Source organism: Mustelus asterias, chromosome 25, assembly GCF_964213995.1.
Source record: "Mustelus asterias chromosome 25, sMusAst1.hap1.1, whole genome shotgun sequence".
NCBI lineage: Eukaryota > Metazoa > Chordata > Chondrichthyes > Carcharhiniformes > Triakidae > Mustelus > Mustelus asterias.
Window position 1 is genome coordinate 20,204,707 of NC_135825.1, and position 115,104 is coordinate 20,319,810.

Sequence of the window (115,104 nt, forward strand, 5' to 3'; positions counted from 1 at the left end):
TCCCAGGGTAGAAATATCAATTACTAGGGGACATAGGTTTAGGGTAAAAGGGGGGAAGTTTAAAGGAGAACTGAGGGGCAAGTTTTTCTTTTACACAGAGGGTGATAAGTATCTTGACAGCTACATGAATAGGGAGGGAATAGAGGGACACGGACCACATAGAGGTAAAATATCTTTAGTTTAGAAAGATGTCAAGTGTCGGTACAAGCTTGGTGAGCGAAAGGGCATGTTTCTGTGCCCTGTTCTTTGTAAGTACTTGGTCTTAAACCAAACCAAACCCAACCGCTGCCTGGTTTCAACCTTCCAAGAAAAGAGTTGTCCACCCACCAACAGGTTCAGGACCAGCCATGGCCCCTGTTTGGCCAACCTCCACAGCTGGGAAACCCCTGTGTGCATGTGGGAGAGAGTCCAAACTATGCATGATAGAGGAATGTCCAATCCACAGACTCAGCAGATGTCTATCCACATCTCAACACAGCAGGACCCAGAATAAACTGCTTGGCATCCACTAAATAAATAAGTTAGCTATAAAACACTGTGGGATGGTCTGCAGATTCTATGACGTCGTTTTATTTAAACTGAGCTGTGATCAAAGTTCCCGATTCCTGGGAACTGGTGCGGCGACAATAATCTCTCCCTCAATGTCAACAAAACCAAGGAGATCGTCATCGACTTCAGAAAGCGTAGAGTAGAACATACCCCTGTCTACATCCATGGGGATGAAGTAGAAAGAGTTGAGAGTTTCAAGTATTTAGGTGTCCAGATCACCAATAACCTGTCCTGGTTCCCCCATGCTGACACTATAGTTAAGAAAGCCCACCAACACCTCTACGTTCTCAGAAGACTAAGGAAATTTGGCATGTCAGCTACGACTCTCGCCAACTTTTACAGATGTACCATAGAAAGCATTCTTTCTGATTGTATCACAGCTTGGCATGGCTCCTGCTTTGTCCAAGACCGCAGGAAACTACAAAAGGTTGTGAATGTAGCCCAATCCATCATGCAAACCAGCCTCCCATCCATTGACTCTGTCTACACTTCCCGCTGCCTCAGAAAAGCAGCCAGCATAATTAAGGACCCCACGCACCCCGGACATTCTCTCTTCCACCTTCTTATGTTGGGAAAAAGATACAAAAGTCTGAGGTCAGATACCAACCGACTCAAGAACAGCTTCTTTCCTGCTGCCATCAGACTTTTGAATGGATCCATCTTGCATTAAGTTGACCTTTCTCTGCACCCCAGCTATGACTGTAACACTACATTCTGCACTCTCTCCCTTCCTTCTCTATGGACGGTTTGTCTGTAACACGCAAGAAACGCTACTTTTCACTGTATGCTAATACATGTGGCAATGATAAATCAAATCATAGTTGGAATGATTTGGAAAATTGTGGCTTGAGCAGTGAGATAAACGGAGAGCAGAGATGGTCAGTTACCCCGTAGGTTACATCATCACTGTATTGCTGTTTCACGGGTTAGTCAAGCTGCAGTCAGCCTGACTCACTATCCATGCATCCAAATTCCTCGAAGCGAAACTGGGCAAAGTTGGAAAACGCAGCACAGGAAACGCACACTCATGTGACCCAATGAATCACAGTACGCACCTGGTGGTGAACCGAAACTGGGGAAGATCGACATTACCAAAGTGGCTGCAGTGAGTTTATTATTGAGTGTTTGTGTCCTGTAGACTCCCAGGTAAGCTGAGCATCCAAATCGGGTTCTCTATTTCGCGCGACCGTGTGAACACTTTCCCGTATTTTCCTGGTTGCGGGAGACTTGCCCCCTGGTGTCAGGCGGATTTCAGAGTGCTCTTGGCAGCAGCAACGAGAGTGTGTTCACTGTTCACCCTTGTGTTCACATTTAGTTATTCTTCAGTTATCCAAGTTTAGTTTTAAATGCAAGGTTTGTGTCTCCACTGGAATCTTTTTCCGCCAAATGTTTGACATTTACAAAGTATTCACGAATCTACTAGAATCCAGAGACTCTTAGACAGAATGTGTCCTTGGGGTTCTGGAAATTTACCCCAGTGTTTTTGTTTATTTCCGAATCAGCGAGATGCCTCTGAATAAAGTGTGAGTAAATATCTGAGAGTCCCCATCTTATTCCCAACGGATATCCGATCTCGAAATTCTGCATTTCGTTTCAAAGTTTAGAATAAACTTGATCAAATATCCAAAGCTTCAGCATTTACCTTACCCCATTTCGAAAGCTGGCACAGCAACAACGGGCCGAGTGACCTCCTGCACCGTAACAACTCGGGTTAGCTTATTGCCTGGACTTTATTTTCAGGTTCTTGTTGTTTAGTTTTTGACCCCCTTAAAACATTTTAGGATTTTTTTCTGGATTTCTCTCTCTTCCCCCCTCCCGTTTTTCAGTGGTTGTTTATACCTACTGTGGAGTTAATCAGTTTAGTTTTGACTGTCCCATAGATTATTTTTAAAATAAGCAATGAACTGATTTCTTAGAGTGAGTTAGTGAGGTGGGTGCTGTTAACCTGCTGTTCTGGGTGTTGCCTGAGATGAGGTAGGGTGGGAGACCGGGCTGAAGTGGGTGGGTGCTACCTAGGGTGAGATGGGTGCTGCCCTGGGTGGGCTGAATGGGGGGGGGGGGGGGGTGAGATGGGGTTGGGGGAGGCGGTGGGTGCCCTGGGTGTGGCGGCTGCTGGGTGAGTGCCCTGTGTGAGGTGGGTGCTGGGGGGAAGTGAGTGCCCTGTATGGGGTGGGTGCTGTGGGTGCTGTTGAACTGCTGTTCAGGGTGCGGTGTTGACTGGGTCTGACGTAGGTACGACAACAGCAACTTGGAGGAAGTTAGTGGGGAGGGCGGTTAGGGAGAAATTGGTTAAAATCGGGACCAATTTCGGGAATTTCTTTAAGGTAATGGAGACTTAACCAGGTCAGGAGGGGTCAGAGCCTGTTGGACGCTGTTCAGGCTGAGTTGGGCTCTCTGGCTGCTAACAGAGTGTCTGTGTGTTTTTGGCTCCAGTTTTACAGGAGACTCTCTCTAGAGGAAAACATTTCCGGGATTGCAAGCTGGACATCGACGAGAAGGTAAATAGGATACGAATTCCTGATCTCCCGCTTCTTCCAAATTAATTCCCCCTGTCCCGGACTGGGGTTTGGGATTTTAACCCTCTGACTGTCTGGTTCCTGTGCCCGGGGAATGGGGGGTAATTCCCTGCCCCTTGCTTGTTCAGGTGGGTGAAGGGTGTGCCCATCTGTCCCTGTGGGCCTTCAACATTCCTTCCGCCGCATCAAGGGTGGAATTCCCCCCACAGAGAACAGGGTTTAACCACAGTAAATGATTTCTGTGTAGGTTAGTCATGTCCTGCTACTATTTCACTGTGAATCGGGAGCTGAGATCTCACCTGATTCTGGAGGGGGGTGTGAGAGAGCGGACAAGCAGCCTCACTGCTTTGGTTTCACGACAGAGCATAGGTTCTCACTGAGAAAGCGTTGGCAAACACAGCAAAGTGTTGAGCCCCGTTTTGTTTAAAGGAAATGAACCATTGCCTCGGCTTTTTCTTTTTTTTTAAAAAAAAATCTGATTTTACTACTGCAGTGACTGCGAGATTTTACTATTATTGTTAGAGTGAGTTAGTGAGGTGGGTGCTGTTAACCTGCTGTTCTGGACGCTGCCTGAGATGAGGTGGGTGACCGGGCTGAGGTGGGTGGGTGCTACCTAGGGTGAGATGGGTGCTGCTGGGGGTGAGGTGGGTGCTGCTCTGGGTGGGCTGGGTGCTGCTGGGGGTGAGGTGGGTGCCCAGGATGGGATGGGTGCTGCCCTGGGTGAGCTGAATGGGGGTGGGTACTGGGGGGGGGGGGGTTGCGATGGGTGTCCTGGGGGGGTGAGATGGGGTTGGGGGTGGCGGTGGGTGCCCTGGGTGTGGCGGCTGCTGGGTAAGTGGGGGTGAGGTGGGTGCTGCCACTGCACGCACTTCATGAAAATTAGTCAGCAGAAGCCAATTGCTCTCTGGTGAAACTTGTGTTGCAGTTGCCACTGATGTTAGAAATGCTATTTCAGTGTTTTTAAAACTCCCTTACATTGTGGGCCACATTGACACAGCAGGCTTTGCTATAGTGCAAATGGTTTCTGTTGACTGTCTCTCACCTAGCTTAATGCAGTGTGTATGTGTATTTAAGACCTGCTTTCAGAGGGAAGGAGTGCAAGTCTCTACTGACTTGCTCCTGTGTTATGTTGGGTCCCAACTCTAGATTTGATTTGGGTTGTTTTTCGGCTGTAATTATACATTGGCCATGATATTCTTTGTAACTATCTATGCGGGTGTTTATAGTCCATATGATTCTCGTCCGACTCCATATTTTTACCTTCGAGTGTGCCTTCCTATTTCTGCTTTTCTCATGCACTTGTCTGCTTTCCCTTTGGAAACCCCTGATCTGTTTGCCTCCCCCACTTCCTGTGGTGGTGAGTTCCATACTGAGTGTTTTGGGTCCGGAATGCAGTCCATGGAAGTGTGATGGAGGCAGGTTCAATCGAAACATTCAAGTGGGCATTAGGTGATTGTTTGAATAGAAGCAAATGTGGAGGGTATGGGGAAAAGGCAGGGGAATGAAACAAAGTCATGATGTTTGTTTGGAGAAATGGTGTAGACACTATGTACCATGGCTTCCGTCTGTGTCGTAACAATTCTGTGAACCACTGAGCAAATATATTTCTCCTATTTCCTGATTGGATTTATCGGTAGATTTCTTGTTATGATCTTAGGTTTGGATTCACCCACAAGTGGGGACATTCTCTCCATGTTAACTCGGTCCAACTCATTCTGAATTCCAAAGACTTCTGGGTGTCCTCTTTATTTTCTTGTTGGTAAGCTGACCTGTCTGCAGCACGATACACTAGATGATTGGATGCAAATTGTACATTATTGTAAACAAATTGCATTAAGAAAGCTTTGCTTTATGCAATTCAAATGTTGTTATTTCCTGCAACTCAAATTGGCCATTTAAAACTGGTGCTGAAACTACACTTTTCCTACGACTTACGACCCTGATAAATACACTTTCCAGTAATTTGTTACCCTGACGGATGTTGTTTTTAAAAAATGTTTTTGACTATTCCTCATTTACAAATCAGTATTGTTGAAGCCATCCTGTAGGACTAATCCCATGTGACCATTTTATTTGATATCTTAAATAACAAAGACCTTTTTATTTCAGAAAATGGCAATACATCCGCGCAGGGTGCGGTTGAAACCTTGGCTGGTGGCCCAAGTGGACAGTGGCCTTTTCCCGGGTCTAGTTTGGCTCCATCGGGAAAATAAGCGTTTCCAAATCCCTTGGAAACATGCGACTCGCCACAGCCCCCCTCAAGAGGAAGAAAACACTATCTTTAAGGTGAAGCCCAGGTTTTACGCCATTGCATTGTGTTATCAAGAAGGTGTTAGAATACTTAAATAAAAATAATTTACATAATTATGGGGCAAGTGCAGGAAAATGATACTAAGTCATAATGCTTATTCCGAGAGCTGGCACAGACACGATGGGCCAAATGGCGGCCTCCTTTCTGCACAGTAGAAATTCTGGGATATATTTTAGTGACTTAGCATTTGATTTGATTTATTATTGTCACATGTGTTAACATACAGTGAAAAGTATTGTTTCTTGCGATACAGACAAAGCATGCCATTCATAGAGAAGGAAACGAGTGCAGAATGTAGTGTTACAGTCATAGCTAGGGTGTAGAGAAAGATCAACTTAATGCAAGATAAGTCCATTAAAAAGTCTGACAGCAGCAGGGAAGAAGCTGTTCTTGAGTCGGTTGGCATGTGACCTCAGACTTTTGTATCTTTTTCCCGAAGGAAGAAGGTGGAAGAGAGAATGTCCGGGGTGTGTGGGATCCTTGATTATGCTGGCTGTTTTGCCGAGGCAGCGGGAACTGTAGACAGAGTCAATGGATGGGAGGCTGGTTTGCGTGATGGATTGGGTTACGTTCGCGACCTTTTGTAGTTCCTTGCGGTCTTGGGCAGAGCAGGAGCCATACCAAGCTGTGATACAACCAGAAAGAATGTTTTCTATGGTGCATCTGTAAAAGTTGGTAAAAGAAAATGCTGTAAAAGCATTGTGGAAAGTAATGTTATAAAAACTCATATAAACAAATCCACCATACCAAACATAGCTGAGTCATTCTAATTGAAGGTGGCCAGTTCACTTCTGTCACCTTCATGTTCCCACTAAAGTTGAAAAGCCTGGTGCTAATTTTCTCTGAATTAAGTCATTGGGTTATATGAAATAGACGGTTGAAGAAAAATCTTTTGTTTTAAACTGAGTCTAAGAATGTGGTCAGCGTGTCTATTGGTAGATGGGGGCAGCACGGTGGCACAGTGGTTAGCACTGGTGCCTCACCATGCCCTGGACCTGGATTCGATTCCAGCCTAGGGTGACTGTGTGGAGTTTACATGTTCTCCCCGTTCCCGTGTGGTTTCCCTCCGGGTGCCCTGGTTTCCTCCCACACTCCAAAGATGTGTGGGTTAGGTTGATTGGCCATGCTAAATTGCCCCTCAGTGCCAGGGGGACTAGCAGAGTAAATACGTGGGGATATGGGGATGGAGTCTGGGTGGGATGGTTGTCGGTGCTGGCTCGATGGGCTGAATGGCCTCTTTCTGCGCTGTCGGGATTCTATAATTCTAAGATCTTGTATATGTAATCATGACGTGGAATGAGATTGACACTTACTAAACCAACAATGGGATTATTCTTTAACTTGCTGAAATCAGTAGGGCATCAATCACCTCATGGGATTGACAAACCTACTACCCATTCATGCTAATGTTGTTCCCATTGCTAATTTAGCAGCAACCTAGCACTGGCCTGCCAAAGTGTCTGCCAGTTTCAGGCAACGGACCCCTTATTAATATGCAAATGAAGACCCCGTGATATATGTAAGACCCCTGATTGATATTTTAGGTTAAAAGTGCTTGGAGCCTTGCATTCCTGATCAATTTCATTGGCAATATAGTCAGTTTAAAATTTATTTTTGTGGGTCAGGTGTAGTATATGTGATGGGATCAAGCACTGATACTAAAAGAAAAAATGCTGGAAAACCCAGCAGGTCTGGTAACATCTGTGGAGAGAGGAACAGAGTTAATGTTTCGAGTCTGAAGATGGACTCCAAATGTTAACTCTATTTTCTCTCTCCAGAGACCTGCTGAGTTTTTCCAGCATTTTCTATTTTTGTTTCAGATTTTCCGCATCCGCAGCATTTTGCGAACACTGATCTAGTTTAAACCTACGATGCAGGATCACTTTGAGTATTAACCCCGATGTGTTTTATTTACAGGCCTGGGCAGTAGAAACTGGGAAGTACCAAGAAGGGATTGATGAACCAGATCCAGCCAAGTGGAAAGCCCAGCTGCGTTGCGCCCTTAACAAAAGTCGTGAATTTAACCTTATTTATGATGGAACCAAAGAGGTTCCAATGAATCCTCTTAAAATTTACGAAGTGTGTGATATCCCACAGATCAATGGAACACACAGCAATCCAGGTAGAACATTTGATTATCGTAGCTGACACTGGCAAACATTTGCTAAAAGTTGTTGTCAGTTTGGAATTCAATTTGAATAATTTTTGATAACTAACAAAGTTATAGCAGACTGGGAGCAGGAATTGGGGGAAAAAGATTTTATTGGGACATGCAACAAGCAGCTAAAAGCTTCAAGGGGTCAAATTTCAAGTTGAAACGATTGTCATTGATAGGGAGACTGGACTGCCAATGGACTCATGAACTTTAGGATCTTCTTAAATGTCCCAAGGCATTTCACAGGAGCATTATCAAATAATATTTGACACAGAGCCATTTGTAGATATTAGGATAGCTGACCAGAATCTTGGTCAAAGATGTCTAAAGGAATAACTTGCAAGAGGAGAGAGAGGTGGATAGGTTCATGGAGGGAATTGCTGAGGTTTAGGCTTAGGCAACTCCAGGCATGACCACCAGCAGTGGAGTGAACACAACTGGGCATGTGCAAGGGATCAGAATTGGAGGAGTGTAGAGATGTGGCAGGACTGTAGGGCAAGAGGAAACGACAGAGGCGAGGAGGGGCAAGGCCATGGGGTGCTTTAACTTGAGGGTATGAATTTTAAAACTTTGAGGCATTGTCGGAGTTGATCAGCAATCACTCAATGGATGAATATTTCTTGGTGTAAGTTAGGATTAGGGCAGCAGAGTTTCTAAAGAAGCTCACGTTAAGGAATTCAAGTCAAGCCAGGAAAACATCCGAATAGCCAAGTCTGGAGTTAGCAAAGGCGTTGGTCACAGGCATAGCAGCAATTGGCTGAAGGCTGGGGCAAAAATGAGTGATGTTAAAGAAGTGAAATAAACAGCTCTTTGTGCTGGAGAGGATATGTAATCAGAAGCTCGCCTCCAGTTCCAGGAGGTAGCTCAGGATGTGCACAGTCTTGTTTGGCCTCAGACAGTGAACAGAGAATGGGATAAAGTCAATAGCTCAAGATCAGAGTTTGTGGCAGAGATTGAATATCAGACAAGCTCCACAATGCACCTGAGGTAGTAAAGGCACTGGGAGAGGTGACGGTGAGTATGGGTGGGACGGTGGCACAGTGCTTAGCACTGCTACCTCAGAGTGCCAGGGACCCCAATTCAATTCCGGCCTTGGGTGACTGTCTGCGTGGAGTTTGCACATTCTCCCCGTGTCTGCATGGATTTCCTCCGGGTGCCCTGGTTTCTACCCAAACTCCAAAGATGTGCATGTTAGGTAGATCGACCATGCTAAATTGCCCCTTAGTGTCTAAAGATGTGTAGGTTAATTGGATTAGATATGGTAACTGTGTAGGATTACAGGAATAGGATGGAGATGTGGCCCTGGGTAAAATGCTGTTCGGAGATTCGGTGTTGCCGCAATGGACTGAATGGCCTCTTTCTGCATTGTCAGGCTCTGGTTCAAATGTGGCAAATGACTAAAGAGCCAAAATAGTTTTGGGACTTAAACAATTAAACAAACAAGTTTGTTTGTTTTCTGTTTAAAATTATCCTTTTTAAAGTTTATTTCTTAGTGTCACGAGTAGGCTTACGTTAACACTGCAATGAAGTTATTGTGAAAATCCCCTAGTCGCCACACTCCGGCACCTGTTCGGATACACTGAGGGAGAATTTAGCATGGTCAATGCATCTAACCAGCACGTCCTTTGGACTGTGTGGAGGAAAGCGGAGCACCCGGAGGAAACCCATGTAGACATGGGAAGAACATGCAAATGCCACACGGACGATGACCCAAGCTGGGAATCGAACCTGGGTCCCTGGCGCTGTGAGGCAACAGTGCTAACTGCTGTGCCACCATGTCACCCTAAAACTACGGTGCCCAACGTGGGGCTCGAACCCACGACCCTGAGATTAAGAGTCTCATGCTGTACTGACTGAGCTAGCCGGGCACAACCTTGAGTAAAATCATAATGTAAATCTACTCAAATGCATGAGACAGCTGCCAGAATCACTGCTCAAATTAAGTTTCACTTCATTCAGTGCAGTAAAGGCGCAAGCAGGTTTTTTGACCTCTGAAGAACATTGGTTTATCTTAAATGTCTTCACATTATAATGTGGTTAATATGTATTTTACAGGATCTGTACCATGGGAAGAAAAGGATGTAGATTTGGAAGATGAAGAGGAGGATGACTCGAGCTCTTCTCAGCCTCAAGTTAAAGTGAGTGGAAAAACTTTTGAAACATCAATTTGGAACAAGGCAATGCTGCTGCAACAAATTTAACCTGGACAGATTTAACCCTGATGATTTTGGTAGCTGAGGTTACCACCAGGTGTAGAACTAAGTCATACAATCTCAGTTCATGGTCTATGTTGAGTGCAGTTGTAGGGGCTTTACAGTTGACCTAAGAAGTTGTAGGCCAGGAGAATGGGTGAAAAAAAATATATCAACTTGAATTCTTGCCCCCTATTGCTGTGTAAGACTCCCAGCTGGAAACGGTACATGGATGAAAATCCGACATGTACACCAGGGGCTCTGATGTTCAAGTAGCTTGCTGGCATGTACCATCTTGGCTTGATGACAATGACCATTTCTCCAAAGGGGGGATACATTGCTTTTAATTACTCATACCAGTGGGTGTTAAATTGTTAATGAATATGAGACAGTAAAATTTTCAGATGATGGTATCTGAACCTGAAATTATGGTCTTCAAATCATCCTTGCTTGCCAGCTCTGTGGTCTATGTATTTTCAGCTGGCTGTTGTGCTGAATGCCAGCAGATGCTGTACAATTAAATTAATCATGGGAACCAATGCAATTTTATCCGCTGACAATCAATCTTGGATTGTTAGGAAATAATGGAATCAACATCTATTCCAAAGAAATGAATGCAGTCGGCTATATTCAGATTATAGCTTGATGTAGCAGAGTAGGAGGCTGTATATTTGCGCTCTTGATAGAACAATCCAATTAATCCCATTCCCCTTCCCTTTTCCCTATAGTCCTACAAAATTTATCCCCTTAAAATACTTCCCTTTTCCCAAAGGGGATGAGATGTTATTGAATTTGCTTCCACCACCCTTTTAACCAGTGCATTCGAGATCTAATGAGCAAAGCTAATATAGATCCTCACTCTTCAGCAATAATGTGGAGTTGCCGGTGTTGGACTGGGGTAGGCACAGTAAGTAGTCTCACAGCACCAGGTTAAAGTCCAACAGGTTCATTTGGTAGCACTAGCTTTCGGAGCGTTGCCCCTTCAGCAGGTGACTCACCTGATGAAGGGCCAATGCTCCGAAAGCTTCTGCTACCAAATAAACCTGTTGGACTTTAACCTGGTGTTGTGAGACTACTTACTGTGTCTTCAGCAATAGCCGGCTTCCTATTTATGAAAATATTGGTCTTTGGTCACTTGTGGCTTTTTAAAAGAAGAACTACTCACTCACCTTCTTTTATACACAGATGCAAGAAAGCTTTCCATATCTCAGTTTGAATGGTAAGTGAACCCAAATGTGAATTTAATAATCCATGTTCTTGTTTTTAATTATTAAGATCTTGCAATAAAATAGATTTTTAAAAATCTCTAGAAATTGAGTTTGAAATCAGTCTGGTTGGGTTCTGTGTTGGTTGTAAGCATCCAGTGTGAAATGGGTCTGGACAATCTCGGCTCATTTCCGACAAGCCTCATTGAAAAGCTGGTCTGGGTATGAGGCAGGATGGAGGCAGCTCAGTCAAAGCTGGTGTACCAGAAAATGCTCAATGCTGAAACTTAGAGGGATGAATATTTGCCAGGACAGTGAGGAGAACCTCCTGCTGTACTTTGAATAGTGTAACAAAATCTTTTCTTTCAGTTGAGGGGGCGGACAAGGCCTTAACATTGGTTTAATTTAACTTCTATTGACAAAGTGCAGCATTCTCTCCGACTGCTGCATCTGCCGAGAGTTTTGTACCTGGAAGGGGATTTGAACAGGCAACCTTTAGACTTGAGGCGAGTGCACTGCCATTGACCTGTGACTAACACTGGAATGGGACTCTATTTGCCAGCTGCATATGCCTCATTACAGGCAATGTGGACATTCTTAAGAGGTGAAGCAGGAACTAGGGATTGAAAGTCGATCATTCAATTAAGAATCCAACATTCTGCTTTGTAGCTATCACTCCAGCTGGGTTAATGTTTTAAGAATTTTTTTCGATGTAAAGTACATTGTGTACTTGGGAAACTTTCAGCATTCTATTATAATTCAACTTTACTTGCAGCATTGTGACGACTTTTAGACATAATCAGGACCTGCAAGACCGCACGGTGGCGCAGTGGTTAGCACTGCTGCCTCACAGTGCCAGGAGCACAGGTTCGATTCCGGCCTTGAGTGACTGTCTGTGTGGAGTTTGCACATTCTCCGTGTCTGCGTGGGTTTCCTCTGCATGCTCTGGTTTCCTTCCACAACCCAAAAATGTGCAGATTAAATGGACTGGCCATGCTAAATTGTCCCTTAGTGTCCAGAGATGTGTAGGTTAGGTGGATTAGCAGGGTAAATATGTGGGGTTACAGGGACAGTAAGAAGCCTCACAACACCAGGTTAAAGTCCAATAGGTTTATTTGGTAGTAAAAGCCACACTCTACATCATTACAGGGACAGGACAGGGAGTTGGTGGGCCTGGGTGAGATGCTTTGTTGGAGAGTTGGTGCAGACTCGATGGGCCAAGTGGCCTTCTTATGCACTGTAGGTGAAAGATGTGTTGGTTAGGTGCACGGGCCATGATAAATTCTCCCTCAGTACTCGAGCAGGCACCGAAGTGTGGTGACTAGGGGATTTTCACAGTAACTTCATTGAGTTGTTAAAGTAAGCTTGTGACACTAGTAAGTAAAAAAAAAATTCCAATCTTGCTGTACGCAGTAGTATTTGATTCTATGAGGCAGCCTAGAAAGCCAATTGTTTGTACTATGGTCACTTCACTAGGCAGCCACCGTTGCCGTCTTGGGTCAAATAGGATGGGCAATACCTGCTTTGAGATCATTTGTCTTACAAAAAGTGAACACTGCTGTAATTTAAGTTACACAACGAGAGTGGATGATCTAACCAAACAGTGCAAAAAATAATAATTTTTAAAAGTAAAAGTTGATCTAGGATTAAACAGCAATGATGGCAACTCTTAACTGTGTAACTTGAACCTTGCAGACTCTCCGATGCCCCCGGCAAATGTCACCAGCTGTTCTCCCAATGAGTGGATAAAGACTGAGCCAGAACAGATCCTGCAGGTTGATCCACACATGCCAGCAGAGATATTCAGCTCTCCAGAAACCTGGATCAGCTCGCTGCCCAGTAAGCAAAACTCTGTTGCATACCACAACCAGATCTAAGATTGGCACGTTTCTCTATGGCAACAATTTTCCCCCTGTCCTCTGCCAGCCTAATTAGTGACATTCTTCGCAAACCTTCAACTCAGTTGCAGTTAATTGCTTTTTCTGTCATATTCCTTAAAAAGCTGAACTGAAATTGGCCATTAATATTTAATATTGCATCCTCATTAGGAAGGCTTGCATTATATATATAAAAAGCACATGATGTACTGGAAATGTTTCAGTGAGCTAGCTGTGTAATGAATAACTTAAAAATGCAACGACTGTACAGAAAAGTGTAACACTTTGCTGCTTTAGGAATTCGTAGTGCATAATGCACTAAAAGACCAGTTAACTTGTTTAAGTTGGTGGTTATAGATGAAGGAAGCATGTAATGTGTGGTTAACATTTAGATAGTTACATGGGTACGATGGGTATAGAGGGATATGGGCCAAATGCGGGCAATTGGGATTAGCTTAGGGGTTTTAAAAAAAAAAAAGGGTGGCATGGACAAGTTGGGCCGAAGGCCTGTTTCCATGTTGTAAACCTCTATGACTCTATGACTCATTGCTGCCTCACAGTGCCAGGGATCTGGGTTTGATTCCTGGCTTGGGTCACTGTCTATGCAGAGTCTGCATGTTCTCCCCGTGTCTGTGTGAGTTTCCTCCGGATGCTCCGGTTTCCTCCCACAGTCCAAAAGACGTGCTGGTTAGGTGCATTGGTCATGCTAAATTCTCCCTCGGTGTACCCGAACAGGCGCTATAGTGTGGCAACTGGGGGATTTTCACAGTAACTTATTTGCAGTGTTAATGTAAGCCTATCTGTCACACGAATAAATAAACATAAAACGTTGGATACTAGAAGAATCTAGTCTGCTCTTTTCCATATTGCCATGAGATGTTGAACATCTTGAATATTTATCTGAATTTGGCCTAATGTATAATCTAATGATAGCACTACCTAAAATGCATCTCTCTGCATTAATGACCTGGCTGATTTCCTCCCATATATATTGTTGCATCCGAAAGAAACCCTTGAAGCTGGAACATTTGGACTTTGTGCTGAGAATATTGCTACCTGAGCTAAATTGCTTTCCCCAAGAAAATGTTTGAGGAAAGTACATTAGAGTAAAATATTCAAGTTTATTGGCAACTCTGAATATCTTGCACTGACTGAGGATGGGACATTTGCTTCCCTCAATACAAAGGTTAAAGAACATAAACAAAGGTAAATGGGAATTGATGCCAAAAACTTTCAGTGAACAATTAAATGATTTTAAAAAGAAATTAAATTCATATTTATCCATGCACTTCATTATTTGGGTGGCACAGTGGTTAGCACAGCTGCCTCACGGCACCAGGTTCAATTCCGGCCTTGGGTGATTGTGACTTGGGTGAGTGTGGAGTTTGTATGTTCTCCCCATGTCTGTGTGGGTTTCCTCCGGGTGCTCCAGTTTCCTCCCACAGTCCACAGATGTCAGGCTAGGTGGATTGACCATGCTATATTGCCCCTTCGTGTCCCAAAATGTGTAGATTAGGGAGATTAATGGGGAAACGGCATGGGATTACGGGACAGTGGGTGGGTGATGGACTTGGGTAAGATGCTCTGTTGGAGAGTCAGAGCAGACTTGATGGGCCGAGTGGCTTTCTGCACTGTTGGGATTCTATGATTATGAGTATGAATCTAATCATCATCCTTCAAATCATAAAAAATATGTCGTGGAAAGGTTCTCTTATGAACTTCAAAAGATTGATTCTTATTTTCCCTTCAATTCTGTACAGTGACAGACCTGGAGATCCAGTTCCAGTACAGAGGCAAAGAATTGGGGCCAGTCTTAAACGTCAGCAATCCACAGGGATGCCGTCTCTTTTATGGGGATCTGGGTCCAATGCCAAACCAGGAGGAGTTATTTGGTCCCGTTTCCCTTGAACAAGTGAAATTTCCTGGGACAGACCATATCTCAAACGAAAAGCAGCGCCTCTTCACAAACCGTCTGCTGGATGTGATGGATCGAGGGCTGATCCTGGAAGTGAGTGGTCATGCAATCTATGCCATCCGCCTGTGTCAGTGTAAGGTGTACTGGTCAGGCCCATGTGCGAGTGGAACCAATACCCCACATGTCATAGAACGACAGAAGAAAGTCAAACTCTTTTGTTTGGAAACTTTCTTGAGTGGTGAGTTTTCTTCAATGACTCTTTATGTAAGCTAAGTGGAATGGATTGAACAAAATTGGTTTAATTTCTGTAAACCAAAGTGCGAATTCTCTTGCGGCGGTAGGTATATGATGGTATCCCTCCCAAAGGTGTTTATCTCCTCTGCTTTCTTCCTCCTGATATGCGGGTTGGGTTGATTGGCCATGCAGAAATTGCCCCTTAGTGTCAGGGCGGTTAGCATGGTAAATACATGGGGTTATGGGGATGGGGCCTGGGTGGGATTGTTGTCGGTGTAGGCTCCATTGGCCGAATGGCTTCCTGCACTCTGTTGATTCGCTGATTCTATTCTATGTGAATTTCTTTTTAAAAAAATAATAATTTTGCGGGATTTGGACATTGCTGGCTAGAACAGCATTTTAATTGCTGCTCTCTTTCTAGATGAGAGAGCTGTGATTTCTTGGTTCTACCATCAGCGAGAGGCAGCTGTATTTGAAGATAAAGGGGGAAAATGTAGGAAAGGGTCGTAATGAAGAAAGAGAGAGACACTGATTATACAGCAAGGTGGCACTGGTTAGCACTGCTCCCTCACAGCGCCAGAGACCCGAGTTCAATTCTGGCCTTGGATAACTGACTGTGTGGAGTTTGCACATTCTCCCCAGGTCAATGTGGGTTTCCCCTGGGTGCTCTGGTTTCCTCCACAGTCCAAAGATGTGCGGGTTAGGGGGATTAAACAGGTAAATGCGTGGGGTTACTAAGATGTGGCAGGGGGTGAGCCTGGCTAGGATGCTCTGTTGGAGAGTTGATCTGATGGGCTGAATGGCCTCCTTCTGCACTGTGGGGAGTCTATAAATGCTGTGTTATTTTGCTCTGGGCTACACTAATTATGAAAATCAGTTGGGGCCAAAACTGAAATTGTTGCTTGTCTTTTACAGTCCAGAACTTGGATTTTTAGTTTTTCTTCTTATGACGTTTTAAGTGACAAAGTGTCACTTTACCTTTTTATTATTAACAACTGATAAAAATTACTGGCCGCACTTTTAAACTGAACCATTTGCCGGAATTCCACCACCGCGCCCGCCACGGAGTCGGAGCGGGCGAGGGGTGGTAAACGGAAATGTCCGTTGACCTCGGGCGAGAATTTCCGGTCTTGCCTGAACGAGGCCATAAAATCCCGCCCACAGTCTTCACACACACAACTCTGCTCACAAATTTTAATTTTGAATTGCAGATCTGATTTATCTACAAAGAGGACAAAGTAACAAAGTGCCGCCCTTTGAGATTTACCTGTGCTTTGGAGAAGAGTGGCCTGATGGCAAACCTAAGGAAAGAAAGCTAATAATGGTGCAGGTAACAGATTGCTGGATTTTGCATCGATATAAATTATTAGTCATGTTTCTAGGTAAAGTACTCGGTTTGCAGTGTATAATTTTGCAACAAAGAGTCTGTGACAGTCTGAGTCAGTTAATTATCATTGTATGTGTTTACGATGTGTTGGGCATTTAGCCAGCTTCTATATGGGTAGGAGTATATTCATTCAGTCTCCTTTATTTAAGTCTAAAATTGAGAACTGAATAAAAGCCTACGACATTTTTACAGTCCAGAGCTTGGACTTCTAGTTTTTCTTTTATGATGTTTTAAGTGACAAAGTGTCACTTTACCTTTTGAAATGTGAAGTCATAAATGGGCTCGAGTTCAGGATGTTTACCAATCCTGACGGACAAGGTTCTCTTGCCACCCCTCAATGTTCATCCTGGCAGGGGGAAGGTTGCTCACCACTTGCTGGTGGTGTGATCTTCTGGTTCTGCTGCTGTCAATGTGGCAGGGGGGTGGGACCAGAAACCCCCACTGGTATATATGACCAGAGAATTTCAGCTTTAATATTTCTTGCTCTGTTCCTTTTGATTAGAACCCATAACTTCTAACTATCTAGGGGCAAGGGATGGTTAAATTTCCTGATTAAAGAAAATAATGTTAGGAGCAGCCTAATTGTACCAGAAGCTTTCTTTTGGTGCTGTATATTATTGATATGGGAAACGCACCATTTGCCCATTTATCCGGACCAATGAGTTCTAATTTTGTCACCACTAAAACTTTTTCAAAACCAATGCTGCCATCATTAGTAGACCAATGGCTTAATCAGTTATCGGCCTCCATTTATTTCACATTTCTTCAAGGATATGGGCAACATTGCTAAGGCCACGTTGATTGCCCATATCTAGTTACCTACAAGTGGGTCTTCTTGAAGTGTGGCAATCCAAGGCAACGTTGTTCGATAAATTCCGGGATGTTGACCCAGCAACAGAAATATCCCAAGTCTGGGTGATGGGTGACAATGTTCCCACAGTATTACTCCTCTTCACCTCCTCAGTGGTAGCAGTTGCAAGGGGAGGGGCACTTGCTGTGTTTGTAACAGTAGATTGCACTTGACTGAGGGTCACATTTGGAACTTTTGAAAGCTACAACCATCTTCAAACAGGAAAATGCTTTGTGTTCTCCATGGAGTGGCACAGTAGTTAGCACTGCTGCCTCATAGTGCCAGGGACCTAGGTTCGATTCCTGCCTTGGGTCACTGTCTGTGCAGAATCTGCATGTTCTCCCCATGTCTGTGTGGGTTTCCTCCGGGTGCTCTGGTTTCCCCACAGCCAGAAAGACGTGCTGGTTAGGTGTATTGGCCATACTAAATCCTCCCTCAGTGTACCTGAACAGGCACCTGAGTGTGGCGACAACAGGATTTTCACAGCAACTTCATCGCAGTGTTACTGAAAGATACTTGTGACACTAATCAATCAACTTAAAAAGAAATCTAATTGTTGTGATTTTTAATGTTTTTATCTTTACTATCTTGACCTTTCAGATCGTGCCAGTTGTTGCACGGATGATTTACGAGATGTTCAATGGTGAATTCACACGTTCCTTTGACAGTGGCAGTATCCGACTACAGATCTCGACTCCGGATATTAAGGACAATATTGTGACTCACCTGAAGCAGCTGTACCATCTCTTGCAAACACAAGGACATGAGCCCTGGCAAATTCAACCTCCGAACCTGCACATGGCACAGCCCCTGCCTACCCAGTAACATACACTTTCTTCCCAACCACTAGATCTGTTAACTGTAGGTGAACATTCCTCAAAGTGAATGTAAAATACTGATTACTTTTTAAATATATGGTCAATATGCTTGTCCACGCTAACAACGGTACCATTCAAGATTGTGAATGTCATTATGTTGTAACTTATAGCATTGTTGAGTTTTTATTACATAAATTGAGCTGCATATAATCTCTTCTGTGTAGTTTATAAGCCCAGTCTCTGTCTCTAGTTGTATGTTGGGAAATGCTGAACTTCCTCCAAGATCAGAGATGTTTTATAATGATTTTAATCTCACTGCTTGCTATGGTGTCTAATTTTAAATCAATTTGCAGTACTGTAAAGAAAGAACTTGCATTTATCTGGCAACGTTTGCAACTTGGGGAAATCGCTAAATGTATTATAGCCAAAAAAGTACATTTGAAGTGTAATTATTGTAATATAGGTTGTCTTGATACTCACATTGTTCAGCTGTGGCCTTTTTAAGGTACTGAAATTGTCCAGTAAAGTCTGTATTTTGTGCTGTAGACTTCTAATTAAGAAAGTTTATTTCACGTTGAGTGGTGCCAGTGTTCGCAGACACCTTGCATTCAACCTTGTTCAGATTTTTGTAAGCTGGCAGTAGAATTTGGAACACACTGTGCAGTGAAAAAAATCCTTGGACCCAAACTTGATGAGATGAAAAGAGAAAGGTATAAACGGGGACTGGAGGCAATATTTAACAAGCTCTATCATAGAGCTCTTTTAAATGGCATAAGAATGTGGTTTCAAAAGGCCTATTAACACCAGATGCCCATCTTCCAAAAGTGATTACTCCTTGTTTTTATCTTGAATGAAGTTAATTCATTACATACTTCATCAAGTTAACTTTGTTGTTGCACCTCCCTTGCCGTTATGTTTTAATCATGAATCAAAATAAGGCAGAGACAAGTGTTTTGGGTGCAAAATACTATGTAAAGGATTTGCTAACTAAACTGAATAATTGAGGATTGGCATACTATATAAAATTGCCTTTGAACATGTGTGTGCGCTTTTTAAAAAATCTTTAATTGTGTACTGAAATTGTTAGTTACCATATCATTAATTATTGATACTGCTTCAATTCAGAAATTGGTGTTGGATCTGCAACATTGGACATAATTCTATACAAAAGTGACTTATCCATTTTTATTAAGAATGTCATCTGGACATTGATCAGTTTCTGGTACCACGAAATTTCAAAAGATTAAGATTAGCCTTATTGATGAAAGAGAATTTTTGGTTTCTGTATTATAGCAACTTTGTTTATTATATTACAGTAGTTGATATCGGAATTTTAAATGTGAATGCTATGAAAAATGTCTGCTTCCGATAAGTACACGTGATTTAATCTCGATGTTGACTTTGGTGCGATACAATCGATGCAGTGTTTCACAAATGATATTAAACTAGCATTTAGGATAAGTGGTGGCAGATGGTTAAAGGTAGAAATATCTATAAATTATTGCTTCAGTTGCACATAATATTTTTGATCGAATCCTTTTGAAAACCAATATAAACCTATCTACACAGAACCAACTTCAAGTAATATTCTGAAAGATTTAATGTTCATAAAATCTGTAACATGCCATTTTATATTCATGTGCTTGCTGTATATTGGAGGACCCTGTGTCCTATACTGCATTAAACTACAATGTAGTTTTTATAATGCAAGTTGTAACGTGTGTTTTTAATATGTCGGGTGTGTTTGGGAACATTTCTTTGGTCTTGTCTTATTTTACATTTTGTTTTATCATCGGAGAGATTGAATAAACTGGGATTGTTCTCCCTGGAAAGACAGAGGCTGAGGAGTGACCTGATAGTTTATAAAATTATGAGAGGTATAGGGTGAACAGTTGGAAGCTTTTTCTCAGGGCAGAATTGACAATTACAAGTTACACAAGTTCAAGATAAGGGAGGAAAGGTTCAGTGAAGATGTGCGGGGGAAGTTTTTTACACAGAGGGTGATGGGGGCTTGGAATGCACTGCCAAGTGAGGTGGTTGAGACAGTTACATTAGCCACATTTAAGACTTATCTTGATAGGCATATAAACAGATGGGGAATAGAGGGATATAAGCGGTTGGTCTAGATAGGACAACGTGATCGGCGCAGGTTTGGAGGGCTGAAGGGCCTGTTCCTGTGCTGTACTGTTCTTTGTTCTTTTGTTTATTCTTTGATGTAGGCAGGGGGAGTTCAACACTCCATTAAAATTATTTAATTTTTGACCAATCTACTCCTTTCAGAAAAAAAATAACTTTAATTAATTTGACAGGGCACACAAAAAATAGATGTTTATCCAGAAATTAAAACAGAAGTGCTGGTAAAATACAGCAGTGATGTGGAAATGCCAGCATTGGACTGGGGTAAGCACAGTAAGAAGTCTCGCAACACCAGGTTAAAGTCCAACCTGATGAAGGAGCAGCGCTCCGAAAGCTTGTGCTACCAAATAAACCTGTTGGACTTTAACCTGGTGTTGTGGAACACAGCAGGTTAGCACAATGACGCTCCTTTATCAGGTCACCTGACCTGTTTTTTGCACCTTTTCTCTGTGCAGATGGCAGCGCTGGTTCCCGGCCTAAAGAACCTAAAAGACACATGGCACATGTATGGTCATTTCCCAGCTGGTGCATGCACCAGGAACTGGAGTTCCCGACCTCTGAAGGCATGTATTTGAGCTTCATCACAATATCCCACTTTCCTCTCGCCCCACACTCTTTTCTGATTTACAAGCCTCCAAGTCAGACAACTTTACCCTTGTGCCTTCCCCCTTTCAGATAGCGAAGAACCGCCAGACCATGGACAAACAGTGGAGAGGCACGGTGGCACAGTGGTTAGCACTGCTACCTCACAGCACTGGGAGCTGGGTTCAATTCCAGCCTTGGGTCACTGTCGGTGTAGAGTTTGCCCATTCTCCCCGTGTCTGCGTGGGTTTCCTCCAGGTGCTCCAGTTTCCTCCCACACTCCAAAGATGTGCAGGTTAGGTGGATTGGTTATGCTAAATTCCCTCTAATGTCTAAAGATGTGCAGGTTAGGTGGGGTAGCCATTATCGATGTGTGGGTTATGGGGATGGAGGGGTAATGGAGGGAGGTGGGGAATGGGCCTAGATAAAGTGCTCTTTTGGAGGATCGTTGCAGACTCGATGGGCCTAATGGCCTCCTTCTGCACTGTATGGATTCTACGGTTCTAAACTGCAAGAGGAAAGTGATGATGAAGTGCCATCACTCAATTTCACACTTGCAGTTACCATCGACTCTGCTTGTATTCTGGACGATTGCACAGAGGTGGGAGGGTGAGACACTGAGCATGGGTGCACACAGGGGGAACGATCATGCACTGGTACCAGCTCTAGCCAGATTCCTCCATTCTCTGTGACAGTGACTGCAGGCTCTCTGGAAAGCCTCTCAAAGCACCAAACGTTTCAGTGTAAACCCCTATCAGCCTCATTCCCTCGGCTGACTCATCCAAGTCGTCATCTGAATCCTTTGAAGCATAATCCGTGTGCGATCTCACCCTCCATGAGCTATTATTGCACTTGGCTGTAGTCCAGCTGTGCTCAGTGCCTCTCCACTTGCAGCACCTTCTGATAACCTGGAGGATTTCTCCAGAGAATTAACTCCCAATGTCCTTTCAGAGAAATGAATTACTTTCACATTACATAGGCTCATATACAAGACTCCTTACAGCAGCCAATGTGTTTGGAGTAATGACACATTTTGAGGTGGGAACATTACACATAACCATTCAATTGGATATTCCACATTCTCAACCAACAATACATACACTGGAGCTTGTACACTTGTGATTTTGTTTCATTTACAAAATTTGGAACTAAGTTAACATGAGTAATTGAGTTGTAGATACAAAATACTTTTTTTGTTCCGGATTTATTTCCTGAACAAATTATTTTTCATTGCGGTTTTTTTCACGGAAGTGAAGTTCATAGAATCATAGAATCCCTACGGTGCAGAAGGCCCTATTCTCATAACCCTACATATTTACCCTGCTAATCCCCCTGATACTAGGGTCAATTTAGCATAGCCAATCAACCTAACCCGCACATCTTTGGAAGTTGGGTAGGGACCTTTAAAGGTTTTGGGGGTGTTGATATTATTCACACCGAGCTGGAGGAAATGCAGTATGATGAGGCCCATCGAGTCTGCACCGACCACAATCCCACCCAGGCCCTACCCCCACATATTTACTTGCTAATCCCTCCAACCTACGCATCTCAGGACTCTAAGGGGCAATTTTTAACCTGGCCAATCAACCTAACCCGCACATCTTTGGACTGTGGGAGGAAACCGGAGCACCCGGAGGAAACCCACGCAGACACGAGGAGAATGTGCAAACTCCACACAGACAGTGACCCGTGCAAATAAAAATAGAATTCCTCTGCAAAGATAGAATGGCTTTCAGCACACAAAGTCCAATTCCTGTAAATGGACATGTCACCAGGTCAATTAAAGATGAATTCCTCATTGGTGCACCCCAATAATTGTTGTTCTGTAGACTGGTAGCTGTTTACAAATCCATGGCTTTTTCCCCAAGCCGACAAACACAATGGGTGGAATTTTCCGGCCGGGTTTGTCCGGAAAACCGGAAAATCCCGCCTGAGGTCAATGGACCTTGCCATGCTCCGTCTCTCGCCCGCTCCAGTTCTCATGGCGGGTGAGCCAGTAAAATTCTGGCCAATGGGTGGGATTATCCAGCTGCTTTCACCCCAAAACCAGAAGTCAATGTGCCTTTGCATAGTCTGCCCCCTCGCCTGCTACGATTCCCATGGCGAGCGGGATGGGAAAACGCCCCCCAATTTCTTTGTCATTTTAAAAAACTGTTTCACCTCTATAACAGAATATGCTGCTGGAAATCTGATCTTGAATTTAATGGTACTCCACCTGATCTACAGGCTCCAAAACACACAACATGGTGAGCAATGAGGTGCGCTCATTCTGTAATGCAAGTGTGCCATCCTCCTTATTGTTGGTTCCTGCATACATGCTAGAAACAGGCACTAGGCTTCTTCCAAATTGGTGACATAACACTTGTCTGAATGTCGCTTTACAAAATCCTTTTCTGACTGATTGCAGTGTATTGCAGTCCGTATTCCATCAGATCCATAGAACCTTCGAATCCCTACACTGCATAAGGAAGGCATTCAACCCATCGAGTCTGCACTGACTTTTCCAAAGTGCATCTTACCCAGGCCCAACCCCCCCCCATCCCATCCTTATAATCCTGCGCATTTAGCATGGCCAATCCACCTAACCTGCACATCTTTGGACTGCGGGAGGAAACCGGAGCACCCAGAGGAAACCCACGCAGACACAGGGAGAACGTGATGCTGTCTGGAAAATGAGACACTTTAATCAGTTCTTATATCTCAAACATTTTACCCAGGTGCCGTTATTCATGAGATGAACAAAAGGACAAGACTCGAAATGCAGTTCAATTCAATTTCATTAACAAGTTCAATAAGTATTAACACACAGTTACTCTTCCCAAATGATTTTAAGTCTGTTTTCCTAAGATTCTAATACTACCCGTGCTGATGAACATGACCGAGCCATGGGTCCATTTCTCGAGCTGCTGCCGCCTCAGGGTCTTTGTCTTTGAAGATGATTCTTGTATGCCATCTTCTGTCCATTTCTGGGTAGCCACCAAGTCCTGTCCAGAGTCTTCTTTGCTGCGGGTCGTGCTATGTCTTTACTGGGGTGGCTTCCAGATATCCCTTCTTATCCCCCTCTTCATGCTTTTCCAGAAGATTCTTTGGCTTCCAGCCAATGAGGTTATTGGGCGGAGATTGCAGCACCCAGTGAGGTTGCAAATCCCTTATTTGGAGGACGCTAGATGTACCCTAAGTGTCCATCACTAGTGTATGCATATTCCACGTCGACCCCTTCCAAATAAGATTGTGATGGGAACCCAAGGCACCAGAGAGTCTGGCCGAAACCAGGAATACATAACTATCTGCCAAATATGATCAAGGTCAAGTCCTTCTGATCTCTGCACCTGGGGCATGCCCAGGCTTGCCCTGACCTGTGTTATTTTTGTCCTTGGCCTGTCCGGGTTCCCAGCAATCCTTGCTGTAGGTATTGTTTGCTGCAGCAGTTTAATTTAGAGTGTCCAATTGTCTGTTGGGCCTTTGTTCCAGGCCATTGGCCACCTGGCCACAGTGCAAATTCCACACAGACAGTTCTATTCCGAATATTACTATACTATTCCAGACTATTCCTAGTATTCCCAGGTTGTTTGTGATGTGGAGTTGCCGGTGTTGTTGGGGTAGGCACAGCAAGTAGTCTCACAACACCAGGTTAAAGTCCAGCAGGTTTATTTGGTAACACGAGCTTTTGGAGCGTTGCCCCTTCATCAGGTGAGTGAAGAGTCCGTTTCACAAACAGGGCATATATAGCCACAAACTCAATTACAAGATAATGGTTGGAATGTGAGTCTTTACAGGTAATCAAGTCTTTATTTATATAAATGATCTGGAAGAAGGAGTAACTGGGGTGATCAGTAAGTTTGCGGACGACACAAAACTGGCAGGACTTGCAGATAGTGAGGAACATTGTCAGAGGCTACAGAAGGATATAGATAGGCTGGAAATTTGGGCAAGGAAATGGCAGATGGAGTTCAATCCTGATAAATGCGAAGTGATGCATTTTGGTGGGAATAATGTAGGGAGGAGCTACACGATAAATGGAAGAACCATAAAGGGTGTAGAGACGCAGAGGGACCTGGGTGTGCAAGTCCACAGATCTTTGAAGGTGACGTCACAGGTGGAGAAGGTGGTGAAGAAGGCATATGGCATGCTTGCCTTTATAGGACGGGGCATAGAGTATAAGAGTTGGGGTCTGATGTTGCAGATGTATAGAACGTTGGTTCGGCCGCATTTGGAATACTGCGTCCAGTTCTGGTCGCCACACTACCAGAAGGACGTGGAGGCTTTGGAGAGAGTACAGAGGAGGTTTACCAGGATGTTGCCTGGTATGGAGGGGCTTGGTTATGAGGAGAGATTGGGGAAACTGGGGTTGTTCTCCTTGGAAAGACGGAGGATGAGGGGAGACTTAATAGAGGTGTATAAAATTATGAAAGGCATAGATAGGGTGAACGGTGGGAAGCTTTTCCCCGGGTCGGTGGTGACGTTCACGAGGGGTCATAGGTTCAAGGTGAAGGGGGGGAGGTTTAACACAGATATCAGAAGGACATATTTCACACAGAGGGTCGTGGGGGCCTGGAATGTGTTGCCGGGCAAGGTGGTGGAGGCGGACACACTGGGAATGTTTAAGACTTATCTAGACAGCTATATGAACGGAGTGGGAATGGAGGGATACAAAAGAGTGGTCTAGTCTGGACCAGGGAGCGGCGCGGGCTAATTGTTCCTGGTTTCTCGTTTCAAGGCTTCATTCTATGATCATCTTGCTGGTGCCAGTACAGAGCGAGACTGCGGATAGTTGGGAACCTGTCTCGGGGGCAGGGAATTCATATGGTGTTCGTGGAAGTGGAAATGACTAGGGTTGGGAAGCATTTCCCGATCAGGGCCATTGTGATCTCCTGGACTCGTTTTGATCGCCTCAGGGGGTCGGAGAGGAATTTCCCAGATTTTTTTCCCCATATTGGCCCTGGGGTTTTTCACTCTGGGTTTTCGCCTCTCCCTGGAGATCACATGGTCTGGAATGGGGGGGTGGGGGTGAGTTAATAGGTTGTAATGAACAAAGCATCGTAGCTGTGAGGGACAGCTCGGTGGATAGGATTTTGGTATGTAGATAGGCTGGAAAATTGGGCGGGGATCCTGGATTCAGGATTCAATCCTGGACCGGGGAGCGGCGCGGGCTTGGAGGGCCGAAGGGCCTGTTCCTGTGCTGTATTGTTCTTTGTTCTTGTTCTTTACAGGCACAGACAATGTGAGTGGAGAAAGGTTAAAGAGGTGTGAATTGTCTCCAGCCAGGACAGTTAGTGAGATTTTGCAAGCCCAGGCAAGTCGTAGGGGTTACAGATAGTGTGACATGAACCCAAGATCCCGGTGAGGCCGTCCTCATGTGTGTGGAACTTGGCTATCAGTTTCTGCTCAGCAATTCTGCGTTGTCATGTGTCGTGAAGGCCGCCTTGGAAAACGCTTACCTGAAGATCAGAGGCTGAATGCCCTTGACTGCTGAAGTGTTCTCCGAAAGGAAGGGAACACTCCTGCCTTGTGATTGTCAAGCGGTGTCCATTCATCCATTGTAGCGTCTGCATGGTCTCGCCAATGTACCATGCCTCAGGACATCCTTCCCGGCAACGTGTCAGGTAGACAATGTTGGCTGAGTCACAGGTGTGTGTACCGTGTACCTGGTGGATGGTGTTCTCACGTGAGATGATGGCATCCATGTCAATAATCCAGCACATCTTGCAGAGGTTGCTGTGGCATGGTTGTGTGGTGTTGTGGTCACTGTTCTCCTGAAGGATGGGTAGTTTGCTCTGTTTGAGGCTGCGCGCTTGTTTGAAGGCATGTAGTGAGGGTGTGGGATGGCCTTGGCGAGATGTTCATCTTCATCAATGACATGTTGAAGGCTCCGGAGAAGATGCCGTAGCTTCTCCACTCTGGGGAAGTACTGGACGATGAAGGGTACTCTGTCTGCCATGTCCCGTGTTTGTCTTCTAGGAGGTCTATGCAGTTTTTCACTGTGGCGCGTCGGAACTGTTGATCGATGAGTTGAACGCCATATCCTGCTCTTATGAGGGCATCTTTCAGCGTCTTACAGACACCTACAGATGCTGAAAGATGCCCTTGTAAGATTTTATATCTCATTCCCGTACTCTGTCTCGTCATTGTTTGAGATCCGACCCACTATAGTGGTGTTGTCAGCAAACTTGAAAATCAAATTGGAGGGGAATTTGGCCACACAGTCATAGGTGTATAAGGAGTATAGTAGGGAGCTGAGAACACAGCCTTGTGGGGCACCGGTGTTGAGGATGATCGTGGAGGAGGTGTTGTTGCCTATCCTTACTGATTGTGGTCTGTGGGTTAGAAGTTCAGGATCCAGTTGCAGAGGGAGGTGCCGAGGCCCAGGCCACGGAGTTTGGAGATGAGTTTTGTGGGAATAATAGTGTTGAAGGCTGAGCTGTAGTCAATAAATAAGAGTCTGACATAGGTGTCCTTGTTATCTAGGTGTTCCAAGGTTGAGTGCAGGGCCAGGGAAATGACGTCCGCTGTGGACCTGTTGCGGCAGTAGGCAAACTGTAGTGGATCCAGGTAGTCCGGGAGGCTGGAATTGATTCGTACCATGACTAACCTTTCGAAGCACTTCATAATGATGGATGTCAGAGCCACCGGACAATAGTCATTAAGGCACGCTGCTTGGTTTTTCTTAGGTACTGGGATGATGGTCGTCATCTTGAAGCAGAGAGGGACCTTGGATTGTTGTAAAGAGAGGTTGAAGATGTCTGTGAATACCCCCGTCAGCTGATCCGCGCAGGATCTGAGTGCACGTCCGGGTATTCCATCCGGGCCATCTTCAATGATGACCCCAGATACAGGTTCATCCAGGGCTTCCAGGGCGGAGGGCATGCTCTTGCTGACCTCTTGCTCAAAATGGGCGTAGAATGCATTGAGCTCATCAGAGAGGGTGCGTTGGAGCCGGCGATTTTACATGCCTTCATCTTGTAGCCTGTTATGTCTTGCAGACCTTGTCATAGTCAGCCGGGATCGGTGTGGCCAGACTGGGACTCTACCTTGGTCCGGTACTGTCTTTTGGCATCTTTGATGGATCTCCTTAGATTGTATCTGGCTTTCTTGTATAGGTCAGTGTCATCTGACTTGAATGCCTCAAACCTGGACTTCAGCAGGCAGTGGATATCCCTGTTTATCCATGGTTTCCGGTTGGGTAACACATGGATTTGCTTCTTTGGCACACAGTCTTCTACACACTTACTAATGAAGTCAGTTACTGTAGTGGCGTACTCGTTCAGGCTGGTCACAGAGTTTTTAAATGCATCACCAGGCAGGACTGCCCTTCCTGTTGGAGAACACTTCAGCAGTCAAGGGCATTCAGCCTCTGATCTTGGGGTAAGCATTCTCCAAGGCGGCCTTCACAACACACAACAATGCAGAATTGCTGAGCAAAAACTGATAGCCAAGTTCCGCACACATGACGACGGCCTCAACCAGGATCTTGGGTTCATGTCACACTATCTGTAACCCCTACGACTTGCCTGGGTTTGCAAAATCTCACTAACTGTCCTGGCTGGAGACAATTCACACCTCTTTAACCTGTGCTTAACCCTCTCTCCATTCACATTGTCTGCACATGTAAAGACTTGATTACCTGTTAAGACTCGCATTCCAACCATTATCTTGTCATTGAGTTTGTGTCTATATATGCCCTGTTTGTGAACCGAACTCTTCACTCACCTGGTGAAGGGGCAACGCTCCAAAAGCTTATGCTACCAAATAAACCTGTTGGACTTTAACCTGGTGTTGTGAGACTACTTACTGTCCCAGGTGTTTGACAGCGGTCTTTCAGAGTACTCCTTGCTAAATTCATGGGCTTCTGCCAGCCTCTTGAATACCATCCCCACCATCACCACCCCCTGCCCTTGACCCCTCACCCCTCTGGCCCTTGGCAGACCAATCTTGGCTCTGCTTGGATGGGCTGACTCTGGGTCTGCACCTGGTTCCTGCAGCCTGCAGACCAATTTCCCATGGTCCTACCTCCAGCTCCATTAGTTACGTACAGTATGGGCAGCACTGGGAGTGCCTCATTCAGACGTGCTACAACGTCCATGCCATGGCACCTGAAATGTGACAACCAGAGTGAAAAAGACACAAAAACCTTTAAACATGTTATTCAAAATCTTGTCCAAAGCATATACTTATGTAAGTATCGCAGTTGCTTGTCGTATTGCTTCCCTTGACCTGAGTTCTGCCTCACTGTTTACATCATGCTATTTCTGTCACTACACGCCAGGGTTAAATTTTCCCATTTAGGGGAAGGTTTCTCATTACTGAGTTCTGACTGAGGCCTCCTGTCTGCGTCTTCAATGCAGGCAGAATGGGGAATTTTCCCGTCCCGCCCGCCACAGGAATCGTAGCGGGTGGGGGGAGGGGGGGGGGGGGTGGGGGGGGGCGGGGGGTGTGGGGGGGGGGGGGTGACCATGCAAAGGTCCATTGATCTCGAGCGGGATTTTCCTGTTTTGGGGCGAACATGGCCTGAAAATCCCACCCTGCACTTTTGCACAATATTTATCTGTGATTTGACATATCCGCCCCTCATGCAATTTAGAAATGTCCTGCTAAATGTGCCTCTCAAGTTTGTTCAATAACAAAAAAAATTCCTTGTTCTTACCAAGCTAGGAATTTTTCTGTCAGGACCCAGAATTTTCCATTTTCCGAGAGCTAAGAAATGATTTTATTTGGTGGCCAACAGAGTGTTTCTGTCACAGTTGGATATTGCAGGTCTTCCAAAATACAGAATCAATTCCCCTGGGAATGGATGCTGACAAAAGATGCATTTTCTTCATAATCTTGTCATCTGAATGCAAATGTCAACACCGAGAAAAACCTGAAAAACCAAACTTGCATCTTCCTTAGCTTAAGCCTGCAGAAGAGAGGGATATATCACCTGGAGGACTTGTTAAATTAGGAAGTGGTTGAGTTCACATGTATTGACTTTGTCTGAAATATCAGGAGAGAAACTCAGTAAGACAGTCTTGCTCCTTAGTTGCAATCTCTGGAGGAATCAAAAACTTCCAGAAAGATCTTTGAATTTCCAGTGGCTGTATGAGAGATTCAGAGACCAGACAATAATTTTGAGACATGGGGGACACACAGTGCAGTGGTAATAGGAGAACTTATTCGGGCAACAAATGTTATACTTAACAAATCAGTGCAATGCTAGTTCAAATGGTTACTGCTTCTCATTGATTGACCCTAGGGGCTTTTGCTGTCGTGTGGCCCCTGTCCTTATTTTCTGTCTCTCTCTGTATTCTTGAAATCTGTGCACAGAACTTCTGCAAGTTCATTCTTTTTGTCCCCTCTGGCTATGGGCCATTCCTGTGTTGTTGTGTTTTGATCTTGTTATCTTTCTGTCAACGCTTCCATTAACTGTAAATTGTGATCACGACCCATAGTCACGGCTCGTGATGGTCCCGACCCACACAGCACTTACTTAGCACAGAAGTGGTTCTAATTAGCTCAGGCCATGTAGGTAGTACTCATGCATCTATAATTAACCCTTCATCTACTAGGAACTCATACGAAATGAATGTAAAATGGAATTCATGACATGTACATGAATAAATGTTTAAAAAGTATAAAAGGTACAAAGTACAAAAAGGTTCACATTTTCAACAGCTAACTGCAAGGATCACACCTCAATATTTCAAGTCTTAAGGTCTTTACTGTAATAAATAGACTAAAAGTACTCTGTCTAAACCCTATTCAATCAGCAAGTTATACTCTAAACAATGGAAAAATTCCTCTGTTAAAATGGCAGAAAATCCCTCTCACGGTTATACTTTACTGAGGTGGACACTGGAATCAGTCTAAAGCTATTTGCAGCTCCCAATGGCTTTCCTTTTACAGCTGGATAATTTCTAATCCATGAATCGATTCTCACAATAAAGGTGACCCTGGAGGTCTGAGCATAAGCTCCAAACTGTCTTCTGCATGGTGAACAATTGAAACGGGCTACCTCTATCTCTCGCTGCTCTCTCTGATTCTTGCAGACTGATCTGTCCATGATGTTCAGGGATCTTTCAGAAAAATCTGCCACCTGATCCTACAATGGCTTCTTATTGACTTCTACCTTCTCAAAGCTCAACTTCATGGCATTGTGAATCACATGGGCCTTGGATCCAGGTAGAAATACTAATTAACTATCCTTTAGACCCCCAACTCCATTCTAGCTTAAAAGTGAATAGATAGTTTAAAGTGTAACTGTTTATGAAACCTGATATTCCTAACACCTCCATGTGACTTGGAGACCAGCAGTCTATCATTAGCACAAGTTGTCATGGTCATTGTTTACATATATGAACATCTCACACCTTCTTCCCAGAGGGACAACCTGGGCTCCCATTTAAACTTTAACAACCAAGCTAGCCAAGCTTGATTTTGGGCAGGATGAAAAACTGGCCACATGATGCCCGTGAGCTCTCCATTTTGCACTAACTTAAGGAGACAGTTGCTAAACACAGCGACCTTACAAATTTCATGTTTGTAACACAGGGCTGGAATTTTCCAGTCCCGCCGCGGCAGCGGTGTTGGTGAGGCTGGAAAACACGGTGGGCCAGCCAAAAGCCCATCGACTTTGGCAGGACCGGGCAATCTCGCCAGCAGGCTGGTGAATCCAGATAATTCCAGCCAGGGTGTCTGCTGAATTTACGTCAGAAAACTGTGACCCACCCAATCTACTCCATAAACCCAAAACAAGCATTAAAAATGATTCAATGTGCACTGTGGTTTGGATTTTCTCATAAGAAATATTCACACACAGGACAACAGCAACAATCTTCCTGGAGGTGTTCTCTTAATTGGTCATCACCAGTCTGTCCTAAAATTCCAGTCTCCACTCTTCTGGCCCACTCAGATGTGCTGCCTCACTAAGAGAGGGAGTGGGTGCTGAGGCAGGAAGGAGAATGAGAGAGAAGGAAAGGAGAGAGTGCAGAATGTAGTGTTACAATCATAGCTGGGTTGCAGAGAAAGAGCAACTTAATGCAAGGTAGGTCCATTCAAAAGTCTGATGGCAATATGGGGCGGCACGGTGGCACAGGGGTTAGCACTGCTGCCTCACAGCGCCAGGGACCCGAATTCGATTCCCGGCTTGGATCACTGTCTGTTTGGAGTTTACACATTCTCCCCGTGTCTGCGTGGGTTTTTCCGGGTGCTCTGGTTTCCTCCCACAGTCCGAAAGACGTGTTGGTTAGGTGCATTGGCCATGCTAAATTCCCCCCCAATGTGCCCGAACAGGCGCAAGAATGTGACGACTAGGGGATTTTCACAGTAACTTCATTGCAGTGTTAATGTAAGCCTACTTGTGACTAATAAATAAACTTAAATAAACTTAAGAAGCTGTTCTTGAGTTGGTTGGTACGAGACCTCAAATTTTTGTATCTTTTTCCCCGACGGAAGAAGATCCAGATGCAGGGGAGTCAGAATTCTTATTTCCTCTGCAGAAGCGGGGCAGACAGGCCCTGACAATCGGAGGGGTAATACCTTCAGCATCAGTGTTGGGATTGCAGTGGTAGCCTTTGACACCGGAGCCCTTGCCTTGACCGATGGAGCCTCCAGTCCTGATTGACTCCCTTCTCGCAACCTAGGAAACCTCAACCAAACCACCTCCTTGCAGTTGGTGGTTCCCCCACATGGTGTGAGGCCACCCCACCACCAATAAAGTGTCATGAGCCCATCAAAATGGGCCCCTGAATTATTTTAATTGGATGCCAAACCTCCAGCTGGCGGGAGGCCAGCTTCACATGTTGTTCTGCTGCTGGTGAATTGGTATGGCGGCTTTTACTGGCCATTCTGTCTCCTAGTCCAACACTAGGGGGCTCTGTGAACTCTTGCAATGACCTTCCAAAATAATTGGTTATTTATTAAGCAAAACAGTTCAACAAGAAAAAGTAAACTGACTATATAAACAGTGAAACATCAGTTTGAGGGAGGTAGAATTATCTTTTACAATACTGCATCCTTCTTATCTTGCGATGATACGTTTTAACATGACAATCATTTTGAGCTATGGGATAATATCATTGCTTCTCTTTGGCTGTCAGGCAAATGACTGTAAGTATCAACACTTTTCATCATAATTCTTCAAGCAATCTGTTTTTAGACATATTTCTCTGGCTCCCTCTGTTGCTCCAACATGTGGCATCGAGTCAGTCCTTGGCTGAGAATAGACTGGTGATCTGACTCGTTCCCTGCCACTTTGACTGCTGTGCCCACTGCCCATTAACCAGCGGCAGTGAGAAACTCTCAGGTCTTCAATCTCTATCCTCAACTGTCTGTGCCTCGTCTTTGTATCACACCCCCTGAGGCATCATTATGATCCGGAACAGGACAAAATTTGGTGTCAATACATTAATGCTTTCAAATTTGGCATGTAACTTTTGCTGGCTTTATGTGATACTAGAATAATAGGGCAGAATTTTCCAAAAAACCCTTGGGCAGGAATCCTCATGCGATCCCCACCGGCTTGGTTGTCACAATTCCCAGCACAATCTTCCAACATTTTGTCATTTTTTGCAGGGGGGGGTGCGTTTTGCGCTGTCATTGAGAGAGACGGGGTCTAAAGATACCGGCAAGTCCAGCTCCTCAGAGATCGGGGTGCCCATTTCCAGTATCATCGCTATCCCCTCCCCCAATCGGTGGCAAAATTGGGCATTCCCATCTCAGAGGAGTGAACTGCCACTATGGGAATGACTTAGGGCCCACCTCCTTCAGCCCCCACTTTCGAGCCCTGTCCTTAGCAGTGCCAACCTGGCAACACTCTGGCATTGTCCTGGCACTGCCAGGGTGCCTGGGCAATGCCAGGGCACTGCCCAGTCATGTCCCTGAACAGCCAGGTGCTCCTCTTGCCTCCAAATCCCCAGCATCATGTTTTTAGAGACCAGTAGTGATTCCAGTCGGCATTGTGGCTACATTCCTAGAAAATATGGCGCTAGGCCAATTCTGAATATGTAAATATATTTAAATTATGGTCATTAGTTTCACGCCCAGCGACGTTATCGGCAGGGCCAGGTTGATCTCACTCTGAGATCTCCCTGTCGCAAATCCATTATGGCCCTCTCACTAGAGCTCCTGGCCATAACGAGATTAACGCATGTGCCGTTCTGGGCCGGAAAATCGCCCCCATAGTATTTGGAATGACTTCCATGAAGGTAATTAAGCAATTGGAAGATGGATTTTGGATAGATCAGCAGAAATTTTAACTTTGACGATCCTGTGAAAACTGGGTGACTGAACAGGTAAAATGCTCTGGGTTACGAAGTTGTCCGGTAGAGCCGCCTACGATTTTGACCCAGGCATCTGGATGGGCAGCTAAGCAGCCCGTGCAAAGCAGACCAGGTCCACTTTGACAAATGGAGATTGGAGACCAACAAAGTCATCCAGCCCTGACTATTAATTTACCACTGACCCGATTGGGAGAATGCTGAGCTTTTCCTGCCAGGTAAAGTCAAGAGAGAAGAGGACATTGGACCAGAGGAAACCATTTTAGATAAGTTATTTTATTTTCCTTATAAGGCTGAGAGGAACATGATTGTTCCTATGGGCTCAGGAAGGTTGAGGCCTTTCCTGCACGTTCCCTTCTGCAAGATCCTCCAAGAATGCCTCCTCACTACAACTACCCGCATGCCAGCGGGCAACTGTGGGTCACGTGTTCAACTGTAGAAACTGGAGCACTAGCTGAAATTGCCTTGGCCTGTTTTCTACTGCCACAGGCTTCTAACTTGCATGGACACCCACCCACTAGAAAACAACCTGGAGTTAAATATCTGGGCTTGAATATGTCAGTTCTGGGTAACAGGCTCACAGGGTGGGATTCTCTGGTCAAGCTCACCCGAAAAATGGAGAATCCCGCCCCACGTCAATGGACCTTTGTGTGGTCCACCACCCCCACCCTGCCACACCCTCCCCCCCCTCCCCTCCCTGTGGCAGGTGGAATAGGAGAATTCCCCCCCACAATCTGCAGAAACCCAGAAAAAGAAGTAATGTGTTAAGGTGAAAATTCCCCACACTCTGCAAAAATTAACATACAGCATAAAATGTGAAAAAGGGTCACAGACAAAGCTTCAGAGTTTTATAACAAAGCTTGCATTATAGCTGAACAGATTATATTGAATGTGGATATGTTTGTGAGGGAGGTGAATACTTGTGTCTTTTTTTATTTGAAATTATCTCCAAGCTCAACAAAGCTAAATAAATAAATAACAACCAGTTTAGTCTGTTTTAGCTGTGTGAGGTTAAAGTGCTCTCACACCAGAATAATTTTTGAAAGGGACTTTTGAGCAATTCTTCCTTCAATATTTTGACAGACTTCCAATGCCAGCCCTGATATCCTGGATATCATTTAAACCAAAATGTCAGCAACAAAGAACAAAGAACAATACAGCACAGGAACAGGCCCTTCGGCCCTCCAAGCCCGCGCCACTCCCCGGTCCAGGATTGAATCCTGAATCCAGGATCCCCGCCCAATTTTCCAGCCTATCTACATACCAATATCCTATCCACCGAGCTGTCCCTCACAGCTACGATGCTTTGTTCATTACAACCTATTAACTCACCCCCACCCCCCCATTCCAGACCATGTGATCTCCAGGGAGAGGCGAAAACCCAGAGTGAAAAACCCCAGGGCCAATATGGGGGAAAAAAATCTGGGAAATTCCTCTCCGACCCCCTGAGGCGATCGAAACGAGTCCAGGAGATCACAATGGCCCTGATCGGAAAATGCTTCCCAACCCTAGTCATTTCCACTTCCACGAACACCATATGAATTCTCTGCCCCCGAGACAGGTTCCCAACTTTCCGCAGTCTCGCTCTGTACTGGCACCAGCAAGATGATCATAGAATGAAGCCTTGAAACGAGAAACAAGGAACAATTAGCCCGCGCCGCTCCCTGGTCCAAACTAGACCACTCTTTTGTATCCCTCCATTCCCACTCCGTTCATATAGCTGTCTAGATAAGTCTTAAACGTTCCCAGTGTGTCCGCCTCCACCACCTTGCCCGGCAACACATTCCAGGCCCCCACCACCCTCTGTGTGAAATATGTCCTTCTGATATCTGTGTTAAACCTCCCCCCCTTCACCTTGAACCTATGACCCCTCGTGAACGTCACCACCGACCCGGGGAAAAGCTTCCCACCGTTCACCCTATCTATGCCTTTCATAATTTTATACACCTCTATTAAGTCTCCCCTCATCCTCTGTCTTTCCAAGGAGAACAACCCCAGTTTCCCCAATCTCTCCTCATAACCAAGCCCCTCCATACCAGGCAACATCCTGGTAAACCTCCTCTGTACTCTCTCCAAAGCCTCCACGTCCTTCTGGTAGTGTGGCGACCAGAACTGGACGCAGTATTCCAAATGCGACCGAACCAACGTTCTATACATCTGCAACATCAGACTCCAACTCTTATACTCTATGCCCCGTCCTATAAAGGCAAGCATGCCATATGCCTTCTTCACCACCTTCTCCACCTGTGACGTCACCTTCAAAGATCTGTGGACTTGCACACCCAGGTCCCTCTGCGTCTCTACACCCTTTATGGTTCTTCCATTTATCGTGTAGCTCCTCCCTACATTATTCCCACCAAAATGCATCACTTCGCATTTATCAGGATTGAACTCCATCTGCCATTTCCTTGCCCAAATCTCCAGCCTATCTATATCCTTCTGTAGCCTCTGACAATGTTCCTCACTATCTGCAAGTCCTGCCAGTTTTGTGTCGTCCGCAAACTTACTGATCACCCCAGTTACTCCTTCTTCCAGATCATTTATATAAATCACAAACAGCAGAGGTCCCAATACAGAGCCCTGCGGTACACCACTAGTCACAGGCCTCCAGCCGGAAAAAGACCCTTCCACTACCACCCTCTGTCTTCTATGACCAAGCCAGTTCTCCACCCATCTAGCCACCTCGCCCTTTATCCCATGGGATCCAACCTTTTTCACTAGCCTACCATGAGGGACTCATTCCCACCCAGTGGGAATTTCAGTGAAGTTCCGTCTGGAGTGCTGACTTTTGACACATGGCAGAATTGTAGCGGGGGGACAGAAAATTCGGCAGACCATATGAAGGTCCGTCGACCTTGGGAGGGAATTTCCGGTTTTGGGGACTGTGCAGCCATAAAACTCCGCCCTTACTTTCATTTATATAGCGCCTTCCACAACCTCCGGATATCACAGAAGACTTGACAGCCATCAGTGTTACTATGTTACAATATATGCACTCAGGCGCATGGTTTCGAATAATATGGATGTGTTATTGAGTATTTTTACAGAAACCGGATGCTGCGCGGTTCCTGTCTCGATTTCGCAGAGCTAACTATTTTATCGAGGAAGCCAGTGAAGGGAATCTGGAAAGAGAGTGTTTGGAAGAAACCTGTTCCAGAGAAGAGGTTCGAGAGATTTTTGAAGATGACACGAACACAGTAAGGCCCAAGTTTTAAGACTCATTTTAGTCTCTGTGTCCCATTCTCACTGTTTCTCATTTTCATTCTTTCTCTGATCACATAACTGGGAGGATTCCAGGTGCTCAGAATAATAAGGTTGATGCAATATGAAACTTACTGTTGACATTGCTTGTTACAAGGTGAGGCAGTCTCCTCTTACCTTGGCTGGATTAGCAAGATCACTGAGCGGCTTATGAGCTGCCATGTGGAGATTGGTTGAGGTGGCATTGACTGACGAGCTGTACTTGGACCATTGCTTCTGGTTGGCAGCTTTGCCTCAGGTGGCAGCTCCCTCCTCGACTTCTTTGGGCCACCCGCCGTTTACACTGAAGTACAGAAGCTTGGTAGATGTGTGCTCAGTTACAGCGCTCTCAGATCGGATGCAGTTGCTCACAGTTTTTAAAATAACCTGCCCCTTTAATCTGCTGAATCCTGAGGCCAGCTCCCAATAACAGCAATAGTAAAACACTACAGATGCTGCAAATCTGAAATAAAAATAGAAAGTGCTGGATATATTCAGCATGTCTGGAAGTACCTGTCAAGGGGAAATGAGGGTTAATGGCCAGAATTAACCCCCACCCCCCCCCCGCCCCATTTTGGATATAAATGGTGTGCAGTGGTGGCTTTCACCCCAGACTTTGGGGTGAGTGCAATATTCATACCGACCAACAGCGCCACGCTGGGTTTTCATGAATGCCAGTGAGACTGGTGCGGGTATGGGCCTGGTCTGCCCACTGCCTTCCCTCATACTCTGGGAGGGCTGCGTCTGAAATAGAGTAAGAAGTTTAACAACACCAGGTTAAAGTCCAACAGGTTTATTTGGTAGCAAAAGCCACACAAGCTTTCGGAGCTCTAAGCCCCTTCTTCAGGTGAGTGGGAATTCTGTTCACAAACAGAGCATATAAAGACACAAACTCAATTTACATGAATAATGGTTGGAATGCGAATACTTACAACTAATCAAGTCTTTAAGAAACAAAACAATGTGAGTGGAGAGAGCATCAAGACAGGCTAAAAAGATGTGTATTGTCTCCAGACAAGACAGCCAGTGAAACTCTGTGGGGGTTACAGATAGTGTGACATGAACCCAATATCCTGGTTGAGGCCATCCTCGTGTGTGCGGAACTTGGCTATCAGTTTCTGCTCAGCGACTCTGCGCCGTCGTGTGTCGCGAAGGCCGCCTTGGAGAACGCTTACCCGAATATCAGAGGCCGAATGCCCGTGACCGCTGAAGTGCTCCCCAACAGGAAGAGAACAGTCTTGCCTGGTGATTGTCGAGCGGTGTTCATTCATCCGTTGTCGCAGCGTCTGCATAGTTTCCCCAATGTACCATGCCTCGGGACATCCTTTCTTGCAGCGTATCAGGTAGACAACGATGGCCGAGTTGCAAGAGTATGTACCGTGTACCTGGTGGATGGTGTTCTCACGTGAGATGATGGCATCTGTGTCGATGATCCGGCACGTCTTGCAGAGGTTGCTGTGGCAGGGTTGTGTGGTGTCACGGTCACTGTTCTCCTGAAGGCTGGGTAGTTTGCTGCGGACAATGGTCTGTTTGAGGTTGTGCGGTTGTTTGAAGGCAAGAAGTGGGGGTGTGGGGATGGCCTTGGCGAGATGTTCGTCTTCATCAATGACATGTTGAAGGCTCCGGAGGAGATGCCGTAGCTTCTCCGCTCCAGGGAAGTACTGGACAACGAAGGGTACTCTGTCCACTGTGTCCCATGTTTGTCTTCTGAGGAGGTCGGTGCGATTTTTCGCTGTGGCGCGTTGGAACTGTTGATCAATGAGTCGAGCGCCATATCCTGTTCTTATGAGGGCATCTTTCAGCGTCTGGAGGTGTCTGTTGCGATCCTCCTCATCCGAGCAGATCCTGTGTATACGGAGGGCTTGTCCGTTGTCCCACTCACATTGTTTTGTTTCTTAAAGACTTGATTAGTTGTAAGTATTCGCATTCCAACCATTTTTCATGTAAATTGAGTTTGTGTCTTTATATGCTCTGTTTGTGAACAGAATTCCCACTCACCTGAAGAAGGGGCTTGCAGCTCCGAAGGCTTGTTTGGCTTTTGCTACCAAATAAACCTGTTGGACTTTAACCTGGTGTTGTTAAATTTCTTACTGTGTTTACCCCAGTCCAACGCCGGCATCTCCACATCTGAAATAGAGCACAGTAAGAAGTCTCACAACACCAGGTTAAAGTCCAGCAGGTTTATTTGGTAGCAAACGCCACAGTTTTATTTGGTGGCTTGATACCAAATAAGCCTGTTGGACTTTAACCTGGTGTTGTGAGACTTCTTACTGCGCTTACCCCAGTCCAATGCCGGCACCTCCACATTATGAAATAGAGACCAGCATTGTGACTTTGGAAGGGGGTGGGGGGTGGGGGGGGGGCGGGCGGGGGGGGGGGGGGGGGGGCGTGGGGGGTGAAGGTTAAGGTTAAGGATGGCAGAGCCATGGGGAAAAAGGAACAATTGAGGATTGGAGGGTTCGGTCGATTAGTGGGGGAAGGGGGGGTCGGTGAGGAAGAAGGAGACATGGGTGACAATGGGTAATGGTTGGAGAGGGGAAGCTACGATGGCAAGTAGAGGGGAGACCAAGGGTGGGCAAACTGGAGGCAAACATGGAAGAATAGAACACAGACATAGCAGGGGGTGGAAATAAACAAAATTGTATGAATGGGAGGAGGTGCATGTAGACTCCAGAATACAAGAGTGGGTTGTGTTAGTATGGCTCAAGAGGGATTGGTTGCAAAAAGGAGATGGGGGAGGGGAATTGCTTGTACATGCGGGACGTGTTGCACAGAGACTCATGGAGGTGGGGTAGACAGACACCTGTGTTGTCAGGAGTAAAGAAAGAATGGGAGAGCACATGAAATATCATTCGTAGTCCCTGGTCTGCAGACAGGTTGGCAGTCTTGGGGCTTTGTGTACTTCATAGTCAGGGTGAGAGAGTAAAGAAAGTCCTTGTGCTTTGAGGACCATGGGAGCTGTTCCGCATATCTATGGTCTGTTGTGCTCTTCACAACTGGGCTCTTCAAAGGGGGAATCCCTTGCCAGAGTGGGTGAGATCATTCATCCTCTTCCTTCATATCTCAGGCAGGTATCTGACGCACTGACCTCCCTTGCAATCTGTCTCCCAGCTCGGCGCTGTGAGGCTGGTTGGCCATCTCTGGGGTAGGGGCCATCTCAACGTGATTACCCATTAGATAACAGCAGGGTGGACGCATCAGTTGCCAACCTGCCATGTAGTTTGGAAAGACACTCGCCAATGCATAATTAGCTTCCGAGCTCAAAATCGGGCACAATTTCCCATCATGCTGCTTGGTAGGAAATGTGGCATGGATCCCGCCCACAATGGCACTTAGCTTCAAAAAGTGGAAAATTCCGCCCGATGTTTCGAGCCAAATATGACTCTTCCTCAGAACAGAAGGTGGGTAGAAATGTGATGGGCTTCATAATGTCGAAGTGGGGAGGGGGATGAAGAACATTAGAAACATAGAAACATAGAAAAACTACAGCAGAAAACAGGCCCTTCGGCCCACAAGTTGTGCCAAACATATCCCTACCTTTTAGGCCTACCTATAACCCTCCATCCTATTAAGTCCCATGTACTCATCCAGGAGTCTCTTAAAAAACCCTATTGAGTTTGCCTCCACCACCACTGACGGCAGCCGATTCCACTCGCCCACCACCCTCTGTGTGAAAAACTTCCCCCGAACATTTCCCCTGTACCTACCCCCCAGCACCTTAAACCTGTGTCCTCTCGTAGCAGCCATTTCCACCCTGGGAAAAAGCCTCTGAGAGTCCACCCGATCTATGCCTCGCAACATCTTATATACCTCTATTAGGTCTCCTCTCATCCAACGTCTCTCCAAGGAGAAAAGACCGAGCTCCCTCAGCCTATCCTCATAAGGCATGCCACTCAGGATGGGAGAAATTAAATTACAAAGATGCCATGGAACAAAAAGCAAAGGGAGTGGTAATAATTATAGTAAAGGAGTAAAACATTTGTCCAGAGTATAAATGTTGAAGTAATGAACAGCTCTGTCCAAAAGCAGCAACATGATAAACAAAATTCAAAAAGGCACATGACAAAAAGGCAGAGTCAAAATGGAGTTCCTGGTCTGAAATTGTTGAACCCACTGTTGAGACCAAAAGACTGGAGAGTGCCCCAGTCAGAAAATGAGGTCCTGTTCCTCAAGCTTGCAGTGAGCTTCACTGTAACAGTGCCACAGGCTGAGGATGTAAGTAAAAACTGAAGTAAAGTTTATTTATTTGCTACAAGAAGGCTTACATTAACACTGCAATGAAGCTACTGTGAAAATTCCCTCGTCGCCACACTCCGGTGCCTGTTCGGTACACTGAGGGTGAATGTAGTATGGCCAATGCACCCTAACCAGCACGTCTTTCGGACTGTGGGAGTAAATCGGAGCATCCAGAGGAAACCCCACCCTGACGTGGGGAGAATGTGCAGACTCCACCCAGACAGTGACCCAAGCCATGAAGCCAGGTCCCTGGCACCATGAGGCAGCAGTGCCAACCACTGTACCATCGTGCCGCAGGTGTGAGAGAAAGGCGGTGAATTGACAGTCAAATGTTTGAGGTCAAGCTTGCAAACCGAATGGAGGTATTCGGCAAAGCAATCACCTAATCTGCGTTTGGTCTCTCCCCATGTAAAGCAGACCGCATTGTGAACAGTGAACATAGTATATTTAGTCAAAAAAAGTCAGAAAATTATCTTCAGCAGATTAAACAGCCAGGTGGCTTTAAAAACTGCATGAAACAATGTGTAACAATGACAGAAACATCAGCCGAAATAATGCACAATAACATTGAATTGAAATCAATGAAGTAACTTGGAAATACCAACCCTAAAAACGAAGTGACTTTAAAGTGAAACAACTTAAAGTGGAGTAACCTAAAATGAGGACTTATGGAATGCAGGGGGTGATTCTATAATCAATGCTGTTAAGTGGGAAGCAATGCTCAAAATTTGTGTACCTCACTAATTCATCAGTGTGCAGACCCTGATACTGCTTAACTTAATGGATGGAAGATGATAGGCTGTGATATCTCTCTAAATACAGCTCTCAACGATTAACACCAGATTGAAGAATCACTCTCTTCGGAATTCACTCCTTAAACATTTGCATCTTTCCACTGCCTTCAACTTTTTAAGTCCTCGATTCTTGCAAAGGGCGGCACGGTAGCACAGTGGTTAGCACTGCTGCTTCACAGCTCCAGGGTCCCGGGTTCGATGCTCGGGTCACTGTCTGTGTGGAGTTTGCACATTCTCCTCGTGTCTGCGTGGGTTTCCTCCAGGTGCTCCGGTTTCCTCCCACAGTCCAAAGATGTGCGGGTTAGGTTGATTGGCCAGGTTAAAAAAAAAAATTGCCCTTTAGAGTCCTGGGATGCGTAGGTTAGAGGGATTAGTGGGTAAAAATATGTGGGGATAGGGCCTGGGTGGGATTGTGGTCGGTGCAGACTCGATGGGCCGAATGGCCTCCTTCTGCACTGTAGGGTTTCTATGATTCTTCATAATATATTTCTCCTTCTTTGGCTTGGCATCATTTTGCATACAATCTGTGAGATTCTTTGAGATATTTTGGCCTTAAAGAATTGATATAAATGTACATTGTTGATATCATGATTGTCAAAATGTTTTTCGGTATGGTTTACAATCCTTATAGCTGTGAGTCTTACATCTCTCTCTTTCATTTGTAGGATGCATTCTGGAATATTGTATCCAAAGCAGGTATGTATGAAACTTTTTATTTTAATAATGTAACTCGGGTGAAAATTCACTAGCTATGGTAGACAACTTGTGTGATTTCCCATCAATACGCTTAATTTCGAAATAATTTCAGAATAATTTTGTTTATGAGTGTGTTCAATGGATCTTAATACTTGAAACGGAGGAACAATAGAAACGCAAAATCTATGCCACCAAATCATGCTTGACAAATCTATTGGAATTCTTTGAGGATGTAACTAGTAGAGTTGACTGAGGAGAACCAGTGGATGTGGTTTATTTAGACTTTCAGCAGTCCTTTGACAAGGTCTCGCATAACAGACTACTATGTAAAGTTAAAGCACATGGGATTGTGGGTAGTGTCTTGAGATGGAAGCTGGTTAGCAGATGGAAAGCAAAGAGTTGGCAACTTTTCCAAGTTGGCAGGCAGTGACTAGTGAGGTACCGCAGGGATCTGTGCTGGAACCCCAACTGTTCACATTATATATTGATTTGGAAGAGGAAACTAAGCGTATTATCTCCAAATTTGAAGAGGTGGGAGAGTGAGCTGTCAGAAGGAATGCAGAAATGCTTCAGCGTGATTTGGACAGCTGAGTGTGTGGGCATATGCATAGCAGATGCAGTATAATGTGGATAACTGTGAGGTTATTCACTTTGGTAGCAATAATAGGAAGACAGATTATTACTTGAAATGGCGTAAATTGAGAGAGGTGGGTACTCAGCAAGACCTTGGTGTCCTCGTGCATCAGTCGCTGAAAGTAAGTGTGCAGGTTCAGCAGGCAGTAAAGAAGGCAGATGGTATGTTGGCCTTCACAGCGATAGGATTTGAGTATAGGAATAGGGATGTTTTACTACAATTGTATAGGGCATTGGTGAGGCCACACCTGGAGTATTGTGTGCAGTTTTAGTGTCCTTATCTGAGGAAGGATGTCCTTGCAATAGAGGGAGTACAGCAATGGTTTACCAGGCTGATTCCTGGGATGGCAGGTCTGTCATATGAGGAGGGACTAAGTTGGTTAGGATTATATTCATTGGAGTTTAGAAGAGTGAGCGGAAACTTATAAAATTCTAACAGGGTTAGACAAGGGAGATTCAGAAATAATGTTCCTGATGGTGGGGGAGTCCAGAACTAGGAGTCATAGTTTGAGGATAAGGGGTAAACCTTTTAGAATAAGGTGAGGAGAAATTTCTTCACACAGATGATGGTGAATGTAGGGAATTCACGACCACAGAAAGTAGTTGAAGCCAAAACGTTGTCTGATTTCAAGGAGAAATTAGATATTGCTCTTGGGGCTAAAAGGATTATGAGATATGGGAGAAAGGGGGGGATCAGGATATTGAATTTGATGATCAACATGATCAAAATGAATGGCGGAGAAGTCTCAAAGGGCTGAATGGCCTACTCCTGTTTCTAGTTTCTATGCTTCTATACCCAATTACTGTTCAGTATAAGCATGATAACAATAAGACTATTAGCACAGAGAATTGCAAGAAGATGATTTTATTTTAAACAACAAAGTAATGACTTGGTTTTGGGTTTAAATTGTGATATGTCCAATGTGGAATCCTGTACTTTACCCGGAAAGCGAGTCCTGCACGGGAGGTTGTCCTGAGGTTAGGGAACTTGGAATGGATTTCCCAAATGTTCTGCAGAATTTAACCATGTGGCTCCTTTAAGTGGGATTCCTGTCAACAGTCAGCCTGACTGATACATGGAGGCATGTCTAGTGATGCCTCCAGGGCCGAAGGTTACAACAGCATTGAAGTGAGGTAATGAGAGAAATCACTCTGTGCAGTTCAGATCATTTAAGTGGGGAGGTCCTATTGTAGTGAGCGGGGGAGGCTCTGACGGTGGGGAAAATTAGGTAGCCACATCGTGTGGATTAGCTGGGTTAATTTCAGTGGCGAAGAAGCACTTTTTCTCCTCTTTACCCCCAAGCAGTGCTGCAAAGAAACCTGCCTCAAGGATTCAACCTCTCTTACTTCTTTTTAATCTGCCAAGAAAATTCACCGGTATGTGGATAAAAGCAGAATAACTGTTAAAATGAAGGCACACAGCCTAATCATACATTAACAGGTCAATCCACCCCGTGCAGGCAGGTTGTCTGCCTCTCTGCCTGCCTCTATTAAAACTGAAAATGGATGGCTTCAGTTTATGTTCTAGATTATTTCCATTTTACCTCTGGCACAGGCAAAACCCATCCATTTTTGACAACATAGATTCAACTGAAACCATCTGCCAAAATTGTCAAATTATAAATCCTCTTATGCCAATTTCATGTCCCAGTTACAGAGTAAGAAGGGTTTACCTTCAATGACGATCATTCCTAATTAGAATATTTACTTCATCATCCAATACGTTTTAAAGCCTTTTTTAAAAGCTTAGCTCGGTGCGCAGCGCACCAAATTATTATTCTGCATTTCCAAGTAACGGGACTACCTCAACCAGTCAAAATTACTTTTGTTTCCCCAAACGAGAAACATCATCTTGCTATTCCTGAACACAGCTGTGGCCTCTTTTTCATTGGGGAGGATTGAAATGCATCAGGGCCTCACAATTCTGGCTTAACGGGGCAGCACGGTGGCACAGTGGTTAGCACTGCTGCCTCACAGCACCAGGGACCGGGGTTCGATTCCCGGCTTGGGTCACCGTCTGTGTGGAGTCTGCACTTTCTCCCCATGTCTGCGTGGGTTTCCTCCGGGTGCTCCGGTTTCCTCCCACATTCTGAAAGACGTGCTGGTTAGGTGCATTGACCCGAACAGGTGCCGGAGTGTGGCGACTAGGGGAATTTCACAGTAACTTAATTGCAATGTTAATGTAAGCCTTACTTGTGACTAATAAATAAAATTTAAACTAGACTAATGGCACAGTAGACTTGTAGCTTAGATCCTTGGAGGAGCACACTGAGCATTGCCGAGAACTTCTTAATAAATTCATCGTGGAATTAAACCAGCCTGAGTGACTGCTCTTTTGTAGAGTTTATGATGGAGAGAGTTGAAAATGGCCTCTGAAGTTTTGTGTTTAAAGAAAGTCCAAACACCAGAAATATTTTTGAGACGTGCACGTGGGATGTTTAAAACTATACAATGCATGCACATGCTCAGACTTAAAACATTGAAACGGTGGTGAGAAAATGATACAAGTATTGGGTGGTATAGTGGAAGAAGGCAGTGATGCGAGGCAATACATTCTGCCTTCCTACTGGCAGCTCATTCAGGTGTCTGAATCATCACCACTGTGAAACCATGAACAATTTGATTTATTTACTTATCTATTTATTAGTGTCACAAGTAGGCTTACATTAACACTGCAATGAAGTCACTGTGAAAATCCCCTAGTCACCACACTTTGGCGCCTGTTTTGGGTACACTGAGGGAGAATTTAGCATGGCCAATACACCTAACCAGCACATCTTTCTGACTGTGGAAGGAAACCGGAGCACCCGGAGGAAACCCATGCAGACACGGGGATAACGTGCGGACTCTGCATAGACTGTTACCCTAGGCTGGATCAAACCCAGGTACCTGGCACGGTGAGGCAGCAGTGCTAACCAGCATGCCACTTTGCCACCCCTTTATTGGACTTTGGACTTTAGATTTTGGACTTTGATGGTCATCAGCTTTGGATACCATAGATCATGATGACGGGACTGGGAGCATTCTGGCCAAGTTTGCCGATGATACAAAGATAGGTGGAGGGGCAGGTAGTATTGAGGAGGTGGGGAGGCTGCAGAAAGATTTAGACAGTTTAGGAGAGTGGTCCAAGAAGTGGCTGATGAAATTCAACGTGGGCAAGTGCGAGGTCGTACACTTTGGAAAAAAGAATAGAGGCATGGACTATTTTCTAAACGGTGACAAAATTCATAATGCTAAAGTGCAAAGGGACTTGGGAGTCCTAGTCCAGGATTCTCTAAAGGTAAACTTGCAGGTTGAGTCCGTAATTAAGAAAGCAAATGTAATGTCATTTATCTCAAGAGGCTTGGAATACAAAAGCAGGGATGTACTTCTGAGGCTTTATAAAGCACTGGTTAGGCCCCATTTGGAGTACTGTGAGCAATTTTGGGCCCCACACCTCAGGAAGGACATACTGGCACTGGAGCGGGTCCAGCGGAGATTCACACGGATGATCCCAGGAATGGTAGGCCTGACATACGATGAACGTCTGAGGATCGTGGGATTATATTCATTGGAGTTTAGGAGGTTGAGGGGAGATCTGATAGAAACTTACAAGATAATGAACGGCTTAGATAGGATGGACGTAGGGAAGTTGTTTCCATTAACAGGGGAGACTAGGACGCGGGGGCACAGCCTTAGAATAAAAGGGAGTCACTTTAGAACAGAGATGAGGAGAAATTTCTTCAGCCAGAGAGTGGTGGGTCTGTGGAATTCATTGCCACAGAGGGCTGTGGAGGCCGAGACGTTGAGCGTCTTCAAGACAGAAATTGATAAATTCTTGATTTCTCGAGGAATTAAGGGCTATGGGGAGAGAGCGGGTAAATGGAGTTGAAATCAACCATGATTGAATGGTGGAGTGGACTCGATGGGCCGAATGGCCTTACTTCCGCTCCTATGTCTTATGGTCTTATGGTCTTATGAAGATGGTCATTTAACTCAGGTAGTTTTCAACTTGGCAGGAATAGCAAGAAACATCGGCACAGTAGCACAGTGGTTAGCACTGCTGCTTCACAGCGCCAGGGACCCTGGTTCGATTCCCGGCTTGGGTCGCTGTCTGTGCAGAGTCTGCACATTCTCCCTGTGCCTGCGTGGGTTTCCTCTGGGTGCTCTGGTTTCCTCCCACATTGGGCCCGAACAGGCGCTGGACTGTGGTGACTAGCGGAATTTCACAGTAACTTCATTGCAGTGTTAATGTAAGCCTTACTTGTGACCAATAAATAAACTTACTTAGTTTCCAATGTGTTAACTGTGATGAGATACATGGCATGGGTAGCATACGTACCAAGGCTACAAGTTTGCTATTCTGGGTATGGGCTGAAGCAGTTTTACTCTCAGTATCCGCAAATATTGCTTTACTTATTGATCAATTTATTCTACATCACAATTAGGTCACTCTCATTATACAAAATTCAATTAAACCTTCACAACTTTATTGTAAAGTTTTTCTATAGTAATTTGTCCTTGGTCGGAGTAACGGTATGTTCCAATTATATTTGCTAAATCTAGGTTCCATTTGGACAATTGCAAAGAAAGTTCTTGAAGAGCAAAGGAAAATTGAGACTATTGAAAGGGAACTCAAAGAAATAAAAGAGAAAATCAGAGTCTCTGAAAATCAGCTCCTTGCCGAGTTGGAAGCTTATATTTGATAATAAATAATTCCTTATTTTCACCATTATGATCTGTTACGGCTATGTCAAAATGTTATGCTTCTGTTAATTTTGTCCTGCAAAGTTTTACAGATTGATAAAATTTCAATGAACGCTGATTAATAAAGGTCATATTAGGAATGTGTTGGGCCTACTTCACTTGTGTCTTTGTAAGCTGTAGCTTGAAGTGTTGGTGTTGCCTGAAGCCTTGATTTCATTGATGGAATTTTAAAAGATGTGAAAAATATCAGCTTGAAAATGATTTTTTATTCGCACTTTTGAGGTGTCTCGTCTGAATGACCTATAAATAATAATTAGAATAGAATCATACACTTATTACAGAGCAGAAGGAAGCCATTCAGCCCATCGCGTCCACACCGACCACAATCCCACCCCGGCCCTATCCTCACAACCCCACGCACTTACCCGAGCTAGTCCCCCTGACACTAAGGGGCAATTTAGCATGGCCAATCCACCCTAACCCACACATCTTTGGACTGTGGGAAGAAACTGGAGGACCCGGAGGAAACCCACGCAGACATGGGGAGAACGTGCAAACTCCACACAGACAGTGACCCAAGCCGGGAATCGAACCCGGGTCGCTGGCGCTGAGGCAGCAGTGCTAACCACTGTGCCACCATGCTGCCCCCATAATAACAATTAGACTTTTAATTCCAGATTTTTATTGAATTCAAATTTCACCATCTGCTGTGGTGGGATTTGAACACACATCCCCAAAGCGTGGATCTCTGGATTACCATTTGAGCAACAATATCACTACGCCACTGCCTCACAAATTGACTTAGGCATTTTCGTCGCACTTATGATTGACCTCTATATGCATGGCATTGGCCACAATCTTGTTGAGCCCTTGTCAACTGAAAAGTTAAGAATGGACTCGCACTGCCTCCTTTCCAGAAGACCCACTGAACCACAAGTAAACCAGGCAGTGACGAGGCCAGCAGTGGGCCTTGCCTGGAATCAAGACCTCGGGTGGGGGGGGCGGAATTTTGCCTGTTGTGAGCTGCTGGCCAATCAGAGACTGGCATCTCTTGTGCTCAGCAGTGCTACAGGGCTGGTGGTACAGCTGCAGGAAAAAAAACACCTCCTGGAGTCCCAAGTTCACAGAGCAACACAGGTCACTGGTGAGTAATGTGCGGCGGAGAGGGGTTTGCAAGGCGGGGGTTGCTGACTGAAGGTGGAACAGGGTCGGCAGCATAGGCAGAAGGCTGGCCCTCGGTGGGCTGCCCCTTCCCAACATCCAGTCCCTCGATCAGGAACTGAGTGCCTTTGAATGCCCCCAAGTTGACAACCTGACCATGAGGTGTAATCTGACATGCAGCATGATAAGCGTTTTAACAACACCAGGTTAAAGTCCAACAGGTTTATTTGGTTGCAAATGCCATTTGGCATTTGCTACCAAATAAACCTGTTGGACTTTAACCTGGTGTTGTTAAAACTCTTACTGTGTTTACCCCAGTCCAACGCCGGCATCCCCACATCATGCAGCACGGTGACAGACCTGACTGCCACTGGATTCATACCAGCTGTGGCTGGATCATTGATTGGTCACTTAAGGGCCTCAATTGGCAGCAGGGTGGAATGGTCTACAATGGGTCTTGCCACCCAGAATGTAATTCTGGCAGAGGCGGGAAGACAGCAGTGTCCCGGTGCACTGCTTCCTGCCTAAGCACATGCCTAAAGCTCACCAACAGTGAACGCACAAGATTCAGCCCAGTTTCTCAGCTTGAATAGAGGTGGGATCTGTCCAAAGAGTTAATTTATGAAGTGAATATTCAATATATGTCAGGAACATTCTTCAAGTATAAACTTCACCTTCTCTCAAAATCTCCACAATTATCTGTAAGATCAATATTATCCACTTTTCACCCAAAAAGCACTTTTTCGATCAGTTGCCATGCTTATTCCTTGATGAATGTCAGCCTTGCCTCAGTGATAAAGTAAGTTGGCCGACTACAGAGACCAAAGGACATAATCTACGCTGACACTGAAGTATTGAGGAAATGCTGCCCACAAAGGTGACAGCTTTTGGATGAAACATTAAGATGAGATATTTTCTGATTAGGTTGGGCACAAAAGATCCCATGACACCATTCAAAGAAGATTGGCAAGTTCTACCATGACAAATACTGTATGCTTTAATCAACCTCATTAAAGCAGATTATCCTGTCATTAAATCATTGCCATTCATGGGATATTGCTGTGTGCAAAGTAGTTGCCACATTTCCTACCTTACAACAATTAAGGCACAAAATAATTAATTGGTTGGAAAGGTGTCCTGCGATATCCTGAGTTTATTAAAAAACTGTGTGGAATTTTCCTATTTTATGGCAGAGTGGCACAGTGGGTGGGAAAAATCAGGGTGCCCTGATACAAAAATATTAAAAATAGAATCCCCCCTGAAACCCCTCAACTAATCACCCCTTCGCGAACATCCCCTACCATGGCGTCCATCCTCCACGGAACAACCCTCCATCCCACGGATACCCCATCCCCACTGAGCTCCCCCAGCCTCCCGAAACCCCTCACCAGAACATTCCCCACCCCCGAACACAATGCCCCCCTCTGTCCATAGGACAATCCCCCCTCGCGATGGATACCCTGCCCCCACAGAACCCTCCATGTGGAACCTACCCCCATTGAACACACCGCTGGCACTGACCGGGTACTACCAGTGAGCCTAACATCAGTGATGGGTACGTTGTTGGAAGGGATTCTGAGCGATAGGATCTACATACATTTAGAAAGGGAAGGACTGCTTAGGGATAGTCAGCACGGCTTTACGCAGGGGAAATCATGTCTTACAAATTTTATAGAGACTTTTGAAGGGGTGATCAAGAAAATAAATGAAGGCAGTGCAGTAGACGTTGCCCACATGGACTTTAGCAAAGCCTTCAACAAGGTACCACATGGTAGACTGGTCATTAAGATGTGCGGGTTAGGTTGATTGGCCATACTAAAATTGCCCCTTAGTGTCCTGAGATGCGTAGGTTAGAGGGATTAGCGGGTAAATATGCAGGGATATGGGGGTAGGGCCTGGGTGGGATTATGGTTGGTGCAGACTCGATGGGCCAGATGGCTTCTTTCTGCATTGTAGTGTTTCTATGATTCTATGATTCTAAGATTAGATCACAAGGGATCCAGGGAGAATCAGCCAATTGGGTACAAAATTGGCTTGCCAGTAGGAGACAGAGGGTAATGGTAGAGGGTTGTTCTTCAGACCAGTCGGGATTGGTGCTGGGCCAACTGTTGTTCATCATTTATATAAACGATTTGGATGAGAATATAGGAGCCATGGTTAGTAAGTTTGCAGATAACACCAAACTTGGTGGTGTAGTTGAGAGTGAAGAAAGTTATCTAGAACTACAGTGGAATCTTGATCAACTGGGCCTGTGGGCCGTGGAATGGCAAATGAAGTTTAATTCAGGTAAATGCAAGGTGTTGCATTTTGGTAAGACAAACCAGGGCAGGACTTACACAGTTAATGGTAGGGCCCTGGGGAGTGTTGTCAAACAAAGACCTTCTTGAAAGTGGCATCACAGGTAGACAGGGTGGTGAAGAAGGTGTTTGGCACACTTTCATCGGTCAGAGCATTGAATACAGGAGTTGGGATGTTATGTTACAACAGTGCAAGACATTGGTAAAGCCACATTTGGAGTACTGCATACAATTCTGGTCGTCCTGCGAAGGATGTTACTAAACTGGAAAAGGTACAAAAAATATTTACAAGGGTGTTACTGGGACTGGAAGATTTGAATTATAAGGAGAGGCTGGGACTTTTTCCCCTGGAGCATTGAAGGATGAAGGGTGACCTTATAGAGGTTTATAAAACCATGAGGGGTATATAGATGAGATGAATGGCCAAGGTATTTTCCTCAGGATAGGGGAGTCCAAAACTACAGGGCACGGCACGGTAGCACAGTGGTTAGCACTGCTGCTTCACAGCTCCAGGGACCTGGGTTCGATTCCCGGCTTGGGTCACTGTGTGGAGTTTGCACGTTCTTCCTGTGTCTGCGTGGGTTTCCTCCGGGTGCTCCGGTTTCCTCCCACAGTCCAAAGATGTGTGGGTTAGGTTAATTGGCCATGGTAAATTGCCCTTTAGTGTCCCGGGATCCGTAGGTTAGAGGGATTAGCGGGTAAATATGTGAGGATAGGGCCTGGGTGGGATTGTGGTCGGTGCAGACTCGATGGGCCGAATGGCCTCTTTCTGCACTGTAGGGTTTCTATGATTTCTATGATTTCTAGGTTTAAGGTGATAGGGGAAAGATTTAAAAAGGAACTTTTTAAAAGGGCAACTTTTTCACACGGACGGTGGTGCGTATATGGAGTGAGCCGCCGGAGGAAGTGCCTGAGGTGGGTATAGTTCAATATTTAAAAGCCATTTGGACAGGTACATGGATGAGAAAGATTTAGAGGTATATGGGCCAAACGCAGGCAAATGGGATTAGTTCAGTTTAGGAAATCCGGTCGGCATGGACAAGTTGGGCCGAAGGACCTGCTTCCGTGCTGTATGTCTCGATAACTCTATGACTCTAATCAATCATTTATAAAAGTACTCAGTACTGGGTAGCATTATATAGTGCCAAAGCACAAATATTGACCAGGTAAATATTTAGTAATATGGACTATTGACATTAACTCAATTTGCTCAGGTTCATCTGAATGTATTGCATAAAATGAATTCTTACTCAAGAGTACAACCACATTACTTGAGAACCTAAAGTTATAGGGAAAGGGAACTAGGCCATCTTTTTGATTAGGATATTTATGCAGAGATTGCTTGCACCTCCTTTCTGTAACATCGCCTCATTTAGGACTTTCTAAGCCTTGGGCGGAATTTTCCCAAATATCGGGAAAGGCCCACAGGAAGAGTGGCATTGAAAGTGCTGGCAAAAAGGTTGACTTTCTCTGCCATATCATTGAGAAAATTGAAGAAAATGGCCAGGGTTCCACAACGTCCCGCTGGCAGTGGGGGAGGGGGACATGATTGAATCTGCCCTGCCAGCAACTTAGTTTTATAAAGATTGGGGCACTGTCTTTAAAGGCCACCACCGGGCATAAAAGTTCTTATGGAAACCACCCTCCCCTTGCCTCCCCCCAACTCGCACCTCCTCGTCACTGTCTGGGCACCAACCCTGGGCACTGCTCCCTGGTGCTTCTCTCTGGCACTGTCCCCAGAAGAATAGCAGGAAAGGGTGCATGGGAGGATGGTGGGGATCCATATGAACTTTTATTCACTGGGATGGCCTTTAAAAATGGCACCCCGATCTTTGTAAAATCTTATAAAAGCCAAATAAATATAATTGCTTGAAGAATCATTGTTTTGCCTTGGAAATCAATTGTTTTACTCAAATAAAGCAGTCTTACGGTGTGCTATATTGTACCTGAGTCCTTATCATTCACAAGACATTCAAAAACTAAGAACCATCAGCGTACTACCGCTCCTAAACTCTATCGACAAGGAAAATAGGAAGTGGGTTGCTGATGCCCGGAATATTGAAGAGGCTTTACCAGAATTAGTGTTTTGACAATTTTAAACCAAAGTTGACCTTACAAAATACTGGTTATTTATTAACTAGATACTGACAACAAGTTAAAACTGTGAGCTATTTTGCAAATAGTCAAGCAACAGTCATTGTGCAAAATCTTCTCGTTTCTCAGTTTTTCTCGTCAGTTTTTGAAATTGAAATGAAGACAATTTTGAAGAAGCAAGAAATTGTTTTGCTCCTCCTTTGTTCCTTTCAGGTGAACTGCTGTAAGTAATTCCTAATCGAGACTTATTAACACTTAATGAGACAGAGGAAGAGGTTTCTGTAATTATACTTTTTGTTCATAAATCTTGCTAGTAATCGATTAGCTGAGTATAAGGTTGAAAGTAATTTTTGGGTGTTGGAGATGCAGTGTGTGTCATGTGTGACTCTTAATTTCAGAGACCTCATGCAGTGCTGGAGCTTTTGAAGTGCGTTAAGCAGGACAGAAACTGAAGGCCGGTTATAAAGTACATTTTACGTAGCGAGTCAATTGAATTTTAGTCAAATGACATGAGACCATGGCGGCATGGTGGCACAGTAGTTGACACTGCTGCTTCACAGTGCTAGCGACCCAGGTTCAATTCCGGCCTCTGGTCACTGTCTGTGTGGAGTTTGCACATTCTCCCCGTGTCTGCATGAGTTTCTTGTGGGTGCTCCGGTTTCCTCCCACAGTCCAAAGAGGTGCGGGTTAGGTGCATTGGCTGTGCTAAATTGCCCCTTCGTGTCAGGGGAGCTAGCAGGGTAAATATGGGAATAGGACCTGGGTGGGATTGTTGTCGGTGCAGGCTCGATGGGCCAAATGGCCTCCTTCTGCACTGTGGGGATTCTATGATTCAACTTGGAGAAGTAATCTGACACCACTTTGGCTTCATACTGGCTGCAGTTACATTGAAGCAAAGCGATGTTTAAATGTTCTCAGGTGGTCCAAAGAACTTATTAATATCAGGAAAAAGAAAACTTCCTCATTGACGTTTATTTAGAAAAGGTATTCAGCTCCATTTTCCATTACTGGAGAACGATGGTGAATAACTTGGGTTTAACACCTTTCCATTTAAGGAGGTGCCGGCCTCAGAGTGGTACCTTGCACTGTGACAAACACCCTTAAAATTACTTTGATATCTGGCCAGCATTTCAGCAACAAACTGAGGATGAAATGAAGTGGTTGGATATTTTTGAGATTTCATTTTGCCAGCCCGCACCCAAATATAGATATGTGATGACAATGTTTATATTGCAATCAGAATCAGCCTCGAGAAGCAAGTTAGAAACCTTTGGTGGGTCTCAGAGTTTCTGAAGTCAGAAGTCACATCTCATTTATTTGACGACAGCTTTGCCATCAGCGACAGCAAGTGCGCTATTTAGTCACGTTATAGTGTGACTAGGTCTCTGCTCAGAATGTCTCACATGGCGGCTTGCTAATGTTGGTTGGCAAGAGAGAGGAATCAAGGCATACGGGAGCAGAGCAAAACATTGGAGTTGAGATAGAAGATCAGCCATCATCTTATTTTATTGTAGAGGACAGTATGACTTCCTCTTGTTCTTATTTCTTCAGTTTTTATGAAGGTTAATGAAGATTAAAGGCTAATTGGTTCATTTCAAATTCTGCATGTGATCCTCCTACTGGCTAGATACAGAATAACATTGGAATAGTCCTGGGTCATGTGGCTCACTGGAGCTCATTATATAGTTATTTTTACAGCTACGTTTCTGCTAGAAACGGCAAAAAGACTTTTTCACGTGTGTATTAGCAATGGGGAGTCGATGGTTTACTGGGATTATCGCTGGACTATTAATCCAGAAACTCAGCTGATGTTCTGGGGACCCTGGTTTGAATCCCGTCACGGCAGATGGTGGAATTTGAATTCAATAAAAAAAACCTGGAAACAAGAATCTACTGGTGACCAGGAAACCATTGTCGATTGTCGGAGAAACCCATCTGGTTCATTAATGTCCTTTAGGGAAGGAAATCTGCCGTCCTTACCTGGTCTGGCCTACATGAGACTCCAGAGACAAAGCAACGTGCTGACTCTCAACTGCCCTTAGAAATGGTCTAGCAAGCTAAATTGCCCCTTAGTGTCAGGAGGACTGGTTAGGGTCAATATGTGGGGCTACGGGGATAGGAGCTGGGTGGGATTGTGGTCAGTGCAGACTCAATGGGCTGAATGGCCTCCTTCTGCACTCCAGGGATTCTATGTCTCATAGAGTTTAAGAGCAGTGAGATAATGCTGGAATTATATAAAACTTTGGTTAGGCTGCAACAAGAGTATTGTGTGCAGTTCTGGAATCCACATTATAGGAGGGATGTGATAGCACTGGAAAGAGTGCAGAGGAGATTTACTAGGATGTTCCCTGGGCTGGAATATTTCAGTTTTGAAGAGAGTTTGGATAGGCTGGGGTTGTTTTCCTTGGAGCTGAGGGGGGACAGGCCGGAGTTGGGGGGGGGGGGGGGGGGTAGCGCGGTGGGACATGACAGATGTATAAATCTATGAGGGGCATAGAGAGAATAGAGAGGAAGAAACTTTTCCCCTTGGTGGAGGGATCAATGACTAGGGGTAGGAGGTTTAAAGGGGCTATGAGGAAAAACATTTTCACACAAAGAGTGGTGGGAGTCTGGAACTCACTGCCTCAAATGGTGTTGGAGGCAGAGACCCTCATAACATTGAAGAAATATTTAGATGTCCACTTGCAATGTCAAGGCATACAAGGCAAATGCTGGAAAATGAGATTAGAATAGTTAGGTGGTTTATCTTTGACAGGTGCAGATGCGATGGGCCAAAGGGCCATTTTCTGTGCTGTAGACCTTTATGACTCTATAACTAAAGGGCACAGGTTCAAAAGAATTGGCAAAATGAGTATAAGTTAAGTATGGTGAGGTAAAAGATTTTCACCCAGAGGGTGGTTGGAGTCTGGATCGAACTTCCTGAGAGGGTGGTGGAGGCAGGTTCAATCGAAGCATTCAAAAGAGAATTGGATTGCTATCTGATAAGAAAGAATGTGCAAGGTTATGGAGATAAGGCAGCAGAGTGGGACTAGGTAGCATGCTCTTTTCAAGAGCCAGTGCAGACACAATGGGCTGAATGGCCTCCTTTTGGACTGCAAAGATACTGTGACATGTTCATTGCAAAATATCACATGGCCTGATTTTGAGCTATTTACATTTATTAGCGAGGTGACCACAATTCAGCTCATTCAACTGATGATTTGAGATGAACTTTCTGACTAGATGTTTCAGGTTTTCTGCAGTGATAAACAGTTATTATTAATATTAGATTCGACATTCTCTTTTAGTATTTAATAGATATTTAATTTATTACGTTATTTGCTGAAAGGGTGTTTGGCAAGGTTTTTTGTTCTATTTCAGAAACTTGTTTCTGCTCAAAGACCAAATGGCCTACTCCTCCTAAATCCTATGTTCCCACGTAGGATGTTAATTCCTATGATGGTCGAAAAGATCACATTCATTGGATGAGATTCTCTGACCTCCCAGCTACAAGTTTCCCATCGGCGGGTAGTGCTGCATTGTTTGCTAGCGGTGGGATTCTCTGGTCCCCGTCAATGGGAATTCACGGCAACACCCATAACCCACGACAAATAAAAGACTGATGCCAGACCATTAAAATTGGCCCAGACCCCACATCTCAGAAAGTTGCAGATTTGCCTCCTGCTTCTGCAATTGCAGCCTCTACCCAAACTTGACTTAATATCAGAGTCACTCCGTGGATCTCTATAACATTCAGCTACATACAATTTATTTCAGTCCACTCATTGATAGACTTTCCATTATCCTTGATTTGGCTTCTCCAACAAAATGTTGTGCTAAAGAACACATCTTTTACATAGAAACTGCCTTGAAATCTGCCTGAATTTCCCCTTCAGCTTAAGGGGCTCAGAAGGCCTCTTTTCTCAAGAGAGAGGATGGAATGCTGAGGGAGAGAGTCAGAACAGATGGAGGACCTCAAGTTTATGGGGAGCTATGGCTGGCAATGGGGGATTTGCTGGAGATAAAGCAGCATTAATGAATATGAGATTGACAGTTCAATAGCACACCATGACTGATTTTAGCTTACTCTTTTTGCACCACCAACTGCACCTTCAGCCAATTTCAGCACCTCAACTATTATGGTCAGCTGATTCATGTTCAGATTTACTTTGGCTTATCACCGTTACTGAGTCGTCACCACTTCTTTTCTCCAGATATTTCACACCTTCGCCAAAACACTTCGCCTGCAATGAGAAAAGATGCCATGCCGAAACCCCCCGTGACTTCTGAGGAAAAACAGTCAAATGCTGCATTCGATGTTATCATGACAAACAATGGCTCAACAAATGTGTTTGATGGTGAGTTTCACAATTCATGTGTGGGTAGTGGTGGTGGGGACATCTGAGGACATTGTCCAATCACATCCTGCGACACCATTTTCTTCATCTGCTTCTCTCCTGTCCGCAGACAGGTGTACACTCATTGTGACGAGTTGCCATCATTTGAATTACGATGGTTGAGAATGTGGCAAGTTGGGGTTCGGAAGTTAGACATTTAAAATGTAACCCTTGTTACACCATTTCCTGCCTGGGGCTGGGAGTGGCAGGGTCATTAAAATTAAGGCCACAAAACTCTAGCATAAATATCTTCAAAGTGTGGACATAAAAGTAGATGGTCTTGTTGATACTTGTGACCCCATAGGAACACTCAGTTAACCAATTAAAAACAACTTCAGGGTTAATAAATTGCATATTTCTTTATATATGTTTAGACGACAGAAGGTATAGAAAATAGAAGGAGGATTAGGCCATTTGGCCTTTTGAGCCTGTTCTACCATTCATTTCGAACATGGCTGATCATCAAATTCAATACCCTGATCCTGCCTTTCCCCCATTATCCATTGATCCCTTTAGCCCCAAGAGCTATATCCAATTTCTTGTTGAAATCACACAATGATTTGGTCTCAACTACTTTCTGTGGTTGTGAATTCCACAGATTCACCACTCTCTGGGTGAAGAAATTTCTCCTCACCTCAGTTCTAAAATCCTCAAGCTATGACCCCTAGTTAGGGACAATCCCACCATCGGGAACATTCTTTCTTAATCTACCCTGTCTCATCCTGTTAGAATTTAAAGTTTGTATTAGATCCCCTCTCACTCTTCGAAACTCCATTGAATATAATTCTAACTGACTTAGTCTCTCCTCACGTGACAGACCTGTCATATAAGTATGACTTATATACTATTGGAGAGTCTCTTTCGGTACCCATCCCTCCCAGATGAAGAAATCAATGCACTGTCCATTCCTTTTAATGAACATTGTAGTTACAGCTAGTGCACTTACTGTAATAATGAATAATAAAGAAACACTTTCGAGTGGCAGTTACAATATTGATGTTACAGATTGATTGAGGAGCCTGGAGATCTGCATATTATTCGTTCACCAGAATGTTAAAGTCTTCATTACAAGCAAGCATTACAAAGAGCTAGGTATTTCCTTGCTCATCCCCCTGACACTAAGGGGCAATTTAGCATGGCCAATCCACCTAACCTGCACCTTTTTGGACTGTGGGAGGAAACTGGAACACCTGGAGAGAACATGCAAACTCCACACAGACAATGACCTGAGACCAGAATTCAACTCGGGCCCCTGGTGCTGTGAGGCAGCAGCGCTCATGACTAGAATAACAGAGGAAAGGGAGTGTTATTGAGGATTCTTGGTCAATATACGGAGAATTAGCCTGCAATTGTTACACGTTGCATGATGTCTCATACCAACCCAATTTTGATTGCATGAATTGCTCTTGTGTTTTTCAGTTGAAGTAAAAATAAAAGCTATTGTTAATGAGTTAACTGCAATGACATTGACCCTTTAATATCGCATTTACTTTTTGTGCAGAGATCCATATGCCTCTGTCCTGTTTACTGAACCAAAGTAAGTTTGTAAAAGTATTTGTCACTCTGTTTCTTTGCAAAATGCAGTTCAAATCAAAATGCGTTTCTCCGAAAGGCTGTATTATTCACCTTGAAGTGAAATGTGCAATAATATTAATGTTATCCATAATACAAATGTTGGAATGACAGCAAATAATCACTCAGTTAGGATGTTTCTGTAAAAGTGATTAACATTAGATTGCAATCTGCTTATGATTGGTTCAAAAACACAAGACTAAAAGGGAATTATTTTTTCAAAGGAGGATAAACACAATCACAGGGATTTTACACGATCCCAAAAGTGTAAAATGGCGCCCGAGGTCAATCCCTTCCCATTGTCCGTCCCTCGCCTGTTCCGATTCCATTCACGGGTGGGGCGGTAAAATTCCACCCAACAGCTGATTAACGTAAGCACTGCAATTACAGAGTGTAAGAAGATTGCAGTGAATTCGTTAAAACAATTATGACACATTGGCCCTGATGTGACCGATAAAGAAGCTGGGTGGACTGGCCTCCTCCTGGCCCACAAGCAGTGCTGGAAAGGCATTCAGTAATTCCACTCAGACTTTCTCACTGGGTTTTGTTTTTAATCTTTAACTCAATCACCACTGTCTGTCCTGGGAGGGAAAAATTACCTCCATAGTGTCCCTTTAAATCTGAGTTCTAAACACTGTTAGCTTTGGATATCAAAGACACATCCAAAATGCAACAAGATTTTTGACACAGTGGCATTTTAGTGGCAAACATTAAAATTATTCATTAAAATTAGCATCTGACTCTGAGTGACTTTTTCCAGTTTAGATGCATTGTGATTAGTGCCGAGACCAGAATAAAAACACCTTACTGATTCACTCACAGGTAAGTATTGTGATGTTCCCACTGGGATTGGAGCCCTGTCATAAGGGTCCTTCCGAAAAGGAAATAAACATTCATTTGAAGAACCAAGCCCTTTTGTCTCTCTCCTTCTCAGGGATTTGATTCCTATATAATGAAATGGAATTCCATGCTATAGCCAGCCTTCCAGTCATTTACTGAAGTGACCAGTCCTCACGTGTTAACCTGGACAATGATAACAAGCTGCTCTTTATAACCATGAACTTTATTACCGAGCTGAGCCTGTCCCTTGCACCAGGTTCCCAACCCTACACCGCTATCTTTGAAATGTAAACAGCCGAATTGGGCCAAGAGTAAACTTGGCACCCAATTAGTGGCTCGGAGTGTAACCAGGAGTTTGGAGCTTCCCATGGACTCTGATTGGCCAAGGTAGGCGGCAGCCATGATGGGGCTTGCTGCTGCCTTGCAGAAGGGAGGAGGCAACACCTTGGTGGGCCAGCAGCCTTAATGAGCAGAAAAGTGATCAAATGGTAGAGAAAGCACACACCCCAGTGCTAAATCCCCCCCAGCTCTCAACGTTTTTCAACATTTAAAAAAACTTTAATTTCTTCCCACTTTGACACCGACAGCTTTTGCACTAACGCACACCAACGCAAACTAGACTGTTTGGGTTTGAGTGATTTCAACTTTGGAAATTCCCGACTGATCTCCCTTGGCTATATTAATAAATGCATCAAGGGCTGTTAATTGGAGGGGAGTGAGTTCCCCATTCCACCTTCCGCCCCCCCCCCCCCCCCCGCATCTTCCCTTTGAAAACTGCGTTCCATCTCAGAGGCCGCGAGATCCTTTTGCCACCCTCTGGGAATGAGATCTCAGATCGCACCCACACCCCTTCCCGACCTCACCAGCAATTGAAAATTTTGGCACAACATTCCAATAGAAGTGACAGAGGAGCATTCAGGGTGGGAATTCTGCCCAGATCCCTCTCCCTGGACAGCAATGCCGCTGACAACTCCAACTGCTGTTCAGCTGACTCAACACGGAACAGTGCTCAAACTTCGGATCTGTATGACTTTTGCTCACTCATGTGGAGCCAATTATTTGCACTGACATCCAGCGGACAACCCTGGGGCCTTGCTTGTTCCGTAGTGAGCACCACTGCACATTTCAGGGGCCGCTTCCCCTTGCCTTTGAAAATCCCTAATTGTTTGAGCTTTAATATGCAAATATATTCAAATTCTATTTGTTCAAACACTGTATGATTTCTAACTATAAATGAATGCATCTTTAAAATGTATTTGTTCATGGGATGTGAGCATCACTGGTGCAGCCAGCATTAATTGTCCAGCCCTCATTGTCCTTGGAAAGGTAGCGATAGCCTGGAGAGGCTGTGGTGTAGTGGAATTGTCATTAGACTAATAATGCAGAGACCCAGGGTAATGCTCTTGGGACCTGTGTTCAAATCCCACCATGGTTGATGGTGAATTCAAGTTCAATAAAAATCTGGACTTAAAAGTGCACCATTGATGCTGAAACCATTGTTTCATAAAAACTCATCTGATTCATTAATGTCCTTTAGGGAAGGAAGTCTGCCATCCTTACCTGGTCTGACCTACGTGTTACTCCAGATCCATAGCAATGTGGTTGGTTGACTCTTCAAATGTTGTCAGGGATGGGGAATAAATGCTAACCCAGCCAATGACGTCCATATCCAATGAGTAAGAGAAAAAAACAGAATAATATTTTCTGGTTGAGGAATACGTGAATAGAATTATAAGTGAAATATCAATTTTAGTATTGTGAACTTAAATTAGCTTGAAACTTGCTGTACGTTGTAATCCTGCACTTTAAGGGGCACGGCTGTTCAAACTCTTCTTTCTGAATGCAGCACAAGCCTTAAGCAAGAACAATTTGACGAACTTTCTTACGATCCTTCAAGAAATCAATGCAACGCAAACCAAAGCTACTGAACTTCGTAATGAACTCCGCAGACGCAAAACGAGATTTTGGGAGCTGGTGAAGGAGCTAGTCGGAGCAATACAGAACCTCGATGGGCCAATGTAATATGATCCTTACATGATTCCTACATTGCTTCAATTAAATACAAACAGATTACCAGCAGTTGTGAATGCCAAATAATTGTTTGGAAAACATTGCAGTCTGACCTTAATTACTCTTTGCTGTAATTGGATTTCAGGAATTTAAATGTAAGACTTTAATAAAATCTTTGAAATACTTAATGTATATCTTGGTAGATGTATATCTTGGACCAACTGGTCCATGTCAATGCATGCTTCACATGACCCTCCTGCCACCATATTTCATTGAATCTTATTCGCATATTAGTAATGAATTACATTTATATAGCATTATTACTTTAATATAACAAAACATCCCAAAGTGCTTCAGAGGAGCATTATTAAACACAATGGGGCAAATTTTCCTGTTCCGCCCGCCACAGGAGTCATAGCGAGTAAGGGGTGGACCATAGAAAGGTCTGTTGACCTTGGGTGGGATTTTTCAGTTTCGGGGTGAGCGTGGTCAGAAAATCCCACCCAATGTGATAGCTAGCTACGGGGACACATACAGGTGACTAAACGTTTGCCAAAAAACATAGGTTTTAAAGAACATCTTAAAGATGGGAAGGGAAGAAAGGGGATGCATTGAGATTTAGGTATGAAATTCCAATGGAAATTCAATGCTCAGCAACTGAAGGCAAGGGTATGAGCTGGGGAGTGAGCAAAATCAAGGAAGCGCAAGATGCGGGAATTGGAGGAGTGCAAATGTCTTGGAGGACTGTGGGGTTGTTCTAAAAATAGGGAGGGGCAAGGCCATAGACCTATTGTCTCTGCTGGAGAGGTCGTCTTCTAGAAATGTAAATTTGATGCCTAAAACATTTCAATAGATTAATTTGAAGTGGTTCATGACATCTTCAGGTGTGAAATTCCAGAGAAGGGTGCAAGTCTGAATTGCAGTCCACACTGGAACTTTCTAGAAACTGGGCACTGGCAATACTCGATGTCAGGTGACTTGTGGCAGTCATCCTTAGTCGTGCTTTTTCTTGTCTTTAAAAAATCCTTCATAACCAATTCAGCATGTGGTCAGCTGGTAAAATTATAAGTTATATCATTTTGGCACAAATCACATCATCGTGACAGAAGTGATAACAATTTGCAACATATAATGCCAAGGTTTGGTGCTGTTTACTGACTTGCAAGTCAATGCCAAACATAAGAATTTGGAAATGTGCAGTGCTACACAAAGAGAGGGAAAGAATGACTGGTTCAAGGAATGGAGATGAATGAATTCAGGAACTGGGGAATAGGGTGTTGTGGAAGAGATCAAAAAGGCAGTGTGAGACTTTGGCAGCAGACAGACATGTCCAGGGAAGAAGTGTATTCAACAATATACCTGAACACCTGGCAGTGGATAGGGTGGGGATGTTGAGGGGGAAGGCTGACATGTTGATAAAACTGGGATATTCTCGAAGAAAATAAGACACCTAATGAGGTGGTGATATCGCCATCAAATTAAAAATTGGAATCAATTCAGAGAAAGGTGTGCTTGTGAACAATACTGAGTGTGGACATGAAAATGACAACCATTCCTGTTAGATCCATGAAACAGCCAAGGTGGAATATCTATGGTATATCGCAGTTCCCGCTACCACCTTCCCATCCAAACTCCAGGCTTTCATCAGATCCACAACACGTTCATCCTTTTATTGTCTATCATTATGTTTCCTTTACCCTGAAGTATTTTCCTCTCCTTCATCTACAAATTCTAATCTTCAACTGTGTGCCTTACGGAAGAGCATCGACTCACTTACATAAATCTCCAAGCTGTCATGTGGCAGCTCTGAACTCTCAAAGCTGCTGCTTATGTCAGACGTATCGTGACAGAGAACACTGACAATTCTCATTGCAATTACCTTCAGAAAATCGAGGCTTTATGCACTGCCAGTGATGGAGGAAAATTGCCCCTTACCAAAAGAAATTACTCTGCTGGTTTCATCCACTTTCTATTAAATTCACTCTGTAGTAGCAATATCCTCTTTCAATGTGTATGTGTAGCCATTATATTAATGCACACATATACCTTTCTTCCACATGCGTTCAAACATTAACCATTAAATCATGAGCAACTAGAATAAAGGCACTTATCCCATTCATCTGCAATCTCCTTTGTTCCATGAGAGACAATCAACTGGTTATTTCAAACAGGTACAACACCTCCAATGAAAAAAATAACTTCACCCAATCACAGTAAATGTGTGAGCTGTGGTGATCGTACAGAATAATCCCAGGGTCACTGCACTGTGCTCCAGTATGGAACAGTTGCATTAAGCTTGTTGCTAGCTGTAGAAAGGGTTACAAGGTGCTGGCTTTCTACAGTGAGATTGGATTACAGGTAAGGATCATGATAGGATTACTGAGACCCCCTGTACGAGCTGGCGAAAGAAAGTGCAGGGAGCCCAACAAAGGCTTTGTTTTACTTCAAACTAGACTTGAATCACTCTACACATGTGGATGATGAATTTACCCAACTGAACTAAAGCTATTCAGTGGGTTTGGCTGGTGGTGGGAGTCTCATTCAAAACAGTTTTAACGCCGTTGCAGTATTTAAAGGGATGGGCCTGAAAAAATTAGCAGGCAGATTTTTTTTTGTAAACTGACCTAAAGGAGCCCAGCAACAGGTGAAGGCTTGGGCCCATGATTTCTCTCACCGTCCTGGTAGCTCTGGGCCCAGTAATCGTACAGAGAAGGTTCACTGGACTGATTGCTGAGATGAGAGGCTTATCCTATGAAAAAAGATTGGCCAGGTTAGTCCTATATCCATTGGAGTCCAGAAGAATGAGAGGCAATCTTATTGAAATATATAATATGCTGAGGCGATTTGACAGGTGTGGTAGCGTGACCCTTTAAGAGATGAGTTCTCAGAGGGTCACATGACCTCTGTGGCCAATCGGGGAAGATTGCCCGAATCCTGGGGCTGAGCACAGGTTTTTCTCTCTGTTGGTAGTCTGGAGTTGAGAAGCATGTTAGCCTTTATATCGATCTCTGTAAATAGTTGTTTTCCTCTAACAAACCATTTGTTCATTAATTTACTTGGTGGTTGCTCATCTGTGAGGGTACTACAATAGGGGAGATACCATGAGGATGTTTGTCCTTGTGGAAAAGATGAGAACTAGCAGACACATTTTAAGAATAAGAGGGTCTACTATTTAAGGCAGAGATCGGGACAAATGTTATCTGTCAAAAGGGTCATGGGTCTGTGGAATTCTCTTCCGCAGAGAGATCATAGCCAGCATTTCAGTGTGAAAACCTACCAGCCTTCTTCTATAGCCAGGCCTATCCAAGTCCACATCTGACTTTACAGCAGAACTTACATGCATCACTGCCCCCCCACCCCCACACAGTTGGCGGCCACCTGCAGAAGAAGTGACCACTCAGCCACCTGCAAAATTCCAGCTGCCCCACAACATGGCACCATTAAGAGGCCATCATTTATTTAAATTAGCTGCCTGTCTCTGGTGGGCAGTCAGCCACCATACAGCCAGTCCTGCTGCTGGTAAATGGGCCAGGGACGGAACAGCATTGAAGGGACAACCCGACAACTCGATAGAGAGAAGAAGATTAAGAGGTGGCTTAATAGAGGCATACAAGATGATCAGAGGATTAGATAGGGTGGATAGTGAGAGTCTTTTTCCTCGGATGGTGATAGCTAGCACGAGGGGACATAGCTTTAAATTGAGGGGTGATAGATATAGGACAGATGTCAGAGGTAGGTTCTTCACTCAGAGAATGGTAAGGGCGTGGAATGCCCTGCCTGCAGCAGTAGTGGACTCGCCAACATTAAGGGCATTTAAATGGTCATTGGATAAACATATGGATGATATTGGAATACTGCAGGTTCGATGGGCTTTAGATTGGTTTCACTGGTACTGCGCTGTAATGTTCTATGTTCTATGATGTGGCTCCCTGATATTTTACCAGCCCGACCCACACCCCCCCTCCCTGCCACCCATGCCCTCTTCCCCGTCATCAAAAATACGGGACTAAGTGCTCTGCGAAACATTGTGACAACATTTCAAAATAATCTGTTATTTATTAACCAAAGCATTTCAATAACAAGAAAACCCACTGACTATATAAACAGTGAACCACCAGTTCAAGTGAGGTAGAATTTTTTACAAAACTGCATCTTGTTTTTCCTGTGATGATAAATTTGAGTAGGTATTTTGAGAGCAACATGACAATCATTTTGAGCTATGGGATAATATCATTGCTTCTATTTGGCTGTCAGGCAAATGACTGTAAGTAACAACACTTTTCATCATAATTCTTGAAGCAATCTGTTTTTAGACATATTTCTCTGGCTCCCTCTGTTGCTGCTACATGTGGCATCGAGTCAGTCCCTGGCTCAGAATAGACTGGTGATCTGACTTGTTCTCTGCCACTTTGACTCCTGTGCCCACCGCCCTTTAACCAGCGACAGTGAGAAGTTCTCAGGTCTTCAATCTCTATCATGAACTGTCTGTGCCTTGTCTTTATATCTCACCCCCTGAGGCATCACTGAGATCCAGGGACAGGATAGCAATTTTGTTTCTTCAAACTAATTTTTTGTGTAAATACACAAATCATTCCAAAATTGTTGGCGTGAATTCCCTGATGTTGTTCACCTCGCCAGCACTGGCAGCGGGAACGGAGAATTTAGCACTCAGCCAAATCTCCATTCACTGCAGCGGGACTGGAGAATCCCAGCCGTGGGCGAGGTCGGAGAATTCCAGCCACCGTCTAACCTTTGCTGCATTGATGTGATATTGGAGTAATGGTATTTGGAATAGTTTCCATCCAGGTAATTAAACAACTGGAGAAAGGTTACAAGAATGGCCATTTTAACACGATCTGCCCGGTGGAAATTGGTCGTTATGTGGTTGACGTGTTCCTGCGTACTTACCCATCCCAGAATTGTCCATGATTTTGCCTCTGGAAAGGCAGCTGAGAAGCACAAACAAAGCAATCAGGGTTCTCATTTACCACCACCCACTCCTCAAGGGCAACTAGGGATGGGCAATAGATGCTGGCCAGCCAGTGACGCCCATGTTTCATAATTGAATTTGAAAGAAATTTAGACTGGTGACCAGTCATGTTAATCAGTTCCAACTGTCAATTTACCACAAGCCTGAGTGCGAAAATGCTGTGGTTTTGCTCCTAGGTAATGTCAGGGGAGAAGGGAATCCTGAACCTGGTGAGACAATTTAATTTAAAAAAAAAATTCCCTATGATGTTGAAGGAGCCATGTGTTCCCCTAAGCGCAAGGAAAATTGAGGCCTCTCTTGCTTCAGGCTCCCTCCTCCTTCCCTCCTGTGAGATGCTCCCTGAATCTCCCGTACAACACCAACTTGAATGCCAATGAGCCACTTGTTTCTCTGCAGATGATGGTGAAGTGGAATTGGCCTCCTGTTCATAGAATCCCTGCTATAAAGGGAGGCCTTTCAGCCCATCAAGTCGGCACCTACCACAATCGCACCCAGGGCCTATCCCCGCAACCCCATGTATTTACCCTGCTAATCCCTCTGAAACTAAGGGACAATTTAGCGTAGCCAATCCAATAATCCACACATCTGTTGGACTGTGGGTGGAAACAGGAGCACCCAGAGGAGACGCATGCAGACATGGGGAGAACGTGGAAACTCCGGAAAGACAGTGACCCATGCCAGGAATCGAACCCCGGTCCCTCGCGCTGTGAGGCACCAGTGCTAACCACGGTGCCACCGTGCCACACTAATTAATGAGTTAATGAGTTAAAATTGCTTCACCTTGTTTTCTGCTGCCGTGGGTTCTTAATTTGTCCAGCCAACCACCAATTAGAAACCCACCGGGCATTAAAATCAGGGCCGGAACATATAAATTCTGGCTATCAGACAGAAACCTGGTTGCAGCACATCTGTAGAAACCAAACCTTTATTGTGTTTAATAAGAGAGATGCTTTAAAGTGAGAAAACCCTGTACACAGCAAAAAATAACAGAGCATAAAATGAAATAAAAGGTAACAGACCAAGTTTCAGGAGCTTTTTAATGAAGCTTGTGTTATAACTGAACAGATTATAATGAATGTGGCTATGATTAGCAAGATTATGAGGAAGATGGTTACTTGTGTCTTTTTGTAATTTGAAACGATCTCAACAGCAACTGAAAAAAAGCAAATAAATAGCAACCAATTTAGTCATTTTATTGATTTAATTGTTAGAGGCCAAACTACCCTCACACCAAAAGAATTTTTGAAACGGACTTTGTACAATTCTTCCCTCGATATCTAGCGAAGTTTCAAATCAGAGTGTCAGCAAATTCAGTGAAAATCCACCTATCGCCCTGACTTTTGACAGAGTTTAAAGCAAAGAAAGAATTTTCATTTATATAGCGCCTTCCACAACTTCAGGATATCACAGAACACTTGACAGCCATCAGTGTTACTATGTTATGATATATGCACTCAGGCGCATGGTTTCTAATAATATGGATGTGTTATTGAGTATTTTTACAGAAACCGGATGCTGCGCGGTTCCTGTCTCGATTTCGCAGAGCTAACCATTTGTTCGAGGAAGCCAAAGCAGGGAATCTGGAAAGAGAGTGTTTGGAAGAAACCTGTTCCAGAGAAGAGGTTCGAGAGATTTTTGAAGATGACACGAAAACAGTAAGGCCCAAGTTTTAAGATTCGTTTTAGTCTCTGTGTCCCATTCTCACTGTTCCTCATTTTCATTCTTTCTCTGATCACATAACTGGGAGGATTCCAGGTGCTCAGAATAATAAGGTTGGTGCAATATGAAACTTGCTGTTGACATTGCTTGTTACAAGGTGAGGCAGTCTCCTCTTACCTTGGCTGGATTAGCAAGACCACTGAGCTACTTATGCGGATGACACGAAGATGGCTGGACTTGCGGATAGCGATGAACATTGTCGGACAATACAGCAGGATATAGATAGGCTGGAAAATTGGGCGGAGAAATGGCAGATGGAATTTAATCCAGATAAATGCGAAGTATTGCATTTTGGAAGAACTAATGTAGGAGGGAGTTATACAATAAATGGCAGAGCCATCAAGAGCATAGAAACACAGAGGGACCTAGGTGTGCAAGTCCACAAATCCCTGAAGGTGGCAGCACAGGTGGAGAAGGTGGTGAAGAAGGCATATGGTATGCTTGCCTTTATAGGACGGGGTATAGAGTATAAAAGCTGGAGTCTGATGTTGCAGATGTATAGAACGCTGGTTAGGCCACATTTGGAGTATTGCATCCCGTTCTGGTCGCCGCACTACCAGGAGGACGTGGAGGCTTTAGAGAGAGTACAGAGAAGGTTTACCAGGATGTTGCCTGGTATGGAGGGTCTTAGCTATGAGGAGAGATTGGGTAAACTGGGCTTGTTCTCCCTGGAAAGACGGAGAATGAGGGGAGACCTAATAGAAGTGTACAAAATTATGAAGGGTATAGATAGGGTGAACAGTGGGAAGCTTTTTCCCAGGTCGGAGGTGACGATCACGAGGGCTCACGGGCTCAAGGTGAGAGGGGCGAGGTATAACTCAGATATCAGAGGGACGTTTTTTTACACAGAGAGTGGTGGGGGCCTGGAATGCACTGCCAAGTAGGGTGGTGGAGGCAGACACGCTGGCATAGTTTAAGACTTACCTGGATAGTCACATGAGCAGTCTGGGAATGGAGGGATACAAACGAATGGTTTAGTTGGACCAATGAGCGGCACAGGCTTGGAGGGCCGAAGGGCCTGTTTCCTGTGCTGTACTGTTCTTTGTTCTGTGAGCTGTGGGGATTGGTCGAGGTGGCATTGACTGTTCTTGGACCGTGGGTCTGGTTGTGAAGGCAGCCAACCATTGGTTCTGGTTGGCTGCCTTCCCTCAGGTAGCAGCTCACTCCTTCACTTCCTCCCAGCTCATCATCCCAGGGCCCAAACACACTTTTCAGGTGAAGCAGCGCTTCACTTGCACCTCGTTCAGGCTGGTCTATTGCATTCGCTGCTCCCAATGCAGTCTACTCTACATTGGAGAGACTAAACGTAGACTGGTTTGCAGGACAAATTTGTTCAGTCTGCAAGCGGGACCCACACCTTCCTGTCGCTTGCCATTTCAACACACTGCCCTGATCTCCTGTCCACATGTCCGTCCTTGGCCTTTTGCAATGTTCCAGTGAAGCCCAACATAAACTGGAGAAACAGCACCTCATCTTAGGCACTTAGTGGACAGCACGGTGGCACAGTGATTAGCACTGCTGGCTCACAGCGCAAGGGACCCGGGTTCAATTCTTGGCCTGGATCACTGTCTGTGCAGTGTCTGCACGTTCTCCCCGTATCTGTGTGGGTTTCCTCCGGGTGCTCCAACTTCCTTCCACAGTCGGAAAGACTGGTTAGGTGCATAGACAGACTAAATTCTCCCTCAGTGTACCCGAACTGGCACCAGAGTGTGGCGACGAGGGGATTTTCACAGTAACTTCATTGCAGCGTTAATGTGACTAATAAATAAACTTTAAACTTTACTTTGGTGCCTTCGGCAATTTACAGCCTTCTGGACTGAACATTGAGTTCAACAACTTCAGTGCGTGATCTCTCTCCTCGTCCTCCACTCCATCTCCATTTATTTTATTTCATTGTTTCTTTTCATCTTATTAATCCATTTTTATTACTTTGTATTTTGTTATTTTTACTTTTTTCACTTCTAAAATCTCGCTTTCTATCTTGTTTTTACATCCTCTTCCCCTCACCCCACTCGGTCCATCTGCCACCTTCCTGCACTCTGCACCTCTGTTCTGCCATTTACACATTCCAATCTCTTAATGGATGTTATTAGCACCATTCCTAGCCTTGATCATCACCATTTACATCGCATTTGTTTTTTGATCAATGCCATCCCTAACAATTACAAGCCCCCTCACCCTCACAGTATAAATCTCACACTATTTTTCTTGTCTTCAACTCTGATGAAGGGTCATTTGACTCGAAATGTTCGGTCTATTCTCTCTCCATAGATGCTGTCAGACTTGCTGAGATTTTCCAGCATTTTCTGTTTTTGATGCAACAATTCAACTCTGGTTGGCCTGAGCCTGGTTTAATTAGGATCAATTGATTTGTGGGCCTTTTAACTCAATGGATTTTAATGTGTTTTTTTCCCTTTCTTCAAGGATTTGTTCTGGACATACTACACAGGTATGTCTTCTTTAATTTCTCACAATATCAAAGCAGTTTCTTGCCAGTGCAGAACTTGAATATTGCTGAAAAAGGGCACATCCTGTTAAAGCTTTTTGTCTTGAACTCTTCAGGATAATTTGCTGGAATACGAAATGTTAAGGGAATAACAATTTCTATCACACAGGAAGAGAGTGGTGATTGGTTGGCATGTCAATTCAAACCAGGCAGGTTGACTCTGATTGGTCAAGGCTTTGCCTTGCAGAATGAACCAGAGACTGGTTGTTGCCTATTTTGTTTGGTTGAAGAAAGGACAGTGTGTGTACACGTTCTCTCTGTTTGCAAAGAACAGGGCCTTGTGCATTATTATATGTAGCTTCCAGCATGAGTAAGTCAGCCAGCCTGTGAGCCTGACTGATAATCCTAAATTGGTTGTCAGTTTAATTCTGAGCACAATCAGGATTGTTTAGCAAGTGTTGTCCAATCATGAAATTGGACATGAAGCTAACATTGGAAACTGTTTTAAGCTTTGCAAGCACCATCTGATTGGCTACGGTTGGCTACACACTTTGCCTCCTGCGAACAACTGAAGCGACATGCAGTTTAATACGATCCGCCAGCCTTTGGAAGGCAGAGCCTTCACACTGGCTCTGAAATTCATGCACTACATTACTTGTTTGTGCGAAAGGCAGCAAGTCTCTTTGGCCTGACTGCAACATTCTGTTAGTGCCAATTGTCCAATTGCCCTGATGACTGAAAGATGAAAAGCTTCGACAACATGTGTATTTTTTCAGCAATACCCAAAACACAAAATAGTTAGAACTTTTATTTAATGGAATAAAAGTAGCTTCCAGCATAAAAAGGATTATTTTCTTCACTGGGCAATTATTTCGAGATAATTAATTGATATAAAATAGTTCACATATCACAAAATTCCAGAAAGAAAATAATAGACATCCATTTATATATCACCCATCCAAACCTCAAGGTGTCGCTAGGTTAGGGAAGTACTTTGGAGATGTTATTTTCTCACAGCTTGCTCCCATAAATACCAATGTGATGATGACCAGAAAACCTTTCTTAGTGATGTTAATTGAGGGGCAAATATTGGCCAGAACACTGGGGATGACAACACTAGCATTTGAAATACTGTCACAGGATGTTTTATCTTCACTTTGAAGAGCAAATGTGGCTCAGTTTAATATGACAGCCACAGGTTGGCACCTCTGACAGTGCAGCACTCCAGTACTGCAGCACAGTGTCAGCCTTGATTCCTGTGCTCAGGTTTTCAGAGTGAGTGATACAGAGAATTCTCTTTTCTGGATTCTAATTGTCTACTTGGTATCATACGGCCCTCCATATCAAGACAATAGAATCATAGAATCCCAACAGTGTAGAGGGAGGCCATTCGGCCCATCGAGTCGGCACTGACCACAATCCCACCCAGACCCTGTACCCGTAACCATTGTCCACCTCCCATCCCCTTTCCTGTCCAAGATCGAGGATGAGAACTTATTCCATTTCACACTGTGTTCAGGTGCCCGCAAGCCTAAAAATTGAGGATGCATGGGAAAGGCCCTTAAATGGCCACTTCAGGGCTTTAATAGGGGCAAGGGCAGGCTTCCTATCCGAGGTCCTGTCCACCCCACCGTAAAATGGTGCTTGGGTCGGGGAAGTCGGGATCCTGGAGAGAATCCTGTCCATGCTATTTTACACCAATGTGTGCTTAATCTAGAGCATGTTATGTGACACTTGGCTCGGGATTTTCCGGCCATACGTGTGCCCCAGGACCGGAAATTCCCGCACGAGGTCACCGAACCTTTGCATCATCCACAATTCCCAAGGCCGGTGGGACGGGAAAATTCTGCCCTTGATGTCAGATTGAAATTAAAAACTCCAATTTCATTTTTTGTTTCTTAGGAAGGACTGAGTGTGATTCGTCTCCCTGTGCAAACGGTGGCACCTGTTTGGATGCTTACGGTGAAATTTTCTGCAATTGCCCTGGAGGATTTAATGGAACATTCTGTGAATTCGGTCAGTGAATTTTCATTGCAAAATTTATTTTATCGCATGAAAAGTCTGCAGTTATATTCAATAGGACAGGTTGAAACAGGTTTGCCCCCCTCCCCCCTTCCCCACCCACGTCCCCCACTCCTGTGACTCCACTCCTGTCAGACACAGCATCACCTGTGATGTACAGCACCTCTGTCTCTCAATTTTCTTGTCCTGAGTTATTTGTATAGCTGGGGTGTGCTCTGAGTGTCGGCCTGCCTCTTGTATAAGAACATAAGAACACAAGAAATAGGAGCAGGAGTAGGCCATCTAGCCCCTCGAGCCTGCCCCGCCATTCAATAAGGTCATGGCTGATCTGAAGTGGATCAGTTCCACTTACCCGCCTGATCCCTATAACCCCTAATTCCCTTACCGATCAGGAATCCATTTATCCGTGATTTAAACATCTTCAACGAGGTAGCCTCCACCACTTCAGTGGGCAGAGAATTCCAGAGATTCACCACCCTCTGAGAGAAGAAGTTCCTCCTCAACTCTGTCCTAAACTGACCCCCCTTTATTTTGAGGCTGTGCCCTCTAGTTCTAGTTTCCTTTCTAAGTGGAAAGAATCTCTCCATCTCTACCCTATCCAGCCCCTTCATAATCTTATAGGTCTCTATAAGATCCCCCCTCAGCCTTCTAAATTCCAATGAATACAAACCCAATCTGCTCAGTTTCTCCTCATAATCAACACCCCTCAACTCTGGTATCAACCTGGTGAACCTTCTCTGCACTCCCTCCAAGGCCAATATATCCTTCCGCAAATCAGGGGACCAATACTGCACACAGTATTCCAGCTGCGGCCTCAACAATGCCCTGTACAGATGCAGCAAGACATCTCTGCTTTTATATTCTATCCCCCTTGCGATATAGGCCAACATCCCATTTGCCTTCTTGATCACCTGTTGCACCTGCAGACTGGGTTTTTGCGTCTCATGCACAAGGACCCCCAGATGCCTCTGCACAGCAGCATGTTGTAATTTCTTTCCATTTAGATAATAATCCAATTTGCTATTATTTCTTCCAAAGTGAATAACCTCGCATTTGTATAGCTGGGGTGTGCTCTGAGTGTCGACCTGCCTCTTGTAGGGCCTGGCACTGTGATTGGGGCAGTGGCGGGGGTGAGGAAGTGGGAGTGACAACAGGAGGTTGGTTGTGCAGCTCATTGTCACTGGCACTCGTCTCTTTGGCTGTTGTTGGACAGCGACAATCAAACAAGGTCAAAGATATCAGATCACTGCAGGATAAAGGATTGGAGATGGGTAAGATGACTGGTTGAAATTGGCTCTTGAATTGTCAACCTGTGGGGTTATTAACTAGCATGACAACATGGAGCAGATAATCCACTAAGTGCTACCATTGGTAAAAAGGTTCTGTACATTCCTGCACAGGATGAGCTAACTAGGCAGCTTATAGAAGATCATTTGTTAAAAAAGTCAAATGTTTGCTGTTTGAGGTCATGTCAATCATGATGTGTGAGATAGCTATCGGCAGAATGTTTGATTTGATTTGATTTCTTATTGTCACATGTGTTAGCATGCAGTGAAAAGTATTGTTTCTTGCGTGCTATACAGATAAAGCATACCGTCGATAGAGAAGGAAACGAGAGGGTGCAGAATGGAGTGTTACAGTTATAGCTAGGGTGTAGAGAAAGAGTAACTTATTGCAAGATAGGTCCATTCAAAAGTCTGATGGCAACAGGGAAGAAGCTGTTCTTGAGTCGATTGAGAAGGAAAACATTTGGCCCAAGGTGCCTTGAAAGAGCTAGCCAAGTAGTCCCCCTCCCTTGCTCTTTCCCTGGTAGGCTCAGGAGACTGGAGTTTAATTCCCTCTGGTGGGCCCAAAGCTTGTTTTAATGGAGCGCAGTCTTGTGAATCAAAGTGAGAGATTTCTAGGCTAATGTCTATGCATCTTGCGCGCTATACAGACAAAGCATACCTTTCATAGAGAAGGAAAAGAGAGAGAGTGCAGAATGTAGTGTTACTGTTATAGCTAGGGTGTAGAGAAAGATTAACTTCATGCAAGGTAGGTCCATTCAAAAGTCTGACAGCAGCAGGGAAGAAGCTGTTCTTGAGTCAGTTGGTATGTGATCTCAGACTTTTGTACCTTTTTCCTGATGGAAGAACGTGAAAGAGAGAATGTCCATGGTGCGTTGGGTCCTTAATTATGCTGGCTGCTTTGCCGAGGCAGCGGGAAGTGCAGACATAGTCAATGGATGGGAGGCTGGTTTGCATCATGGATTGGGTTGCATTCACAACCTTTCGTAGTTCCTTGTGGTCTTGGGCAGAGCAGGAGCCATACCAAGCTGTGATATAACCAGAAAGAATGCTTTCCATGGTGCATCTGTAAAAGTTGGATCGAGGAGATCGAGAAGGTAGGCGAGGGCTGCTGGCTACTTTCTTTGTATCAGGCAGCTTGTCAATGTGAGGGGTAATGGCACTGGGCACAAGGTATGAAACCAGATGGAGACAGGGGGCACCATGCATGGAGCCGAGGTGTTGGGGACACCAGGCAAGGGTCCTAGGGATTGTTTTAAAATGTAGTCCTGCCTTGCCTTAAGCTCCCATTCATTATGGACTGTTCCAGCAATAACGAGCCTAGTATCTGCATTAAAGTTTTGTAATTGTATCTATTAGTCACAAGTAGGGCTTACATTAATGAAGTTACAGTGAAATTCCCCTGAGAGGCAAGCTCGCAGTCTGCAGTCTGCGTCAGGCTTGATAAATGCACTGGGGAATACTCAGCACTTTGCACATAGGATGCCACTGCTTCCAGTGAAATAAGGAATGGTCACCATTGTGCTGCAACACATCCGCTGCCAAACTTTAAATTATCTATCCCGATATTTCACTTACTAGTTTCACAGGACAAAGGTCTCCAACACTTCTGTCTTCATGGGAGACATAAATATTGGCCCAGTCATATAAACCGGATGTCTACAGGAATTGACAGTGATAGTTCAAGCAGGTACACAATGAAACTAACAATTTCCAGCAAATGTTGTGGTTGGGCACCAACATGATAATGTTGTTTGTTCATTAGAATGAGGGTGATAATGCAGGTCAATGGAACATTTACCATTGTCAGGATCTCAGGTTAGGTTTAACATGGCTAACTGCAGAGTAAAATCTCCTCTGTCACACAACACATCACAGACACAACAACGTACTGTACTGTCATTTTGTCCATTTCTCACATCCATCATCCTGTGACCTTCCCGACTGGAGGCAGATTTTGTGCCATTGGACAGCTTCCATTAACAAATGGTTTAATTTGTTTCAAACAGCTAGCATAGACAGGTTGGGCCAAATGGCCTCTTCTGAGCTGTACGCTTCTATGGAACCTACACACAGTGTACTGAGTGTCAGCGGGGACTTTTTTCTGATGTTTCTGGATGGAATCAAGGGCCGGAATATTTTGTTCAGTCGGGCGGGTCTGGAAGTGGGTGCAAAACACGCTTCTGGTCGCGGTCAGCCCCAGAATGCGATTTCACCCATTGGCAGGCAGTCTGTGTGAAACGCTGCAAACTGTGTCCAGGCAGCGCTCACAAGCGCAAACCTCAGTCCCCAGACAACGTTTTACATTTTATTTCAGCCCTGACGCTTCCTATCACTCTGGATCAAGGTTGAAGCTAAAATGTAAGGGTTGCCTGGCCAATCGGCCCATCCACTAAGTGTAAGAGCAGGTGAGCAATGTAAAATTGCATTCAACTGACCTTGTCATGGGCTAAATTACCTGCTTGATTGTCGACGGGACGCTTACAACTGTCGCACCCGCCCACTAAATCCAAAATATTGCGTGAGTGCGCAGTGACATCGGGACCTGCTCTCAATGTCTTCTCCCACAATTTCACACCCTTCCTGGTCAGGCATCTCTCTTACAGGAGCAGTGTAAAATTCCGGTCTGGGTCCCAGCAGGAAAAAGTCACTGTCCACACCTCTGTGCGTTCTGCTGAAAGGGTGAAATGTTATTATAGAAACAGTACATCATGTGTTTGATAATTAACACTTACTCATCTTATTTCAGATATCAATGAGTGCGAGCTCTTGAACGTTTGCCCACCAGGAACCACATGTGTAGATGGAATCAATAATTTCACCTGCAATTGTCCAGTTGATGGGTGCAAAGGGTTAACATTGAGGGACAACTGAGAATTTCTTCTCGATTTACTTGGACCCGATGAAGTTGTGTTTACTAATTGGTAAAATCAATCATTGCCTGTGATTACTGATCTCCTCTAATCCTGGTCATTACTGCCTGATTTATAAAGGGCGGGGATTCTCCGTTCTCATCTGTCTCCCCACCGCACCGCCAGTGAGAATGGAGAATTTGGCGCTCCACCAAAACTCCATTCACTGCAGCCGCACCGGAGAATCCCAGCCGCGAATGAGGTTGGAGGTTTTTGGCGATATTATTTGTAATCCGTGAAGTTGGATGAAAATGATGTCAGGCTTGCTGAGATTTTCCAGCATTTTCTGTTTTTGTTTCAGATTCCTGCATCCCCAGTGATTTGCTTTTATGAAATTTGTTAGTTGTCAGTGCAATAATTTTTTAATATTGTTCCAAGAATAAAGTGACACGTGCAAAATCTTGCACGTTAATAACACCTTGTACCTGCCATGTTATTAATTTAAGTAATTTTTTTATACGTTTCCAATTCAATCAAATCGAGTCCAATTCAGAGTCTCAACAAGTTGAGACATTTCCGATCCAAGCTGACAAGACGGCAAACGACCACTTACCCTGTCCTGGGCTTGATCTACATGAGCCAAGCTGATTGGAGCAGGTGGAGAATTCCTCCTCCAAGGCTTGATCTCATTTGCATCTTAGCCAAAAGGCCGAGATACCGCTTTTAAAAATTGCTTCATATGGAACATATGAAGCTTAAATGGAACCCAATGACCTCAGCCAAGTGCAGCATCCGCGTAACTACACTTGATCTTAGCCAAAAGGAAGTTATTAATTTAAGTATTTATAACAACTTCAGTTGATATTGCGGTGAGTGTTAACATAGAACAGTACAGCACAGAACAGGCCCTTCGGCCCACGATGTTGTGCCGAGCTTTATCTGAAACCAAGATCAAGCTATCCCACTCCCTATCATCCTGGTGTGCTCCATGTGCCTATCCAATAACCGCTTAAATGTTCCTAAAGTGTCTGACTCCACTATCACTGCAGGCAGTCCATTCCACACCCCAACCACTCTCTGCGTAAAGAACCTACCTCTGATATCCTTCCTGTATCTCCCACCACGAACCCTATAGTTATGCCCCCTTGTAATAGCTCCATCCACCCGAGGAAATAGTCTTTGAACGTTCACTCTATCTATCCCCTTCATCATTTTATAAACCTCTATTAAGTCTCCCCTCAGCCTCCTCTGCTCCAGAGAGAACAGCCCTAGCTCCCGCGACCTTTCCTCATAAGACCTACCCTCCAAACCAGGCAGCATCCTGGTAAATCTCCTCTGCACTCTCTCCAGCGCCTCCACATCCTTCCTATAGTGAGGCGACCAGAACTGCACACAGTACTCCAAATGTGGTCTCATCAAGGTCCTGTACAGTTGCAGCATAACCCCACGGCTCTTAAACTCCAACCCCCTGTTAATAAAAGCTAACACACTATAGGCCTTCTTCACAGCTCTATCCACTTGAGTGGCAACCTTTAGAGATCTGTGGATATGAACCCCAAGATCTCTCTGTTCCTCCACAGTCTTCAGAACCCTACCTTTGACCCTGTAATCCACATTTAAATTAGTCCTACCAAAATGAATCACCTCACATTTATCCGGGTTAAACTCCATTTGCCATTTTTCAGCCCAGCTTTGCATCCTATCTATGTCTCTTTGCAGCCTACAACAGCCCTCCACCTCATCCACTACTCCACCAATCTTGGTGTCATCAGCAAATTTACTGATCCACCCTTCAGCCCCCTCCTCTAAGTCATTAATAAAAATCACAAAGAGCAGAGGACCAAGCACTGATCCCTGCGGCACTCCGCTAGCAACCTGCCTCTAATCCGAAAATTTTCCATCGACCACCACCCTCTGTCTTCGATCAGACAGCCAGTTACCTATCCAATCGGCCAACTTTCCCTCTATCCCACACCTCCTCACTTTCATCATAAGCCGACCATGGGGGACCTTATCAAACGCCTTACTAAAATCCATGTATATGACATCAACTGCCCTACCTTCATCAACACACTTAGTTACCTCCTCAAAAAATTCTATCAAATTTGTGAGGCACGACTTGCCCTTCACGAATCCATGCTGACTATCCCGGATTAATCCGCATCTTTCTAAATGGTCGTAAATCCCATCTCTAAGGACCTTTTCCATCAATTTACCAACCACCGAAGTAAGACTAACCGGTCTATAATTATCAGGGTCATTTCTATTCCCTTTCTTAAACAGAGGAACAACATTCGCCATTCTCCGGTCCTCTGGCACCATCCCCGTGGACAGCGAGGACCTAAAGATCAAAGCCAAAGGCTCTGCAATCTCATCCTTTGCCTCCCAAAGAATCCTAGGATACATTTCATCAGGCCCAGGGGACTTATCGACCTTCAGTTTATTCAAAACTGCCAGGACATCCTCCCTCCGAACATCTATTTCCTCCAGCCTATTAGCCTGTAACACCTTCTCTTCCTCAAAAACATGGCCCCTCTCCTTGGGGTCATTCATCACCTCGCCTATCTCTACTGACTCCATACACAAGTTCCCACTACAGTCCTTGACCGGCCCTAACCTCACCCTGGTCATTCTTTTATTCCTCACATAAGAGTAAAAGGCCTTGGGGTTTTCCTTGATCCGACCCGCCAAGGACTTCTCGTGTCCCCTCCTAGCTCTCCTAAGCCCCTTTTTCAGCTCATTCCTTGCTAACTTGTAACCCTCAATCGAGCCATCTGAACCTTGTTTCCTCATCCCTACATAAGCTTCCCTCTTCCTTTTCACAAGACATTCCACCTCTTTCGTGAACCATGGTTCCCTCACTCGGCCATTTCCTCCCTGCCTGACAGGGACATACCTATCAAGGACATCCAGTATTTGTTCCTTGAAAAAGTTCCACTTTTCATTAGTTCCTTTCCCTGACAGTTTCTGTTCCCAACTTATGCCCCCTAATTCTTGCCTAATCGCATCATAATTACCTCTCCCCCAATTGTAAACCTTGCCCTGCCGTACGGCCCTATCCCTCTCCCTCTCCCTTACTCTAGAAAAGACTTTGGGAGGGATTTTCTGTTCCTGTTTTCGGTGGGCAGGATCAGTGGTGGGAGCAGAAAATCGAGCGGGCGTCCCTAAACATTACGCTGGTGGGATTTCCCGTAGCGAGTTGTCCCTGTCCCCGCACCCCCCCCCCCCCCCTCCTGCCAATGATGTAACAGGAATCCCGACATTGAATGTCAGTATCTCAATTAGAATAAATTTAAATACGATTATCAGACATTCGTGCTGGATAATCCCCCCTCCCGCCCCGCCCCGTTAGATTATCCATTTACACCGACTTCAGGGCACACCAATTTGAATCATGACAGATCCCAACTGGCATGTAGAACCAAATAAACCTGTTGGACTTTAACCTGGTGTTGTGAGACTTCTTACTGTGCTTACCCCAGTCCAACGCCGGCATCTCCACATGCAGAACCTACCAGAGGAGTTCAAGTTAGTGCATGGCGGCGGCGGCGGGGGGGGGAGGAGAGTGCCATGCCTGGGGAGTGACATGGGGCAATGACGGGGGAATTTTCTGTTGGCAGGGTATTGCGTGGGAGGGGGGCGGGGGTGGGGGGTGTTCTGTGTCAGGGTAATTCTGTGGGGGGCAGTTTCTGTTGGAGTTGAGGGTGTGTGTTCGGGGTGGGGATGGAGTGGAGTGTGTTTGGGATTTGGTCACTGACTCTCCCCTTGCCAGCCGTTCCCAACCAACCCGGGCTCCATGAGCACAGTCTTCACCAGAATGGCCCACTTCAGCAGAAACCCCTCCGCTCTGTTCACGGTAGTCATGAGGGCGTGGACCCCCCGGGATCATGTTTACCTGCTCCCTCAGTAAACTCCTGTGCACTGTGTAGACAGCTCCGGTTAATCAGCCTCTATAAAATAACTGAAGCTTTTCCATACCTTTGCTTTTCTTATCCCTGCTACTGAATACAGAATTTGTGTTTCCTTCTTTACACTGTCCCATACACATTCCTCCAAAGCTGACTTACATTGAACCTCTGGGCAATCTGAGCTTTTCATGGCTCTGTTTCTTTGTCTGGTTAGAATCAGTTTCTGTTTCCCCAGAAATCTGAGGTCAGATGCTCTGAAACTTGAATCAGTGCCGCCAACAGAACATTCGGCCAGTCATCTGTTCGGTCAACAGTTCACACAATCTTCCCACTGGTCCCACAAATTGTGGATTCCATCACAAATCCCATTCACAGGACAGCTCTGAGTTTGGAGGAAGAGTGTGGACAAGCCTAATGAAGTAGGCATGGAACTACAAAAGAAGTTACATATAATTGGCAGACCAATGGCAGATTAAAATAAAAATGAGTAATTATGAAGTATTGCACATGGGTCGAAAAATATGTATTTGTTAACGTGCTGGATGAGTTATGGTGGGAAGCGATTAGAAATTACACTTAAAATCTCCAGGTGTGTTGCAGCAAATGAACTGCTGGAGTCCTTTTTGAAAGATCAGTTGAAGATGTGTGCTGTAACTGTGCAGGATATCTTTTCAATCACCTGCCGGGATCAACTCAGGCTCCAGTCCTTTCATAGCATCAACAATATATCCTGGGTGCCATAAAGGAAGTGGATTCAAGAGAACTAGACCACACTGATGTCTATTTTGGCACTTCAAGGGTAATTTCCCAACTCAGTGCTTTGGGTAATTTCAAGGAATGCATATGGTTAGACAACAGAAGGTGTAGAAACATAGAAAATAAAAGCCGGAAGAGGCCATTCAGATTTTCGAGCCTGCTCCAACATTCATTTTGATATTGGCTGATCATCAAATTCAATACCTTTCCCCCATATCCCTTGATCCCTTTAGCCCCAAGAGCTATACCTCATTGCTTGTTGAAATCACACAACAATCTGGTCTCAACTACTTTCTGTGGTAGTGAATTCCACAGATTCACCACTCTCTGGGTGAAGAAATTTCTCTTCACCTCAGTCTTAAAATCCTCAAGCTATGACCCCTAGTTAGGGACAATCCCACCATCGGGAACATTCTTTCTTAATCTACCCTGTCTCATCCTGTTAGAATTTAAAGTTTGTATTAGATCCCCTCTCACTCTTCGAAACTCCAATGAATATAATTCTAACCAACTTAGCCTCTCCTCATGTGACAGACCTGCCATATTAGTCTGACTTATATACTATTAGAGAATCTCTTTCGGTATCCATCCCTCCCAGAGGAAGAAAACAATGCATTGTCCATCTATTTTAAATAACATAGCAGTAATTGCAAATGCATTTACTGTAATAATGAATAATAAAAAAACAAGTAATTCCACTCAGACTTTCTCACTGGGTTTTGTTTTTAATCTTTAACTCAATCACCACTGTCTGTCCTGGGAGGGAAAAATTACCTCCATAGTGTCCCTTTAAATCTGAGTTCTAAACACTGTTAGCTTTGGATATCAAAGACACATCCAAAATGCAACAAGATTTTTGACACAGTGGCATTTTAGTGGCAAACATTAAAATTATTTATTAAAATTAGCATCTGACCCTGAGTGACTTTTTTCAGTTTAGATGCATTGTGATTAGTGCCGAGACCAGAATAAAAACACCTTACTGATTCACTCACAGGTAAGTATTGTGATGTTCCCACTGGGATTGGAGCCCTGTCATAAGGGTCCTTCCGAAAAGGAAATAAACATTCATTTGAAGAACCAAGCCCTTTTGTCTCTCTCCTTCTCAGGGATTTGATTCCTATATAATGAAATGGAATTCCATGCTATAGCCAGCCTTCCAGTCATTTACTGAAGTGACCAGTCCTCACGTGTTAACCTGGACAATAATAACAAGCTGCTCTTTATAACCATGAACTTTATTACCGAGCTGAGCCTGTCCCTTGCACTAGGTTCCCAACCCTACACCGCTATCTTTGAAATGTAAACAGCCGAATTGGGCCAAGAGTAAACTTGGCACCCAATTAGTGGCTCAGAGTGTAACCAGGAGTTTGGAGCTTCCCATGGACTCTGATTGGCCAAGGTAGGCGGCAGCCATGATGGGGCTTGCTGCTGCCTTGCAGAAGGGAGGAGGCAACACCTTGGTGGGCCAGCAGCCTTAATGAGCAGAAAAGTGATCAAATGGTAGAGAAAGCACACACCCCAGTGCTAAATCCCCCCCAGCTCTCAACGTTTTTCAACATTTAAAAAAACTTTAATTTCTTCCCACTTTGACATCGACAGCTTTTGCACTAACGCACACCAACGCAAACTAGACTGTTTGAGTTTGAGTGATTTCAACTTTGGAAATTCCCTACTGATCTCCCTTGGCTATATTAATAAATGCATAAAGGGCTGTTAATTGGAGAGGAGTGAGTTCCCCATTCCCCCTTTATAATATATTCAAATTCTATTTGTTCAAACACTGTATGATTTCTAACTATAAATGAATGCATCTTTAAAATGTATTTGTTCATGGGATGTGAGCATCACTGGTGCAGCCAGCATTAATTGTCCAGCCCTCATTGTCCTTGGAAAGATAGCGATAGCCTGGAGAGGCTGTGGCGTAGTGGAATTGTCATTAGACTAATAATGCAGAGACCCAGGGTAATGCTCTTGGGACGTGGGTTTGAATCCCACCATGGCAGAAGGTGAATTCAAATTCAATACAAATCTGGAATTAAAAGTGCACCATTGACCCTGAAACCATTGTCGTAAAAACCCATCTGATTCATTAATGTCCTTAAGGGAAGGAAGTCTGCCATCCTTGTCTGGCCTGGCCTACGTGTTACTCCAGATCCATAGCAATGTGGTTGGTTGACTCTTCAAATGTTGTCAGGGATGGGGAATAAATGCTGACCCAGCCAATGACGTCCATATCCAATGAATAAGAGAAAAAAACAGAATAATATTTTCTGGTTGAGGAATACGTGAATAGAATTATAAGTAAAATATCAATTTTAGTATTGTGAACTTAAATTAGCTTGAAACTTGCTGTATGTTGTAATCCTGCACTTTAAGGCTGTTTAAACTCTTTTTTCTGAATGCAGCACAAGCCTTAAGCAAGAACAATTCGAGGAACTTTCTTACGATCCTTCAAGAAATCAATGCAACGCAAACCAAAGCTACTGAACTTCGTGAGGAACTCAGCAGACGCAAAACGAGATTTTGGGAGCTGGTGAAGGAGCTAGTCGGAGCAATACAGAACCTCGATGGGCCAATGTAATATGATCCTTACATGATTCCTACATTTCCTCAATTAAATACAAACAAGATTACCAGCGGGTGTGAATGCCAAATAATTGTTTGGAAAACATTGCAGTCTGACCTTAATTACTCTTTGCTGTAATTGGATTTCAGGAATTTAAATGTAAGACTTTAATAAAATCTTTGAAATACTTAATGTATATCTTGGTAGATGTATATCTTGGACCAACTGGTCCATGTCAATGCATGCTTCACATGACCCTCCTGCCACCATATTTCATTGAATCTTATTCACATATTGGTAATGAATTACATTTATATAGCATTATTACTTTAATATAACAAAACATCCCAAAGTGCTTCAGAGGAGCATTATTAAACACAATGGGGCAAATTTTCCTGTTCCGCCCGCCACAGGAGTCATAGCGAGTAAGGGGTGGACCATAGAAAGGTCTGTTGACCTTGGGTGGGATTTTTCAGTTTCGGGGTGAGCGCGGTCAGAAAATCCCACCCAATGTGATAGCTGGCCAAGGGGACACATACAGGTGACTAAACGTTTGCCAAAAAACATAGGTTTTAAAGAACATCTTAAAGATGGGAAGGGAAGAAAGGGGATGCATTGAGCTTTAGGTATGAAATTCCAATGGAAATTCAATGCTCAGCAACTGAAGGCAAGGGTATGAGCTGGGGAGTGAGCAAAATCAAGGAAGCGCAAGATGCGGGAATTGGAGGAGTGCAAATGTCTTGGAGGACTGTGGGGTTGTTCTAAAAATAGGGAGGGGCAAGGCCATAGACCTGTTGTCGCTGCTGGAGAGGTAGTCTTCTAGAAATGTAAATTTGATGCCTAAAACATTTCAATAGATTAATTTGAAGTGGTTCGTGACATCTTCAGGTGTGAAATTCCAGAGAAGGGTGCAAGTCTGAATTGCAGTCCACACTGGAACTTTCTAGAAACTGGGCACTGGCAATACTAGATGTCAGGTGACTTGTGGCAGTCATCCTTAGTCGTGCTTTTTCTTGTCTTTAAAAAATCCTTCATAACCAATTCAGCATGTGGTCAGCTGGTAAAATTATAAGTTATATCATTTTGGCACAAATCGCATCATTGTGACAGAAGTGATAACAATTTGCAACATATAATGCCAAGGTTTGGTGCTGTTTACTGACTTGCAAGTTAATGCCAAACATAAGAATTTGGAAATGTGCAGTGCTACACAAAGAGAGGGAAAGAATGACTGGTTCAAGGAATGGAGATGAATGAATTCAGGAACTGGGGAATAGGGTGTTGTGGAAGAGATCAAAAAGGCAGTGTGAGACTTTGGCAGCAGACAGACATGTCCAGGGAAGAAGTGTATTCAACAATATATATGAACACCTGGCAGTGGATAGGGTGGGGATGTTGAGGGGGAAGGCTGACATGTTGATAAAACTGGGATATTCTCGAAGAAAATAAGACACCTAATGAGGTGGTGATATCGCCATCACAGCAAAAAATGGAATCAATTCAGAGAAAGGTGTGCTTGTGAACAATACTGAGTGTGGACATGAAAATGACAACCATTCCTGTTAGATCCATGAAACAGCCAAGGTGGAATATCTATGGTATATCGCAGTTCCCGCTACCACCTTCCCATCCAAACTCCAGGCTTTCATCAGATCCACAACACGTTCATCCTTTCATTGTCTACCATTATGTTTCCTTTACCCTGAAGTATTTTCCTCTCCTTCATCTACAAATTCTAATCTTCAACTGTGTGCCTTATGGAAGAGCATCGACTCACTTACATAAATCTCCAAGCTGTCATGTGGCAGCTCTGAACTCTCAAAGCTGCTGTTCATGTCAGACGTATCGTGACAGAGAACACTGACAATTCTCATTGCAATTACCTTCAGAAAATCGAGGCTATTATACACTGCCAGTGATGGAGGAAAATTGCCCCTTACCAAAAGAAATTACTCTGCTGGTTTCATCCACTTTCTATTAAATTCACTCTGTAGTAGCAATATCCTCTTTCAATGTGTATGTGTAGCCATTATATTAATGCACACATATACCTTTCTTTAACATGCGTTCAAGCATTAACCATTAAATCATGAGCAACTAGAATAAAGGCACTTATCCCATTCATCTGCAATCTCCTTTGTTCCATGAGAGACAATCAGCTGGTTATTTCAAACAGGTACAACACCTCCAATGAAAAAAATAATAACTTCACCCAATCACAGTAAATGTGTGGGCTGTGGTGATCGTGCAGAATAATCCCAGGGTCACTGCACTGTGCTCCAGTATGGAACAGTTGCATTAAGCTTGTTGCCAGCTGTAGAAAGGGTTACAAGGTGCTGGCTTTCTACAGTGAGATTGGATTACAGGTAAGGATCATGATAGGATTACTGAGACCCACTGTATGAGCTGGCTAAAGAAAGTGCAGGGAGCCCAACAAAGGCTTTGTTTTACTTCAAACTAGACTTGAATCACTCTACACATGTGGATGATGAATTTACCCAACTGAACTAAAGCTATTCAGTGGGTTTGGCTGGTGGTGGGAGTCTCATTCAAAACAGTTTTAACGCCGTTGCAGTATTTAAAGGGATGGGCCTGAAAAAATTAGCAGGCAGATATTTTTTTGTAAACTGACCTAAAGGAGCCAAGCAACAGGTGAAGGCTTGGGCCCATGATTTCTCTCACCGTCCTGGTAGCTCTGGGCCCAGTAATCGTATAGAGAAGGTTCACTCGACTGATTGCTGAGATGGGAGGCTTATCCTATGAAAAAAGATTGACCAGGTTAGCCCTATATCCATTGGAGTCCAGAAGAATGAGAGGCAATCTTATTGAAATATATAATATGCTGAGGCGATTTGACAGGTGTGGTAGCGTGACCCTTTAAGAGATGAGTTCTCAGAGGGTCACGTGACCTCTGTGGCCAATCGGGGAAGATTGCCCGAATCCTGGGGCTGAGCACAGGTTTTTCTCTCTGTTGGTAGTCTGGAGTTGAGAAGCATGTTAGCCTTTATATCGATCTCTGTAAATAGTTGTTTTCCTCTAACAAACCGTTTGTTCATTAATTTACTTGGTGGTTGCTCATCTGTGAGGGTACTACAATAGGGGAGATACCATGAGGATGTTTGTCCTTGTGGAAAAGATGAGAACTAGCAGACACATTTTAAGAATAAGAGGGTCTACTATTTAAGGCAGAGATCGGGACAAATGTTATCTCTCAAAGGGTCATGGGTCTGTGGAATTCTCTTCCGCAGAGAGATCATAGCCAGCATTTCAGTGTGAAAACCTACCAGCCTTCTTCTATAGCCAGGCCTATCCAAGTCCACATCTGACTTTACAGCAGAACTTACATGCATCACTGCCCCCCCCACCCCCGCACAGTTGGCGGCCACCTGCAGAAGAAGTGACCACTCAACCACCTGCAAAATTCCAGCTGCCCCACAACATGGCACCATTAAGAGGCCATCATTTATTTAAATTAGCTGCCTGTCTCTGGTGGGCAGTCAGCCACCATACAGCCAGTCCTGCTGCTGGTAAATGGGCCAGGGGCGGAACAGCATTGAAGAGACAACCCGATGTGGCTCCCTGATATTTACCAGCTTGGCCCAAACCCTCCTCCCCGCCACCCATGCCCCCTTCCCCACCACCCGTCAAAAATATGGGACGAAGTGCTCTGCGAAACATTGTGACAACATTTCAAAATAGTCTGTTATTTATTAACTGAAGCATTTCAATAACAAGAAAACCCACTGACTATATAAACAGTGAAGCACCAGTTTGAGTGAGGTAGAATTTTTTACAAAACTGCATCTTGTTTTTCTTGTCTTGATAAATTTGAGCAGGTATTTTGAGAGTAACATGACAATCATTTTGAGCTATGGGATAATATCATTGTTTCTCTTTGGCTGTCAGGCAAATGACTGTAAGTATCAACACTTTTCATCATAATTCTTGAAGTAATCTGTTTTTAGACATATTTCTCTGGCTCCCTCTGTTGCTGCTACATGTGGTATTGAATCAGTCCCTGGCTGAGAATAGACTGGTGATCTGACTCGTTCTCTGACACTTTGACTCCTGTGCCCACCACCCATTAACCATCGGCAGTGAGAAGTTCTCAGGTCTTCAATCTCTATCATGAACTGTCTGTGCCTTGTCTTTGCATCACACCCCCCGAGGCATCATTGAGATCCAGGGACAGGATAGCAATTTTGTTTCTTCAAATTAATTTTTTGTGTAAATACACAAATGATTCCAAAATTATTGGCGTGAATTCTCCGATGTTGTTCACCCCGCCACCACTGCCAGCAGGAATGGAGAATTTAGCGCTCAGCCAAATCTCCATTCACTGCAGCGGGACTGGAGAATCCCAGCCATGGGCGAGGTCAGAGAATTTCAGCTGCCATCTAACCTTTGCTGCCTTGATGTGATATTGGAGTAATGGTATTTGGAATAGTTTCCATTCGGGTAATTAAACAATTGGAGAAAGGTTACAAGAATGGCCATTTTAACACTATCTGCCCGGTGGAAATTGGTCTTGTGTGGTTGACGTGTTCCTGCGTACTTACCCATCCTAGAATTGTCCTTGATTTTGCCTCTGGAAAGGCGGCTGAGAAGCTCAAACAAAGCAACCATCACCACCTTTTCAAGGGCAACTAGGGATGGGCAATAGATGCTGGCCAGCCAGCGACGCCCATGTTTTATAATTTAACTTTAAAAAATGGAGACTGGGGTCCAGTAAAGTCAATCAGTTCCAACTGTTAATTTACCACAAGCCTGAGTGCCAAAATGCTGTGGTTTTGCTCCCAGGTAATGTCAGGGGAGAAGGGAATCCTGAACCTGGTGAGACAATTTAATTTAACAGAAATTTTCCCAATGATGTTGAAGGAGCCACATGTTGCCCTGAGCACAAGGAAAAATTTCTTGTTTCAGGCTCCCTCTTACTTCCCTCCTGTGAGATGCTCCCTGAATCTCCCTTACTACATCGACTTGAATGCCAGTGAACTACTTGTTTCTCTGCACAAACTGAAGTGGAATTGGCCGCCTGTTCATAGAATCATAGAATTCCTACTGCAGAAGGAGGCCATTTGGCCCATTGAATATGCACTGACAACAATCCCACCCAAGGCCTATTCCCGCAACCCCACGTATTTACCCTGCTAATAAAGGATAATTTAGCATGGCCAATCCACCTAACCCGCACACCTTTGGACTGTGGGAGGAAACCGGAGTATCCGGAGGAAACCCACGCAGTCACGGGGAGAACATGGAGACTCTGGACCTGAGGCCGGAATTGAACCCGGGTCCCTGGCGCTGTGAGGCAGCAGTGCTAACCACTGTGCCACCGTGCCGCCCTAGTTAATGAGTTAAAATTGCTTCACTAGAAACCCATCGGGCATTAAAGTCAGGGCCGGAACATATAAATTCTGGCTATCAGGCAGAAACCTGGTTACAGAACATCTGTAGAAACCAAACCTTTATTGTGTTTAATAAGAGAGATGCTTTAAAGTGAGAAAGCCCTGTACACAGCAAAAAATAACAGAGCATAAAATGAAATAAAAGATAACAGACCAAGTTTCAGGAGTTTTTTAACGAAGCTTGTGTTATAACTGAACAGATTATAATGAATGTGGATATGATTAGCAAGATTATGAGGAAGATGGTTACTTGTGTCTTTTTTTTATTTGAAACAGACTCTACAGCTAAACAAAAAAAATAGCAACCGATTTAGTCATTTTATTGATTTAATTGTTAGAGGCCAAAGTATCCTCACACTAAAATAATTTTTGAAAGGGACTTTGTACAATTCTTCCCTCAATATCTAGTGAAATTTCAAACCAGAATGCCAGCAAATTCAGTGAAAATCCACCTATCGCTCTGACTTTTCACAGACTTTAAGGCAAAGAAAGAATTTTCATTTATATAGTGCCTTCCACAATCTCAGGATATCATAGAAGACTTGACAGCCATCAGTGTTACTATGTTACGATATATGCACTCAGGCGCATGGTTTCGAATAATATGGATGCGTTATTGAGTATTTTTACAGAAACCGGATGCTGCGCGGTTCCTGTCTCGATTTCGCAGAGCTAACTATCTTTTTGAGGAAGCCAAAGGAGGGAATCTGGAAAGAGAGTGTTTGGAAGAAACCTGTTCCAGAGAAGAGGTTCGAGAGATTTTTGAAGATGACACGAACACAGTAAGGCCCAAGTTTTAAGACTCATTTTAGTCTCTGTGTCCCATTCTCACTGTTCCTCATTTTCATTCTTTCTCTGATCACATAACTGGGAGGATTCCAGGTGCTCAGAATAATAAGTTTGGTGCAATATGAAACTTGCTGTTGACATTGCCTGTTACAAGGTGAGGCAGTCTCCTCTTACCTTGTCTAGATTAGCAAGATCACTGAGCTACTTATGAGCTGCCATGTGGGGATTGGTCGAGGTGGCATTGACTGCCAAGAGAACCTCATTTTGCTGTGCTTGGACCATTGCTTCTGGTTGGCTGCCTTCCCTCAGGTAGCAACTCACTCCTTGATTTCTTTCTTTCACCTCCTCCCAGCTCATCATCCCAGGGCCCAAACACTCTTTTCAGGCTGGTCTATTGCCTTCGCTGCTCCCAGTGCGGTCTACCCTACACTGGAGAGACTAAACGTAGACCGGTTTGCAGGACAAATTTGTTCAGTCTGCAAGCGGGACCCAGATCTTCCTGTCGCTTGCCATTTCAACACACCGCCCTGATCTCCTGTCCACATGTCCGTCCTTGGCCTTTTGCAAACTTCCAGTGAAACCAAATGCAAACTGGAGAAACAGCACTTTATCTTAGGCACTTGGTGGATAGCATGGTGGCACAGTGGTTAGCACTGCTGCCTCACAGCGCGAGGGACCTGGGTTCCATTCCCGGCTTGGATCACTATCTGTGCAGAGTCTGCACGTTCTCCCCGTATCTGCGTGAGTTTCCTCCGAGTGCTCCGGCTTCCTACCACAGTCAGAAAGACGTGCTGGTTAGGTACATAGGACATGCTAAATTCTCCCTCAGTGTACCCGAGTGTGGCGACTAGGGAATTTTCACAGTAACTTCATTGCAGCATTAATTTGACTAATAAATAAAGTTTAAACTTTACTTTAATGCCTGAGCCACTATGCAGCCTTCTGGACTGAACATTGAGTTCAACAACTTCAGAGCGTGAACTCTCTCCTCGTCCTCCACTCCATTTCCATTTATTTTATTTCACTGTTTCTTTTCATCTTATTAATCTATATTTATTACTTTGTATTCTTATTTATATTTTTTTCACTTCTAAGATCTCGCTTTCTATCTTGTTTTAACATCCTCTTCCCCCCACCCCACTCGGGCTATCTGCCACCTTCCTGCACTCTGCACCTCTGTTCTGCCATTTACACATTCCAATCTCTTAATGGATGTTATTAGCACCATTCCTAGCCTTGATCATCACCATTTACATCCCCTTTGTTGTTTGGTCAATGCCATCCCTAGCAATTACAACCCCCCTCACCCTCACAGTATAAATCTCACACTATTTTTCTTGTCTTCAGCTCTGAAAAAGACTAATTTGGACTCGAAATGTTCGGTCTATTCTCTCTCCATAGATGCTGTCAGACTTGCTGAGATTTTCCAGCATTTTCTGTTTTTGATGCAACAATTCAACTCTGGTTGGCCTGAGCCTGGTTTAATTAGGATCAATTGATTTGTGGGCCTTTTAACTCAATGATTTTGACGTGTTTTTTTTCCCTTTCTTCAAGGATTTATTCTGGGCATTCTACGCAGGTATGTCTTCTTTAATTTCTCACAATATCAAAGTAGTTTCTTGCTAGTGCCGAACTTGAATATTGCTGAAAAAGGGCACATCCTGTTAAAGCTTTTTGTCTTGCACTCTTCAGGATAATTTGCTAGAATACGAAATGTTAAGGGAATAACAATTTCTACCACACAAGAAGAGAGCGATGATTGGTTGGCATGTGGACTCTTATTGGCAGAGGCATTGCCATAGAGAATACACCAGTTAACTATTGACCTACAGTTAACTGCCAAACTTTGATTCAATTCAAATCAGGCAGGTTGACTCTGATTGGTCAAGGCTTTGCCTTGCAGAATGAACCAGAGACTGGTTGTTGCCTATTTTGTTTGGTTGAAGAAAGGACAGTGTGTGTACACGTTCTCTCTGTTTGCAAAGAACAGAGCCTTGTGTATTATTATATGTAGCTTCCAGCATGAGTAAGTCAGCCAGCCTGTGAGCCTGACTGATAATCCTAAATTGGTTGTCAGTTTAATTCTGAGCACAATCAGGATTGTTTAGCAAGTATTGTCCAATCATGAAATCACAGCTAACATTGGAAACTGTTTTAAGCTTTGCAAGCACCATCTGGTTGGCTATAGTTGGCTACACACTTTGCCTCCTGCGAACAACTGAAGCGACATGCAGTTTAATACGATCAGCCAGCCTTTGGAAGGCAGAGCCTTCACACTGGCTCTGAAATTCATGCACTACATTACTTGTTTGAGCGAAAGGCAGAAAGTCTCTTTGGCCTGACTGCAACATTCTGTTAGTGCCAATTGTCCAATTGCCCTGATGACTGAAAGATGAAAAGCTTCGACAACATGTGTATTTTTTCAGCAATACCCAAAACACAAAATAGTTAGAACTTTTACGGAACAGAATAAAAGTAGCTTCCAGCATAAAAAGGATTATTTTCTTCACTGGGCAATTATTTCAAAATAATTAATTGATATAAAATAGTTCAAATATCACAAAATTCCAGAAAGAAAATAATAAAGACATACATTTATATATCACCCATCCAAACCTCAAGGTGTCACTAGGTCAGTGAAGTACTGTGGTGAACCATCGTTGGTTACCACTGTGGGGTTATTCTAATGTTGTTGTTGGGCTAGGGTGTTCACACTGTGGGGTTGTTATAATGTTGTTGTTGGGCTAGGGTGTTTACACTGTGGGATTAATACACCTGTGGTGGTTGCTGTTGTGGCACATCCCAGTCGGGCCCCACCTCCTGGGAGAGGTATAAGACCCTCTGCTCGGGCGGGACCCCTCCAGTCTGGAATGGTGTACTCGTGTTTAAATAGTTCCATTGTTAGACAATAAAAGCCTTCAATTACAGAAGCCTTGTGTCTCGTGCTCGATTGTCGTGCATCAATTTTATTGTCTAACACGAAACTCTCGACAGAAAGGAGAGTATGGAACAAATGCTAAAGCCAGAGCGTCTGACGCTGGATCCACGTGCGGTCGGCACCTCTAACACCTTCGACCACTGGCTGAAGTGTTTCGAGGACTACCTGGCAGCCTCTGCAGCAGTCACCACGGATAACGACAGACTCCAGGTCCTCCATGCGAGGGTAAGCGACACTGTCTACCTCGCGATTCGTGCGGCCACCACTTACCCGAGGGCCCTCGAGCTTTTGAAAAAGCGCTACACGAGACCTCCCAACGAGATCCACGCTCGTTACCTCCTCGCTACACGACGTCGGCAGTCGGGCGAAACCACGGAGGACTACGCCAATGAGCTCTTGCAGCTTGCCAGGGGCTGCGACTGCAAAGCTGTGTCGGCTGAGCAGTACATGTACGACCTCGCCCGAGATGCGTTTGTGGCAGGGGTAGGGTCTTTGTACATCCGGCTCAAGCTGTTGGAGAAGGGGAATCTCAACCTGACCCAAGCTATGGAGATGGCTGAAATGCTGGAGGCGGCGTCGAAAAGCTTGGCCCTGTATCCGGAGGACCACGTGGAGACAACGTGGCAGGAGCAGTCACAAATCCCTCCTCGCCCCACGGGCTCGCGCTCCCATATCGACCCGACGACGGCGGCAGCCCCAGGCGGCCCGCGGTGCTATTTCTGCGGAGGAGCCAAGCATCCACGGCAACAGTGTCCTGCTAAAGCGGTGGTCTGTGATCAATGCGGTAAAAAGGGGCACTACGCGAAAGTCTGCAGATCGAAGCCCAAGAACGGCAGTGCAGCCTGTGACCCTCCAGAACGGAGATCATCGCCATCGACGTCGCAGTACCCACGAGGTCCGTCCACGTGCGAGCCCAGGACGACGCCATTGTGGTTGGCGGAGTCGGAGGAGGATGACCACCAGGAGTCGCTACGCTTGGCGCCCTCAACCATGTGCGATTCATGGGGGCGGCCATCTTGGTCGACGACGACCAGGAGCGACCAGCAGGGGTCCTCAGCATCAACCTCGGCTGCCTGCAGTGACGTCCAAGGGCCAACGGTGGCGTCGATCACCCTGGACCAGGCTAAGCACCACAGGCTTGACTGTTCAATGATGAACGTTAAGGTAAATGGTCGTACTGTTTATTGTCTGTTTGACAGCAGGAGCACTGAGAGCTTTATTCACCCTGACACTGTAAAGAGGTGTGGACTCCGGGTTCTACCTGCCAAACAGACAATTTCTATGGCATCACGGTCCCGGTCTGTACTGATCCAAGGACGTTGTGTGGTAACTCTGAAAGTGCAGGGCACAATTTACGAGCGATACAGGCTCCTTGTGTTGCCGCATCTTTGCGCGCCAATTCTCCTCAGACTAAACTTTATGGTCCACATGAAGAGTGTGATCCTACAGTACGGTGGGCCACTCCCTTCGCTGACAGGAGGGGATCAGCCGCAGCCTCCAAATTGTCCAAAGTGCCCCGCATGCAATCTTTCCACACTAAAGATCACCACACCCTCTTTATTTAAGAATCTGGTACCAGGCTGCAAGCCCATCGCTACTAAAAGTAGGCGTTACAGTGCTGAAGATCGGATCTTCATCAGATCTGAGGTTCAGCGGCTCCTCAAAGAAGGGATCATACAGCCCAGCGTTAGTCCGTGGAGAGCACAGGTCGTGGTGGTTAAGAGCGGGAACAAACCCCGGATGGTCATTGACTACAGTCAGACCATTAATCGATATACGCAGCTGGATGCGTATCCTCTCCCGCGCATATCTGATATGGTCAATCAGATTGCGCAGTACCGGGTGTTCTCCACCATAGACCTTAAGTCCGCCTACCACCAACTCCCCATCTGCCCAGAGGACCGACATTACACGGCTTTTGAGGCGGATGGTCGTCTGTATCAGTTTCTTAGGGTTCCATTTGGTGTCACCAATGGGGTCTCGGTCTTCCAGCGTGCTATGGACCGAATGGTGGACCAGAACGGGCTGCGGGCTACCTTCCCGTATCTGGATAATGTCACCATCTGCGGCCATGATCAGCAGGACCATGACACAAATCTCCAGAACTTTTTGCGCACTGCATCTCGCCTGAATCTGACCTACAACAGGGAGAAGTGTGTATTCCGTACGCACCGGTTAGCCATCCTGGGATACGTAGTGGAAAACGGGATCATTGGCCCTGATCCCGACCGTATGCGCCCCCTTGCTGAACTTCCTTTGCCCGCTAGCGCAAAAGCACTGAGGAGATGCCTAGGCTTCTTCTCCTATTATGCGCAGTGGGTCCCCAACTACGCGGACAAAGCCCGTCCGCTTATTAAGTCCACGACTTTTCCACTCTCGCCAGAGGCCCAATTGGCCTTCAAGGCATTGAAAAGCGACATTGCGAAAGCCACGATGCACGCGGTGGATGAATCCATCCCTTTTCAGGTGGAAAGTGATGCATCTGATTTCGCCCTGGCCGCCACACTAAACCAGGCAGGCAGGCCCGTCGCGTTTTTCTCCCGCACCCTTCAAGGTCCCGAAATTCGGCATTCAGCGGTGGAAAAGGAGGCTCAGGCTATTGTGGAGGCCGTCAGACACTGGCGCCATTACCTGGCGGGGAAGCGGTTCACCCTGATCACGGACCAGCGGTCCGTGGCGTTTATGTTCAATAATACGCAGAGGGGCAAGATCAAGAATGACAAGATCTTGCAGTGGAGAATTGAGCTCTCCACCTATAATTACGATATTATGTATCGTCCAGGGAAACTCAATGAGCCCTCGGATGCCCTCTCGCGCGGAACATGCGCTACTATGCAGGAGGACCGCTTGAACGCCCTCCATAATGACCTGTGCCATCCTGGGGTCACTCGGCTCTACCACTTCATCAAAGCCCGCAACCTGCCCTACTCGGTGGAGGATGTCAGGTCAGTAACAAGGAGCTGTCGGCTTTGCGCGGAATGCAAACCGCACTTTTACCGACCTGACCGGGCACATTTGGTCAAGGCCACTCGCCCCTTCGAGAGGCTGAGTGTGGATTTTAAGGGCCCCCTTCCCTCAACAGACCGGAACGTGTACTTTCTTAACATCATAGACGAGTACTCCCGGTTCCCGTTTGTTGTCCCCTGTGCGGACACGTCGACTGCCACGGTGATCAAGGCATTCCGTGATCTTTTTACCCTGTTCGGGTACCCCTGCTATATACATAGCGATAGGGGCTCGTCGTTCATGAGTAACGACTTGAGGCAATTCCTGCTCTCATACGGGATTGCCTCTAGTAGAACCACGAGTTACAACCCTAGGGGCAACGGACAGGTGGAGAGAGAGAATGCTACAGTCTGGAAGGCTGTCCTATTGGCGCTGAAGTCCAAAGGCCTTCCAGTCTCCCATTGGCAGGAGGTCCTCCCAAATGCGCTTCACTCCATTCGCTCCCTCCTGTGTACGGCAACCAATGCTACTCCCCACGAGAGGATGTTCTCATTCCCTCGGAAGTCGTCCTCGGGGATATCTTTACCAGCCTGGTTGACGTACCCAGGACCCGTCCTTCTGCGGCGACATGTAAGGGCCCGCAAGTCCGACCCCTTGGTCGAACCGGTCCACCTCCTCCACGCCAACCCTCAGTATGCCTATGTGGCATATCCTGACGGGCGAGAGGACACAGTCTCGATCCGAGACCTGGCGCCCGCAGGGGACGTAGCAACTCCTGTCGCTCCCATACCCCCAGTCACGAATCCCCTATCTCTTATTTCTCCCCCGGACGTGGCGCGGTCAGCACCGGGACCAGTGCATAACAGTTATACTCCACTGTACAGCTTGCCTGAGACTCGGAGATCGGCGCCATCGCAGAAGGTACCGGGATCCCCTGTACTACCGCTTCATCAGGGTCAACCGGCCCGTGAGTCCTCAAGGGGACAGCCGGACACTGTTTTGGAGAGAACGCCACCGCAAGCACCTGCTCCGGTGTCACAGCCGGTATTGAGGAGGTCACAACGACGGTGCGGTCCTCCAGACCGTCTGGACTTGTAGATTTTGTTTGTATATATAGTCTGTTTTCGCACCCCGCCGGCCTTTGTTCTCAAAGGAGGGGTGAATGTGGTGAACCATCGTTGGTTACCACTGTGGGGTTATTCTAATGTTGTTGTTGGGCTAGGGTGTTCACACTGTGGGGTTGTTATAATGTTGTTGTTGGGCTAGGGTGTTTACACTGTGGGATTAATACACCTGTGGTGGTTGCTGTTGTGGCACATCCCAGTCGGGCCCCACCTCCTGGGAGAGGTATAAGACCCTCTGCTCGGGCGGGACCCCTCCAGTCTGGAATGGTGTACTCGTGTTTAAATAGTTCCATTGTTAGACAATAAAAGCCTTCAATTACAGAAGCCTTGTGTCTCGTGCTCGATTGTCGTGCATCAAGTACTTTGGAGATGTCATCTGTGCACAGCTTGTTCCCATAAATAACAACATGATGATGACCAGAAAACCTTTCTTAGTGATGTTAACTGAGGGACAAATATTGGCCAGAACACTGGGGATGACAACACTCGCGTTTGAAAAAATGTCACAGGATGTTTTATCTTCACTTTGAAGAGCAAATGTGGCTCAGTTTAATATGACAGCCACAGGTTGACACCTCTGACAGTGCAGCACTCCAGTACTTACGCACAGTGTCAGCCTAGATTCCAGTGCTCAGGTTTTCAGAGTGAGTGATACAGAGAATTCTCTTTTCTGGATTCTAATGGTCTACTTGGTATCATACGGCCCTCCAAATCAAGACAATAGAATCATAGAATCCCAACAGTGCAGAGGGAGGCCACTTGGCCCATTGAGTCTGCACCGACCACAATCCCACCCAGGCCCTATACCCGTAACACCATGTATTTACGCTACTAATCCCCCTGACACTAGGGTCAATTTAGCATGGCCAATCAACCTAAATCTCACATTTTTGGAGTGTGGGAGGAAACCGGAGAATCTGGAGGAACCCACGCAGACATGGGGAGAATGTGCAAACTCCACACAGACAGTGACCCGAGGCTGGAATCGAACCCGTGTCCCTGGCACTGTGAGGCAGCAATGCTAACCATTGTGCTGCTGTGCCGCCCCAAATACTTCTCCTGAGAAGGAGTCACATCCCATCCTGGCAATACTTTGACAGATATCTAGCTGAAGTGTTTGGTGAGTCCTATTAACAAGTCTACCTCAAACAGGCAACAACTTGGTATTTTCCAGCTAACCTATAGATCACTCCATTAGTTTATGAGAAAAATTGGTTTAATTGCGGTGCTTAAATTTCTATTTGACAAAATAATAACTTAAAGTCCTCTTGGGACTAGAAGAAGCTGGAGACAGACCAGAATTAAAAGTGCATGAGCAACATACTGGCTCATTTTATTAATACAGTCTCTGCATACCCTCAGCCTTTACTTGCAGACCCCTGATGGTACAATTCTGTATGCTATCTAACAACACATATATATTGCTCTTTCCAAAATATTAATAAAGCACAGACCTACAGCCAATCCATTAGTTTATGGGAAAACATTATTCAATTGATATGTTGATTTTCATTAATAAATGTTAATACTTTGAATTGTAAAATGTAATTGCATAATGCATGAGAAAGCAGGTGGACAATGGTTATGAACCATTCGAGGTCCAATCACAGTTGCCAAGGTCAATGGTCAGATACACAACCCATTCAAATCAATTCCCCTACTTACTGGAAGAGGTATTGCTGGTATTCACAGAGGCATTTCCTAGATTTTTAATTTGTGCCTGTGCAGGGAAATCTTTCCAAAATAGCCTGTCAGGATAATGGCCTGAATTTGCAGAATGGCTAGTGCTGTACCTTGGGACAGCACGGTGGCACAATGGTTAGCACTGCTGCCTCACAGCATCAGGGACCCGAGTTCAATTCCCGGCTTGGGTCACTGTCTGTGTGGAGTTTGTACATTCTCTCCATGTCTGCGTGGGTTTCCTCAGGGTGCTCCAGTTTCCTCCCACAGTCCAAAGATGTGGGGGTTAGCTTGATTGGCCATTCTAAATTGACCCTAGTTTTGGGGGGGATTAGCAGGGTTAATATGTGGGGTTACCGGATTGGGTGGAATTGTCATTGCAGGCTTGATGGGCCAAATGGCCTCCTTCTGTCCTGTAGGGATTCTATGCTCAGCGCCCATCATCCTGAGAGTCAGCAATGATTGCATCAACACCAACTCCGACAGGCCAACTGCTATTTTACACTCAGCTAAGCTCTGATTGGCAGCCAGTAGCACCTCTGTCTGCACATGGGCAGAAGTCCCACCTTGGAGAGCTGCCGTTCAATCAGGTTGAATCAACCCATCAATCACAGCACTGCGGTGGCCGGAAGAGGTACTGCAGCGCCGTGCCTGAGATCAAGTCATGGGCTGCACTTCTGGTATGTGCCAATGGTGCTGGGGAGGGGAAGATGGGGAATAACCCAAACTGGGGATGGGGAGGGGTGGGAGGTAGTGAGCAAGGAGGGCCAGAACTCCTTGGTCACTGAGGGAGGGATGCGCCCAGTCTGAAGAGGCCTCTTGGCCCTTTCCAGGCCAAGATCGAGGATGAGAACTTATTCCATTTCACACCTTGTGTTCAGGTGCCCGCAAAATTAAAAATTGAGGATGGAGGGGAAAGGCCCTTAAATTCCACATCAAGGCCTTAATAGGGGCAAGGGAAGGCTCCCTATCCGAGGTTCTGTTTTCTCCCACCGTAAAATGGTGTCTGGGTCGGGGAAGTCGGGATCCTGGAGAGAATCCTGTCCATGTTATTTTACACCAAAATGTGCTTCATCTAGAACATGTTATGTGACACTTGGGGCGGGATTATCCGGCCCTGCATGCCCAAAACTGGAAATTCCCGCCCAAGGTCAACGAACCTTTGAATTGTCCTGCCTTGCCCACCACAATTCCCAAGGCAGGCGGGACGGGAAAATTCCACCCTTGATGCCAGATTGAAATAAAAACTCCAATTTCATTTTTTCTTTCTTAGGAACAAGTGATTGTGATTTGTCTCCCTGTGAAAACGGTGGTATCTGTCTGGATATCTACGGTGACATTTTCTGCAATTGCCCTGGAGGATTTAATGGAACATTCTGTGAATTCGGTCAGTGAATTTTCACTGCAAAATTTATTTTATCACAAGAAAAGTCTGCAGTTATATTCAATAGGACAGGTTCAAACAAGTTCGGCCCTCCTTCCTCACCCACGTCCCACACTCCTGTGACTCCACTCCTGTCAGACACAGCATCACCTGTGATGTGCAGCACCTCTGTCTCTCAATTTTCCTGTCCTGAATTATTTGTATAGCTGGGGTGTGCTCCGAGTGTCGGCCTGCCTCTTGTAGGGTCTGGCACTGTGATTGGGGCAGTGGCAGGGGTGAGGAAGTGGGAGTGACAACAGGAGGTTGGTTGTGCAGCTCATTGTCACTGACACTCGTCTCTTTGGCTGTTGTTGGACAGCGACAATCAAACAAGGTCAAAGATATCAGATCACCGCAGGATAAAGGATTGGGGATGGGTAAGATGACTGGTTGAAATTGGCTCTTGAATTGTCAAGCTGTGGGGTTATTAACTAGCATGACAACATGGAGCAGATAATCCACTAAGTGCTACCATTGGTAAAAAGGCTCTGTACATTCCTGTACAGGATGAGCTAACTAGGCAGATTATAGAAGATCATTTGTTAAAAAAGTCAAATGTTTGCTGTTTGAGGTCATGTCAATCATGACATGTGAGATAGCTATCGGCAGAATGTTTGATTTGATTTGATTTCTTATTGTCACATGTATTAGCATGCAGTGAAAAGTATTGTTTCTTGCGTGCTATGCAGACAAAGCATACTGTTCATAGAGAAGGAAACGAGAGGGTGCAGAATGGAGTGTTACAGTTATCGGTGGGTGTAGATTAACTTAATGCATTAATTGTAGGTCCATTCAAAAGTCTGATGGCAACAGGGAAGAAGCTGTTCTTGAGTCGGTTGAGAAGGAGAACATTTGGCCCATGGTGCCTTGAAAGAACAAGCCAATTAGTCCCCCTCCCTTGCTCTTTCCCTGATAGGCTCAGGAGACTGGAGTTTAATTCCCTCTGGTGGGCCCAAAGCTTGTTTTAATGGAGCGCAGTCTTGTGAATCAAAGTGAGAGATTTCTAGGCTAATGTGAATGCATCTTGCGCGCTATACTGACAAAGCATACCTTTCATAGAGAAGGAAAAGAGAGAGTGCAGAATGTAGTGTTACTGTTATAGCTAGGGTGTAGAGAAAGATTAACTTGATGCAAGGTAGGTCCATTCAAAATCCGATGACAGCAGTGGAGAAGCTGTTCTTGAGTCGGTTGGTACGTGACCTCAGACTTTTGTATCTTTTTCCTAATGGAAGGTGGAAGAGTGTATGTCCGGGGTGCATGGGGTCCTTAATTATGCTGGCTGCTTTGCTGAGGCAGCGGGAAGTATAGACAGAGTCAATAGATGGGAGGCTGGTTTGCGTGATGGATTGGGCTGCCTTGACGACCTTTTGTAGTTCCTTGCGGTCTTGGGCAGAGCAGGAGCCATACAAGCTGTGATACAACAAGAAAGAATGCTTTCCATGGTGCATCTGTAAAAGTTGGATTGAGGAGATCGAGAAGGTAGTCGAGGGCTGCTGGCTACTTTCTTTGTATCAGGCAGCTTGTCAATGTGAGGGATAGTGGCACTGGGCACAAGGCATGGAGCTAGATGGAGTGTTGGGCAAAGGAGACAGGGGGCACCATGCATGGAGCAGAGGTTTTGGGGACACCAGACAAAGGTCCCAGTGATTGTTATTAAAATGTAGTCCTGCCTTGCCTTAAGCTCCCATTCATTATGGACTGCTCCAGCAATAATGAGCAAAGTACTCACATTAAGGTTTTTAAAGTTTGTTTATTGGTCACAAGTAAGGCTTACATTAACACTGCAATGAAGTTCTTCTGAAATTCCCCTGAGAGGCAAGCGCGCAGTCTGCAGTCTGCGTCAGGCTTGATAAATGCACTGGGGAATACTCAGCACTTTGCACATAGGATGCCACTGCTTCCAGTGAAATAAGGAATGGTCACCATTGTGCTGCAACACATCCACTGCCAAACTTTAAATTATCTATCCCTATATTTCACTTACTAGTTTCACAGGACAAAGGTCTCCAACACTTCTGTCTTCATGGGAGACATAAATATTGGCCCAGTCATATAAACCGGATGTCTACAGGAATTGACAGTGATAGTTCAAGCAGGTACACAATGAAACTAACAATTTCCAGCAAATGTTGTGGTTGGGCACCAACATGATAATGTTGTTTGTTCATTAGAATGAGGGTGATAATGCAGGTCAATGGAACATTTACCATTGTCAGGATCTCAGGTTAGGTTTAACATGGCTAACTGCAGAGTAAAATCTCCTCTGTCACACAACACATCACAGACACAACAACGTACTGTACTGTCATTTTGTCCATTTCTCACATCCATCATCCTGTGACCTTCCCGACTGGAGGCAGATTTTGTGCCATTGGACAGCTTCCATTAACAAATGGTTTAATTTGTTTCAAACAGCTAGCATAGACAGGTTGGGCCAAATGGCCTCTTCTGAGCTGTACGCTTCTATGGAACCTACACACAGTGTACTGAGTGTCAGCGGGGACTTTTTTCTGATGTTTCTGGATGGAATCAAGGGCCGGAATATTTTATTCAGTCGGGCGGGTCTGGAAGTGGGTGCAAAACACGCTTCTGGTCGCGGTCAGCCCCAGAATGCGATTTCACCCATTGGCAGGCAGTCTGTGTGAAACGCTGCAAACTGTGTCCAGGCAGCGCTCACAAGCGCAAACCTCAGTCCCCAGACAACGTTTTACGTTTTATTTCAGCCCTGACGCTTCCTATCACTCTGTAAGGCTTGCCTGGCCAATCGGCCCATCCACTAAGTGTAAGAGCAGGCGAGCAATGTAAAATTGCATTCAACTGGCTGTGTCATAGGCTAAATTGCCTGCTTGATTGTCGACGGGACGCTTACAACTGTCGCACCCGCCCGCTAAATCCAAAATATTGCGTGAGTGCGCAGTGACATCGGGACCTGCTCTCAATGTCTTCTCCCACAATTTCACACCCTTCCTGGTCAGGCATCTGCAGCGTAAAATTCAAGTCTAGGTCCCAGCAGGAAAAAGTCACTGTCCACACCTCTGTGCGTTCTGCTGAAAGGGTGAAATGTTATTATAGAAACAGTACATCATGTGTTTGATAATTAACACTTACTCATCTTATTTCAGATATCAATGAGTGCGAGCTCTTGAACGTTTGCCCACCAGGAACCACATGTGTAGATGGAATCAATAATTTCACCTGCAATTGTCCAGTTGATGGGTGCAAAGGGTTAACATTGAGGGACAACTGAGAATTTCTTCTCGATTTACTTGGACCCGATGAAGTTGTGTTTACTAATTGGTAAAATCAATCATTGCCTGTGATTACTGATCTCCTCTAATCCTGGTCATTACTGCCTGATTTATAAAGGCTGGGGGTTCTCTGATCTCATCTGTCCCCCCACCTACCCCCACCCCCCCTCGCCTACCTTACCACAACCGCCCCGCCTACCCTACCACCACCCCCCCTCGCCTACTCTAGCACCCCCCCCCGCCTACCCTACCACCACCCCCCCGCCTACCCTACCACCCCCCCGCCTACCCTACCAGCCCCCCCGCCTACCCTACCAGCCCCCCCGCCTACCCTACCACCCCCCCGCCTACCCTACCAGCCCCCCCGCCTACCCTACCAGCCCCCCCGCCTACCCTACCACCCCCCCGCCTACCCTACCACCTTCCCCGCCTACCCTACCACCCCCCCCCCGCCTACCCTACCCCCCCCCGCCTACCCTACCACCACCCCCCCCCCCCCCCCGCCCCCCTATATCTGTGATCCGTGAAGTTGGATGAAAATGAAGTCAGACCTGAGATTTTCCAGCATTTTCTGTTTTTGTTTCAGGTTCCAGCATCCGCAGTGATTTGCTTTTATGAAAGTTGTCATTGCAATAATTTTTTAATATTGTTCCAAGAATAAAGCGATACTTCCAAAATGTTGCACGTTAATAACACCTTGTACCTGCCATGTTATTAATTTAAGTAAAATAACTTCATTTGATACTGTGGTGAGTGTTATTCCACCATACTCTAGAAAAGATTTTGGGAGGGATTTTCTGTTCCTGTTTTCGGTGGGCAGGATCAGCGATGGGAGCAGAAAATCGAGCGGGTGTCCCTAAACATTACGCTGGTGGGATTTCCCGTAGTGAGTTGTCCTTGTCCCCCCCCCCCCCCACAATGATGTAACAGGAATCCCGACATTGAATGTCAGTATCTCAATTAGAATAAATTTAAATATGATTATCAGACACCCACGCTGGATAATTCCCCCCCCCTCCGCTCCCGGCCCGCCCCGTTAGATTGTCCATTTACATCGGCTTTAGGGCATACCAACATGAATCATGATAGATCCCAAATGGCATGTAGAACCTGCCAGAGGCGTTCAGGTTAGCGCATGGTTCGGGGGGGAGGGGAAGAGTTTCATGCCTGGGAAGTGCCATGGGGCAGTGCCAGGGGAATTTTTTGTTGGTAGGGTATTGCGTGGTGGGGGAGGAGTTCTGTGTTGGGGTTATTCTGTGGGTAGTGCAATTTCTGTTGAAGTTGGGGGTGTGGTAGGGGTGGAGGGGGGTATATTTAGGAGAGGGTTCTATCCTTGATTCTTTGAATCACAGTGCCCTTTTAAGATGTTGGCAGGATGGTCTCAACTAGAGTCCGCACACCAGTGTGGTGTTGTGGGACCTGTTTTTGTATTTTCTTTCTCTCAGTCCCTAACAATACGATGGTGGAAGCCATTGGGGCTAGCAGTTTCCAGGGTGCTTTTTCCATCTGGAGTGGTGGGGGGGCGTGGGTTGGGTGGTTGCAGAAGGACTTGGACAGGCTAGGAGAGTGGGCAAAGAAGTGGCAGATGGAATACAATGTGGAAAAGTGTGAGATTATGCACTTTGGAAGGAGGAATGGAGGCATAGACTATTTTCTAAATGGGGAAATGCTGAGGAAATCAGAAACACAAAGGGACTTGGGGGTCCTTATTCAAGATTCTCTTAAGGTTAACGTGCAGGTTCAGTCAGCAGTTAGGAAGGCAAATGCAATGTTAGCATTCATGTCACGAGGGCTAGAATACAAGAGCAGGGATGTACTTCTGAGGCTGTATAAGGCTCTGGTCAGACCCCAATTGGAGTATTGTGAGCAGTTTTGGGCTCCCTGTATCTAAGGAAGGATGTGGTGGCCTTGGAAAGGGTCCAGAGGAGGTTCACAAGAATGATCACTGGAATGAAGAGTTTGTCGTATGAGGAACGGTTGAGGACTCTGGGTCTGTACTCATTGGATTTTAGAAGGATGAGGGGGGACCTTATTGAAACTTACAGCATACTGCGAGACCTGGATAGAGTGGATGTGGAGAGGATTTTTCCACTAGTAGGAAAAACTAGAACCAGAGGGCACAACCTCAGACTAAAGTGACGAACCTTTAAAACAGAGATGAGGAGGAATTTCTTCAGCCAGAGAGCGGTGAATCTGTGGAACTCTTTGCTGCAGAAGGCTGTGGAGGCCAGATCATTGAGTGTCTTTAAGACAGAGATAGATAGGTTCTTGATTAATAAGGGGACCAGGGGTTATGGGGAAAAGGCAGGAGAATGGGAATGAGAAAAATATCAGCCATGATTGAATGGCGGAGCAGACTCGATGGGCCGAGTGGCCTAATTCTGCTCCTATGTTTTATGGTTTTATACTCTGCTGCCAAACTACAAAAAAATGAGAAACTTTCACCCTTTGTAAATTGCACGCTGAAAATTAGTATTCTTCACAACTATAATTACATCTCCCGCATACGATTCAATAAATGGAATGTAAATTGTATTTGCTCTATTGTGAAAAATCCAGCTCTGGCTTCTTTATAGATGTAGTTTCAATTTGTTATAATCCCCGTGGAGACCAACAAACCAAAAGGTCCAAATTAACTGAACGACTCAGTGAGATAAAAAAAGGACAATAATTCACATTTATACAGTTTACTTTAACAATCAAACTAAAAATCAATATAAATTAAACATAAGTTAACAGGCAAATCATGGTTAATATACAAAAATAAAATATTACAAATTATACATTAACTAGCAGATACAACAAAGATAAGTCTTACAGATTTATCAGGCAGTTTATTCAGTATACAGGCACCATGTTGAGCCACAGATTCCTTCAAAACTTCGTTTTCCTCAGGCAGAGTTCCAGTTCCTCTCTTCATGCAGGATTTCGTCACTGACTCTTCCCTTGCCAGCCGTTCCCAACCAACCCGGGCTCCATGAGCACAGTCTTCACCAGAATGGCCCACTTCAGCAGAAATCCCTCCGCTCTGTTCACGGTAGTCATGAGGGCGTGGACCCCCCGGGATCATGTTTACCTGCTCCCTCAGTAAACTCCTGTGCACTGTGTAGACAGCTCCGGTTAATCAGCCTCTATAAAATAACTGAAGCATTTTCCATAACTTTGCTTTTCTTATCCCCGCTACTGAATACAGAATTTGTGTTTCCTTCTTTACACTGTCCCATACACATTCCTCCAAAGCTGACTTACATTGAACCTCTGGGCAATCTGAACGTTTCATGGCTCTGTTTCTTTGTCTGGTTAGAATCAGTTTCTGTTTCCCCAGAAATCTGAGGTCAGATGCTCTGAAACTTGAATCAGTGCTGCCAACAGAACATTCGGCCAGTCATCTGTTCGGTCAACAGTTCACACAATCTTCCCACTGGTCCCACAAGTTGTGGATTCCATCACAAATCCCACTCACAGGACAGCTCTGAGTTTGGAGGAAGAGTGTGGACAAGCCTAATGAAGTAGGCATGGAACTACAAAAGAAGCTACATATAATTGGCAGACCAATGGCAGATTAAAATAAAAATGAGTAATTATGAAGTATTGCACATGGGTCGAAAAATATGTATTTGTTAATGTGCTGGATGAATTATGATGGGAAGCCGATTAGAAATTTCACTTAAAATCTCCAGGTGTGTTGCAGCAAATGAACTGCTGGAGTCCTTTTTGAAAGATCAGCAGAAGATGTGTGCTATAACTGTGATAACTATGCAGGATATCTTTTCAATCGCATGCCAAGTTCAACTCAGGCTCCAGTCCTTTCATAGCATCAACAATATATCCTGGGTGCCATAAACATAAAACATAGAACATTACAGCGCAGTACAGGCCCTTCGGACATCGATGTTGCGCCGACCAGTGAAACCAATCTAAAGCCCATCTAACCTACACTATTCCAATATCATCCATATGTTTATCCAATGACCATTTAAATGCCCTTAATGTTGGCGAGTCCACTACTGCTGCAGGCAGGGCATTCCACGCCCTTACCACTCTCTGAGTGAAGAACCTACCTCTGACATCAGTCCTATATCATCACCCCGCAATTTAAAGCTATGTCCCCTCGTGCTAGCTATCACCATCCGAGGAAAAAGGCTCTCACTATCCACTCTATCTAATCCTCTGATCATCTTGTATGCCTCTATTAAGTCACCTCTTAACCTTCTTCTCTCTAACGAAAACAACCTCAAGTCCCTCAGCCCTTCCTCATAAGACCTTCCCACCATACCAGGCAACATCCTAGTATATCTCCTCTGCACCCTTTCCAATGCTTCCACATCCTTCCTATAATGCGGTGACCAGAACTGTACACAATACTCCAAGTGCGGCCGCACCAGAGTTTTGTACAGCTGCAACATAAAGGAAGTGGATTCAAGAGAAGTAGACCACACTGATGACCATTTTGGCACTTCAAGGGTAATTTCCCAACTCAGTGCTTTGGGTAATTTCAAGGAATGCACAGAATAAATTTCACACACCCAGCTTGAGATTTTACATCTGTTAAAACTGAGCCAACAGATCATTTGGCCAGTCATCTGAATTAGAACTAAGAACACTGTCTCTGGAACACTTCAAATCCTGATGTCGCACAAGTTGACATGTGCTTGGATAACATTACCGCATCTGCTGTATCAGTAAATGAGATCAGCCCTGCCCTTCTGCTGAGATGTGATTCTAATTCTACACTGATGTCTGGATAATAAAATTACCCTTTTAGTCACCATTTAGTTGGAATAGACAACATAGCAATAGATCTCTTTAAATAGAGCAGGGTCTGCATACTCTGTGGTTATTACCTAAGCTCCTGCCCCTCAAAATAATTTTTAAAATTATTTTTATGGAATTTGAGAATCACTGGCGAGGCCAGCATTGACTGTCCATCCCTGAAAGTCTTGACAAGGTGGTGGCAAGCCACCTTCTTCAACTACTGCAGTCCTTGTGGTGTAGGAACACTTAATTTGACTTTCTGCAGCACGTAAAACAACTCAGAGACTGGTTAGGCCATTTCAGAAGGGCAGTTAACAGTGAACAATATTGCTGTGGACCTGGCATCTAATGTAGGCTTAGAACAACAGATATCATAGAATTCCTAGAATTCCAACAGTGCAGAAGGAGGCCATTCAGCCCATTGAGTCTGCACTGACTCTCTAACAGAGTATCTTACTCAGGCCCTCTCCCCCACCCTATCCCTGTAACCCCACAAATTTACCGTGGCCAATCCATCTAACCTACACATCTTGGGACACTAAGGGGCAATTTAACATGGCTAATCCACCTAACCCGCAAATCTAACCCGTGGGAGGAAATTGGAGCACTCGGAAGAAACTCATGCAAACACGACGAGAATATGCAAACTCCACACAATCACCCAAGTCCGGAATTGACCTGGCGCTGTGAGGCAGCAGTGCTAACCACTGTGCCACCATGCTGCTCATTTCCTTCCCTATAGGATATTAGTGAGCCAGATGGGTTTTTAATGACCTTCAGGTACTTTCACGGTTATCATTACTAGATTTCGCTTTTCCATATGTTTAATTGAATTTAAATTCTCCCAACTACCATGGTTGGATTTGAACACATCTCCAGAGCGTGACACCGACCCTCTGGATCACTATTTCAGTAATGTTGCCACTATGTTGTAAGATTTTGAATAATTCTACTAATGTCTAGGATCTGTAATATCTATGGAATTTATTCCTTAACCACTTTTAAATGGTTTAGTTTGAATTTCTGCCAGTTGGAATCCTTTACAGGATTGCTGTTGTTTGTGAGAAACATTTTATTGTTTTATAACTTTAAGTTCCCGGGCAGAGCAGTGGTTTGTTGTCTTAATAGCCCACAATATGTTTTTCTTAAACCATCTTGAAAGAATGGCTAAAATAATCTGAACGTAGTGTGACATTTTGGGTGGAATTTTCCGATCTATTTCAAGGTGTGGTGTTGGGCGGGAGAATCAGAGGGCAGCGTGCCATTGACTGCCTTGCTGGCTTTTCCCGCCGTATTAAACAGTTGAATACAAATGGAAGGGCGGGGGGGGGGGGGGGGTCCCATGGTGTCATGTTGATTAAGCATGCCCCATCTGCAACTTCAGTTTTTGAAAGGTCGGGGTGCAAGTGGGCAGTGCCAGTGGTCAGTGCCCAGGCAGTGCCAGATCTCAGTACCTATATAGTTCCAGGGTTCAGTACTGGGGCAGAGCCAGTGGTTAGTGCACAGGCAATGATAGGGCAGTGCCAGGAGGCAGTGCAAGGGCACTGCCTAGGCAAGGCCCTTGCCATCCCAAGCGTTATACTCAACTGTGCATCTCCAGCAGGCTCTGTTTGCCAGCTGCATGTCGTGGGGGAACCTGCCGCGATTAAGGTCAGCGGGTCCAACGTGAATGGACAGTCAAATCTAGGGGGACAATTGGGCATAAATGCCTGATGTGCAGAGACAATTAAATGTAAATGGGGATCCCATCTCTTAAAGTCAGAGGCCCGTATTGTCATTGGCGAGGGGGTGGGAACAATAAAGCGGGGAAAACTCGACAATGTCAAAACCACTTTGTGTCTCCTGCTGATTTAAGCCCCTGCTCTGATCCTGCCCGCACCTCCCGCCCCCTGAAAATGGGAGATGGAAACTTCCCCCCTTATCTTCAAATCAAGCCTATGCATTGCTTTAGTTGTTCTGAATCAGAGGGACATCTTTATTTTCTGATATTATAGCATGGAGCGTTATTGACAAGAGAATGTGTCCTTATTTATGGCTTCCCAGCTCTGTGCCTTCCTCCTAAGATACATGCAGTTTGCATCTAAGCTGGTGAGTCGGGTGGACGGTGAGAATGCAACGCCAATCGTCTTACAGTTGGTCCCTTAAATAGTCACAACTGAATTGTCTGTCCACTTAAGAATGCTGGTGTAGCTTTCCACACTGGCAACCAATCAGAGTGCCAGCAGTTCTTTGGGATGGCACGGTGGCACAGTGGTTAGCACTGCTGCCTCACAGCGCCAGGGACCTGGGTTCAATTCCCAGCTTGGATGACTGTCTGTGTGGAGTTTGCATGTTCTTTCCGTGTCTGAATGGATTTCCTTCGGGTGATCCGGTTTCCTCCCAGAGCCTAAAAGACGTGCTGGTTAGGCCCATGTTTCATAACTGAATTTAAAAAATATTCAGCCTGGGGACCAATAAATTCAATCAGTTCCAACTGCTAATTTACCACAGGCCTGAGTGCGAAAATGCTGTGGTTTTGCTCCCAGGTCTGAGGCATTCAAGTCAGGTGATACTGACCTATACAAGAAATTCAGATATGATCTACAGAGAACAATCAAAGATGCCAAGAGACAGTACCAGACCAATCTCAAATCCCAGGCTGGCCCAATGTAGCCCAATCCATCACGCAAACCAGCCTCTCATCCATTGACTCTGTCTACACTTCCCACTGCCTTGGCAAAGCAGCCAGCATAATTAAGGACCCCACGCACCCCGGACATTCTCTCTTCCACCTTCTTCCGTTGGAAGAAAGATACAAAACCTGAGGTCATGTACCAACCAACACAAGAACAGCTTCTTCCCTGCTGCTGTCAGACTTTTGAATAGACTTAACTTGCAATAAGTTGATCTTTCTCTCCACCCTAGCTATGACCGTAACACTACATTTTGCACTGTCTCATTTTCTTCTCTATGAACGGTATGCTTTGTCTGTATCGCGTGCAAGAAACAATACTATTCACTGTATGCTAATACATGTGACAATAATAAATCAAATCAAATCAAATCGAATATGAGTTCCCATGGTAATAGGCGATTTCATACCCAGGTGGAACTTGTATCCCGAGCCCTTGATAAGACAGATCTCTGAGCGAGTCCATTATTTTATCGTCCAGGACAAAACTCATGTATTGCACACCACAGGACTGTGGTTTAACTTTTGATTTAAGAATTGCACATTGTTTCTTTCCAGTTGGCTGTCTGAAGTACGACACTAGTGACAAGGTACAAGGAACATTTTGGGTAATCTTACTGCTCCACAGACCAGGCAAAACTGTAATGGGAAGATTTAAAAATGCCGTTTTTGGGAAGTTAGAACCATATGATGTGGGTGTTAAGGACTGGCTATAATGTGCCAAGGGAATGAAGTATTTCTTCCAGGAAAATGGAATAGAAGGCAATAACCAGCAAAAGGTCACCCTAATGACTGCTTGTGGGGCTGAAACTTTCAGCATTATAAAGACTTGGCAGAGTTCCTTGTCTATGACACTACTTGTTAGATGGTAAACAATAGACTGAGCTATGCAGTTTAGCAAGGAAATACCACTTGTTCCAAAAGCCAGAGATCCATGTGATGTGACTACCACCTCTCCAATGTGATTGACTCTTAAATGTCCTCTGAAATGGCCGAGGAGGCCACTCAATTCAAGGGAAATTAGGGATGGGCAATAAATGTTAGCCAACCAGCAATACCCACATCTCATGAATGAATAAATAAAATAACTATCTCCACCAGGTCTTTTTCAAAGGATACACATCAATTGTATGGATTCCAAAGACTGTTAAACATCTCAGCCATTAAAAATTAAAAGGGAGGTTGTGGGCCCTCTATCTTAGCAGATAGTCCATCGCCTTCTGGCCTCCATGGGATATTAAATGGCCATGGTATAGCTCTCTTTGAAATTGGACTGTGCAGTCCAAGGGCTCCTTGGAAATAACGAAGTGTGAGTTTTCCCAACAGTGTAAGTAACCTCTTTGGTTCCGGATGGGGTGGGGAGGGTGAGGTCACAGACAGATATAGATTTAGCCACATTATACTCCATTTGCCAACTTTTTGCTCACTTACTTAACCTACCAATATCTCTTTGTAAACTGTTTGTATCCCCCTCGCAACTAGCCTTTCCACCTATTTTTGTGTCATCTGCAAATTTGGCTGCAGTACATTTGCTTCCTTCCTCCAAGTCATTAATATATATTACGATCCCAGCACTGATCCTTGAGGAACCCCAATGCTTACAGGTCACCAACCTGAAAAAGAACCCCTTCCCCCCATTAATGTTTCCTATCCATCAGCCACTTCTCTATCCATGCCAATATACTACTTCCAACACCATGGGCTCTTATCTTATAAGAACATAAGAACATAAGAAATAGGAGCAGGAGTAGGCCATCTAGCCCCTCGAGCCTGCCCCGCCATTCAATAAGATCATGGCTGATCTGACGTGGATCAGTACCACTTACCCGCCTGATCCCCATAACCCTTAATTCCCTTACCGCTCAGGAATCCATCCATCCGCGCTTTAAACATATTCAGCGAGGTAGCCTCCACCACCTCAGTGGGCAGAGAATTCCAGAGATTCACCACCCTCTGGGAGAAGAAGTTCCTCCTCCTTATGATTTAACCTTTTGTGAGATACCTTGTCGAACACCTTCTGAAAGTCCAAATACAACACATCTACTGGTTTCCCTTTATCTATTCTGGTTGAGACTTGCTAGAAAAATTCTAATAAATTAGTCCGACTTGATTTCCCTTCCATGAAGCCATGCTGACTCTGCTTCCATTTTGTTCAGCTTCACCTTTCCCTGCCTTAAATGTTTTTTTGGCTTCATTGAGCTGAAACATTAACTAGGTTTCTCTCTGCACACACGTCATCAGACATTCGTAGACTTGTGGGGGGTGGGGGGGGGGGGTGGAGGGTGTTGCATGCAACAATCCCTTACAACCATTGGTTCATGGACTTCCAGAACACATGTGTCTTTTGCGTCCTTGTGAAGTCTGTGGACCATGTATATGTAAGCTGTCCTAGGTGGCACCCTCTTTTTAGTTTTCTGAGAAATGTTAGTTTCTTTTTGGTCAGTCTCATGCTTCTGATCTTCAGGCACCCGGTGTGGACAGGGCTTGGGAGGAAGCAGATCCTCCTTGTGGGCCTGTTCCTGGGCCTAGCCAAGCTGGTCATTAACACGTCCAGGCACCAAGCAGCCAAGTGGGACATCTGTTCTGACTATGTGCCCCTCTTCTGTGGCTATGTTTGCTACTGAGGAAAGGGAGCACACACTGTCGGCCTGCACCATCGGGGACTTCCATTCCCGGTGGACACCAAGGGAATGGGATGCATGACCCCTTTAATCACATTTGTTTTGATGTTAAGTTTCATTTGAGTTTCTGTTGCCTTTGATGCAGTATCTCTTTAGGGGACTGTATTTTTAATTTATTTTTACCCCAGTCCAACGCCGGCATCTCCACATCATTTTTAATTTTCCCATGGTTTGTTGATTCCATATATTTGGTTAACACAGCTGTTGAGAGCGTTTCCAGTGAGGAGCAGTCTGCTCTGCTGGTGTTTCCGGTCCTCCAGGAGGTGGCTCCACTTCCCACA

The 115,104-nt window shown here is 45.0% G+C and overlaps 4 protein-coding genes, 1 long non-coding RNA gene and 1 other non-coding gene across 10 annotated transcripts; 5 read left to right on the plus strand and 1 right to left on the minus strand.

The window, feature by feature from the left end:
- Positions 1-1,539: 1,539 nt before the first annotated feature.
- irf6 (interferon regulatory factor 6) lies at positions 1,540-19,712 on the plus strand. Of its 5 annotated transcripts, none has more exons than XM_078242229.1 (10): positions 1,540-1,695; positions 2,983-3,047; positions 5,175-5,351; positions 7,294-7,498; positions 9,587-9,669; positions 10,909-10,942; positions 12,624-12,767; positions 14,566-14,958; positions 16,166-16,284; positions 17,792-19,712. In XM_078242229.1, exons 3-10 carry the CDS (start codon positions 5,178-5,180, stop codon positions 18,014-18,016), a joined length of 1,377 nt encoding a protein of 458 aa, XP_078098355.1. In that variant the 5' UTR covers positions 1,540-1,695; positions 2,983-3,047; positions 5,175-5,177; the 3' UTR covers positions 18,017-19,712. The 5 variants fall into 5 exon arrangements, with proteins under 5 accessions (XP_078098355.1, XP_078098360.1, XP_078098356.1 ...); XM_078242230.1 differs by having other exon boundaries at positions 1,566-1,695; positions 2,874-3,047; XM_078242233.1 differs by lacking the exon at positions 1,540-1,695 and adding an exon at positions 1,786-1,829.
- trnak-cuu (transfer RNA lysine (anticodon CUU)) lies at positions 9,327-9,399 on the minus strand. Its single transcript has one exon. It is a non-coding gene; the product is annotated as a tRNA-Lys (tRNA).
- A 12,941-nt stretch (positions 19,713-32,653) lies between the features above and the next one.
- LOC144511858 (coagulation factor X-like) lies at positions 32,654-48,406 on the plus strand. The gene is made up of 4 exons (XM_078242251.1): positions 32,654-32,808; positions 37,014-37,174; positions 42,913-42,943; positions 48,122-48,406. The coding sequence occupies exons 1-4, from the start codon at positions 32,730-32,732 to the stop codon at positions 48,259-48,261; spliced, it is 411 nt and encodes a 136-aa protein (XP_078098377.1). The 5' UTR covers positions 32,654-32,729; the 3' UTR covers positions 48,262-48,406.
- A 5,490-nt stretch (positions 48,407-53,896) lies between these two features.
- On the plus strand, positions 53,897-62,800 carry LOC144479256 (uncharacterized). Its single transcript, XR_013495486.1, has 3 exons — positions 53,897-54,037; positions 58,008-58,151; positions 62,449-62,800. It is a non-coding gene; the product is annotated as an uncharacterized LOC144479256 (long non-coding RNA).
- A 3,946-nt stretch (positions 62,801-66,746) lies between these two features.
- On the plus strand, positions 66,747-78,427 carry LOC144479258 (coagulation factor X-like). Its single transcript, XM_078197929.1, has 4 exons — positions 66,747-66,876; positions 69,097-69,257; positions 73,670-73,783; positions 77,825-78,427. The coding sequence occupies exons 1-4, from the start codon at positions 66,780-66,782 to the stop codon at positions 77,846-77,848; spliced, it is 396 nt and encodes a 131-aa protein (XP_078054055.1). The 5' UTR covers positions 66,747-66,779; the 3' UTR covers positions 77,849-78,427.
- A 10,478-nt stretch (positions 78,428-88,905) lies between these two features.
- On the plus strand, positions 88,906-104,872 carry LOC144479257 (coagulation factor X-like). The gene is made up of 5 exons (XM_078197928.1): positions 88,906-89,076; positions 91,190-91,350; positions 92,912-92,936; positions 101,319-101,432; positions 104,591-104,872. Exons 1-5 carry the CDS (start codon positions 89,013-89,015, stop codon positions 104,713-104,715), a joined length of 489 nt encoding a protein of 162 aa, XP_078054054.1. The 5' UTR covers positions 88,906-89,012; the 3' UTR covers positions 104,716-104,872.
- The last annotated feature ends 10,232 nt before the right edge of the window (positions 104,873-115,104 follow it).

Coding starts and splice junctions, on each gene's coding strand:
- LOC144511858 (XM_078242251.1), top strand. CDS start 32,730: ATGATACGTTTTAACATGACAATCATTTTGAGCTATGGGATAATATCA. Junction 37,175..42,912: donor TTGAAGATGACACGAACACA/GTAAGGCCCAAG, acceptor TTTCATTTGTAG/GATGCATTCTGGAATATTGT. Junction 42,944..48,121: donor GAATATTGTATCCAAAGCAG/GTATGTATGAAA, acceptor TGCTAAATCTAG/GTTCCATTTGGACAATTGCA.
- LOC144479258 (XM_078197929.1), top strand. CDS start 66,780: ATGATAAATTTGAGTAGGTATTTTGAGAGCAACATGACAATCATTTTG. Junction 69,258..73,669: donor TTGAAGATGACACGAAAACA/GTAAGGCCCAAG, acceptor TTTGTTTCTTAG/GAAGGACTGAGTGTGATTCG. Junction 73,784..77,824: donor TGGAACATTCTGTGAATTCG/GTCAGTGAATTT, acceptor ATCTTATTTCAG/ATATCAATGAGTGCGAGCTC.
- irf6 (XM_078242229.1), top strand. CDS start 5,178: ATGGCAATACATCCGCGCAGGGTGCGGTTGAAACCTTGGCTGGTGGCC. Junction 14,959..16,165: donor TTTGGAAACTTTCTTGAGTG/GTGAGTTTTCTT, acceptor TTTGAATTGCAG/ATCTGATTTATCTACAAAGA. Junction 16,285..17,791: donor GAAAGCTAATAATGGTGCAG/GTAACAGATTGC, acceptor TTGACCTTTCAG/ATCGTGCCAGTTGTTGCACG.
- LOC144479257 (XM_078197928.1), top strand. CDS start 89,013: ATGACAATCATTTTGAGCTATGGGATAATATCATTGTTTCTCTTTGGC. Junction 91,351..92,911: donor TTGAAGATGACACGAACACA/GTAAGGCCCAAG, acceptor CCTTTCTTCAAG/GATTTATTCTGGGCATTCTA. Junction 92,937..101,318: donor ATTCTGGGCATTCTACGCAG/GTATGTCTTCTT, acceptor TTTCTTTCTTAG/GAACAAGTGATTGTGATTTG.